Source organism: Neoarius graeffei, chromosome 19 (assembly GCF_027579695.1).
Source record: "Neoarius graeffei isolate fNeoGra1 chromosome 19, fNeoGra1.pri, whole genome shotgun sequence".
NCBI classification, from domain to species: Eukaryota; Metazoa; Chordata; class Actinopteri; order Siluriformes; family Ariidae; genus Neoarius; species Neoarius graeffei.
This window is the reverse complement of record NC_083587.1, coordinates 44,852,562-44,974,457: the sequence shown is the minus strand read 5'-3', so window position 1 is coordinate 44,974,457 and position 121,896 is coordinate 44,852,562. Positions and strand designations below refer to the sequence as shown.

Here is a 121,896-nt window from a genome sequence, read left to right as displayed (position 1 = left end):
TTTGAGGAATGTATTGTAGGACTTACTGTAAACCAACATCTGAAGAGGTGAGATCGCTCCTTTTTTTCCCTATTTTTGCTGGCGGGATTGACTCTGCCCTAAGGGCAGAGTCTCTCTCTCTCTCTCTGCACCATTACACAATAAATATTCACAGTGAAAATATTTTGTAAGCGCGTTTCATGAACCAAGTTATAGGATTTGTTGACAACTCACATCGAGTTCGTTACACTTCTACCCGGCGTGAAGCACTCACAGTCATGTGGTTGTGACATCATCGTAAACAAATCCGTTCTACTCATCCAGATGACTTCGCAACGGCAACGTTGCCAGATCTTTCCACTCTGGAACCCGTTCTCAAAAAGATTGCGTTTTGGGCACCCAAAAACCCGGTGCCGTGTGGACGCCAGGCCTAAACGATAAGCAACTGTATCGAAGTCACCTGAATCCGTTGCCGTGTGGACAGGGCCTTAATGTAAATGGACAGTGCATCCGCGAAGAAAACGAGACAGATACGGTCTAATGTAAACTTGGCCTTAGATGAGCTTGTCATCAGAATTCTGATTCTGATCCATGAGAGGATAAATATCTCATCTCATCTCATTATCTCTAGCCGCTTTATCCTTCTACAGGGTCGCAGGCAAGCTGGAGCCTATCCCAGCTGACTACGGGCGAAAGGCGGGGTACACCCTGGACAAGTCGCCAGGTCATCACAGGGCTGACACATAGACACAGACAACCATTCACACTCACATTCACACCTACGGTCAATTTAGAGTCACCGGTTAACCTAACCTGCATGTCTTTGGACTGTGGGGGAAACCGGAGCACCCGGAGGAAACCCACGCGGATGCGGGGAGAACATGCAAACTCCACACAGAAAGGTCCTCGCCGGCCCTGGGGCTCGAACCCAGGACCCTCTTGCTGTGAGGCGACAGCGCTAACCACTACACCACCGTGCCGCCCAGGATAAATATCTGATACTCCTTATTAGTCCGACAGAACTGAGGAAGCCTTTCGGGTGAGAGGTGAAACGTTTTCAAGAATCTTCAAGCAAGTCGGCGGCACGGTGGTGTAGTGGTTAGCACGGTCGCCTCACAGCAAGAAGGTTCCGGGTTCGAACCCAGTGGCCGGCGAGGGCCTTTCTGTGTGGAGTTTGCATGTTCTCCCCGTGTCTGTGTGGGTTTCCTCCGGGTGCTCCGGTTTCCCCCACAGTCCAAAGACATGTGGTTAGGTTGACTTGGGCTGAGGTGCCCTTGAACAAGGTATCAAACCCCTGAAGGCCAATTTATGCTGACAACCCAGTCCTCGCAGATGGTGTCGCAGACAGCGTCTGCGTAGCCCCCCCCCACCTTCGCAGACGCTCTGCGTGCACCTCCCAAAAATTGTGACCACCTCGCAGACAGCGTCGCAGACAAGAGGGCTCTGATTGGTCCACTCTACATCCGCTGTACATGCACTTCCGCTTCCCTACTTTCCTGGTTTGGTTTGTTTTCACGACCGGCATTTTTAAAAACACGAGCGAAGATGGAGCAGCACGAAGAGCGGTTGGTCGAGGAAGTGAGGAAGTACGTACATCTATACGACTCCAGTTCTAGTCATTATAAGTAACCGGAGGATAAACACTCCACTAACCACACCCAACAACTACTCCTAGCGATCCCGCGCCCCCTTGCGTTGTGGCGGTGAATAACATCGCGCACGCCTATTACTCCCCGCTCAACGATAAATTACAACTGTCTGCGAAAAGCTATCTGCGAAAGCCTTGTCGCAAGAGCATGCAGAGGCCCTGACTGGGCGCTCTGGGCTGCCCACTGCTCTGGGTGTGTGCGTGTGTTCACTGCTTCAGATGGGTTAAATGCAGAGGATGAATTTCACTGTGCTTGAAGTGTGCATGTGACAAATAAAAGTTTCTTCTTCTTCTTCTTCTTTCTTCTAAGTCCAGTTGCCCTTTTCTACCACCCACAGACTGCCAGGGTTTATCTTCAGGTAAACATGGGCGTGGTTTGATGACTTGAGGGAGCCAGCGCCCCTCAAACTCCTCCTTCTTTAGAACCTGAACTTCATTTTAATAAAGTATAAAATACATGTCAGCTATAAGTTGTTGGTTTGTTTGTTTGTTTTTTTAAAGTAAGTATTAATGTAGGCTGGCTGACAGAGAGCAGAGCTATAAACTCCCACTCAGGGTGAAACTGTGTGAAACCGAAAAGCAGGTCAGAAATCAATGAAGTGAGCGCGCGCGCGGTGACGCTACACTCCCGAAGGAAGCCGTAAAGAAGCCGTAAAGTGTGTTTTTCCGGAAGTTTACCAACAACTGCAACGACTCTTGTTGAACCATGGAAACAGTTGGCTTTTCGCAGGCGCTGTCGATACAGCACAAAGCAGAGTGACGAAGTGGACTTCAGACGCAGGTAAGCCGTTTCAAATATAAAATATATTAATCAAAATCTCTGTCTGTAGCTTCATGCCAACAACAAGTTGAGAACTTTTCTGACAATAGTCCGCTTACAAAATGTGTAATAGACTTTCTCAAATGGCGCCTGTCGACCCGAGCTTAAACGGTTTCAACTCTTCCTGAACACAACAATAATACTATTATTATTATTATTATTATTATAACACATTTCTCCGTGTTATTAAACAGTTCAGGCAGGTCAAACTCTTCGGCATGGACTAGAACACTGAAGGCGTGGTTGGTTCATTCCAATTAGAAACCGTGAACAAGGGGCTGAATTCCAAACGGCTCCCAGGGCCGAACGTAGTGCACTATGTAGGGTGCAAGAATCCATCAGTTAATACTCGAAATCGTGGACGCATGTAGGCAGCAGAGAGCCATTTGAGATTCAGCCATGAAAAACAAACCTAAGAGAGAAATCTTTTGTTTGGCAAAAGTAATGAATCGTCTTTAGGGAACTGAAGTTTTTTTTTTTTTTTTTTATGCTTAGTTGTGAATGAAACGCTTCATTAATTTTCTTGAAGTAAGAGCTGAAGGTCACTGGTCTTTTGGCCGTGATAGGTGAGGTATCTTAAATTTACTTTCAGACAAGATCTGCAATAGCAATAAATAATAGATTTTCTTATGGTGTTCCTTTATCTCCACACACTCATCTCACACCTAATGTCAGGGTTTTTTGTTTTTTTAAATAATTTTATTTTGCTCTAAGGACACACACACACACACCATAGATCAATTATTACCCAGACCAAGTCAGGTTATTACACAGAATGACTTTCATAATGGAAAAAAATAAATTCCAGCTCACAGGATTTGTCTCCATATCATCATCATGTGACTCTAAGCTCCGCTCCTTTGTCACTCCAAAAGGGATGTCGAATCATGAATAAAACCTCTTCTTCGTTTTTATTCCCAATTCCCGTAATAACGTAATATTAGAGGAACGGGTGACATGAAACATAACTCCAAGCTGTATGTCCAAGATTTGTTTTTGTTTAGTCTAGATTTCTTTCCTTGATAAGATGTTCTGTTTTATTTGATGATATCGGTACCAGTGGTACTTTATCTCTACCTAAAGAGAACAATGTAGTGGTGCTTTAGCCCTTTCTGCCTGTCCAGGTCTCTCCGCTTTGACTTTCAGGCTTCTCATCTTAGAGATGTAACTCCATGAGCCGAGTCTCCTGTTCTAACTGGGCGCAACTGCATCATATATATGGCCAAACGTTTGCCAGTTGCTTTTTGAAAATCTTATCTCGTTATCTGTAGTCGCTTTATCCTGTTCTACAGGGTCGCAGGCAAGCTGGAGCCTATCCCAGCTGACTACGGGCGAAAGGCGGGGTACACCCTGGACAAGTCGCCAGGTCATCACAGGGCTGACACATAGACACAGACAACCATTCACACTCACATTCACACCTACGCTCAATTTAGAGTCACCAGTTAACCTAACCTGCATGTCTTTGGACTGTGGGGGAAACCGGAGCACCTGGAGGAAACCCACATGGACACGGGGAGAACATGCAAACTCCGCACAGAAAGGCCCTCGCCGGCCACGGGGCTCGAACCTGGACCTTCTTGCTGTGAGGCGACAGCGCTAACCACTACACCACCGTGCCGCCTTTTTGAAAATCCCATTACAAATTCTAGTCCCTCTTTGCTGTTATAATAATCTCCTGAGAAGGCTTTTCACTAGATTTTGGAGTGTGGTTGTGGGAATTTGTTCATTCAGCAGCAAGAGCATGAGTGAGGTCGGGCACTGATGTCAGGTGAGGAGATCTGGGCGCACTCAGGATTTCAGTTCATCCCTTAGGTGTTAAGGTGTTTGGCTCTATGCGGGCCAGTTGAGTTGTGCCAGTCCAAACTTGGCAAACCATGTCTTCATGGAGCTTGGTCATTGCGATGCTTGAACATGTATGGGCCTCTTCCCTTCCCTTAAAGGGAAATCTTTTAATCCTTCAATGTATGAAGATGGGCGGCACGGTGGTGCAGTGGTTAGCGCTGTCGCCTCACAGCAAGAAGGTCCGGGTTCGAGCCCCGTGGCCGGCGAGGGCCTTTCTGTGCGGAGTTTGCATGTTCTCCCCGTGTCCGCGTGGGTTTCCTCCGGGTGCTCCGGTTTCCCCCACAGTCCAAAGACATGCAGGTTAGGTTAACTGGTGACTCTAAATTGACCGTAGGTGTGAATGAGAGTGTGAATGGTTGTCTGTGTCAGCCCTGTGATGACCTGGCGACTTGTCCAGGGTGTACCCCGCCTTTCGCCCGTAGTCAGCTGGGATAGGCTCCAGCTTGCCTGCGACCCTGTAGAACAGGATAAAGCGGCTACAGATAATGAGATGAGATGTATGAAGACATCCTATACACTTGTGTGCTTCCAACTTTTTAATGTAGCTGCATTCTGGAGCTTTGACTCCAGTGTTTGCTGTCTCCACTAATTCAACATTGGATTTGTCATTAATCTGACCCTGAACATCACTAGGAAATGGTGAGCGAATAAAGATGCTCTTTGTATTTAGGAACCAGAAGTGAATGCTGACTGTTATCATTTTGAGATCAGCTGTCTAAAATGCATCTCCCGTTAAACACCATTGTGACTGCACTACAATTATGGCCCTGACATGAGTGCAGGACACAACCACGAACTTCTCATAGGAATAAAACACCGCATCAGCCACCAAATTAGTACCAGAATCACTAAACACATTCGCTGTGTTTCAGGGTGAAGTTTTCCTTGAACAGAAGCATGTTTATATACACACGAGAAGTGAAAACACCAGAGAGCATTACTTCTACTCTGATTTTTAACAGGCCCTCAAAGCTTCATTAATTCACGCGTGCACACCCGTGTACACAAACTGCAAACATCATGCGGTCAAAGTCTTGTATGCACTTTCAAAAACGTCTGTCTTGCACACACTGTTTTAAGTCAGAAAACAGATGTTTTGCAGCTATATAGAAGCAACGCATCCAGTAAAAGCTTTCGTTATTTCATATCAGGAGATTAGAATCAGTCATGCTCCTAGAAATATGGTCTTGGTATTCCGTAAGGAGTGGCTGGCTGTGCATTTGTTGAGCTGTTCTAGGAAGAGGAGAGAAACAGGAAGGGGGAAAATCGAGTGGGTGGATTATTAAGAACACCATTTCATTAGAATTTTTTGACTAGCTGGATGAGAAATTTAGATACGTTTGGATGTGTGCCAAGCTGGTTTTAGATTTCAGTGGCCTTTTAAGATAAACCCGCTAAAGCCTTCTCTGCATTCTGTAACAGACTGTAATTACCTGCTTATGTCCTCAATCCATGCGATCCAGGCTAGTACAGAACACAGGCTTGCATAAACAATGTTTGTTGTAACAAAGCACTATTATGTACACTATATGGCCAAAAGTTTCATACCATGTGTGTGTGGTTTTTTTTAAATTTATTTATTTTTAAACTAAACGTGCCATTCCAAGTTTAGTCCCCCCTTTGCTGTTCTAATAACCTCCACTCTTCTGGGAAGACTTTTCACTAAATTTTGGCTGTAGGGATTTGCCCTGATGTCTGGTGAGGAGACCTGGGGTCAGGCACCATTCGAATTTCTCACCAAGGTGTTCTATAGGTGATCATCCATCTATTATCCATAACTGCTTATCCTGTGCAGGATCGTGGGCAAGCTGGAGCCTATCCCAGCTGACTATGGGCGAGAGGCGGGGTGCACCCTGGACAAGTCACCAGGTCATCACAGGGCTGACACACAGCCCATGTTTACATTAGACCGTATCAGCGGATCATCAGATTAACGTTTTTAAAACGATTAGCGTGCACACAGCAATACCAATACACGGATACGCTCGGCTCCGCAGGCATCCTGCGCTCCAAATCACTCCGCCCTGAACAGCGAGTGCCCTCTGGAGGGTGCGCACTCCGGCCCTGCGCAGCTCACAGAGCACGCGAGTGAAGTGAACAAGCAGTGATTCGGGACTGAGCCGCTGTGTGTGTGATCCCAGCGCATATCACTTACCACTTGCAAGTGGAAGGATGGCAAGCCTGAAGACAATCATAACTACACAATGGGCAGTATTTGCATCAGTATTTGCAGTATTTTCATACTTTTATACTCTTTAATGAAAGGTGATACAAGGCGGAAGTCCGCGCCGTTTTTCAGCAGTCGCGTCACATGACCAACGCCAGCGAATCAGGAAGGTGGATGTCACAGTGACGTTGTCCAATGAGACGCCAGCTAGAGCTCAGCACAGCATATCCGCGTATTCTCAATGTTTACACAGCACCGGACCAGACACGATCTGGATTGAATACGTGGACGCTGGCGGATTCCCGTTTCCCGGCGTTTCCAGGCGGTTTAATGTAAACGGACAGTGCATCCGCGAAGAAAACGAGACCGATACGGTCTAATGTAAACGTAGCCATAGAGACAAACAACCATTCACAATCGCATTCACACCTACGGTCAATTTAGAGCCACCAATTAGCCTAACCTGCATGTCTTTGGGGGAAACCAGAGCACCCGGAGGAAACCCATGCAAACCCCACACATACCCCTTTTCCACCAAATCAGTTCCAGGGCTGGTTCGGGGCCAGTGCTGGTGCTGGTTCACAACTCGTTCAACTTGCGAGCCAGCTGAGAACCAGTTTGCTTTTCCATAGCTCGCGGTGCTAAGAGAAGACACGTCATTACGTCGCTGTATACGTCAGTTACGTCGCTACGTTTGCATAAACCTTGGCGCGAATATCGAAGCAAAAACAACACGGAAGAAGCAGCAGCAACAACAATAATAATTAAAGCCGCAAGCGGCCTCGACGGGCCCTCGCGCCAGCGGCCAAGGGGGGCGGGAGCACGCGTCCCCGCGAAATACCTTCCACAGCTTCTGCGGCAAGAGACATTACTCCCACAATGGCGACAAAGCACAGAATTGGACACATGGCAACAATAGGGTCTCGCACTGTACGGTGCTCGGGGCCTAATAATAATAATCTCATCTCATTATCTCTAGCCGCTTTATCCTTCTACAGGGTCGCAGGCAAGCTGGAGCCTATCCCAGCTGACTACGGGCGAAAGGCGGGGTACACCCTGGACAAGTCGCCAGGTCATCACAGGGCTGACACATAGACACAGACAACCATTCACACTCACATTCACACCTACGGTCAATTTAGAGTCACCAGTTAACCTAACCTGCATGTCTTTGGACTGTGGGGGAAACCGGAGCACCCGGAGGAAACCCACGCGGACACGGGGAGAACATGCAAACTCCACACAGAAAGGCCCTCGCCGGCCCCGGGGCTCGAACCCAGGACCTTCTTGCTGTGAGGCGACAGCGCTAACCACTACACCACCGTGCCGCCCTAATAATAATAATAATAATAATCCTTCAAAAACAATAGGGTCTTGCACTGGACGGTGCTCGGGCCCTAATAATAATAATAATAACTAGAAACTATATGCCAAGCAGGCACCTTAATGCGAGAGGCAAAAATCACAACACGTTAGGGGGCGCTATAGAGGCCCTGAGGCCCGCCTGGATCTGGGCTTCTGGTTCTCAGTAGCGGTGGCAGTCTAAGAAAAAGGAGCCAAATTTCGTGCGTTGTCGACCATGGCAAGCGCCCCAATAAGGGTCTTGTAAAGAGTTTGCTTGCCAAGTTTGACAAATCAGAAGCTGCAATATCATTTCTGCCATAACCAGCACCCCCAGTGGCGAAAGTGCACAAAATTTGGCGTACATGTCAGGTGAGCTATGAAGAGTTTGCGTATGAAGTTTGATGACAATTGAGCAAATAGAAGATGAGATATAGATTTTTGAAGAATAAATTTTTTGGTTTTTCCCATGTCAGTAGGTGGCGCTATGCAGTACATGAGCGATTATGAGTTGGAGAAATAAGTGTCTACAACAGCAATGTGCAATCACAAGGTAGTGGTGTGAAGGAAAAGCATAATGTTATTATTTACAAAAAACCCGTTTTGGAGCAATTGCGTCGGCCAAAAACAGCGCCCCCCCATGGACGAAAATTCCCAAAATGTGGTATACATGACATGGGAGGTAGTAAGAGGGTGGCCGTGAAGTTTGACCAAATTTGAGGAAAGATTGGATTTTTTGCCCAAAAATAGCGCCCCCAGTGGCGAAAAATCACAGAAATTGGGTAACATGTCAGAAGCCCAATGAGTGATTTGCGTGTGAAGTATGAGCAGTTTTGAGCAATCAGAAGATTTGTTACGAATTTTTTAGCATGCAAAATTTTGAAGTGAAAATTGATTGACGTATAACTTCTGAACGGTTTATCCTACGTGAAACGTATTTAGCAACTTTTGTCAGCCATGTCTGTAGATGATGTGTATCAATTTTGGTGACGTTCCTATGAACGGTCTAGGAGGAGTTGCGCCGTCTTCGTGGCCATGCATTTCGCCCAAAAGTGAAATTACCTCACTTCCTGTTGGGCGTGGCTAATGCATTGGCATTACATTTTTGTCCGGCTTAGTGAGAAACATATGCGTACCAATAAGGTATTAGGCAGAGACCCGTCCACCCGTAAATTTGACGGGCGATTGCCGATTTCAACGGGCAAGTATACACACAGACGGATACTGAAACGGACGATAATGCCGAAAATTTTCGCACATGAATACTCCCACATGTCATCCAATAAATCCAGTTATGTTCCGCCCACACACGGACTGGCCATCGGGAGTAGCGGGAGTTTTCCCGGTGGGCTGGTGGTTCAGCGTGGGCCGGCGGAGAAAAAAAAAAAAAAAACAGTTGCGCGCTGGCCTTTAATATGATAAGCAATGTTAACAGTTTCTTTAACAAACTGTTAACATTGCTTATTACAGTTGCGCGCTGGCCTTTAATATGATAAGCAATGTTAACAGTTTGTTAAAGAAACTGTTAACATTGCTTATCATATTAAAGGCCAGCGCGCAACTGTAATAAGCAATGTTAAGTTTGTTAAAGAAACTGTTAACATTGCTTATCATATTAAAGGCCAGCGCGCAACTGTAATAAGCAATGTTAAGTTTGTTAAAGAAACTGTTAACATTGCTTATCATATTAAAGGCCAGCGCGCAACTGTAATAAGCAATGTTAAGTTTGTTAAAGAAACTGTTAACATTGCTTATCATATTAAAGGCCAGCGCGCAACTGTTTTCTTTTTTTTCTCCGCTGGCCCACACTGAACCACCGGCCCACTGGGAAAACTCCCGCTACTCCCGATGACCAGTCCGTGTGTGGTTCCGCCATCATTTACAAATCGTAAGAAACACAGTTTAATACGAAAAATACTGAAAACTTGAAATGAAAAATCAGAATATTTCATCGTTTCCGCCATTTTGGCCCGCACTGAATCTTGTAACATGCGGACTGAATAAATCGCGAATTCTGATTGGTCGAAAATTGCCAAACACCCTGCGTTGTAGTTTCCTCTTTCTTGGCGGGAGAACCGCATTTTTTTTTGCTGACTCACTCTTCTGGATCAAGATGAATCCCAACAAACGCCCCAAATTGAATGTGACAAAAACTGATTCGTTTTTCCACAAAAAGACAGAAAAGGTATGTGTGATACATTGATTAACAAGGGGGTTTCATTGGGGTATGGTAAAATAGAATACTGTTGGGTTTTTTTTTTTATTAAATACTGTAACTAGATCAAAAGATTATATACAATTCATTGTTGTTTATTTTCTTTTCACTTTTGTTACCAAATCAAACACCATACATACATCTGATACATTCAGGATTGAAACTGAAAAAAATACAAAGTAAAAATATGCAATATTTCTGATCAAAAATTACACGCCATTTCACCCTGAAAATGTCCTAGAATGCAGGAAATGAAGTCTAAATTTCAAAAATTTTCTGGGGGGGCATGCCCCCAGACCCCCCTAGAGGGACTTCGCGCCTGCGGCGCTTATCAGGATTATATAAAATATTATTTTTGACTGGTAAATTTCTTTTTCTGTCTAATACCCTACGTACCAAAGGGCATGCCACTACTACAAACTACATGGCAACCAGGCACCTTAATGCGAGAGGCAAAAATCACAACACGTTAGGGGGGCGCTATAGAGGCCCCGAGGCCCGCCTGGATCTGGGCTTCTGGTTCTCAGTAGCGGTGGCAGTCCAAGAAAAAGGGGCAAAATTTCGAGCGTTGTCGACCATGGCAAGCGCCCCAATAAGGGTCTTGTAAAGAGTTTGCTCGCCAAGTTTGACAAATCAGAAGCTGCAATATCATTTTTGCCATAACCAGCACCCCCAGTGGCGAAAGTGCACAAAATTTGGCGTATATGTCAGGTGAGCTATGAAGAGTTTGCGTATGAAGATTGATGACAATTGAGTAAATAGAAGATGAGATATAGATTTTTGAAGAATAAATTTTTTGGTTTTTCCCATGTCAGTAGGTGGCGCTATGCTGTACATGAGTGATTATGAGATGGAAAAATAAGTGTCCACAACAGCAACGTACTATCACAAGGTAGTGGTGTGAAGGAAAAGCATTATGGAATTATGTACCAAAAACCCGTTTTGGAGAAATTGCGTCGGCCAAAAACAGCGCCCCCCATGGACGAAAATTCCCAAAATGTGGTATACATGACATGGGAGGTAGTAAGAGGGTGGCCGTGAAGTTTGACCAAATTTGAGGAAAGATTGGATTTTTTGCCCAAAAATAGCGCCCCCAGTGGCGAAATATCACAGAAATTGGGTAACATGTCAGAAGCCCAATGAGTGATTAGCGTGTGAAGTATGAGCAGTGTTGAGCAATTAGAAGATTTATGAATTTTTTAGCATGTAAAATTTTGAAGTGAAAATTGATTGACGTATAACTTCTGAACGGTTTATCCTACGTGAAACGTATTTAGTAACTTTTGTCAGCCATGTCTGTAGATGTGTATCAATTTTGGTGGCATTCCTATGAACGGTCTAGGAGGAGTTGCGCCGTCTTCGTGGCCATGCATTTCGCCCAAAAGTGAAATTACCTCACTTCCTGTTGGGCGTGGCTAATGCATTGGCATTACATTTTTGTCCGGCTTAGTGAGATACATATGCGCACCAAATGGCATGCCACTACTACAAACTACATGGCAACCAGGCACCTTAATGCGGGAGGCCAAAATCACAACGACTTAGGGGGCGCTATAGAGGCCCTGAGGCCCGCCTGGATCTGGGCTTCTGGTTCTCAGTAGCGGTGGCAGTCTAAGAAAAAGGAGCCAAATTTCGTGCGTTGTCGACCATGGCAAGCGCCCCAATAAGGGTCTTGTAAAGAGTTTGCTTGCCAAGTTTGACAAATCAGAAGCTGCAATATCATTTCTGCCATAACCAGCACCCCCAGGGGCGAAAGTGCACAAAATTTGGCGTATATGTCAGGTGAGCTATGAAGAGTTTGTGTATGAAGTTTGATGACAATTGAGTAAATAGAAGATGAGATATAGATTTTTGAAGAATAAATATTTTGGTTTTTCCCATGTCAGTAGGTGGCGCTATGCTGTACATGAGCGATGATGAGTTGGAAAAATAAGTGTCTACAACAGCAACGTACTATCACAAGGTAGTGGTGTGAAGGAAAAGCATTATGGAATTATTTACCAAAAACCCGTTTTGGAGCAATTGCGTCGGCCAAAAACAGCGCCCCCCATGGACGAAAATTCCCAAAACGTGGTATACATGACATGGGAGGTAGTAAGAGGGTGGCCGTGAAGTTTGACCAAATTTGAGGAAAGATTGGAATTTTTGCCCCAAAATAGCGCCCCCAGTGGCGAAATATCACAGAAATTGGGTAACATGTCAGAAGCCCAATGAGTGATTTGCGTGTGAAGTATGAGCAGTTTTGAGCAATCAGATGATTTATGAATTTTTAAGCATGTAAAAGTTTGCATCGAAAATTGATTGACGTATAACTTCTGAACGGTTTATCCTACGTGAAATGTATTTAGTAACTTTTGTCAGGCATGTCTGTAGATGATGTGTATCAATTTTGGTGACATTCCTATGAACGGTCTAGGAGGAGTTGCGCCGTCTTCGTGGCCATGCATTTCGCACAAAAGTGAAATTACCTCACTTCCTGTTGGGCGTGGCTAATGCATTGGCATTACATTTTTGTCCGGCTTAGTGAGATACATATGCGTACCAAATGGCATGCCACTACTACAAACTACATGGCACCCAGGCACCTTAATGCGGGAGGCCAACATCACAACGACTTAGGGGGCGCTATAGAGGCCCGGAGCCCCGGCCAAGTTTGGGCTTCTGGTTCTGAGTAGCGGTGGCAATTCTCGGAACTGGTGCCAAATTTCGTGCGTTTTTGCCCATGGCAAGCGCCCCGAAAATGGCCCAACAGCGGAGAAAAATAAAGAAGAAGAAGAAGACGGAAGAAGAAGAAGAAGAAGACGGAAGAAGAAGAAGACGGAAGAATAATAATAGTGAACTCTTACAAGAACAATAGGGCCTTCGCCCATAGGGCTCGGGCCCTAATAATGGATGACTTTGCGTTTGTACAGCTGCTGCTTCTCGGCGCTTAAAAATGGCGATCTTTCACGGTCTTATTGTTGTTGGTCTTAACAACTCTGCCCCCCCGCTGACGTAAGCGGTTCTTTCCTCTGGCCCAGCAGAGAGTTGGTGCTAGCCTGGAACCGTTTTTCTGGCCCCAGAGCCAGTTCTTTGTCAGTGGAAACAGAAAACCTGGTTCCAAACTAAGCACTGGCCCTGAACCAGCCCTGGAACTGCTTTGGTGGAAAAGGGGCAACAGAAAGTCCCCTGTCGGCCACTGGGCTCGAACCCAGAACCTTCTTGCTGTGAGGCGACGGCGCTAACCACGACACTATCATGCTGCCCTAGGTGATGATCAGCTATCCACAAACTTTTTTATATAGTTAAATGTTTAATGCTGTGTTCACATATATGCCGGTATGAAAGTGGTATAACTGTATCGATACAAAGTATACCGGTACAGTTTAGTGCATCTGTCCACACTAGCGCGAAATGTTTGCGGTTTTCTTTCACGGTAGTTGAAATGCGCGTGCGCGAAATGTTTCCGTGGTTACCGAATAACTTCCTTCCGAGAATATGGCGGATGACACAACGTGTGCGCTTTTTGTCAGTGTACAGTCTGTATTTCTGGTGGTCATTTATTCAGTCGAATCGTATAAAACGCGCAAGGCAGTTGAGAAAGAAAGAAACGAATCTCCGTTCTTCGCTATTTTATTCAGCGAAGACATTGAGGTGTGTGACTTTGCGCATGCGCATTATATTTGTATCGATACAGAACCGCTTCATCTGTCCACACTACAGCGAAGCGCTACAGTACCGATACTGTACCGGTATGAAACCCATACATTTGTGGGTTTCGTACCGATACAGTTATACCGGTACAGTACTGGTATAGTTGCTAGTGTGGACAGGTGTTGCGGTACGAAAGTAGTATCGTATCGGTACAAAATCCCTAGTGTGGACAGGGTATAAGTTTGCTTGTCTTCTTGGGTAGCAGTTTTAAGCAAAATAAACTTCAGCCATCTCATCGTTGTACATTACGTGCCGATGAGCTTTGTTTCCTAGAAAAATTGAAGCGTCTATAATAGCAATATTCCTCATCATCACGTGTCTGTCCAGACTGTCTGTGAACTTAAACCTTTCCTCCTGACTCGCTCATGATCCACCAATTCCCCTTACAGCACAGTGTTTCAAGCATGACTCCTAGTTTAGTTGAAGCAGACAAGAAGAAAATCTATTTCTGTGGTAATGGTATATGGCCAAATTATTGTACTTTCCTACAAAGAAGAGGAAATGTTGACTTTGGATTGTTGGGGTGAGTTCAGTTTTCCCCACAGTGGATATGAAAATCCCATGTTACCCATTTTTGCTTCATCAACACAGGCAGTACTCGGTCAGTGTTTAATACACAAATTTTTCATGACAGTTCTCCTGGCCTCTTGTCCAGGCAGCCGTTTATGCGCACGTTTGTCAAGGATCACTATTGCTTACTATTGTAAAATGAGATTTATTTTTGTATAATTTGTTTGGTGAATGATCTAATTTTCTCTTTTAATGAAAGAGTTGGTATAATTTCAGTGATGGTAATGACGGCACATACTGTATACAGTGGTGCTTGAAAGTTTGTGAACCCTTTAGAATTTTCTATATTTCTGCATGGGCGGTTAGCGCTGTCGCCTCACAGCAAGAAGGTCCGGGTTCGAGCCCCGTGGCCGGCGAGGGCCTTTCTGTGCGGAGTTTGCATGTTCTCCCCGTGTCCACGTGGGTTTCCTCCGGGCGTTCCGGTTTCCCCCACAGTCCAAAGACACGCAGGTTAGGTTAACTGGTGACTCTAAATTGACCGTAGGTGTGAATGTGAGTGTGAATGGTTGTCTGTGTCTGTGTCAGCCCTGTGATGACCTGGCGACTTGTCCAGGGTGTACCCCGCCTTTCGCCCATAGTCAGCTGGGATAGGCTCCAGCTTGCCTGCGACCCGTAGAACAGGATAAAGCGGCTAGAGATGATGAGATGAGAGAAACTAATAAAATTGGAAGTCTGTGATTTCAATTTCAGTAGCTTTCGTTCCATTCAACAAAAATATTTGGGTGTCAGGTAAAATTCTTTTTATGACCTAAATCTGAAAAATGAGAGTCAGTCTACCTTTTAAAGTGAATCGAATGAGCAGAAAAGCTGCCCCCGTGTTTTCTCTTCTCTCATGACCCGAAGTTAACTTTTAAAAGCCACGTTACATTAATGTTCACCTAAATGTGACGTTCTGAAAATGATCAGTGCTCCAGGACTAAAACTGAATGTAACAGATGTAAGTGAACGCAGATTCAGCAGGACTTTGTTCGTCATGATGTACTGGAACACAGACTCCTCTTTTATGGTAGCCTCTGTTCTTTCCTAAGAATTCTGTTGTAATATGCAAAATATTTCCAGAGTATTCATCAGTCGCAGGTTCTCTGCGTGCTCGGTTTCTATCTGAACTGTAAGCCCTGCAAACAAATGGATTTGATATGAGCTTGATATAATAGTCAGTGCATGAATACCAGCATCATGTTCTCACACACCAGCGAGGTTGGTAGCATTTGTATTATGTGAAATGTTGTCACATGGAGAAGGTGACTCTGGATGTGATAATTACAGAGGTGTTAACCAGTGTTTTCTACATTGAGTATAGTCCCTTGGGCTTCTAGTATCTAATTTAGCCAGCCCTGAATTAAGATACTGGCACTGTGACATTGTTTACCTAAAAAAATCTAACAAACTGTACAAAAGGAATCCATTGTTTGGACCGACAGAAAGGTAACGCAAACCTCAGAGAAGCGAAGTCTTGGCAATGGTGTCGGTACAATATCTCGGTGTATTATATGGCTGAGAAAACCCATTTGGAAAACTGAGCCCGAGGATGGAATGCTTTTGAGTTTATATGGGCCTCCGTATCTTGTAGAAACGCCCCTTAACTCCACTCACATCTCAGTCAGGATCAGAAAGGAAATCGTGGCTGAATCTTGGAAGCGCCATGCACAACTACATATGTGGCAGATCACAGAATCCAGGGACACATGTCGGCCCGGGGGCATTTTGAGTTATTGACAGATTCAGAAAGTACAGTTTCTAAGCTTTCCAATGATGCCTTCCATGTGGAGATCTGACAATATTTGAAGAATGTGTGGCCTTTTGAAAGTGTATACTACTTAAAACAGAAAAGGGAGAAAATCGCCCTCAAAGTTTTCCATCTCAGCTACTCTGGGTGCAGGGCAGGCACATAATGGTGCTCATTTGCATGATATTAAGGAAAGCCCTACCCCCTACTAGCTAGCACGATACTACTCTCATGTAAACAAATCACCACGTCAATTTTCCTTCCATGCAAAGTATGCCCAACACAATTATGAAGTACAAAAATAAGTCCTAAAGTATACTTTAACGTTTTGTGGTTGAAAAATTACTCACACCGTAAGAAAGAAAGATAGCACGATGATGACACAACTAACACAACACTAGTTTCATGTAAAGCCTCGGTCACAACCGGCTGTATGTGCTCCTACAGCTGGTCTACACGCAAGAAACACACGGAGAGCGCGCATGAAACGCACGAGAGCGTGCATGTGATGTGCTGATTTTCGAGCCGCAGACCGGCCGCAGAGGTTCTTTGTCATGTCAAACAAACTCTACGGGCGCTTACGTTTTTTTCAGGTTGCAAGGCAAACTTGCAGCCAACGCGCGTCTTTCTCCATGAACAAAAAAACCGCAGCGATTTGGGAAACGCCAAAAATCACACGGCCAAAAAATCGTACGTCCGGTTGTGACCTAGGCTTAACCAAACCAAACCACAACACTCTCCGTTACATGCAAAAATAACCACACAGCCTTAGATTAATAAACTTACCCCATCAGAAAGAGAAACGGCGCCTTGCACACACCAATGCCTCCGATGGAATGTAATCCTAGAACGGTCCGTGTATCATCCGATCATTCAAGTATTCCATTCAATCTGGAAAACGAGGTTGCGGTTTTTTTTTTTGCTAGAAATGGTTATCTCCGATGTAAATACCGTGTGTATGTTTGCTTCGCGGTGTTTGCTCCTCTGCACTCTGTTTAGTAACTCATTCCATAGTGAAATTACATGCCTGTATGCAGCTAAGTAGCCACGCGCTCAGCTCGGATCATACAGCTGATTCGTGAAAAAAAAAAAAAACAGCAAAAGACTTAAATCATCATGTGAATGGCCCATATGGTAATTTACCCACACCCCCCAGCAGGCTACAGTCCTGACAAAAACGAGACAATTTGCAACAAAAAATGTATGCTTTTCCAACAAAACAATCTATTATCTGAAATACTGATTGCATTCTTCAAGATCTCAACTTGCACATGATGGAAAAAAACAAAAATCACAAATTTCGAAAAAAAAATGCTTCTTTTGCGATTATCTCGGATTCGTTTCGGCCGACATGTGTCCCTGGATCCGGTGAGGGGTCACACATTTTTACTGTGAGCGCAAAAAAAAAAAAAAACACGCCATGTTTCCATAAACCATGATGCCAAGAAATGTAATAAAACTACAATAAATATTGGTAGCAAGTTGGACCCAGAGTTAACTGGAATCTATATAAACTGTTGGTGATTGAAAGGCTGTTTTTATGTAATGAATTGATACCTTTTATTGTCACTTGGAGAGCCACGTATGGTTTACAAAAGGTATCTGTAGCAGGGCAAGTACTTGATAACATTAGACAATATGTCACTCTTGAAAAGTGAAACGTAATGGTATGTCATAAATCACCGACTGGTTGAGAGTTTGAAGGAGAGCAATACTGTAGTGCCCTGTTGATGTTAATCTTCTAGCTAGATTTCTGCAATCAAGCACAGCCATGTTGATACGGAAGGGATGCCATGGCTTAATGGTTAGAGAAACAGTTCTGGGATCAAAAGGTCGCCGGATTGATTCCCTGGACCAGCAGGAGTGGCTGAAGTGCATCTGAGCAATGCACCTAACCCCCAACTGCTCCCCAGGCTGCTCTGGGTATGTTATGTTGTATGTTGCTCTGGATAGGAGCGTCTGTTAAATGCCTGTAATGTAATCTGGGGTCGTGTTAACGCAGAAATTGTGCGTTTTTACGCACAAAAAGGCCAAAAAATGCATGTTCAGAATTTTATTGCATCCTGAGATGCAGGGTTCCTACTTGAAGAATTTTTGCCCAGTTACCTTGGCAAATCTGTCAGGTGAATGACTCGCCCCAAAAAAAGAAAAGCAGTTATTTCTTTATTGGAACCCACAAAAAATGCTCAGGACCCCAATTTTGGCCAGTTATGTGGGTCCCTGGACCTAGAACAAAACACATCCTAGCTCCAGCCCTGGTAATATAATGAAAGACTGCTGCAGATGTTCTCTCCGCAGATGAGATGTAGGCTATATTGAGTATTTGGGTCTCTTAGTAAGTAAAGTTAGCATAATCATAATAGTTATTCCATGAAATCGAGTCGTACATGAGCTGATAGCCAACGAGGCGCATAGCACCGAGTCGGCTATCAGCCATGTACGACGAGACTGAGTCGAATAATTGTTTTATCATATTCACATTCACTGGATTTTGAGAAACGGAGCATTTTTTTTTTTTTTTTTGCAAATAGGCCATTTGCAGGAATTGGTCACGTGTCAATTTTTCCCATAGCAACAAGCCCGTGGTGGGCAAGCTAACTTGACGTTTTCTGACAACCATAAGAGTCTGACTGGCGATGCGAAGCAATCCATTTCTATAATAGCTGTTTTTACTTTCTCTACTGTCTCTTTTTTTGACCCGAATTTTTGTGTGTACTTGGAAAAAGTTTGTGGTTTTAACTTCTGTCATAAGTTAAAGCGAATCGTTGGCCGTAAAAGAGGTTGGTTTTTTTTTTTGGACTCGTTAGTTGCCGGCGGCACAGTGGTGTAGTGGTTAGCGCTGTCGCCTCACAGCAAGAAGGTCCTGGGTTCGAGCCCCGTGGCCGGCGAGGGCCTTTCTGTGCAGAGTTTGCATGTTCTCCCCGTGTCCGTGTGGGTTTCCTCCGGGTGCTCCGGTTTCCCCCACAGTCCAAAGACATGCAGGTTAGGTTAACTGGTGACTCTAAATTGACCGTAGGTGTGAATGTGAATGGTTGTCTGTGTGTCAGCCCTGTGATGACCTGGCGACTTGTCCAGGGTGTACCCCGCCTTTCGCCCGTAGTCAGCTGGGATAGGCTCCAGCTTGCCTGCAACCCTGTAGACCAGGATAAAGCAGTTAGAGATAATGAGATGAGAAGTTGGTCACCACCGAAAGAAATTCACGTGCGAAATGGTGGATTTCTCAGGTATATTTATAACTTAGAATTTCTCCTTTTTTCTACCTTTGTATCATTCACTTAATGTGTGAAGATTCTTGAAAATAAATACAGATATAAATACATATATCCGCCATTTTGCACGTGAATTTCTTTCGACGGCGACCAACTTGAGTCCAAAAAAAAAACCTCTTTTACGGCCAACGATTTGCTTTAACTTGCGACAGAAGTTAAAACCACAAACTTTTTCCAAGTCCACACGAAAATTTGGGTCAAAAAAAGACAGTAGAAAAGGTAAAAACAGCTATTATAGAAATGGATTGCTTCGCATCGCCATTCAGACTCTTATGGTTGTCAAGGAATGTCAAGTTAGCTTGCCCACCACGGGCTTGTTGCTATGGGGAAAATTGACACGTGACCAATTCCTGCAAATGGCCTATTTGATAAATAAAAACTTTTATACAAAACGTCCAACAAAATAATTTCCGTTTAGACTGTAAACAAACTGGCAAAATAACAGTAACAGTTTGTGAAAAATGCTATTATAGTAAATCTTGGGGGGGGAAAAGTTCTTTCCATCAAATATTTTTGTTGCTTTTTTGTATTTTGAGGGGGTTTTCTTCTTTAGGGTTTTTATAAATTAAATTAAAGGTCCCATGGCATGAAATTTTCACTTTCTGAGGTTTTTTTAATGTTAAAATGAGTTCCTCTGACCTTCTTAAGTCACCCCAGTGGCTAGAAATTTCATAATGTGTAAACCAAACTATGCCCAACATTTTGAGAATGGCGCGTCAAAACGGCGCGTTGATAAACTCTTCCCTTGCCTACGTCAGCAAGGGAGATGATCCCCACGCCCCCCCTCTGGATTCCCACCCACTGTATGGATTGCCCCGCCCAGCTCAAAAGTTGCCACCAAACATGGAAGTTGCGCTGTACATGAATGTGACAACACAGAAAGGAGTTTGTTTTTACTGCCGACGGGAGAGCCCCTGAAGACGCAGTGGCTTAATTTTATTTACTCCAATAATACGCCGTCGAGTCTACCTAAGATGGTGTATGTTTGTCAGAAGCATTTTCCTGAGGAATGTTTCCACAACTTGGGACAGTACAGGGCAGGTTTTGCACATCAGCTGTCACTGAAGCCTGGGTCCGTACCAAGCATCCCTGCCGCATCAGCCACAAACACCGAACAAGTAAGTGTACAACTGTTAAGTCGTTTTGCCGTGTTTTAAAATCGGTGCCACGTTAGCCTTGCAATGGCTACATTAGCTGTGCAGCTAACCGCTTCCTGCAGTTAGCCAGGTACTCTGCGCTACAAAACCAAAAAGCATGCAGCATGCTCTGTTATAATAGCCAATCAAAACAGTTTTTACAAAGACACCCACATTCTTTTAAGTCACTCGTTCATTTTATTTGTTTGTTTGTTCAGTAAAAACCCAAACATTGGTTGAATTTATTTTATTTCCTCGCGTCGCACCTTAATGACGTCAGCGCGCGGTATTTTTCCCTTCGCGGTTTGTTCCTTCTCTCTCGCCATAGTAAGACACCCACATCCGCTTGTTCTGACCCACTGGAGGTAGCGTCACAGTGCTGTTAGCCAATCAGAGGTAACACGTTTACATGTCATGAATATTAATAAGACCCGCCCCCACCCTCTACCCTTCCCCGCCTCCTGCTTCTCATTAGCAAAACGACGCACTGGGAAAAGCGCTGAAATGGGGCTTTCTCCCAGGAGGCTATATCTACGTGCCGAGGGTTCATTTCGAGAAAGGCTGCGGATATAACATCCAGAAACCTCCACGAGCCCATTTAAAGCATCAACAAACCACCATGCCATGGGTCCTTTAATTAATTAACTAGTTTGCCAAACGGCAAAAAATTAACTTAAAGGCGCATTACCGCCACCGACTGGGCTAGAGTGTGAAACAGGAGATGTTTGCAGTGGGGAGAGCAAAAAACTATATTCTTTTATAGGAAGCTCTTTCGGTTTCTTTTAAATACTTTGGGGGTTTTGCTTTCAAGCAGAGTTTTTATTTCGTCCTCGGTCGGTTCAGCAACACGCTCCACCATTTTGTTTTTCTCTACTCATGGTATACGAGCTGATAGCCTAGTAGTAGAGTAACCAATCAGAGCACGTGATTGCTCATATTCAGTGAACGTGGCTGGAATAATAGTATTTTTCTGCTTGTAAGGTAGTGTTATCTTCCCTAGTGTGGTACACCAAGCTTTAGATTTTTAATTGTAATCGTGAGCATATGTGCAAGATCATTGATCTCCTCTTGATAGCCACTTATCAAGAATGTCTCCTATCTGTAAACGTACACCAGAATAGCATTTGAATATCCACAGCAAAAACGTTGCGCTACCTCATCTCGAGTAATGACCTTGTGTAATATAAACATTAACTTCTACTGACTGGCTCAAAGCATTTGGAAGTGTAGGAGTAAATGGAAAAAGCCTGCTGTGCAGTGTGCGACATTAATGTATGCGCGCACACACGGAAGGGTGATGTGTTAATGGTTCAAGAATGTTATGCTGTGTTCACACTTATACCGGTGCGAAAGTGGTATAACTGTATCGATACAAAGTATACCGGTACAGTTTAGTGCATCTGTCCACACTAGCGAGAAATGTTTGTGGTTTTCTTTCACGGAAGTTGAAATGCACGTGCGCGAAATGTTTCCGTGGCTACCGAGTAACTTCCTTCCATGAATATGGCGGATGAAACGACGTGTGTGTGCTTTTTGTTGTCAATGTAGAGTCTGTATTTCTGGTGGTCATTTATTCAGTCGAATTGTATAAAACGCGCGAGGCAGTTGAGAAAGAAACAAAGAAGACGAATCTCCCTTTCTCCCTCTTCCCCTCCCTTTCTGTCCCTTTTCCCCCTCTTCTTCCTTCTTCCCTCCCTCTCCCTTTCTCCCCCCCCCTTCTTTGCTCCATGTAGCTCCACGGTCGTTTTGAGCCATTTTGACATTTTATTTACAGCTGGAAAGCGCGTGCGTATTGTATGAATAACCCGGAAGACGTAGGAATGGTTCATTGCGCTTGCGCATTATATTTGTATCGATACAGAGTCGCTTCATCTGTCCACACTACAGCGAAGCGCTACAGTACCGATACTGTACCGGTACAAAACCCATACATTTGTGGGTTTCGTACCGATACAGTTATACCGCTACAGTACCGGTATTGACCCATCCCACGTGACGTCACGACAAATGCGGCCGCCATTTTGGACATGAACTACCAGTAGTCTACCACAGCCAACAACGAGGAACGACGGCGAAGCATCGAAAGGAATATAGCCATCAAAGAAAGTTTTTACTTTCAGCAAGACTTCCATCATGCCATTATATTGTTGTGCACCTGGATGTAGTAACCATCAACACACAAGGCAAGATTTATCATTTTATCGGATCCCGACAGATGCTGACCGACGGAGAAGATGGATGGTCTCTAAAATTATTGGCAAAATGATGTTTATTGACATAGCAATCGTGTGTAACGGGAAGCATTTGCATATCCGAAGTGTTGTGTTTACATCAAAGATAAAATAAACCGATATGACAATGACTGCTGCTGCCAGGTTGGGGGGACAAACTAGTAGAAAGGAAGTGTGCCAACAGTGCCAACACACTTCCTTTGTGGTCGATTCTGCTTTAAGGTAAGATGCATTTAATTATTCGTCTGCTGTGGGTTTGGAATCGGTAGCCTGACCGATTCGTTCATGTTTGTGGTGCCATTTGTTTGTTGACGCGTGTTGAAATGGAAGATTGGTTGTTGACATGATTTCCAGTGATGCTTTGGTGCTGCTGTGGATCAGATGTGTTGAGTAGCCTGACTGTTTTTTTTTTTTTCTTGTGTGTGGTATCATTGTTGACGCGAGGTTGTTTTTTGAACATGCCAATGCGGACACGATTTCCCCTGATGAGTTATGACTTCAGACGCGATGCGTGTGTGGAGGTGTGGAGTCCGCGTGATATGTGCGTAAGATAGGCTTCTCATGTGTTTGGAGAGCCGCGCTCTGAGACAAGCGCAAGCACCCCCCAGGGGAAAAAAAGGGACCCCCCGAAAATATCGGCATAGTTCGAACACTGGGTTGGAGAAAGTAATGGCAAATAGTGAGTGCACAAACCATAGAAGGTAAACTGTACACAGCGCCAGGGCAGTGTGATGGTATGTCTACTTTTAGATTGTGTTAGCTTATCAATGAACACACTCGTCACTCGACGAGTTTCACGTCTTTACGACGGATACTTAAACGTGTGTTAGGTATTATTGTTGCAGTCATTGTAGCAGCTAGATGAGCGAGAACCGAAAGGGTCTGTGCCATAAACCGTTATTTCTTCATGTCCAAAATGGCGGTCGCGCTTACGAAGGTCACGTGAGTGGGAAGGGTCAATAGTTGCTAGTGTGGACAGGTGTTGCGGTACGAAAGTAGTTTCGTATCGGTACAAAATCCCTAGTGTGGACAGGGTATTACAGAGATGCAAAATTTTTTTTTTGTACCTTCCCCCAAATGATGACTTCTCTTGCTTTATGCTGTGAAAAGAAGTAAACGCAACCGCCACAAGCTTTTTTTTTTTTTTCTCCCCCCAAATATTAGTGCACAGTTACTTTTATATTTGCATGTACAGCATGTTTAAGAGCTACTCACAGATTTTCAATCAGGCGACTGTGAGGGCCAGTCCAAAAGCTTTCGCTTGCATTTGTTGAAGTACTACTTCATGGTGGATTTTGAGATGCTGTGGATCATTGTTCTGTTGTAGATGCCAGCGTCTTTTCAGCTTCAGTTTGTTGACTGGCTGCGTCATGTTTGCTTCCAGGATTTGTTGATGCACAGTGTAATCCTTTCTTCCATCGACCAGTGCAGTGTTTCCTTTGTCACTGGCTGCTACGCAACCCCAAAGCAAAATACATCCACCTCCATGTTTGACATTGGAAATATGTTCTTTTCATCAAATGCTACTTTTTTTTTTTTTTTCCCCTCCAACTGTACCTTTGGTGATTATGGACAAAAAGTTAAATTTTTACTACATCCCAATGTATTACAAAATACCTCTGGTTTCTCTAGATGTTGTTTTGCATATCTCGCATGTTCCAGTTAGATTTCCTTCTGATGACTCTTCCATGCAGATCATGTTTATGCAAGCAGAGATGCACAGTAGAAAGGTGCACCACTCAACTTCCTGCAGGTCGTTATAGGGTTTTGGTGCTGACCTCGTACGTAAACTCATTTGTAAATTAAGAGAGTGGATTTTTTTTTTTTTTTTAAATATGAATCTCACATGTACAGTCACAGGAAAAGGTCAAGTCAAGTTTGTTTGTATAGCGCTTTTAACAGTAGACATTGTCCCAAAGCAGCTTTACAGAATTTGAATGACCCAAGACATGAGCCAATTTTATCCCTAATCTATCGCCAATGAGCAAGCCCGTGGCGACGGCGGCAAGGAAAAACAACCCCCAGACGACACGAGGAAGAAACCTCAAGAGGAACCAGACCCAAAAGGGAACCCATCCTCACCCGGACGACAACACACAACACGACTATAACTTTAACAGTTTTAACATGAAGTCAATTTTGATGTTATAAACTCTTCATTAATGGAAACTTGAGTGCAAAACTGTTCATGACGACTGCAGTTCTAAAGTTAGCAAGTCAGCTGTAGTCCTCAGCCATAAAAGCATTACTGTAAGAGTCCAGAGCGTCCTCCAAGTGCGACTTTCAACTGTCCATATGGGGCCGTCCTGTACAGGAGCGATGTGATGAGACTCCAGCCAGACATAGGGCATCAGGATGGATCAGGCAGGTCCGAGGAGCAGAAGAGGTCAGCATCTCGATCCCAGGGTTGACCTGTAACTCAGACCCCATCCACACGTAGCCGGGTATCTGCTAAATCGAAGATATTTTTCTACGTTTTGGCCTGTCATCCACATGAAAACACATCAAAAACGAATATTTAAAAAAACTCCGGGCAAAGTGAAGATTTTTGAAAACTCCGTGTATGCCTTTTCGTGTAGACAGAGATAACCGGAGTTTTGCGTTTTAGAACGCCACAATCTGCGCCAAAAAAATAACAAATCTGCCCTGATGTCAAACGTACAACCTTTGTTTACTGCAGAAGCCAGATTAAGCATGGACAAAGAGTAATGGATCGGAGTAGTGCCTTGAAAGCGTTAATTATTGTGCAGGTGCTATTTACATGTTTAATTTTAGAAGCCCAACTACTGACAAGATTCCCAATCAACGTTTTCTTGCGTCTTTTGAAGTTTATACTCCAAAATTGTGTTTAGAAGCAATTCTGTCTCCGAGTCGGTCCAGACGAACGAGCTTGGCGCCATGTTTTATGTTTAGGCGGAAGTGATGCCAACAGAGGGCTATTCTGACGTGATTAGGGGGTAGGATTTGGGGAAATAATGCCATCTACAGGTTTGGAATGCTTATGAATGTGATTGAAAACGCAGATGTTCGGTTATGTGTGGAAGGGACTTTTTTCGAAGACGAGGTGGTGTGGATAAAACATTTTTATAAACGGAGGGGGGGAAAATGTTCGGTTTTAAAAATACCCGGCTACGTGTGTACATGGCCTCAGAGGGACAGATTTTTTTTTGGGGGGGGGAAACACAGGTTGTTAGGTATGCCCGATGTTACCTGAATAAGTAGGTACATTATACATTTGGCACCGAGTACAAGCAGGGACTCCGGCAAAACGAACTATGACAGCATAACCAAAAGGGGAGAGCCAGAAAGTAACACGGGCATGAGTTACATGTTCACCCCCCTTCACCTCTATATTTTTATTTATCAAGGCCTAAATAACAATTGTGTGATCCTCACCAATTTATAACCTCAGGCGACGACAAAAAAAAAAGTCCCTCCTGTGCCAGGAATTGATCATCCCAGGCAGTCTCTTGTCACAGTACTAACCAGGCACTTGGTACATTGGGTGATGCCAATCTCTATTTCTGGTGACAAAAAAAAAATTGCAACAGATTTCAATACGGTACGTAGTATTTTTCAAAAAAATTCATCAAACCTTCAGAAACTAGGTGGGGAAAAATAAGTACAACTGATAATTTAGTAACCTGTAGAACCATCTTTAGCAACAATAACTTGACGTAAACGTTATCTGTAAGAGTTTATCGGTCTCTCGCGTGGTTTGTATTTGGAACATTGCTTCAGTTCATTGATTTTCGAGGGCATTTGTATAAGCCAGTATCTCGCTGGGCTGCAACAGCTTGCGACAAATTGCGAACGTCAGTCGCCAGAGAGTTTCAAAAGGGTCTTGAAACATTCACGGGGCTTCTCAATTTCCACGCATGAGTCGCAAAATGTCGCTCCTTCGTCGCTGAAATTTTGAACATGTTCAAAAAATTCGTGCGACACAATTTCTCTCAAAATAGCCGCAAATGTGTCGCAAAGCCGTCACGAACCCTTCTCAAGTCCGTTTCCGTGAGACAGGAAGTGCGAGTGTATCTCACTGGGCTGCGACTAGTTGGAGACGCAACAATTGCGATAAAATATGCGAATGTCAATTCAATGTGATTCCAAGTGAAAATTGTCGCCAATTCACATATTTTATCGCAATTGTTGCGTCTCCAACTAGTCGCAGGCTGTCGCAGCCCAGTGAGATACTACCCTTACACACACGGCTCTCTTAAGATCCCACAGCAGCATCTCAGTGGGGTTGAGGTCTGGACTTCATCGTGATTTTATTTTTTTTCTTCTTTAGCCATTCAGATGTCAATTTACTGATGTGCATAGACTGGCGTATAATTAATTTCTTTTTCCCGTGACCTGGAGGTTGAGCTCAGTCCAACCCTTTCACTGATCTACTTGCTCAAACTTGGGTTTATTACTTTTATCACTGTTGTTGATGCTCCTAATGGAAGCAGCTGAAAGATAACTATTGCTGGTGATGATATTATTAATGTTCATGTTATTTTATCGTCCTTCTCTAGTTGGATCATTGTATGCCTTCTAATAAGCCAGTATCTCACTGGGCTGCAACAGCTTGCGACAAATTGCGAACGTCATTCGCGAGAGTGTTTCACTTTTCACCTGAAGAAAATAACTAGGCCTTGTTACAGATTTACCGAAAGAAACAATGTTGCCCAATCTCAATAGAAAAGAGTCAAAACGCAATTGCCCAGCAACACTGCTCGGCAACATTGCCCAAAAAGTTGCCCCGTGTATCATCACCATAACTGTAAGGTTGCCATGTTGTTGTTTTAAAGGACCCATGGCATGGTGGTTTGTTGATGCTTTAAATGGGCTCGTGGAGGTTTCCGGATGTTATATCCGCAGCCTTTCTCGAAATGAACCCTCGGCACGTAAATATAGCCTCCTGGGAGAAAGCCCCATTTCAGCGCTTTTCCCAGTGTGTCGTTTTGCTAATGAGAAGCAGGAGGCGGGGAAGGGTAGAGGGTGGGGGCAGGCCATGGGGGGAGGGGCTTGACCAAGCTGCACGCACACATACTCGCTGCTATCAGCGCCTGTAGCCACGCTGCTAAGACAAAACCCCGTTCTCCCTCGGACTCCTTTCGTAAACTCAACGTGACACAGAGAACAGTGTGAGAGAGTGTTCGGAGTGGTAGTTTACGAACGTATAATACCCTAGGCTTGAACACGCACTCCATAACCAAAGAGGATAGAAGCAGCAACTACAGCAACATATCGCTTATCCAACAGAAGACATGCATTGCGGAGCAATAGTCAAACATAAGCTCATAAGTTACAGTCAATTTCCAGACTAAACTCAGTTTAACAGAGCGTGCTGCATGCTCTTTAGTTTTGTAGCGCAGATTACCTGGCTAACCGCAGGAAGCGGTTAGCTGCACAGCTAATGTAGCCATTGCTAGGCTAACGCACCGATTTTAAAACACGGCAAAACGACTTAACAGTTATACACTTACTTGTTCGGTGTTTGTGGCTGATGCGGCAGGGATGCTTGGTACGGACCCAGGCTTCAGTGACAGTCGATGTGCAAAACCTGCCCTGTACTGTCCCAAGTTGTGGAAACATTCATCAGGAAAATGCTTCCGACAAACATACACCGTCTTAGGTAGACTCGACGGCATATTATTGAAGTAAATAAAATTAAGCCACTGCGTCTTCAGGGGCTCTCCCGTCAGCAGTAAAAACAGACTCCTTTCTGTGTTATCACATCCATGTACAGCGCAATTTCCATGTTTCGCTTGCTTAGGTGATGCCATGTTGTTGTGTCCTCTATGGTCGTCTCACTACAACTGGGCGGGGTAATCCATACAGTGGGTGGGAATCCGGGGGGGGGCGTGGGGATCATCTCCCTTGCTGACGTAGTAAAGGGAAGAGCTTATCAACGCGCCGTTTTGACGCGCCATTCTCAAATGTTGGGCATAGTTTGGTTTACACATTATGAAATTTCTAGCCACTGGGGTGACTTAAGAAGGTCAGAGGAACTCATTTTAACGTTAAAAAACCTCAAAGTGAAAATTTCATGCCATGGGACCTTTAAAAAAACAACAACAAAAAAAACCTTGTCTCCGTGATGGCGAGCAGTGCTGTACCCATCTTAATGTTACAGTAATTACCTTCTGAAGCTCTAAAATTCATACTTCATGACACTGAATTTTAAATCAACTTGAGCTAGATGTGATTTAGTAGGTTTGTGTGTCGTACAGGAGTAATAGATGTCTCCGAGATCTGACTTCACATAACATGTTAGAGAGAAAAACGCGCTATCCAGAGGAGAAACGCTGACCGTACTTGGATGAGTACGGGAGAAGCTTGCAGAAACGTTGCTGTGACTGTGCTATGCCGCTGGTGAATTGAGTGATTTAATACCGCTGTTCTGTGCATACAGCAACATGCGGTTTACAACTAACATATGGAAGGAGATGAGGATGTAGACAGAAGGGGTGTTCACATGGCACATATTTGCACCGATGTATTTTGTTGCGATATATCTTACACCGGTGTAAATTTTGTGGAGCGTTCACATGTCACAAACCTGCTTACTAGAGAGAAGCACCGGTGTTAGCACCGGTGCAGCCCCACTTGCGTTCACATGGCAGTTTTTGTGACCGTGCTATACGATAATAATGCGGAAATGAAATATGCGCATGCGTGAAAATGTACTTCCTTTTCCCGGTTGTCATGGCATCACCAAGCGCCGGGAAAACAACGTGGATGAAGACACCAGTGTTGCCAGATACTGCTGACGTTTTCCAGCCCAAAATATGTTCAAATCCGCCTAAATGCACTTAAAACCGCCCAATCTGGCAACACTGGAAGACACGCAGTTCTGTTGTTGATATTCGCCATTTTGGAAGCGCAAAATACCAGGATGCAAATTATGCAATGACCGTATGTAATCAACTCTCCTCACGCATAGCGAGTCTACCCCTGTAGCGTTCAGACGTCCCATTTTATATCGGTGCTGCCCCGCAAACTAGCATTTACTCCGGAGTAAATTTCTTAAACCACCTCCTGAGCAGGGTTAGATTTGCACCGGTTTAAGCAGCTTTCAGGGGCTACACCGGTATAACTTTGTATCGTGTGAACGCTCTACCGGGGCAGCCCCGGTGCTACACCGGAGTAAAAGTTGCCGTGTGAACACCCCTAGAGCAGGGCTTTGTACTTCCTGACCAGAGGGAGGGGCAACACCAGGATAACCTAGGAACACAATATATTTTAAATGAGACTTTCTTTGCACGCGTTTTATTTTTGTCACATATTCTGAGTAAGTCACGGTTGTATTTCGCAACGAGACCGTCAATGACTGCGTAGCTCACTCCAGCCCCATCTAGTCCAGAAGGAACGAGCTAAAGTGGGCCACCTTGCACAATAAATATTACAAGCTACGCATATACAAGCTATATACACCCTAGGAATACCTACCTATTTGCCGGAAAGAATCCAAAACGGCGAGGAATTGACCGAGAAGAAGCGAATTTTGTTGAACTGTTCATTAAAGTGCATATCAGGGGCAAATTCAGGAGCAAGATCAGTGTAATTCTCCTATTTTATATTAAACTTTGGTCAAATATCGGTCACATTTTGCATTTTTTTTTTTTTTTTTTTTTTAACCTTGCGCAATACCAGTAAAGTTCAGTTGAAATCAAGCCATTTGAGGCGAATTGGTCCGCCTCTGAAAAAACTTGGCATTTGGATTTCCCGGGAAACATTGATCTTCGTGACGTCGCGTGCGGGACGCCTCCCTCTGAATCCTACATCAGCGCTGGTTTGTTTGAGAAAACGACCTGGTGATTTTCTGCAAATTTCTTCAACGTTATCACATGATTATTAAAATGGTTAACAGATGTATCGTAAGAGGGTGTAGCAACACCAATCTTGATGGGATTAGTACTTATCGTTTCCCACATTGCGCTCAGGTGACAATTCCATATTTCAATGCAAAATCGCTCGCTGCTAAAACTTGGTCTACACAGGCCGTGCACCGAAACTGTGCAAGCTCTCGCAGCCTGCTGGCGCTTCCGCAGGTGACGTCACGAATCTGGCTCCAGACTCCCTTGGGATTTTTCCAGACGCGTTTTATTTTTTTTTTTCTGCTGTAAACAGATGGCCTTGTGCAAAATTACCCTTCTGGATGAGTGTGTAAAGGGACCTTCTTTCATATAAGAAAAAAACCTGAATTATGCACTTTAAGGCTTAATTAGTCCAGCACTTCATTAATAATTGTAATTCAGTAAATCTGGGTAGAAGTTATATGCACCCTAGGTACCCCTACCTTCATGCCAGAAAGAATCAAAATCTGTGAAGAATTTGAGGGAGAAGAAGAGATTTGTGTGGAAACTACTCGTTAGGGCTTAATTGCTCCATATCTTCTTTATTGATTGCAATTGTGCACATTTGGGTAGAAGCCATATGCAACCCAGGGAGACCTACCTTCCTGCCAAAAAGAATAAAAATCAGTGAAGAATTGAGAGAGAAGAAGCGATTTTCGTGAAATGTGGACGACACCAGATGGATGTCTGACAACACGTAATGCCATAAGTTCATCTCCTGTCTGTGGATGTTAAACGACAGACTTATTCGTTTTATAACCTTGTTATGTAAGTATGAACAAAAGTTCCTGTGAACAAGTTGTGACGACAGAAATGAGATCCTGTTAGAACAAGTGCTGTTATTACATTCCTGTAGTGGACCTTACAGTCAATAATGCATCATAGCTGTAGTCACAGGAAATAAATCAACGCCTTCTGACAAGCCACATTCAAGAACCCGACCCAAAAAGAAAGCTTTTGGGATGCGAAACGGACTTGAATGTAACACACATCCTTTATGAGGTTCTTCATAATTGATTGTTTTGCATTCCTTTTTTCATTTACAATATTGGTTAATCTCAGCTGGGCCGAGTTTCCTGGAAAGCGTCGTCAGTTTCAGTTGTAATGCATTATAGGCTTAACTGGTATCCAGTGTGATGTGTGCTGTTTAAACAGTAATGTGTGTGCGCGCGGTGACCGTTTTGGAGAACTCCTTTTAGTGTTATGGCTACGATAAAATGTTCTACTATATTATCGACATTTTCACATCATGATACAGTGGGGCAAAAAAGTATTTAGTCAGTCACCAATTGTGCAAGTTCTCCCACTTAAAAAGATGAGAGGCCTGTAATTTTCATCATAGGTACACTTCAACTATGAGAGACAGAATGAGAAAAAAAATCCAGACAATCACATTGTCTGTCTGTCTGTCTGTCTGTCTGATTTTTAAAGAATTTATTTGCAAATTATGGTGGAAAATAGTATTTGGTCAATAAAAAAAAGTTCATCTCGATACTTTGTTATATACCCATTGTTGGCAATGACAGAGGTCAAACGTTTCCTGTAAGTCTTCACAAGGTTTTCACACACTGTTGCTGGTATTTTGGCCCATTCCTCCATGCAGATCTCCTCTAGAGCAGTGATGTTCTGGGGCTGTCGCTGGGCAACACGGACTTTCAACTCCCTCCAAAGATTTTCTATGGGGTTGAGATCTGGAGACTGGCTAGGCCACTCCAGGACCTTGAAATGCTTCTTACGAAGCCACTCCTTCGTTGCCCGGGCGGTGTGTTTGGGATCATTGTCATGCTGAAAGACCCAGCCACGTTTCATCTTCAATGCCCTTGCTGATGGAAGGAGGTTTTCACTCAAAATCTCACGATACATGGCCCCATTCATTCTTTCCTTTACACGGATCAGTCGTCCTGGTCCCTTTGCAGAAAAACAGCCCCAAAGCATGATGTTTCCACCCCCATGCTTCACAGTAGGTACGGTGTTCTTTGGATGCAACTCAGCATTCTTTCTCCTCCAAACACGACAAGTTGAATTTTTACCAAAAAGTTCTATTTTGGTTTCATCTGACCATATGACATTCTCCCAATCCTCTTCTGGATCATCCAAATGCTCTCTAGCAAACTTCAGACGGGCCTGGACATGTACTGGCTTAAGCAGGGGGACACGTCTGGCACTGCAGGATTTGAGTCCCTGGCAGCGTAGTGCGTTACTGATGGTAGCCTTTGTTACTTTGGTCCCAGCTCTCTGCAGGTCAGTCACTAGGTCCCCCCGTGTGGTTCTGGGATTTTTGCTCACCGTTCTTGTGATCATTTTGACCCCACGGGGTGAGATCTTGCATGGAGCCCCAGATCGAGGGAGATTATCAGTGGTCTTGTATGTCTTCCATTTTCTAATAATTGCTCCCACAGTTGATTTCTTCACACCAAGCTGCTTACCTATTGCAGATTCAGTCTTCCCAGCCTGGTGCAGGTCTACAATTTTGTTTCTGGTGTCCTTTGACAGCTCTTTGGTCTTGGCCATAGTGGAGTTTGGAGTGTAACTGTTTGAGGTTGTGGACAGGTGTCTTTTATACTGATAACGAGTTCAACCAGGTGCCATTAATCCAGGTAACGAGTGGAGGACAGAGGAGCCTCTTAAAGAAGTTGTTACAGGTCTGTGAGAGCCAGAAATCTTGCTTGTTTGTAGGTGACCAAATACTTATTTTATCGAGGAATTTACCAATTAATTCATTAAAAATCCTACAATGTGATTTCCTGGATTCTTTCCCCCCATTCTGTCTCTTAGTTGAAGTGTACCTATGATGAAAATTACAGGCCTCTCTCATCTTTTTAAGTGGGAGAACTTGCACAATTGGTGGCTGACTAAATACTTTTTTTGCCCCACTGTATATGTATATTTTTATCTATCTTAAGCCTTTATGTTGGGGAGAAATGTAAGCCAAAATGGATTGGGGTTTTTTAGTAACATGGTCATAGTGGTTACTTATAGTCTGGTTGTAGACTTTGTTATTCGTGGTTACACAACTTGGGTAAATTTTGTACCGAAGGAAAAATAAATTAATAAGCCAATTTCGCTTTACGGAATTTTCCAGAAGCCTTTGTAATTGCACGCTGATGGATGGATGGATTCGGACTTCGCAACTTGCGTAATTTTCTATGTCTCTTTTGTCTGTTTATTACTAATATTTGTAATATTCCAAATAGATACTGGTGTGGCAAACTGTTGGCCATTTTGGGGGGAAAAAATGCATAAAATGGTTTTAGGTGTTGTCATTTGCAAACTAAGTTTTGTGATGCATCTTTCGTTTTGAAAACGAACTCTTTATGTGGTGCGTGCTTTTTATTTAATTTTTTGCCCGATGAGAAGTCATGTAGCCTGTATTACTGAAAGTCGTCTCCTCACCTGTGTTGTACGCTAAAAGATGTCTGTTAGCTGCTTCACTTACTTGGTAGTAAAATGTTTCACATTCCTAAGCTGTACTGGGTGAGGAGAGGAGACGTGAGTTGGAAACAATGTGGAGACATGTTTAGGCTCAAACAGTAGGCGTGTGTGTGTGTGTGTGTGTGTGTAAGGTTGTGCAAATACATTCTTGTACTGTGTCATAGTTCGCAAGGAATATTACACTTCTTTGTCATGCTTATTAAAATGTTGTCGCATATGACCATTTAGAAAGAAGATTTGAGAAGCTGTGGATGAAAATCCGGGTTCCACAGTGTTAAAGGCCAGAGATTTTCTCCTCTATAGTGAGGAAAAATAGGAAAAAGTGTTGCCCAGATTGGATTGCATGTTGTGAGTCAGACCCTTGATATTCATGAAGTTCCTCCAGCATATTCCTCCAAGTTCATCCGAGAACTTGAAGTTCCTCCAAGTAATGCGCTCAGCATATTCAATTTGCTGTGTAACATGAACACACTTGATTATCTAAAGCAAATTTAAATAAGAAGTCCTCATCTAGAAGAAACCTTTATTCGTCACATGCACACTTCAAGCACAGTGAAATTCATCCTCTGCATTTAACCCATCTGAAGCAGTGAACACACGCGCACACACCCAGAGCAGTGGGCAGCCACACTAGAGCGCCTGGGGAGCAGTCAGGGGTTCGGTACCTTGCTCAAGGGCACTTCAGCCCAAGGCCGCCCCACGTCAACCTAACTGCATGTCTTTGGACTGTGGGGGAAACCGGAGCACCCAGAGGAAACCCACGCAGACACGGGGAGAACATGCAAACTCCGCACAGAAAGGCCCTCGCTGGCCACAGGGCTCAAACCCAGAACCTTCTTGCTGTGAGGTGACCGTGTTAACCACTACACCACTGTGCTGCCCTATCTACTGGAATCTCTTGGAAGTACAGCACACAGACAGGTAACGGTGACGTGATCTCAAGAGTTAGTGGACTGACTGAATTTTATTTCATAAACATACTGTGAGGAGTGTAAAGCGTTAGGCCTAGTGTTTGCTGACTACTTTTTCATTTTGCTAAAGTGTATAATAATACTTTTTTGCTTTTGAAGATTTGTTTGGCCTACCTTAGCTAGCCAAGTTAAATTCTGAAGATGAACAAACTTTAACTATTTAGGTAACATATTGGGGATGTATTGATGCACCTGTCGTATCCTTCAATATAAGGCACTCAATTTGGTACATCTGCATTTTTAGCAGTAAAGTCAACAAACTTCAGGTAGGTTTTTTTCTTCCTTGTCCAGCACTGTTGCCAGGTCGGGGTCCATGTGGACCCTACTAATCCACATGTCTTATTAATTGGAGCATAGTTTTACGCTGGATGCCCTTCCTGCCGCAACCCTCCCATTTCTGGGCTTGGGAACCAACCATTCACATCTATGGGTGATTTAGAGTAGCCACTTAGCCTAACTACATGTTTTTGGACTGTAGGAGGAAACCGGAGGACGCCCACGCAGACGCGGGGAGAACATGCAAACTCCACACACAAAGGCCCTCGTCAGCCATTGGGCTCAAACCCAGAACCTTCTTGCTGTAAGGCAACAGTGCTAACCACTACACCACTGTGCTGCCTCTCAACAAACTGAGTGCATGTACTTGGTCTTCCAATATGGCGCCTAACAAAATCTCGCGGCGCGGTGACGTCATGTGAAAGGGGTCTATAGAGATCTTGCATGTGACGTCACAGCCGATCCAGATTGTGACAGACGCCATCTTGTAGGTCAAACGCCATATTCCGCCTTCTACTTCTGGTTCTACTTCTGCTTTTACTTCTACCTTTTCTTCTGGAAAACCCTACTATATACAATTCTACTACAACGGCTGCGGCTACAAGCTCTCCCTACCTGTGCATGGTTATGTTTTTTGTGTGTATTTTTGCGTGTTGTTCGTCTGTACTGGACTTCAATATCCACTACAACCGTATGGACTTACTGGACATTGGTTTCCAGCAGAAAATGACGTTTTGTAGCGATTTCCATCACATGCACAACATTCCGGACGAGGAAAAAAAAAAAAACATTCCGGACGAGACCAGATTGCGAGACCAGCGGGGTCTCCGTGGATTGTTATCGGAAGCAAAGCAAAGGAGGCAGCGCCGGGAGCCGAAGCAAAAGCGAGGCTACAGGCAGAGCCGGCCTGTTGACTAAGCTCAGAAAACAGCTACTCAAATCTCCACTGCCAAGCCTCTACCTCTCCAACGCCAGATCCATGTAAACAACACGGACGATTTGGAATTACCTTATTCTATAATCGGCTGGTCAGTGCTATACTCGATACTTAAGTAACTTACCCATCCAGTGAGGATCATTTTCTTGTTTACAAGATGCCACATCTGAGTCGCTGACAAATCCTGAATTTCTGTAGAGAAAACTGTCCAGAGATTTATAAGCACGCAGCGCTTCACCACTGAACAGCGAGGGAAAGTTGATGAGGTAATCATACACATCCGGGTATTCCGCTGGCAGTTCAAAATCCGGTCGTGAAAACTCCGTCCGGAAAGCCATAAGGGTCACAAATCTGTAGATCGTTTATTTTAGACATATATATCTAGTTATCTGTTCATTAGAAAAATGAGCCGTGTAGTCCGTCGGTTGAAATTGATCCATTCTGTACACGAGTGCAGCAGTATTCAGCGGTGTTGTTGCCCGACAAGATGGCGGTTGTGTACTTTCCGGTCACGTGACTGCAAGATCTCTATATGCTGAGGCGTCTTTTGCCAAACTCCAAATGGGATTTCAGAAGGCTTACGATTATTTCGTAAAGCCCTGTGTTCTGTGAATAGCTTTTCTCATGTAAGCTGTGGATATCTTCAGCTCATTCAGAGTCGGCCTTGGCCATGTGCTTGCTTCTGTGCAGGATATTCAAAGTTTGGGATTTTTTTTTTTTTTATAAACACTTAATATTGTCCCAGACTTGGTTTTCACGATGTTGTTTAGGTTCTCTAACCAGCTCTGGTGTCTTCCAGGAACCGGTTTATTTATCTAGCGATCACGTGATGTTTTAAATTGCACACGGGCAAACTCGATTCAACTAATTCTTTGATTTCTGATGGCAACTGGTTACACTCGAAATAATTTAGGGGTTTGTTTGGGTGTGAATAATTTATGCAAGCAAAAGTTTGTTTTTTTTCCCCACTTTTTATTTCTAAACAATTTGCCAAATTATTAACTACTGTAAAATCATGACCCACAATCCCAGTTAAATCCAGTTCAGTTGCAAGTTGTAGCTCTAGAAAATGTGGAGGTGGATATTTATACAGCACACCGTCACGAAAATGTAATGCTATGACTCAGCAAACCGCATGGTTTTGTTTTTCTCGTTTGTATTAATAGACTTGTTGTCATCTGTGAGGAGCATTAAACTTAGCAAGGCAGCAGCAAAAAAAAATGATAATCACGTCTTTTTATTTTTCATTTAATAAATTTCAGTTAGTTTGGAAGCATACATTTTGAGCACATACGAAATAATTCATACGCAGAAAAACTATTTACTACCTTGACAATACGTATTGAACGACATATCGCGTACGTTTCACGGGAGATGCCCTGAGGCTGAAATGTGATTTAAACTGCTGTGGCAGTCAGACTCTCTTCTCTGTCCATACACTTAAAAGGGAGATATATAAAATATAAATGTATTTTTTTTTTTTTTTTTTTTTTTTAACTGAACTCAATCTAAAAGTGTTGGACCCTGAAAATTGCTTTGGCAGCCTTGAATGTTATGCCGAGCAGTCGTACGGGAGATTACTTGGACTTGTGCATTGAGGGAGGGGGGGACAGAATAATCACTCAATAATATTACAATCTGAAAAAAATTTCAGGCTTGCTCATGCAAATCCTCTTTCTGAAAATTGATATTTTGGGGGGGGGGATGAGGTTTGGCTGAAAAAAGTATATTTGTTATATAGGAAGGGTACTGATGCATTGAATTACCTGGTACCTGTTTTCCATTCATCCCACCTTTCCATCATATGCAAATAAATTGGAAATTACAAGGAATATTTTGTCATACAATTTGCATCATGACAATATTAAATTTGAAGAACGTCTTAAAGCTAGACGGCCTTTCGATTTCATAAAATCGGTGAAGTTTGGTTCCTTCTGAAATTTGGTCAGTGTGATATACAGGGTGTTTCAAAAAATTCGATTATAATTTCACAATCTAATAACTTTGCCAATTCTCATTCATTTAACCTCAAATTTTAACAGCATGTATCTGTGAAGATACTCCGTCATCCAGGTACATAGTAATCTGTGGTTGGTAGAAGAGAGCAACTGGACTTGCTTGAAAAGTCTTGAAGACGTTTCGCCTCTCGTCCGAAAGGCTTCTTCAGTTCTGTCTGTCTAATAGGGAGTATCAAGTATTTATCCTCTCATGGATCATCATAGAATCCGAATCAGAATGCTGATGGCTGCATTGTAGGTGGCTGATAGATGTCATAGACACCCACCTCTGTTCAGTGATGGTGGTTCCAGGTTGACAAAAAAGAACGATCCTCTCTGGCTAAGATGTCTGCCAGTTTTCTGGAAGTCCTCTCATACTCCCACACTAGTCGAAAGGAACTCATTCCAAAGTGCGTAGAAACGTATCTGTGAAGATACTCAGTCATCCAGGTACATAGTAAACTGTGGTTGGTAGAAGAGAGCAACTGGACCTGCGAAACGTCTTCAAGACTTTTCAAGCCTCTCGTCCGAAAGGCAGAATGCAGCCATCAGCATTCTGATTCGGATTCTATTATGATCCATGAGAGGATAAATACTTGATACTCCCTATTAGACAGACAGAACTGAGGATGCCTTTCGGACGAGAGGAGAAACGTCTTCAAGACTTTTCAAGCAAGTCCAGTTGCTCTCTTCTACCAACCACAGTTTAACAGCATGTGTGGAAACAGGTCAAAATTTTATGTTTAATGTTTGGCATTTCTATACCTAAAAAGATATTCACTGGAAAAGAAAAGGCGTTTTGTGTTCGAGTACACTCGAACACGGTCGAACAAGTTGAAAATTTGTGAAATTGTTCATGGAATCCACACCTTTTTTTTGAATTTCTCATTCAAATTTTGAGGAATAAATCTTATCTTCTCATTCTCATCTCATCATCTCTAGCCGCTTTATCCTGTTCTACAGGGTCACAGGCAAGCTGGAGCCTATCCCAGCTGACTACGGGCGAAAGGCGGGGTACACCCTGGACAAGTCGCCAGGTCATCACAGGGCTGACACATAGACACAGACAACCATTCACATTCACACCTACGGTCAATTTAGAGTCACCAGTTAACCTAACCTGCATGTCTTTGGACTGTGGGGGAAACCGGAGCACCCGGAGGAAACCCACGCGGACCCGGGGAGAACATGCAAACTCCGCACAGAAAGGCCCTCGCCGGCCATGGGGCTCGAACCCAGACCTTCTTGCTGTGAGACGACAGCGCTAACCACTACACCACCGTGCCGCCCTTCTACAATATCTTTAAAAAAATAAATAAATAAATTGGGCTATTCTGTGGCTGGGAAGTTATTTATTTTGAGGGGATTCCCAAGCAAATAATGTGCATGAAATCGCTCACTTCGTCCAGTCAAGCAGACAGAGGAAGTCCGTGTGCACATGCGCAGGTTTACCTGTTTTTGTTTTTGCCCCCCCCCTTCTTTTGGGTTTTACGGCATCCGGCATCCACAGTGTTGCATTACTGCCATCTACAGGTTTACCTTGACCATGCACTGACAGTTCCATCATTCTGTCGCTAAACGAACAGCTGATCACACCGAGGTGCTCGCTGACCACCAATATTTATTTATTTATTAGTTTGGTCTTGTTTCCTTACTTTCGCAACATCTTTGCTTCTCGCTTTCCGTTACTGTAGTCAGTCTTTCACGTTTCATTCGCACTCTCCATTTTCCTCTCCTGTTTCAAATTTGTATCCCTCAATGCCTCGTGCAAACGGGGAAAGCCCACCACGTGATGCATGACATAGTGTCTTGTATTGGGTCATGGTTAAGCAGGAAAAAATAGCAGAGAATGCATTAATTGTTCTATTAAAAAAAACCTAATAAAATCGGAAGTCTGTGATTTTGAATTCCGTAGCTTTCGGTCCACTAAACAAAAAATAATTGGGTGTCAGGGAAAATACTTTTTATTACCTAAACTTGAAAAATCTGAAAGGCAGTCTACGTTTTAAGTGAAATTTAAAATTAAGGTTATAAAGGGTAATTTAGGTTCAGGGTCTTATGGTTTTTGAGATCCTTTATAAAAGCAAATGTACTGTGTGTGTTGTATTAAGCTATAAAACTTTTTTTTTTTTTTTCTTGTGTTTTGGCAGGTCTGTTTAAGTGGAGAAGATGACTTCCCCATGGTGTGTACTTGGAAACAAAATCACATCTCTGGGTTTGGTCGACCTCTCCAAGCGCACGCACGTGTCAAACTCTGGCATATCTTGTACAGTGATCTTTCCTGACAGCACAACGCACACTTTCACAGTCAGCGTAAGTACAAACGAGTGCGTGACTATAGACGGGAGGGCAGTGTAATGAAAGACTGAGAGCAGACCTTTATTGGCAGTTGGATTGTGGTGAAAATTACATTTAACTGCAATGATGCAATTTTGGCTTCATTGTCTCGGGCACATACAGACAAGAACAGCACACGGTGGCCCCTGCTTTGCCAAACTGCATTTATAAAATGCAGATATCTTTCCAGGGCGGCACGGTGGTGTAGTGGTTAGCGCTGTCGCCTCGCAGCAAGAAGGTCCGGGTTCGAGCCCCGTGGCTGGCGAGGGCCTTTCTGTGCAGAGTTTGCATGTTCTCCCCGTGTCCGCGTGGGTTTCCTCCGGGTGCTCCGGTTTCCCCCACAGTCCAAAGACATGCAGGTTAGGTTAACTGGTGACTCTAAATTGACCGTAGGTGTGAATGGTTGCCTGTGTCTATGTGTCAGCCCTGTGATGACCTGGTGACTTGTCCAGGGTGTACCCCGCCTTTCGCCCGTAGTCAGCTGGGATAGGCTCCAGCTTGCCTGCGACCCTGTAGAACAGGACAAAGCGGCTAGAGATAATGAGATGAGATCTTTCCACAAATTCCGTTTTAAACAGATGTGTGCATTCTAGACTATTTTTGATGACACTTCCTGTTTCTTATATGGTATGCTTCAAACAAACTTTGAATGTATGCGTCTTTTATGTACAGAAACATGATGCTGGACTTTTGTTATTTGACCTTGTTTTTGAACACCTGGGCATAATCGAGAAGCAGTACTTCAGTCTGCAGATCACTGAAGATACCTCTAGTTCACCTGTGAGTATGCGTTTATGTGCTATGCTGTAGACGCTGGGAGCTTTAAAACCTTTTAATCATTCAGTTTTATGGGACAGGTTGGACATGCACTGATAACCACTTATATGATGTACTTTGATACTCGACCTGCATACCATTTCAGGAGGCAGTATTTATGTACAGCATTTTTGCACTCCAAGGGTCATTCTAAGAAATTATCTTCTAAGGTTTTATCGACAACCCCATAATTCTGCTGTGTGAGAATCTTCTGACATTTGGAAAATAACTGAGGATGGAATAGTCATTGTGAATATTTCAGTTTCTTTTTGGTTAAAATGCTGCCTCGCCAGAGCAGATAAATGCAAAAGTGTCGTATTTTCTTTAAACAGAATACGATGTGGTGTGAGAAAAGGTTAGGTAATGTAAGCTGATATGAAAATTTCATACCAGCACATGCCTATTAATGAGTATCAATACTGCTATAGTTGTACGGTAAATTGAAAATTTTACATCTTGTATTTCAGAGGTGGCTGGACCCCAGCAAACCTTTCAAAAAGCAGCTTAAAGGTAAGGGGAGGGGGGACAACGAAACACACACAGATAGTTACGTTGTTTGTGTTGATTTTAAAAGCATGTTTTTTTTTTTTGTTTTTTTTTAAATACATTTTTAAAAAGTAAAGATTTCTATCCGGATGTCTGAAGGCTCAGTGATGTAAATGTTGGGACATAATGCAGAGATATATATATAAATAAAAAATACTGGGTGCGATTTGCTGGGGGGGATCATCATCCCCCCCCCCCGGTTTTTATCTCTGCTGAAAAAAAAATGCTCGGGGACAACCCCGTCAATAAAACAAACAAACCAAAAAAAAAGTTGACATGACAGGCATGTTGTGACACAGTTTTCTATGGTCTACATTGCACTCACTTTCAAAATGACCCGAAGTGGCAGCTTTGATGTTCACGAACGTCCCCAGCAAATAGATACATTGTAGATAATAACAATATCTTTGCGTTCTATGCAGGGATGCAAACAGCGCACCTTTTGGCGGATGCTGCCTTTTTCGCGGCTGTTTTTTTTTTTTTTTTTTAGGGGGGGCGTTGGAGTGTCTGATTATAATTTCAAAGTAAATTCTGTATTAAAATTACTAAAGCAAATCCGTTACAGTCCATGAAACAGGAAGTATAAGGATGAGAAAAAAACAGTTTAAATCGGAAAGCTGGGCACAATGTGAACTGCGCCATCAGAGCAAACTGTTCATTTAGTATTCATGTATTTTAGTGATTTTCGAGTCACTGTCCATTTAATCCGGAGGGAGAGGAACATCACAGCAACGCGACAAGCAATGCGAACTTTGTTGTGTGTTAGTGTTCGTGTATTTAGTCAGAGAGATAGGAAGATGAATTTACTATCTCTGGTTTAGTGTTCGTTTTCATTTAGTGTTATTCATTTGATATCATCGGATGTTATTGAGCTGTTAACCTATTGTTACCTTAATTTTGTGACGTTTCATGATTTAAAAAAAAAAAAACATCCCCCCCCCCTTCTGTTTTTTTGACAAATCGCACCGTGTGTGTGTGTGTGTGTGTATATATGTGTACACACACACACACACACACACACACACACACACACACACACAAACAATGTTATTTACCAGCTGGGAGGTCCGTATCATGAAATACCGTGACCGAGGTCTTGAAAGTACTGACTGAGGCCCTCTGGGCTGAGGTCACGGTATTTCACCATATGGACCGACCTTAACTCTTTACCCCTTAAAGCAGTTGCTACAGCCACCCTTGTGTGTGTGTGTGTGTGTGTGTGTGTGTGTGTGTATACACTACCGTTCAAGAGTTTGGGGTCACCCAGACAATTTTGTGTTTTCCATGAAAAGTCACACTTTTATTTACCACCATAAGTTGTAAAATGAATAGAAAATATAGTCAAGACACTTTTCTGGCCATTTTGAGCATTTAATCGACCCCACAAATGTGATGCTCCAGAAACTCAATCTGCTCAAAGGAAGGTCAGTTTTATAGCTTCTCTAAAGAGCTCAACTGTTTTCAGCTGTGCTAACATGATTGTACAAGGGTTTTCTAATCATCCATTAGCCTTCTGAGGCAATGAGCAAACACATTGTACCATTAGAACACTGGAGTGAGAGTTGCTGGAAATGGGCCTCTATACACCTATGGAGATATTGCACCAAAAACCAGACATTTGCAGCTAGAATAGTCATTTACCACATTAGCAATGTATAGAGTGGATTTCTGATTAGTTTAAAGTGATCTTCATTGAAAAGAACAGTGCTTTTCTTTCAAAAATAAGGACATTTCGGGGGGCGTCGTGGCTCAGGTGGATAAGGCGCCATACCATAAATCCGGGCGACCCGGGTTCAATTCCGGCCCGAGGTCATTTCCCGATCCCTCCCCGTCTCTCTCTCCCGCTCATTTCCTGTCTCTACACTGTCCTATCCAATAATAAAAGGTGAAAAAAGCCCAAAAAATATCTTAAAAAAAAAAAAAAAGGACATTTCAAAGTGACCCCAAACTTTTGAACGGTAGTGTATATGCTCCTGAGGGTGCCAAAAACTAAGCGCAAGCTCAGAGGGGACTGTGCTTTCGCTGTAGCAGCCCCTAAAATGTGGAACGATCTGCCTCTGCACATTAGACAGGCGTCTTCCTTGTCTGTTTTTAAATCCCTTCTTAAGACCCATCTCTTTTCCATGGCCTTTGACACTCTGTAAGATGTTGATTTTGTTTTATTTATCTTATTTTTTATTTTATTGTTTTGTTTTATATTATATCTGTTTTATGGATGTTTTATGTCTTTTAATTTATCTTGTATTTATCATTGTATCATGTACAGCACTTTGGTACATTCTGGTTGTTTTTAAAGTGCTTTATAAATAAAGCTGGATTGGATTGGATATACTGTTCACCCTTAGAACATATTTACAAGAAAAAAGTCTAAAGACAAGGTTTTGTTCGTATCTGGTTTCTCCTTCATGATGTTGAAACAATCATGACATCATACATTTTTGAAAAGATGGCATGACACAGAATACAAAAATCACTTATGTTTCAACATTCATCAACTCACAGGTAGTGTCTGAAAGGTGAGTAATACCCGTGTGAACCAATCTTCACATTTTACATGAAGAATTCATGTCAAATGGTGTACAATAAACAATTACTGCAACTTTACAAAGATGCTTTATATAACGTTCAATTATCTTTTCAAAATGCATACATTTTATCATAAATATTCACCTGGGATACCTGTAAAGGGTAAAATACATATGTAGAGGCAAATTCAGAGTCGTCAAATGTTGTCATTATGGTGCATACATGCCGGCGTCATATGTTGTCATTATGGGATTTACACGGGGTCGTCATATGTTGTCATTAAGGGGTAAAGAGTTAAGCTGGTAAATAATATATTTATTTTTTTCTTTACCAAATTCTAACAGAAAACGAGAGCGCCTGAAAGGGAAAACCGAGCCGAGCCGCCATTTTGAATCCTCGTTCACGGCTGTAATGCAAATGGCTTCCTCCTCGGTATACAAGTGCACTTCCATGGCAGGAAAAAAATACTGCATTTTGCCGCCTATGTAGTCCCCTATTTATACAAAATTGAGTCATTCAGGATTCAGCCATGTTTTTGCTCGCCGTTAGCAAGTTACAGGTTTTTAGCTTTCTCCTGAAATGTTTTCTTTCATTTCTTCGTCCTCAGGGTAGTAAAACTCGCTTTCGTTGTGAGGACTGTCGTTATCGCTATCCATGCTGTAAAATTAATGCTATTATGCTGAGAAATGCTGGCGAAAATTTATAAGATTTTTGGTAATCTTATAAATAAATCTTATAAAAAAGATAAATGTTGACAAAATTTGCGACAATGTTTGTTGTTGTGAATGAGTAAGTCGCCAGAGGTCCGTAACTGGGGTCCGTACCATAGGATACGGACCCGCTCGCCAGCCAGAGCGCAGGATTTGATGGAAACCAGACTGCGAAAAAAAAAGTGATTTACGTTAAGGCTATCTGTTCCAATACTTTTGCATACCATTTGGGTGGTCTGCTACCAAATGAAACGAAACAAAAGCTGAAATTCTGATATATGCACATTTTTCATACAGTTCGTTTGGTTTATTAGATGATAACTGCCTTGTAGCTAAAGTGGAGTTGTTTGTTGCCATTTGTCAGCCCTCCTCTACAGTACCAGTCAAAGGTTTGGGGACACCTTCTAATTCAGTGGTTTATTTTTATTAATTAAAATGCACTTCACGTCTTAAAGTAATGATGAGTGTCGTTTCTCTTTACTTAGTTGAGCTGTTCGTGACATAATATGGATTGCTACAGTTGTGGAATAGGGCTATTTACTGTTTGATCTTGGATACATCAAAGAGTAAATTCTTGAAGGCAAGAAATTCTACGAATTATAGAACAGGATAAAGCGACTAGAGATGATGAGATGAGCTCTTTTGAGAAGACACACCTGTTAATTGAAAAGCATTCCAGGTGACTACCTCCATGAAGCTGGTTTAAGATAATGCCAGGAGTGTGCAAAGTGTCATCAAGATAAACAGTGGCTACGTTGAGCAATTTAAAATATGAAATACATGTTTGTTTTGTACTACATAATTCCATGTATGTTCCATATGTTGTTTAATAGTTTTGGTGTCTTCAGTCCTGTTCTACACTGGAGAAAATGGTCAAAATACAGAAAAACCAATGAGTCGGTGTGTCCAAATTTTTGACTGGTACTGTATATCGTCAATCAATAGAAAGGGACCACCACAGAGCCACTATACAACAATGGATTGCTTTTAGTCAGTAATCATATACTTCCAGTTGTGTTTACTAAAAAGTAAGTATGAATCACCAATGGTGTATACTCACTGTCCACTTTACGAGGAATGCCTGTACACCTGCACATTCAGGTATATAATCGCCCAACAATGTGGCAGCTTTAATCTCCCTCGACTCAAAGCCAAAACCAAGGTGAGACAGTCAACGCTTCGCAACCTGCTGTTTGCAGACGATGCCGCACTCATTGCACACGACCCCAACATCCTCCAGGAGATGATCAACAGCCTGAATGAAACCTTGTAAGGCCTTCTCCCTGGTTGTGAGTGTTAAGAAAACCATCGTGCTCCACCAAGGTACAGTCAGCGACCCAGAGCCAATAACTCTCGACAACGTACATAAGTTCTATTACTTGGGATCTACAGTCATCACCTCTGCGTCTCTGGATGCGGAGATCAACTGCAGGATTGGCAAAGCAGCCACTACTTTCGGCAAGCTGACCAAACGAGTGTGGCAGAACAAATACCTCACCACAAAGACCAGAATCCAGATCTATGAGGCGTGTGTTTTGAGTGCTCTTCTCTACGCATCTGAGACATGGACCACATACAAGAGCCAAGAACGCAAGCTGAACACCTTCCATCTTCACTGCCTATGCAAAATCTCCAGCATCAAGTGGCAGGACCATGTGCCTAACACCAGAGTGCTTGAAATGTCTCGCCAATCCTCTATTCCTACCATCCTGAGCAAGAGAAGAATGAGATGGCTGGGCCACATCAGTAGAATGGAGGACACTTATCCCCAAGCAGCTTCTGTTTGGTGCTCTTGCTAGAGGACAACGTCATCAAGGACACCCTAGATTACGCTACAAAGATGTGTGCAAGGACACAAATGAAGAGCCTCCAGATCAACCCTGATGCATGGTAGGGAATGGCTTAAAGACCGGAGCAAATGGAGCGCAATGGTCTATAGGGGAGCCTCAGTGTACGAGAGACAACAGCATAGTAACTATGAAGCAATGCGACAACACAGGAAGGTCAGAGCTGCCTCCTCCTCGACAACCGTCGAGCCGATCTTCCCCTGCCGCAAGTGCAGTCGCCACTCCAACATTGGACAAGTTAGCCACGAGCGTGCATGTCATTCATCTACAAGCAGCTGCTGAGATCGTCTGCAAAGACGCAAGAGAGCCAACAACAATGTGGCAGCTGTGTAGTGCATAAAATCATGCAGAAAAACGTAAAGCGCTTTAGTTAACGTTCACATCAAAATGATGGAAAAAATGTGATCTTTGTGGCTTTAATCATGGCTTGGATGTTTGTATCAGATGGGCTGGTTTGAGTATTTCAGAAACTGCTAATTTTCTGGGATTTGCACACACAGTAGGCTGTACAGGTCACACAGAATGGTGCAAAAAACCAGAGTTAATGGCCATTCTATGGGTGGAAAATCCTCGCTGGAAAACGGCCAGATTGGTTTGAGCTGCCAGGAAGGATATAGTAACTCAAGCACTCTTTACAACCGTGATGAGCAGAAAAGCATTTCGGCATGCACAAAACATCGAGGTGGATGAGCTACAACAGCGTTTGATCACACTGGATTCCATTCCTGTCTACCAAGAAGAAGAATCTGAGGCCATAATAGGCACAGACTCGCCCAAACTGGACAGTTGAAGAGTAGCAAAAAGCCTACCTGGTCTTTTTTCCAGTCTTCAGCTGTCCAGTTTGGGCAAGTCTGTGCCCATGATGGCCTCAGATTCTCGTTCTTGGTTGGCAGGAGTGGAACCTGATATGGTCGAATGCTGTCGTAGCCCATCGACCTCAAGGTTTGTTGCGTTATGCATTCCGAGATGCTTTTCTGCTCACCATGGTTGTAAAGAGTGCTCATTTCAGTTACTATAGATTTCCTGCCAGCTCAGAGCAGTCTGGTCATTCCCTTCTGATCTCTCTAATCAACGTGTTTCAGACTGCAGACTTTCCACACACGTTTTTTGCTTTTCAAACCATTCTCTGTAAACTCTGGAGATCGTTGTGTGTGAAAATCCCAGATCAGTATTTTTGGAAATATTCAAACCAGCCCATCTGGTACCAGTAACCATGGTTAAAGTCACAGAGATCACATTTCCCCCCCATTCTGATGATGTTTGATGTGAACATTAACTGAAACTCTTGACCTATAGCTGCATGATTTTTAGCATTATGCTGCTGCCACCTGATTGACTGAATGGATAACTGCATAAATGTACAGGTGTATAAGTGTTCCTGTTAAAGTTACCAGTGAGTTTATATCCCAAGTTCTGTCTTCTAGTACTTGACCAGAAAGCAGTTATTTGTATTAATGGAAAACGGCTTCATCCAGATTATAAGTGACTCATGGAGAAAAACATGCATGGTGTTTCAGTTTTTCTGGTATATCTGAAAGCAGTTAGCACATCAGAAACCTATGTCCCCTAATATACTAAGTAACTTTAAAAACGCACAATGGAATTCAACACGATATCACTTTAGATCCATGCATATATTTGAAATTTATGATATTGTATGTAATGCACACACATCTTGAAACATCGATAAAGGACATTTATTGTCAAACTCAAGAATTTAATTCACAATAAAAAAATTCAAAGTGACAGTTGGTCCATGTTCGGACCGTCATGCTGGAGATTCTGGGTCTGTGTCGTCCAAGGGTCTCAGCAGCAGTGACTGAGGGTGTCAGGAATCTGTCACGGAGGTGAGCTAGCCTGATGTGCTGATCCTGAACTGGCGTCGTGACTCGAGGCTGACCAGGGCGTGGACGATCCCTGGTGCTCCCTGTCTGTCTGTAACGCTGACTCAAACGGGAAATGGTCGAATGATGAAGACCGAAGTGCCGGGCGACCTCTGTCTGTGTACTTCCGGCACGCAACATCCCGATGGCCTGTTCACGTTGATTTTGGCTTAGGCGTGGCATCTTCAATGACAATTTTCCCATCATTTCCCCCGGGTATTTATAGGCAAGATTGTGTGTGTACAGTGTATGCAAAATTTGTTTGAAAATTAAAGCCTGTCCATGTCATTGACTACCCGAGTCATATTGTACGTTATTGAGTACAACTCCCTTAAATTCTGATTTGAGCACAGATTTGGAACTTATTCGGGCGGAACGAAGTTATTTTTCCATTGTGATATATTTCTTTTCTTCTTGAGATAAACTCAGCACGAATTCAGCAAGTTTTATCAATGTGCGTTTTTAAAGTGACTTAGTGTATTTCGTGAATTCAAGGATGAAATTTTAGCCAATAGCCTCCTCCTCTTTTTTTTTTTTTTTTTTTTAATTTTGACAAAAAATAAAAATCTGAAGCAGCTTCCTGTGTAAGGACAACCAAGCTAAATAGTAGCACACTTTTTTGAAGTAAGGTTCACGTAAACACAGTTAACTCTCATCACAGTATAGATATAACCAGCTATAAAGATTAACCTAGATTAGGTCCACCAGAATCTTTTTAGTTAATCAATACTAAAATTGATAGCAGGTTGTAAATGTTGTCGCAGCTGAGTCATTTTCTTCTCAAAGGCCTTTCTTATCTCTCATTCTCTCAGGTTCTGCTCCGTTCTATTTAATATTCCGAGTGCGGTTCTTCATCTCTGATCCTAACTCTCTTCAGCATGAACAGACCAGGTGTGTGTGTGTGTGTGTGTTTGCATGTGTTGCTCAGTTTGTTGGGGTCTTCATCGAAAGACCCTCATTATAACCTTGTACATCTTCTTTGCAGGCACTTTTATTTTATGCAAATTAAGAAAGACATTCGGGAGGGCAGGTAATACAGATCTAGTAGTTTTACTGTCATGTCAGTCAGTGTGTACTGTTAAATCTGAATATGAGCCATACTACATGACTCAGTGTAGCCTGTTCCTTCTATGTGATCATAGTTGATTTTAATCCACTTCTTAATGGATTCGGTTTAAAAGATATGGGACATGGATTTTTTTTCTGGGCATAATTATGTATAAAGGACATAAGAAATGCCATCTAAATCACTGCAGGGCGTCAAAAATGTGAAAATCATCACATTATTCAAGTTTTTTTATACATCAGCGTAAAACAAGGATTCGTTAATGAGCTAGGTGGTCATGTGACCCGTGACGTAACAAAAACTTTCCAAGGAGCCAGCGCTTGGGAATCTAATGTAAACAGGTTACCGAAATGGACACCATCGACAGTGATATTCCCGATGTTTCACAGAGATGTGAAGTTAGACCCTATCAATTCGAACCGATAGCTGGAAATTCACATGAACATGGATCTTGTATTTACTCTGACGGGTCAGATGATTCTGAGAGTGAGGGTTCATTCAGTCCCCATGAAACTGAAAGCGGTCGGCTCGATAACACTTCCTGGTAAGTTAAAAACAATTCTGCTCAAAGGCTAATGATCTGTTGAAAGAAGTATTATTTTTGTATCATACATTGAAAGTTCATCATAGATCTAGCTAAAGTCCGTTGCAAGCTATTTTTTTTTTGCTGATATTTTTCGAGATACAATGCTTCCAGAGTCCATTTACAGAAGTAAAAGCAAAACAGTAAACGATAGATAATAAAATTACATAAAATAAATGGGGAAGAAAAATAATAAGAATTAAACAATAGTAGAAATAAAATATAGAATAATAAAATGAAATAAAAGTTCAAAAAAAAAACTCTTCTACAACTTCACCACGACTCTTCGATTCGGTACGTAAACAAAGAAGGACAGATATAAGAGTAAATGAGTCAGAATTATGATAATCAATAATTGATACACCCAAAATTATAATACTAATCCTTACCTCGGCTTTCAGACGCTTAGCGAATGCACCTCGTGGTGGCCGTAGCACTTCTGGTTTCACTCCGCCGTCTTGTTCCTGAATTGGGACGTTGGGAACGGCTTCATCTTTAAGTAGCCTCTTACATTTGGCTTGGCAATTAATTTCGTTCAGTACCCGAGTATTAAAGTTGAAAGAATCCTCTGTGAAATGGTCCGAACACAGTTTGTGGGAAACAGTAGGTGCAAAGTTTTTTCTACGGCAGTAGTGAGCCCACACTTTCCTCAGCTTCGGGTCCTTGGGGAATGCAAAAAAACTTGCTCCAGGGCATTTCCCATTGGAATTATTGCAACCATAAGCAGCACAATACACCATGATGTCCAATGCATGATGTCCAATGTACTTTAAAGACTATAAAAACAATTTTCTTGTCATCCACTTCTCCATTCATCTACCCGCTTGTGCTGTACCCGAAAGTTTTTCTGACGTATGATCACGTGACAGCGGCTCTTCCGGTTGTAGAAAATGCATATCGGAAGTCGAGCAGAAATGCCATATAATCATCACGAATATAACGATTTTGCTGAATTTAATAGATGATTTTGTATTTGTTGATGCAATTAATTCATATTTTTAATGGAAAGAAACTGATATATAGCGTGCATTTATGTTTCATGTCCCATATCCTTTAAACTGTTGAACAATTATAGTGTGTCCTTAAAAGCAAATGTAAATGTTGCACATCGACTATTCATACAGTCTTGGTGTAACGATCAGTTACTATTATTTTGAATGTTTTTTTTTTTTAAATGTAATTTTAATGTCTTTTCCATGCAGGTTAAAGTGTCCACTAAGCTCTGCTGTAGTGCTGGCATCCTATGCTGTTCAGTGTAAGTCTGATATCTCAGATATGCTGATCGAACGAACAAATGTAGTACTTAATAGCTCAAGGGTCCCCAGTTTGATCCTGAGCTGGGGTTACTGACGGTTTTGCATGTTCTCATGTCCACGTTTGATTCCTCCAGAATCTTTCCAGCTCATAAAAGCATGCATGGGGGGGAATTAGCGGTGCTAAATTGCCCTGGATGTGAAATAAATGTGTGCGTGCGCATGGTGTCCAGTGATGGACTGACCACCATGACCCTTTATCAGGATAAGCAGTTACTGATGATCAATAAACAATAGAAGAGCAATAACAATTAACAATTATTCGGCGAAGGCAAGGTGAATAATCACGGAGATGAAATCGAGGTTATTATTTACTGATATTCACTGAGCCTGAAGTAATGTAATGCTTTGTGACTCATATCACTTATCTATGCCGAGTCTCACAAAATACTTTGTTTTTGAAATGGATAAAATAAATCACAATTCCACCTTACCTTTGAATAGTTTTAGACCAAATTTTGTAGCGTCTTTAGTGCTTTTAGGAATAGCATTGTCCTTCAAAATTTCTAATTCTTCCTCTCTTACGGTGACCAAGCGATTGGCCGCCGTTTTGCCGAGTCGCTGGAGGTAATTATCAAGAAATAATCTGAATCTCTCGACCAATCAGCGCATGCGATTTCCTATAATCACTTCCATATTTATACTAAACTGTATTAATAGCACTTTTTTTTTTTCTTTCTGTTTGATAAACAGCTGAATTTGGAGACCATGTTCCTGAGAATCCCGCTGGATATCTTGGCCAGATCCAATTTCTTCCTGATCAGGACAAGGACTTCCTTTTTAAAGTGGAGTCATTACATCCTCAGCACAAGTATGTACATATAGTAGCACTAAAAAGGTTGGACACACCTAGTAATTCATAGGTTTTTCTGTATTGTGAGTATTTTCTACATTGTAGAACAATGCAGAAAACACCAAAACTATGAAATAACATGTATGGAATTATATGGTAAACAAAGTGTGTGTATGTGGGGGGATCAAAACAATATTTCATATTTTAGAGTCTTCAAAGTGTCCACCTTGATGACACTTTGCGTACTATTGGCATTATCTTAACCAGCTTCATGAGGTAGTCACCTGGAATGCTTTTCAGTTAACAAGGGTGCTTCGTCAAAAGTTAGCGGTACGTCTTGCTGCCTTAAAGTGCATATCACGGGTAAATTCAGCAGGAAGATCGATGTAATTCTCCTATTTTATATTAAAGTTTGGTCAAATATCTGTCACATTTTGTGCAATTTTTTTTACCTTGCGCAATACCAGAAAAATTCAGTTGAAATCAAGCCATTTGAGGCGAATTGGTCCGCCTCTGAAAAAACTTGGCATTTGGATTTCCCGGCAAACATTGATTTTCGTGACGTCACGTGCGGGACGCCTCCTTCTGAATCCTACGTCAGCGCTGGTTTGTTTATGAGAAAACGACCTGGTGGTTTTCTGCAAATTTCTTCAACGTTATCGCGTAATTATTAAAATGGTTAACAGATGTATCGTAGGAGGGTGCAGCAACATTACATTCTTCATCCAAAGGTGAAGTAACATTGCGCTCAGGTGACAATTCCATATTTCAATGCAAAATCGCTAGCTGCTAAACTTGGTCTACACAGGCTGTGCACTGAAACCGTGCAAGCTCTCGCAGCCTGCTGGCGCTTCTGCAGGTGACGTCACGAATCTGGCTCCAGACTCCCTTGGGATTTTTTGTTATTTTATTTTTTTCTGCTGTAGACAGATGGCCTTGTGCAAAATTACACTTCTGGATGAGTGTGTAAAGGGACATTCATATTAAAAAAAAAAAAAAAAGAATTTGGTCCAGGATATGCACTTTAATGCGTTTGAGATCATACAGTAAATGGGCCCTATTCCACAACTGTAGTAATCTATATTATGTCAAGAACCGCTCAACTAAGTAAAGAGAAATGACAGTCCATCATTAAGGCATAAAGGTCAGTCAGTCTGGAAAAGTGCAAGAACTTTGAACGTATCTTCAAGTGCAGTTGCAAAAAACATCGAAATGCTACGATGAACCTGGCCCTCATGAGGACCGTCCCAGGAAAGTAAGACCAAAATGTACCTCTGCTTCAGAGGATAAGTGCATTAGAGTTACCAGCCTCAGAAATCACCAACTAACAGCACCTCAGATTAGAGCTTACATGATTGCTTCAGAGTTCAGGTAGGAGACACATCTCAACATCAATTGTTCAGAGGAGACTCTGGTAATCAAGGCCTTCACGGTCGAATTGCTGCTGAGGGAGACCAATAAGAAGAGAATTTCTTGGGCCAAGGAATAGACATTAGACCAATGGAAATCTGTACTTTGGTCTGAGGAGTCCAAATTTGAGATTTCTGGTTTCAAATGCTAAGTCTTTGGAACGGACAGTACCTACAGTACATGTGAGGTTCCCACTGTGGAGCATGGAGGAGGAGGAGGTGTGATGGTGTAGAGGTGCTTTGCTGGGAACACTGTTGGCAAATTATTCAGAATTGAAGGCACACTTAACAAGCATCACTACCACAACATTCTGCAGTGACATGCCATCCCATCTGGTTTGCACTTAGTGGGACCATCTTTTGTTTTTCAACACTGCAGTAACCCAGAACGCACCTCCAGGTTATGTAAGGGCTGTTTATCCAGAAAGGAGAGTGAAGGAGTGCTGCATAACATGACCTTGCATCCACAATCGCATGAACAAAACCCAATTGAGATGGTTTGGGACTAGTTGGACCGCAGAGTGAAAGAAAAGCAGCCAACAAGTGCTCAGTGTTGGGAACTGTGGGAACTCCTTCGAGAATTGTTGAAAAACCATTCCAGGTGAATACCTAATGAAGCTGGTTGAGCGAATGCCAAGAGTGTAAAGCTGTCGTCAAAGCAAAAGGTGCCAACTTTGAAGAGTCTAAAAGTATAAAACATTTTGCTTTGTTGACTCCTTCTTTTTGCTTGCTGTATAATTCTGTATGTTATTTCATAGTTTTGTTGTCCATCATTCTACAATGTAGAAAATAATAAAACTAAGAAAAAAACATTGAATTAGGTGGTGTGTGTGTGTGTGTACTGTAGTGATGATGCATTTGTGGATGTGCATGTGCCATGTGTTGGAGTGCACACTTGTTTTCACTTGTACGTGTGTGTGTAAGGGGAGTGGAAAGAGCAAGAGTGACTAACTAAGCTTATGTGCATTCCAGAGGCCTGTCTCAGAGTGAGGCAGAGTTGTGTTACCTGAACACAGCTAGAACCTTAGAACTCTATGGAGTAGAGCTTCATAGTGCATGGGTAACACATTCATTTCATTGTCTCAAAGCTTTTGATTTTTTTTTTTCCAGTGGTTGCTTTAGACCAGGGCTTTTCAAAGTGTGGGGCGCGCCTCCCCTAGGGGGCGCCAGAGTTCTTCGGGGGGGCGCGCAACGTGAGGAAAAATAAACCAGAATAAGTTAGTATTGCAGACATTTAGTGAACTTCAGCTAGCCTTTGCCAGAGACAAAATGGATCGATTTTTAGTACCGAAAGCTACAGTGAGTGAGGAGACAGAGTCTGGGCCAAGCAAAAAAAAGAAGGAAGTATGACCACGATTATTTAAAGTTTGGATTTTCATGGACCGGATCTGAAGATGCTCCACTGCCACAGTGTGTTGTCTGCCAAGAGGTGCTAGCTAACGATGCTATGAGATGTTTAAAATGTGTAAAACAAGAAGTTTTAAAAAAAGCACAGATGTTTAAAATGTGTAAAAAAAAAAAAAAAAAGAAAGAAAAGAGGTTTTAAAAAGCATAGATGTTTAAAATGTGTAAAAAAGAGGTTTTAAAAAGCACAGATGTTTAAAATGTGTAAAAAGAAATGTTTTAAAAAGCACAAGTTTAAAATGTGTAAAAAAGAAGCTTTAAAAAGCACAGATGTTTAAAATGTGAAAAAATAGAGGTTTTAAAAAGCATAGATGTTTAAAATGTGTAAAAAAAGAGGTTTTAAAAAGCAAGTTTAAAATGTGTAAAGAAAGAAAAGAGGTTTTAAAAAGCACAGATGTTTAAAATGTGTAAAAAAGGTTTTAAAAACCACAAGTTTAAAATGTGTAAAAAAGATGTTTTAAAAAGCACAGAAGTTTAAAATGTGTAAAAAAGATGTTTTAAAAAGCACAAGTTTAAAATGTGTAAAAAAGAGGTTTTAAAAAGCACAGATGTTTAAAATGTGAAAAAATAAAGAAGAGGTTTTAAAAAGCATAGATGTTTAAAATGTGTAAAAAAAAAAGATGTTTTAAAAAGCAGATGTTTAAAATGTGTTAAAAGGTTTTAAAAAGCACAGATGTTTAAAATGTGTAAAAAAGATGTTTTAAAAAGCACAGATGTTTAAAATGTGTAAAGAAAGAAAAGAGGTTTTAAAAAGCATAGATGTTTAAAATGTGTAAAAAAGAGGTTTTAAAAAGCACAGAAGTTTAAAATGTGTAAAAAAGAGGTTTTAAAAAGCACAGATGTTTTAAAATGTGTAAAAAATGTTTTTAAAAAGCTCATATGTTTAAAATGTGTAAAAGAAAAATGTGTACAACAACCATTTTTTAAAAATCCGAATGGAACATTAAGTATAGCAACAACAAAAATTGTAAAGGGGGTGCTGTTGTTTATTTGCTCTCTGAGGGGGGGCTGACTCTCCCACACTTTGAAAAGCCCTGCTTTAGACAATAAGAGTGTAGATTTAAGTGCATGACTAATTATTACCAAAATGATTCTTCTTTTTCTTAGGACGTTAGTAACCCATCTCTCTGGGTTGGGATTGCATCAGGAGGTGTGGCCATGTTTTGCGATTTGGTTTGTTCCAGTTTCTTCCCCTGGTAAGTTAAGCTCAATCGGCCTCTTTTCTGATCATTTGATAACACTGCTGGAGCCTGCCCATGATTTATGATGAATCAGTATGAATGTTTTTAGAAACGGTACAATAAAACACTATTTTATTAGGATGTGTTTTGGCAACAGTTTGGTGCTATTGCGGTAGTTTGTAATGTTATAAATAAACATAACCATCATCTGTTTCTCTAAAGATTGAATCACATTTTAACTGTGGATGTTTTGAATATTCAGCTGTGGGTTTTTTTTTTTTTTGGTTTTGTTTTGTTTTTTCTTTTGGGTGGTTTCCCAAATGAAAGGCTTGACTGCGAGTAGCTTTTCACAGCTCATTGTGTACTCTGACACAATGCAGAATGATTGATTTAATGTTTCAAATGTTTACCTGCAATCTTAACAGCTGATTTCACATGACTAAAAGAATTGCAACACAATCCTTGGTTCTCTGAAACTGGACCTGATCTCAGATGTTAACACTCCTTAAAATGATCAGTGAATTTTTACTGCACAGTTTATTGTACAGAACAAACTTGAACCATCATTTATTCACCAAGTTCTGATTAATAGGCATATTGCAATTGCAGTGTTTAGCAATATAATCATGTCGTTTTATCCATATAATGCAAACAGTAGTATGAATCGTGAAATGCTATTAACATCTATTTTGAGAGAACATTTAAGAAACACCCTTTTGATTATCTTCTATACTCTCAGGATCAATATAATCAAGATTTCCTTCAAAAGAAAGAGATTCTTTATTCACCTTCGGCGGAAACATGTAAGTTTATAGGTGAAGAACAACACAGCTGGTTTACTTAACAACTTTTTTTTTTTTTTGGGCAGTTCTTGCATAAAGAGTTGTTAATTTTTTATGCTTTTATGTAGGGGGAGGTTGGACAACAAGTGGTGTCTCTGTCCATGCCCAATGCTCGTTCCTGTAAAAACTTCTGGCGATCCTGCGTGGACCATCACGCATTCTACAGCAGAAGAAACTTGCATGCCATCTCCAAACCTAGGTACATTTCCACACAGGAAATTCCACCTATGCTTTCTGATTTCATTATGCTTTTGGATTCTACCAATGACCGTGTTTCTGGATGTGGATCTGTTGAAGGTCTGTCCCTCTATATCGGAAACTAGTAGGTGAGGTGATGTGGAACCCTTTAATAAAGTCTCTTTCCACTGAACATCTTGAAACCAAAAGTCTTCCCTCCAGATCTCCACCCAGTACACCTAACTGGTACTGTGTTCATATGGAAATTGATAAGTAATAATAAGTTGGATTAGTTGTTTGGTTTGATGATTTTGAATATTGTTCTTGTTTTAGGCGTAGCCCTCGTTTGCGTCATGACGTTCGTAAGCCACGTCCATCTTCTGTAGACAACCTTACCAATGACATGTGTTATGTGACTGAAAGTGAAGATGTGTTCTATACTTACAGGTAAACAATGGCCCTTGCCTGTTCTCTCTGTACATTTATTTACTATAATCTCCCTTTTGTAATTCAGCTGCTCAAGTCAGTAAAGAGTATGAATTTGTTTAATGAAGGAAAGCTCAGGAAGACGAGAAGCCCAGCAATGTGCAGTCTCCATTTGATGAAAGCACTTTGGATGAGGAAGACTGGCACTGTCTCTGGAATAAGGTGAGTGGAAACTTCAGGGAGTATATAGCGTCAGGTTATAGATCAAGAAATTTGTCAAATAAATAACACCACACGGGGGCTGCAAAAGTAGGTACACAGTAAGGATTATTCCAGTATTATAATAGTGGTGCTAGGTTTCATTTAATACTAACATTTTGTGCAAATGGTTTGTTTTTCGTTACCGTATACCTACTTTTGCAGCCCCCTGTGTGTGTGTGAGAGATGTATAAACACACGTGTGTGTGTGTGTATATATATATATATATATATATATATATATATATATATATATATATATATATATATATATATATATAAATAAAAACACATACACGTGTGTGCTTTTTATATATATATATAAAAAAATCTCCTTCTCACCCCCGGCGAGGGGGTGGTATCCATGTCATCCTCAGTTTGAGGGTTCTGCGCAGTATCTTCGACGTTCCTAGGACTGCGGTCTTCTGGACTGAGGCTTCAGATGTTGTTCCTGGGATTTGCTGGAGCCACTCTCCCAGTTTGGGGGTTACTGGGAGTGTACTGTAGGCATCAAATTTTAACCAAGTTTATATTTGCAAAGTACAATTAAGTTAGTCAGTAAAACTACTGAAAATATTTTCTTTAATACTTTTGTTAGTTAAATAAAGGTTCATGTGAATTAACCCTTGTGCGGTGTTCATATTTTTGTTACTCAGCCAGTGTTCGTGGGTCTGGTGACCCTGCTGCATGCATGCGCGCATATATATATGAATGAGTGATTCCACGCTTATGGGTACTGAAATGGGGACATGAACTTATTCACCTAAAACCATTTCTTTTTTGCATGCAGCAGGTCCACCAGACCCACGAACACTGGCTGAGTAACAAAAATATGAACACCGCACAAGGGTTAATTCACATGAACCTTTATTTAACTAACAAAAGTATTAAAGAAAATATTTTCAGTAGTTTTACTGACTAACTTAATTGTACTTTGCAAATATAAACTTGGTTAAAATTTGATGCCTACAGTACACTCGGAAGAAATTGACAGAGGCATTATAACCATTGTATTGCATCACCTTTCCTTTTTAATAACTTTTTAATCATATGGGATCTGAGGAGACTAATTGTTGCAGTTTTGCAATTGAAAATTTTGTCCATTCTTGCTTGACACTTCAGCTGCTCATCAGTCTGTGGTCACCGTTGTCTGATAATTTTCAACATGATGCACCGTACATTTTCAATAGGAGACAGATCTGGGCTGGTGTCAGGCCAGTTAAGTACATACACTCTATTGATGAAGCCAGGCTGTTGTACCCTGTGCAGAATGAGGCCTGGCATTGTCCAGCTGAAATAAGCATGGCCTTCCAAGGAAGACATGTCAGTGGAATCCGTCTCTCTCAAATCCCAATACAGTCATGTGAAAAAATAAGTATGTCCCATGGAAATTATAGACTTTTTTTTTTTTCTCAACATATTTAAACAAGCAAACATTTCACTCTTTCTTGATACAATGCCTACAGATAGAGGTAATATAACCTAACAGACAACACACAAAACTGACATTTTGTAGTCATTTTCATAATTTCAGTTTAAAAAAAAAAAATTCAGTCCAGAAAAGTAAGTACACCCGTACATTTATCACACTTTCAAATCCATAAAATTAGAATCGGGTGTTCCAGATTAGGTGCCGTTAATTAGAACCTCCTGCCAAGATCTAAAGAGCTGTCTCAGGACCCCAGAAAAAAGGTTGTGGATGCTTATGAATCTGGCAAGGGATTAAAAAAGGTCTCTGAATTATTAAAAATGAACCATTCCACTGCAAGGAAAATCATCTACAATTGGTGTACATATCAAACAAGCTGCCAGTTTGTCCAGGACTGTCCAGTTGCCATGCACCTGTTCCTGATTAGAGCGCAATCGGTGTTTGTTGTCTGTCTCACAACACACAGACAGGGCAAAGTATATGCACTGCACCTTGTCTCATGTTATCAAGCCTTTGTTTAGTGCATTGCTCTCCTGGTTTTGACCTGCATTTGTGTTTTTGGACTTTGCTTTTGATATTGCCGCTTATACTCTGTCTGTGCCTTGCCTGACCTCTGCTTGTTATATGACCAAGATTTTGCATTACATTTTGGATCTGTTTGCCAGTGTGCTTTTAATAAAATCTTTCTGCACTTGCATCCGTCTACTGCCCTTACATGACAATGTTTTGCCAATCTAATGGATGGTAGTGGAAGAGAGCAGGGTTCACTGTCATGGTGCCTAAACCTGGATCTGTATGGTTCCTCCATCTCGGATTAGACCTGCCTACACCTTATGATGGAGTTGATTTCCCTCCAGGTGGAATTTTGCTCCATTTTAGGCTCTTTTTATTTTGACTTGTTGGAGTCAAAAACTTTCAAGAGCTTGTGTAGGATACATGATTTACTGGTTCACTGGGGGTATGGTGGTGTAGTGGTTAGCACTGTCACCTCACAGCAAGAAGGTCCTGGATTCGAGCCCAGCAGCCCATGAGGGCTTTTCTGTGTGGAGTTTGCATGTTCTCCCTGTGTGTGCATGGGTTTCCTCCAGGTGCTCCGGTTTCCCCCACAGTCCAAAGACATGCAGGTTAGGCTAATTGGTGGCTCTAAATTGACCGTAGGTGTGAAATGTGAATGGTGGTTTTGTGTGTTAGTCCTGCGATGACCTGACGACTTGTCCAGGGTGTATCCAGCCTCTTGCCCATAGTCAGCTGTGATGGGCTCCAGCTTGCCTGTGACCCTGTACAGGATAAGCAGCTACAGATAATGGATGGATGGTTCACTGGACCAGCTTGCCAGTGTGTGGAATACTTCCTTACCATTGAGCACCCATGCCTTCAAGACCCCATGTCATCTGGTAACATTCTAAAATTCCTGTACCAAGCTCTAGGGAAGGAGGCTCCCCTAATATTTGTTTGTTTGTTTTGGGGGGGTTGGTACTCCCTGAGGCTGATGCAGATGGGGAGGCCCACACTCCAGAGCTGTCTCCTGAGGACAATGCAGTGGCAGACAAAGCAGCCTCCGCTCCAGTGCTCGCACTGGAGGCTGACAGGGGGCATCCAGTTCAGGCTTTGGGGAGGGCAAGATCTTCGCTCCCACTGTCAGGCTTCATTGAGGATGCCGTTGCTCTGCTGCCAGGCTTCAGAGAGCCTGAACTGAACCAAAGCTTCCACCTGCTTCCCTGCTCCCATATGAAGCCCAACCTGAACCCAAACCTCTACCTAAACCCATATTCCGGTGCCACATCAGGCCAGAGCAGATCCCTGAGGGGACTTCATCCAGCTCCCGATCCTTATCCCCGGGGCCGACCAAGGAGTTTTTTAGCACCCAGAGGGAACTCTTTGGGGGAGGTTCTGTCATGTCCACACACATAAGTACTCGGCGAGCACCACAGACTGCAACTTGCACACAGCACCATGCCCAAGCTCATTAGAACTAATTGCCTTGCACCTGTTCCTGATTAGATTGCAGTCACAGTGCACACTTTTATAAGGACTCTCAACAACACACAGATGGGGTGAAGTATGTGCTGTAGCTTGTGTATCACATTACCAAGCCTTTGTTTAGTGCATTGCTCTCCTGGTTTTGACCCATGTTTGTGTTTTAGACTTTGCCTTTGATATTGTTACTTGTACTCCTGTCTGTGCCTCGCCTGACTTGTTACATGACGACGATTTTGCATTACGTTTAGGATCTGTTTGCCAGCGTGCTTTTTAATGAAATCTTTCTGCACTTAAATTTGTGTACCACCTTTACATGGCAAGTGCCATCTCTTGAAATAGGACTAGCTTCATAAACGTGCTAGAAATGTCAGGGAAACTGGTTTATTGACCTCCGACTATATGCATAAAATTTGCTCATTATTAACCAAGTGATAATACCCATCAAATCCAAATTGCTGACCAGTTAAGCACACCCATGCATACTAATATTTTCGTGTGCTTGAAAATCACTGCAATATGAAATGGAATTAAAAGAAAAGGATATTGTCTCAGACTTGAGCATATGCACTAGGTGTGAAAACAGATTAAATGAACCAGTGATGTAATTTCTGGTTTTGATTTAGAAGTTCTTCTTTTTCCTCTTCCTCTTCTTGCAGGATATGGAAGCTGATGGGGAGCTTCTGCTAATCAGAATCAGCCCTGACAATGATGGCAAGTTTGGATTCAATGTCAAAGTGAGTGTATTCAGTTATTCCTATGTGTATATTTATGCGTGTAATGACCAAGTTTGTTTTGCTAATTGCATTACACATTATGCTTTCTTGAATGGTTGTTTATTTTAGGGAGGTGTGGATCAAAAGATGCCTTTGGCAATCTCTCATGTAAACCCTGATTCTCCGGTAAGGAGTATGAACAGATTGGGTTTGAATTTTCTTGTATCACAATATGTAATACTACATGGAAGTCTGCCTCTTTGCTGCAGGCTGGTCGCTGTGTTCCTGCATTGCTGGAGGGAGATCAAGTGCTCTTAATAAATGGGCGTGACATCTCAGAACACACACATCAACAAGTGGTCATGTTCATCAAAGCCAGCAGAGAGTCCCACAGCAAGGAGCTTGCCCTGCTTGTACGCAGAAAAGGTTTGTTGATCTACGGTGAATGTTGATTATTCAGCTCAGCTGGTGTTTAGTTTGGAACAGTTGACTTGTATTGGCAATCTCTATCGACCAGTATTTTCCAGTCACTAAATGGGTCAAAAGCACTTGTTACAGACACTCACTGTCTGCTTTAATAGGAACACCTGCACATTCATGCAGTTATACAATCAGCCAATCATGTGGCAGCAGCACAATGCATAAAATCATGCAGATACAGGTCAAGCGCTTCAGTTAATGTTTAACATTTAAACATCAAGATGGAGCGGGAGGTTGTCGGCACCAGATGGGCTGGCTGATCTCCTGGGAATTTCACACAAAATAGACTCTGGAGTTTACACAGAATGGTGTGAAAAACCAAAAACAATGCCTGAGCAACAGTTCTGTGTGAACTCTAGAGACTTGTGTGTGTTTTAAAAAAAAAAAAAATCAGCAGTTTCTGAAATACTCAAACCCATCTGGCACCAACAGCCATGCCACGATTAAAGTGCATATTCTGGACCAATTTCGTTTTTTTTTTTTCCCTTAATATAAAAGTATATCCCTTTACACACTCATCCAGAAGGGTAATTTTGCACAAGGCCATCTGTCTACAGCAGAAAAAAAATAAAATAAAACGCGTCTGGAAAAATCCCAAGGGAATCTGGAGCCAGAATCGTGATGTCACCTGCGGAAGCGCCAGCAGGCTGCGAGAGCTTTTGCAGTCTCAGTGCACAGCCTGTGTAGACCAAGCGCTCCCATTTCTCTCTCATTGTCCGGTCTTTTGGAAAACGATGAGCACTAATCCCATCAAGATTGGTGTTGCTACACCCTCCTACGATACATCTGTTAACCATTTTAATAATTACGCAATAACGTTGAAATTTGCAGAAAACCACCAGGTTGTTTTCTCATAAACAAACCAGCGCTGACGTAGGATTCAGAGGGAGGCATCCCGCACGCGACGTCACGAAAATCAATGTTTCCCGGGAAATCCAAATGCCAAGTTTTTTCAAAGGCGGACCAATTCACCTCAAATGGCTTGATTTTAACTGAATTTTTCTGGTATTGCACAAGCTAAAAAAAATTGCAGAGAATGCAGAATGTTACAGATATTTGACCAAAGTTTAATATAAAATAGGAAAATTACACTGATCTTGCTCCTGAATTTACCCGTAATATACACTTCAGGGCTCGAAATTTGTATTTTTTTTTTTTTTTTTTTCACCAGCCAGCCAGACTAGTTACCTTCCAAAGTAACTAGCCAAACAGAAAATCAACTAGCCAAAATTTGTTCATGTATGAATTTTACTTCTGTCAAAAATAACACAAAAGAGAGTAGTTACCATTGTTCATGACTAATGTGCATTTATTTCAAGAACCGGAGTATTTTGATCAGGGGTGAAAGTAACTTTTAATTCTTGCCGGTACTATTATTTTGAGTCATAGTGCACGTGCCGAAAAATACACCTAATTATTTATTTTTGTCGAACAGGCACACACGCATTCAGTCATATGCGCGATGCAGACATTAATGTCTCACGTGCACGCTCTTGCTCGCTTGCTTTAGATTCCCAGAGATATTATCCAATTTGCGGGCATCAGGGAGCCACTATCAATATGTGGGAGACTCCCGGAACTTCCGGTAGACTTGGGATGTCTGTTATATGCATGCGCAATAGTGAAAAAAACAACAGCCTGACCGTCCTGCCGATAAACACATAGGTTAACACAGACACAGCACACGCTTAATATGTGGCGGCTTTAGTTGACGGTATGTCTGAATCTTTGCTTCATATATCTTTTTTTTTTTTTTTTTTTCAACTAGCCAGCCAGGCTGGCTAGTGACAGGAATTACTCGCCAAATGACAAGTCGCCTCAGGTGACCGGACCACCGCGAATTTCGAGCCCTGAACTTTAAAGTCACAGATCACACTTCTTTCCCATTCTGATGTTTGGTGTGAACATTAACTGAAGCTTTTGATCTGAACCTGCATGATTTTGTGTTGTGTTCCTGCCACATAACTGGCTGAATGGATAACTGCATCAATGAGCGGGTGTATAGATGTTCTTGTTAAAGTGGATGGTGAATGCATGGATTAAAGTTTTCCGTCCCTACGACGGATTTCCGTCAACTGGGAGCGCTAAAGGTCAATAATGAGAGTGATGCAGATCCGAGGGAAAAAAAGGGGGGTAGGCCCATAGGTCTGACACCGATGTGATTTAGAACTTAACCAAGCTGCTGTGATTGCCTGTTGTTGAACCCTTTCTTGTGCTGTGTTTGAGTATATGTAAAGGAATAAGTTGTTGCGCTAGATAAGCCTAAATAAATAAATACAGCCTTCGCTACTGTCTAGTCCCGGGGAGGCTCGGCGTAGGCGGGGAGGCTCGGCATAGGCAGCAAGCCACGGTGCTCGGCTTGAGTTTCGTTTCTATCGGCGGCTCCAGCCCGGCTTTGCGCGCTCGTAACTCGGCCAGGGGAGGTCCCAGCCTCTCCAAACTTGGCAGCCAGTGACCTCTGCCCTCTCCCCAACGAACCAGCGCTGCCAGGGCGGGCCAGCCCCGCGCCTCGGGACGCGATTCACCCCGAGGCGAGCCGCGGCGCTCCGCATCAGTTTCCTTTTAACGGCGGCTCCACTGATGAAACAATCTGGCTGTCCTACTACTAGGCAACTACTTGCCTACTACTAATACTAGGCCTATTATAGTAGTAGTAATAATAATAATAATATTAATAATATTTGCCTATTGAAAGGCGATCAGGTGAAAAATCTAAACAGCCCTGCTGAAGCCACAGCAAGATCTATGCTATTAAGCCTTTTGTAGGTTAAACAGGCTTCAGCAGACAGCGTTGTGAAAAGGCTGTGTTTTTCTTTGGTTTGATTAGCCTACGTTTTAATCTTTAAGCATTATGGTTTCAGCAGTTCGCTTAAACATTGGAGGCTGCAGAGTCGGGCTGCAAGATTTCCCGGCACTTGTTTAAGATGCCAAACTTCATAGTAAGGAGAAAATAATTCCACAGTATTTGCTGCCTCGTCAGTCTCAAAAATTAATAGTGAAGGACCAACGTGAATTAAGTCCCAAAAAAACATCTCGTAGGCCTATATTTTACATTTTCAAACAAGTCCGAAATTGGAAGTCAGTCAGTGGAGTGTAATGAAGTCTCATTCACTAAGCACAAAAGGTCGGAAAACAGTGGAGAAAACAGCTATTGCTTAAATAGGCTACTAATGGTTTACATTAGTAATTTAATGTATGTGACAAATTCATTGATTAAATACATAAAGAAGCGAATACTCCAAAGCTCAAAATTCAGGAAAGTGGCGCCGGTGTCACAAGTGCACAAGAACAGTTATTTGAAAGTTAACCGAATGAATTTGTGCGTGCACATGCAATTTCATGAAGAACCGGGACAATTGGCATTCGGTGAAAGATTCACACCTATGACTCATTATATTCGTGCGCGCCCTCTCGCCCACTGCTGCTTCGTTTTCCCGATTTACACGAGTGTCTGAAGATGGAGTTTTCAGAAATCTCCACTCTGCCCAGAGTTTGCAAAAGTAGCTGTTTTCAGTGACTGAAACCTCCGTATAGGTGTGAATGAGAGGTGCAACCAAATAAATAAACATGCGTCTTTTTTATCCGGCTACATGTAGGCTATCACTGCGCAAAGCCTCTAATGTTGAAATGGTAGTAATATTTGTTAAAATAATAGTAGGCTAATTTCCACATTAATTGGTAAAATGGCCCAAGGAATGTGATGGGGGGATGGCCGTTTTATAAGGGGGATGATTTGAGATTTTTATTTCAGAAGGGGGATGCCTCCCCCCACATCCCCCCCCCCACCCACCCACCCCCTTAACTCGAGTACTGCATATAAGGCCATATTTCACCGGACATAGGCCCTTCGATTTCCATCACTAGAGCGCGTCAAATTACTTTCGGTTTTGGCAGCATGAACGTGCTTCTTTTAAATGAAGGCACAGATGTCAGACATCGACAAAACAGTAAAGAATAAGTGGAGATGGGCTTGGCTAAATGAAATGGGCGATAATGGCAAGCTCCTGCTGCTGTACCAAGGAAAAAGAAACAAAAACGGGCATCGGGTGTTGCCAAACTAGATGCCTTTGGCTTCACTGCGAAGAAGCAGAAAAAGTGAACTTTCACTTTACTTTTCTTGTTTCCTGGCTTTATTTCAACAGACTTTCTTATTTTTTCTTTCTGTTCCACCCTTTTGAAAGTATGGTTCAAGTTCGACTGCACTTGCACTTTTCTCTTAACCACTGCTGTGCATTACTAAAGTATTGTTGAAATAAATTTGCACTTTGTGCTGAAAACTTGATGTTTCATCATGAATAGCCAGTAATGACAATGGTAAAGTCTTGCCTTAGCTTTAGTCATTGTTAAAATTATGTAAATGTACTATAAGTAGGGGCCTAGGGGATAATGGACAACACAGCGTTTAAAATTTGACACATTGCTGACGTGGTAGGGGCCAACGACATGGAGCTTTTTTTTTTGTCAGATTTTTTTTTTTTTTTGCTTTAATCCATGTGAATGTATCTAACTGTGGCCTGATGAATCACTTCTGGACCTTCAGCTGAGCATACCTGCTGAGACCTTCTAACACAAAGTGATGCAAGATGGAGTACTTACAATTAATACTGCTCTTATAGAGCCTGGCAATCAATGCTGGGAACTTTGAGTTTTTGCTAGTTTGCCTTTGGTTCAGAATGGCAAGGAACCCTAGTGGTTATCCAGGGTTCATGGAATTACAGTAGCTACATATGCAACTCCTCACAACACTTGAGACATTTAGGGACTGAAGACACCAAGTGATGAAGTATTTCAGGTGTTATTTTATCCCTTTCCTCTCGCAAACAGGTCTTGCGGTGTACGGGGACATCATTGTCATATTGTACATTTTTCAAATTTGCCACACATTCTCTATTGGGGACAGAAGGGACAGGCACCCTCTTCTTCCACTGCCATGCCTTTGTAACGTGTGCAGAACGTGGTTTTGCATTGTCGTCTTATATATCTGGAAAAGATGTCGTCTTGAAGGCAGCATATATTGCTCCAAAATCTCAATGTACTTTTCTGCATTAATGCTGCCATCACAGAAGTGTAAGTTACCTTTGCCAAGAGCACTGAGACAACCCCATACCAGGACAGACCCTGGCTTTTTGACTTGTTGCTGGTAACAGTCTAGTCGGTCCTTTTTGTCTTTTTGGTCCGGAGGCACGGTGTCCATTTCTTCCAAAAAAGACCTGGAATACTGATTTGTCTGACCACAGTACATGTTTTCACTGTGTGATAGTCCATCCCAGATGCCTCTGAGGCCAGAGAAGTCGATGACACTTCTGGACACAGTTAGTATAAGACTTTTTTTTTTTTTTTTTTCTTTTTTGCACAGTCAAGTTTTAACTGGCATTTATGAATGTAAATTTGTATTGTAGTGCTTGAAAAAGTTTTTTGGCAAAGGAATCCCTAGCCCATCTGGTTATATAGTGGAGCACCGTTATACAACGGTAGTTGGGATTCAAAGAATCTGACCATGTTATGAGTGAATCCATGTTATAACGGTATGGAAACTCTGGCATAGCTTTATTTTTTTTTAAATAAACCAGTCGAAAGTCCTTCCCGCGCCTTGCACGTTGGGTGGCACCAATCTCCGTTTCCATGGTACTTGGCCTCTCGCCAATGCAGCTAAGGTTACGGTGGGGGGCTTGTCCTCTGGTAACCGCAAGAGTTTGACTCCCCACTTGCATCTGTATTGCAGCGTGCCTTGCCAGATGGTAGTAGGTCCCATTTTTATGATGGTCTTTGGTATGACCCAACCGCGAATAGAACTCGCAATCTCCTGGCTGAGAGGCGGATGTGCTAACCACTAGGCCAACTCGCGGGAAACCATTCTGAAACCCTGAAGATATCCAACAAAGAAATTGCAAGAACTGTGATCATTTTTACCATGTGGATAACTCCCCTTATTTTATTTTATTTTTTTAAATTGTTGACAGTCAGTGTAGCAAATAATCTCATCTCATCTCTAGCCACTTTATCCTGTTCTACAGGGTCGCAGGCAAGCTGGAGCCTATCCCAGCTGACTACGGGCGAAAGGCGGGGTACACCCTGGACAAGTCGCCAGGTCATCACAGGGCTGACACATAGACACAGACAACCATTCACACTCGCATTCACACCTACGGTCAATTTAGAGTCACCAGTTAACCTAACCTGCATGTCTTTGGACTGTGGGGGAAACCGGAGCACCCGGAGGAAACCCACGCGGACACGGGGAGAACATGCAAACTCCACACAGAGAGGCCCTCGTCGGCCACGGGGCTCGAACCCGGACCTTCTTGCTGTGAGGCGACAGCGCTAACCACTACACCACCGTGCTGCCATAACAAAATATTTTGCTGCCTGTCACATCCATGCGCATCTGCACGCATTCGCGCCTGTGCGATTCGAACTCTCACTCGCGGGCTTCCGCGCTCTAAGCAGCGCACACCTCAAAGACCAGTTACATGCATCTGTCCCAGATTAGAACAATGGATCCTTATGTATGTTTTTTAAATACGTTTTATTTGCAAGTACAAAATAAATGTATTCTTTACAAAACTCGTTTTTTTTCTATAGCGACCTCCTATGTTTTCATTGCAAGGTATTAAAAATACAAGTTTTGGCCTGCTCTGAACAATTGTAAGCATAATTCTTTACAGCATAGTAGCACAGCCGAGTTAATTACAAATCATTGTAAAATTACAATAGCAGTGAGGAGAATATGAACAATCATGTAATAAGTAAAGGAGAAGTGTTCAAAGAATAAAACAATGATTGAACTGTGCTTGTTGCACAATAGGCATAGCGTATAACACAGCACATTTTAGTCCTTGGTTTTACTGAAAAAGTCCGTAGCTTTCATTTGTTGAAAACTCATGTGGTCTGACGAAATGAAGCATGTTTCATAGATGCGTGCCGTTCGTTGCAGAAGTATTGTTGCATTCAAACCATCTTAACCCATTTTCAGATAACTGTTCTTCTGAGACTGTTTTCAATTGCAGCTGCATAAAGTTAAATTTTGGGAGCCATGAGCTGACCGTGTGACGGCGGTTTTCATGTAATAGCGATCCGTATTATAACAGCGCTCCACTGTATCAGCTACGGATGAATGACTGTTCTTGATGCAGTTCCATCTGAGGGATTGGAGATATTACAGGTGTTCAGCTTAGGCTTGCGCCCTTGCCTTTACACATCGAAATTCCTCCAGATCCCTTGCATCGTTTAATAATGGTATGCAACATAGAAGGTGAAATATTCAAATCTTTGTTATGAACATCATTTTTAAACATTTTCAATTATTTTCTCATGCAGTTGTTGACAAACTGGAGAGCTTTGGCCCATCTTTGCTTTTCAAAGACGAGGCCTTTCCTGGATCCTGGTTTTGTGCCAAATTAGGATTTATAATCACCTGTTTCAAATCACATCATTTATTTAATTGCTTTACCTCATTACTCGCCCTAAATCGTCCAAACGTTTTTGGAATGTGTTGCAGGAATGGATGTACAGTATATTCACAAATGAAATGAGCTTGACCAGACAAAACATCTTTGGTTCATACTGTCTGCAATGAAATACTAGTCAAAGTAAATTTAGAAATCACTGCTTTTTTTTTTTTTTTTAATTTGCATTTTCCATACCAGCCCAGCTTTTTCTGATTTGGGATTGTATATACTAAATGTCATTAGGAACCAACATGCCTGAGGACTAAATGAAACCCTTTTGAGAGGTGTTAATAAATTTATGATGTGATATTTATGAGATGCCATCCATGGTGCTGAGTGCGCAGCAATGACTGTCACATATTACTTTAGTGAAGCTGGGACTTCCCATTGTTTTGCAGTCCTTAAAGAAATATTTTTGGAATTGCAAAGTGCACAGGATCAAGCCGATGAGGTGCCCATCATTTCATGGAAAAGTCTCTACAGCTTAAAGGAGATGCGCAGAACCTTGATTTTTAAATACATTTCTGAGTGGATAGTATCTCCATCCTTGACTCTTGTAAGCTGCATAAATGGGGATAAGAATATATATTTTTGAGAGTTAAAATCGACAGCAAAGTTGGCATTCGAGCTGAGCCAGCCGGCCCGGAGTGCGTGACGTCACAGCGGGAACCGGTTTCAAAGTGCATATCACGGGTAAGTTCAGGAGCAAGATCAGTGTAATTCTCCTATTTTATATTAAACTTTGGTCAAATATCTGTCACATTTTGTGCAATTTTTTTTACCTTGCGCAATACCAGAAAAATTCAGGTGAAATCAAGCCATTTGAGGCGAATTGGTCCGCCTCTGAAAAAACTTTTGCATTTGGATTTCCCGGCAAACATTGATTTTTGTGACATCACGTGCGGGACACCTCCCTCTGAATCCTACGTCAGCGCTGGTTTGTTTATGAGAAAACGACCTGGTGGTTTTCTGCAAATTTCTTCAACGTTATCACATTAAAATGGTTAACAGATGTATCGTAGGAGGGTGTAGCAACACCAATCTTGATGGGATTAGTACTCATCGTTTTCCAAAAGACCAGACAATGAGAGAGAAATGGGAGCGCTTGGGCTACACAGGCTGTGCACCGAAACTGTGCAAAGCTCTCGCAGCCTGCTTGCGCTTCCGCAGGTGACGTCACGAATCTGGCTCCAGACTCCCTTGGGATTTTTCCAGATGCGTTTTATTTTATTTTTTTCTGCTGTAGACAGATGGCCTTGTGCAAAATTACCCTTCTGGATGAGTGTGTAAAGGGACATACTTTTCATATTAAAAAAAAAAAAGAAATTGGTCCAGGATATGCACTTTAAGGCCGAGACCATTGACCGCTATAGACCAAAGTCATATAAATAAAAATTTATGGTGAAAGTAAGAAATACCGTTATCGACTTGCTCAACTAAGACTGATTTGACTTCATTGATTGTGGGTTCGTAGGCACCCAATGTGCCCGTGAACAACTCGCAAAACGCGTCCAAATCTTTGCAGTTTGAACGTTCTTGGGCCATGAATGCAACATAAATCCACCTTCTGTCATGTTGCTGCACCCGCCAGCAACACATCTATGTGGCATGGCGATAAATTGGCTCCAAATGGAAGTTCGAAGTTGCAGTTAGCGCGGTGTTTTAGTATAGCGAAAATGGCGATGAGACCGCTTCCTGTGGTGACGTCACAGATGTCAAGGTCATTCACTCAGACCGCTACCTGTATGAATCATTTTAATCAGAAAAATTACTACATTTAGATTTATTGTTAACGCTCAAAACTATTCCTGTGCCATTCTTGAGGTCTCAAGGCATTTATAAACAAAAAGTGAGGCCATGATTCTGCGTATCTCCTTTAAGGCATACAAGGGCCTTGTGGTATATGCTTGAGAGCAGGAGTGATTCCTGGACTGTTAGGTCAAAGCCACAGGAGTAGGTAACCTGGGTAGGAATGCCAAATCTCTCCATCAATTTGGGATGGCAAGGAAGGGTCTTCTGACCTCTACATAAACAGATATGGAAACCAAGTCCTTTCTAGCAATTTTGGGGCCACAAGCAGGCCTCTGGCATAGTTGATGAATTATTTGTAACATGAATAGCATCAGCAATAGAGGAGAAAATGTGTACAGTTGATGGAGAGGCCAGTTGTGGGCCAGTACATCCTGTCACACACCCCATTTCCACCAAATCAGTTCCAGGGCTGGTTCGGGGTCAGTGCTGGTGCTGGTTCACAACTCGTTCAACTTGCGAGCCAGCTGAGAACCAGTTTGCTTTTCCATAGCTCGCGGTGCTAACGGAAGACACGTCATTACGTCGTTGTATACGTCAGTTACATCGCTATGTTTGCATAAACCTTGGCGCGAATATCAAAGCAAAAACAACACGGAAGAAGCAGCAGCAACAACAATAATGGATGACTTCGTGTTTGTACAGCTGCTGCTTCTCGTCACTTAAAAATGGCAATCTTTCGCAGTCTTGTTATTGTTATTGGTCTTAACTCCGTCCCCCCGCTGACGTAAGTGGTTCTTTCCTCTGGCCCAGCAGAGAGTTGGTGCTAGCCTGGAACCGTTTTTTCTGGCCCCAGAGCCAGTTCTTTGTCAGTGGAAACAGAAAACCCGGTTCCAAACTAAGCACTGGCCCCAAACCAGCCCTGGAACTGCTTTGGTGGAAAAGGGGCAACAGAGACTTGATTTGTAGAATTCTGAATTTGAATTCCTGTCCCAAGAAGGCAAATGTTTAAAAACGCACCTTGCTTTTGCAGCGATGGGAGCATTAGCACCATGCAGACCTACAGAAGTGAACCAGTTCTGTGGTTGCAAAGTATGAATTACATCTAATAACTTTAGCAAACAAAAAAGGGTTCCATCTTCTGAACAAGAAATAATGTAGAGTTGACCACTGTTCTGAACTATGGGGTAGACCAATTTGATTGTGTCTCGGGGTTGTTGGGGTCTAATATCGATGAGGTCCTGCAGACAGGAAAAGTTGGGTGGCCATTAACTGGTTAAAGGCCAGGGAGTGTGGAAATTCCCACCAGGTTGGGAGAATAGAGGCACACCCAAGTCCAACTCTACTATACACATCAGTGTAAACCAGCTAATTTAGCAAGGTCAGTGGTACAAATGTGTAGTATGCTGATGGAAAACCACTAAGCCATGCTATCAGCTTGTACCAGTGGGCACACTGTTCAGCAACTGTTTAGAGTGTGAATGATCAGCAGATAGCAGAAGAAATTCCGTTTTATGAAATTCCTTTTGTGTACGTGTTTGGTCTGACATGTCTGAAGCTAGAAGTAGAAAGGGCATTGCAAATCCTGTGTCTTGCATCACTTTGTGTCGGAAGGTCTTGGCACATGCACGAGTGGTGATTCTTACCAATCTTAGCAGTTCAGAGGTGTGAAATAAAAGCAGCGTGCTTAATATTGACTAAAAAAAAAAAGAATGCTATGTGTTTACAGGCATCTCTTTGCGAGCTGAAACCGCACTGCAATTTCCAGGCAGTTTTAGCCTTCAGGAAGAAATTCCTCCATCGCCTGGTCACCCATCTGGAGAGACGCTGCACGAGTCGATGACCCGTCTGGAGAGGGGACTAACTTCTGGCACTTTGCTCATGCAATTTGAGGTCAGGATGTACAATTATGCCCATGCGTGAATACATGTTTTTGCCGTAGGCATGTCTGTCTGTCTGTCAAGCATGTGTGAAAATTGGTTGATGATCCGTGTGTGTGTTTTTTGATACAGAAGTTACACAGGAAGAAAGCAGAACTGTTAATGTCTTGTGCAAAACTGTCTGAGAACATGGAAAAGAATCGGTACAAAGATGTATTACCATGTAAGTTTCTTCTAATAATGTTTATTAAAAAAAAAGGCATTTGTTTCCTCCTGACAGGCAAAATTATGCGAGTGTTGAACCAATTCAAAATTCTGTAAAAAACATTTATTACTATAATTATGGTTTGTGATTCCCCCCCCCACACACACACACACACGCGTCTCAGCAGTCAGTGCTTCAGTCATTGTTATAGTATTTTTAGATTCTTTTTATTCAGTGTCTAAAAGGGTTTTTGAATCTGAACCTGAATGTCTTCATTGTTTTGTGATAGAGCTACAGTACGTTATGATTACAGATGCAAAGCTCTGAGACGTGAGCAGATTATAGTTAATCAAATGTATCATTGTATTTTTATTGTGTGTAAGGCTTGTGTTTCGGTTCAGACAAAATGCCCGTTAGAAACTAGTTAGATGAGGCATCTTTAGGTAATCCATAAATCCCCATTTCCTCATTCATTTCTCTGTCTCTCCCTCTACACCCTTTAGATGACATCACCAGGGTGGTGTTACAGACGGAGGAGGATAATTACATCAATGCAAGTCATGTGAAGGCTAGTACACACGCACGCACGTACTCCGACACAAATACATATACTTGTTAATCACTTATAGTACCTGAAGTTACACATTTTTGGTCTGTTTAAGCATTTAAGGATTAGGATGCTCTTTTAGACTTCACACTGTAAATTAACTACTGTATGTTAAAGGAACAGTCCACCGTATTTCCATAATGAAATATGCTCTTATCTGAATTGAGACGAGCTGCTCCGTACCTATCCGAGCTTTGCGCGACCTCCCAGTCAGTCAGACGCAGTCCGACGCGCTGTCACTCCTGTTAGCAATGTAGCTAGGCTCAGTATGGCCAACGGTATTTTTTGGGGCTGTAGTTAGATGCGACCAAACTCTTCCGCGTTTTTCCTGTTTACATAGGTTTATATGACCAGTGATATGAAACAAGTTCAGTTACACAAATTGAAACGTGGCGATTTTCTATGCTATGGAAAGTCCGCACTATAATGACAGGCGTACTAACACCTTCTGCGCGCTTCGACAGCGCATTGATTCGGAGCTCAGATATCAATGCGCTGCCGAAGCGCGCAGAAGGTGTTAGTACGCCTGTCATTATAGTGCGGACTTTCCATAGCATAGAAAATCGCCACGTTTCAATTTGTGTAACTGAACTTGTTTCATATCACTGGTCATATAAACCTATGTAAACAGGAAAAACGCGGAAGAGTTTGGTCGCATCTAACTACAGCCCCAAAAAATACCATTGGCCATACTGAGCCTAGCTACATTGCTAACAGGAGTGACAGCGCGTCTGACTGACTGGGAGGTCGCGCAAAGCTTGGATAGGTACGGAGCAGCTCGTCTCAATTCAGATAAGAGCATATTTCATTATGGAAGTACGGTGGACTGTTCCTTTAAATCTGGCAACCCAAAGGTTTAACTTAATCTTTTCACTGAAGGATATCGGTGAATAATAACCGAGATAAAGTCAAGGTCATTATTCACCGACATTCACAGAGCCTGAGGCGGATAATTGTTTAAATACACAGGTTGTCATTTTTACATATTATTTTTATTTATTTTTTTTAAATCATATTTTTTTAAAAATTGATTTCAAACTTCTAAAGTGGCAAGTAAATGTAATAAAGGCGCAGTGCAGGTTTGTCACCTCTCTATGCCGACTCGCGTAAAATACTTTTTTGTTTTGAAATGGATAAAATAAATCACAGTTCTACCTTACCTTTTGAATGACTATTAGACCAAACTTTGTATCATCTTTAGTGCTTTTAGGAACAGCACGTTCTTTCATAATTTGTTATTCTTCATCACGTACGGTGACGAAGCAATTAGCCGCCATTTTTCCGAGTCACTTGAGGTGATGATTGAGAAATGGTCAGAATTTCTCGACCAATCAGCGCACACAATTTCCTATAATCACCTCCATATTTGTACTAAATGCTAATGGTATTAGTATTAGCACAATACTATAGTATTAACACGAGTGTAGCGTACTATTAATGCAACAAGCAAAGTATGCTGTTCCTTCCATCCATCCATCCATCTTCTACCGCTTATCCGGGTCGCGGGGGTAGCTGCCTGATCAGAGCAGCCCAGACTTCCCTCTCCCCGGCCACCTCCACCAGCTCTTCCGGCAGAATACCGAGGCGTTCCCAGGCCAGCCGAGAGATGTAATCTCTCCAGCGTGTCTGGGGTCTCCTCCCGGTGACCAGGGCTCAACATTAACAGTAGCCCGATTGCCCGGGGCAACCATTCAATAGATTCGGACAACCAGACTCTCTCACAAATGCTTGCCCGATCGGGCAACTACCCAAATATGTCAACTTGTGTGAAAAACGATATTTATTCATTCATATTATGATGAAATTCCATCACGATTTGCGATTGTTTGACTCAGACCGCGTCCATGTTATCATTACGGGATGTTCAACAACTAGCGGAATTCACATTTGCACATCGCAGGCTCGCAATGCAGTTTCCCATTGCTAATAATTATCGCGTAGTGCATATTCAGTGTTCTATTCAGACCCTCCAGGATTTCGCGGTGTTGCGATTTGCAACTTCAACGCAAATTCAACCAATCCCCGCGAATTCAGGGCGGTGTTGCAATTATATCCAATCACCGCAACTTTCCCGCAAATTTGACCAATCGTTGGCGTCGTCTTGAGGCGAAGTCAACAAACTACCTTCCGCCTTACTTCCGTGTATACGTTCAAGAGAAGCAGCATGTGCGCAGTGTTGCCAGATTGGGCGGTTTTAAGTGCATTTTGGCGGGTTTTGAACATATTTTGGGCTGGAAAACATCAGCAGTATCTGGCAACATTGTATGATGTGCGAGTCAGTGTTTATATAGGCTTAAATTCTGTTACTGAAAGTGTGTTATGTTTACAGTGAAGGACTGTGTGCACTTTATTTTTTACTTAATACAAGAAATTAATGGATGCTGACATTTTTGCCAAAGTGATATTTTATTTTCCATTGTTTAGGCAGCTTCAGCATCATACTGTGAGATTCTGTTCAAATTTGTTTTTTTTTCTTCTATGAAGCCTGAGCCATTTATTTTATTAGTTTATAATTATTGTTTAATTTAGTCTTCAGGAGAGACTGCCTGCACACAGTACTAGTATTAATAGTTTTTTTTTTTCTTACATGAAAGCTGAGGCATTTATATTATATTTTAAGGTAACTTCATGTTGTGCTGTGAGGTTCTATGCACTTTAACTTTTGAACCAACAGGTGCATTTGGATAAGTAAAGCCTATTTTTCTGCATTTTTGTAGTCCTGGTAATCTTTTATATTGGTGAAGTTGTTTATAGGACCATTTCTCAGTGTCTTTTTTTTTTTTTTTAATCAATAGCTTTTCAGTAATAACTTAATATTTAACATATCACTCAATTTTAATCACAAAAAGAGAAAATCGCAACAATTTCTTGCAACTTTCATCGCAATTTTTTGGAAAACCCCCCCGCAACATCAGACATTTTAGCCCGCAACATTCACAAAAAAGGCCCGCGAAATCCTGGGGGGACTGACTATTGGGATGTCCTTCACTACATGACTAATTACCGCATTACTCGCATGGGGCGCTAGTGTCAATGCTTGTTGATACAGACAGCGTCTGAGAAGGTTGAATGAAAAATAAAAAAAAATGTAATGTTTGGGCAACCATGTTCTGAGTTCGGGCAACCAGATTTCTACAAATGGTTGCCTGAATGGGCAACCATGTCTCAAAGTTAACGTAGAGCCCTGCGGTGGTGCGTGCCCAGAAAACCTCCCTTGGGAGGCGTCCTCCTTTTGATATGGAGGAGCAGCGGTTCTACTCCGAGTCTCTCCCTAATGACCAAGCTTCTCACCCTGTCTCTAAGGGAGAGCCCAGCCACCCTGCGGAGAAAACTCATTTCTACCGCTTAAGTATGCTGTTATTTCACTGTGCAACAGTGGCGGCTCATCGATAGGGGCAGGTGGGGCAGAGCACCATATTCAGTACGTTGGCCTCAACAAATGAAGTCCTCATTCACCACGCCACATGTTTTGCATACTACTGAAATACTAATGACTTCTTTTGAACGATCAATTATTTAAATAATTCTTGCTATTTGACAGCCATATGCCAAAGTTGCATTCATTGCTTGCCTTACTAGATGCAGTCATGCCTCATCTAGTGGTCAGAAATGTGAACTGCAACATGTGCTATTAGATGCCAACTGCAGAAGGTATCACACTGCCCCATGCTCGCTTTACGAACATTTCGGTGGAAAAGGAGCAGCAGACGAGAGAGTTAATGGCAGGGTTGTCCGGGTCATGCCACACTGAGCTAGTTTTAAAATACTCTGTGGCTGTAACGGTTTGTTTTAATAATCGGAATTAAATCTAATACGTTTCTTCAAACAAAGGCAAAATCTAAGTGCATACAGTGCGTCTCTTTCTGTTGCAAGAAGTATTGCAAAGATTGGGAAAGGCTAAGGGGGATTATGGAGTGGATAATGTTCTTACATCAGAAACGTGTGTGCACTTTTTTAAAACCATATAATGGCTGAGAAAAAGAACGACGATATGTGTCCCTTTTCCAGTGCCTAAATTCTTGGGCTAGTTTATGGTCTTTTGTGTGTGGGTTTTTTTTTTTTAAAGATGTGGTTGGGCTGGAAATTTTGCTGAAACCCGACAGCCCTTGTTAATGATGATGATACCTCTTCTGTGCGCCTCACCTCATGACCATGTGCCGAACACACATGAACAAATCTAAGTCTAAATGTGCTCAAAAGGAGCTGCTAGACTGTATGCTGGGTGAGCTGTACGTTGACTCTCCGCTGCCTCTTACGGTCAGTCATTTATAGCCTGCCATAATTTATGCACTTGCACACACGTTGTGTCTCAGAAAAAATAAATAAATTACCAGAAATACCATTGAGAAATATAGCAACCTATTAACTAGGGTTTAGTGCAACTCCAGTTTCCTTCTTGTCTTACAAATTAACTTGACTCGTCTTGGGGAGGCTTACCAGGACAACTTGAAATGCTTAACTCGCAATACTCTTTTGAGTGAAGGCCAATTATTCACAAACGAACCCCTATTGGGAGTACATTTCCACCCAGAGTTTCCTTTTTTTATTTTTATTTTTTTAAAGGAAAGAGCAAACCAAATTATAAAACCTACCAAGAAGGTTCCAGACAATTCCCTAAGAAAATGAGAAGTAATACTACAGTGGTAGGCTTGGTCAGAAAGGTAGTGTTTTAAATGGGAATGAAAGCACACTATACAGTTGCACTTCTTTTAAGAGTTGTATTATGAGAGTTTGGTATTCTTTTGCTTTAACGTTAAGAAATGGAATAATCAGGTTTGACCTGCTGCTCATGGAAATTTTGAAGGTAAAGGCATCCATAATGTCACACCACAGGAATGTTATGCGTCCTGCCCTTCTCTTGTTTTGGTTTTTTGTCCCAGTTTGCCCCCTCCGACTGTTTTGTATTACTCTTTTTCACGTTTCTCTAACCAGTTTGATATCCTGCCATATGCTTGCCTTTTATAAGCATCTCAATTTCCTTGTCAGTCCCTCAAATTGTTTGTTGGCTGTCTACATCATTGCCATTCCACAACTATCTAATCTAACGTTTTCATTTTTGATGATCGCTACTGAGTGAAATATATTAATTGCGTTTCTAAATCGATAGAAGTAAAAAAGAGTATTATTATTTAACCGATGGTTGTGACATTTACAAACCAAGGACTTGGAATTTGGCCGGAACCATTGGAGAAGGCTCATTCTGGGGCTTATGTTCCTGATTTAAACCCTGTTCACCACCTAGCCCAGGCCAGTGCAGTGGAGATCCCTGGAGCCAGTTTTACAGAATTGAGAGTCGAGGAAAAGGTTTAGATGACCAGAGCTAGTGTGTGTGTGTGTGTGTGTGTGTGTGTGTGTGTGTGTTTTTTTTAGACTGAGCCAGCAGGTACCACGTTACAGTATATGGCAGCACAGGGACCATTGCCCAACACATGTACTCACTTCTGGAGGAGTGTATGGGAGCAGGGAGTCAGTGTGATCATCATGCTGACCACACTCACCGAGAGAGGACGGGTAGGTTCCATTTAAAAAAAAAAAAAAAGGTATGAGAGGCATTATAAAACATGTATATATTGACCCCACACTGCAAGCATATACACAGCTCCATTGAAATAAATGAAGAGAACTGTATTTGCACATTAAACACCAGAAGGAACCTATTCCGATGCCACACACACACACACACACACACTTTAATTGTGACTGCTGTATTCTTGTGCTCAGCTTGACTGTTGCTTGGTAACCATTTGGTCTTTCATAGGGTGATTTGATATTTTGTGGGCGTGCGTGCGTGCGTGCGTGCGTGTGTGTGTCTGCGTGCGCGTGCGCTTTGCTTAATAATCCTGGCACTGCTTTAGACCAAATGCCACCAATACTGGCCTCATCCTCCTGAAGTCAAGGACTATGACTACCTTCAAGTGTGCTGTCATTCTGAAGAGTGTAACCTGGCCTATGTCACCAGAGAGCTAACGCTCACACACACTCAGGTAACATACAGCTGTGTAAAGAGGGAAGACCTGATTTCTCCAGGTATCTGATTAGTACTATTAAAAAAATATATATATAAAATTTATTTTCAGAAGCAAAGTACCTAAAAGCTAAGTTTTAGGTAGTACACTCATTTAATACATGTACATGTATGCTTAATTAGTACAGCAGATTGCTATGCTTGGTTACTGTTTTTGTGACGGTGCAATTCCTCTTTCCTTATTTTCATTTCATTGACATTGTTTAAAAAAAAAAAAAAACTTCAACCAGAAATTTAGTGTGTGTGTGTGTACATGAGCATTTCTTTGCATGTGTGGTCATACATTTTCACAGGCTACACTACAGGACCACACACACACATGCATGCACACACACATGCATGATGATAGCTAGAGAACAGAGACCCATCTGTTGTAGCTGTTGGTGGGAGTTAATCTCAGCACGGGCAGCAGACGGAGGTTATATCACACATTCACTGGCCATACACCGTGTGTGTGTGTTTGTTTGTTTATGCCTGTGTGCGTAAGTGGAGATAGAATGGTAGATTAATGCATGATCTCACAATCAACTGATTCATTCTTTCTTCTCTGACCTTGCTGCAGCATTTGTTCTGGACCTCACATTGAAGCAAAGCACCTGCATTTGCAGTTTATAGCACATCTGATCAGCACTAGTAAATTCCTTCACTCATTGAAACAGTGGTGCTGTTGTGTTAAATTTAGCACGATGCTTTCAGAAATTGTGTACAGTATAGAATTTTCTTTGATGGTCTTTAATTACAGTGGTGCTTGAAAGTTTGTGAACCCTTTAGAATGTTCTATATTTCTGCATAAATATGACCTAAAACATCATCAGATTTTCACACAAGTCCTAAAAGTAGATAAAGAGAACCCAGTTAAACAAATGAGGCAAAAATATTATACTTGCTCATTTATTTATTGAGGAAAATGATCCGATATTACATATCTGTGAGTGGCAAAAGTATGTGAACCTCTAGGGTTGGCAGTTAATTGGAAGGTGAAATTAGTCAGGTGTTTTCAATCAATGGGATGACAATCAGGTGTGAGTGGGCACCCTGTTTTGTTTAAAGAACAGGGATCTATCAAAGTCTGATCTTCACAACACCTGTTTGTGGAAGCGTATCATGGCACGAACAAAGGAGATTTCTGAGGACCTCAGAAAAAGCGTTGTTGATGCTCATCAGGCTGGAAAAGGTTATAAAACCATCTCTATAGAGTTTGGACTCCACCAATCCACAGTCAGACAGATTGTGTACAAATGGAGGAAATTCAAGACTATTCTTACCCTCCCCAGGAGTGCTCGACCAACAAAGATCACCCCAAGAGCAAGGCATATAATAGTCAGCGAGGTCACAAAGGACCCCAGGGTAACTTCTAAGCAACTGAAGGCCTCTCTCACATTGGTTAATGTTCATGAGTCCACCATCAGGAGAACACTGAACAACAATGGTGTGCATGGCAGGGTTGCAAGGAGAAAGCCACTGCTCTCCAAAAAGAACATTGCTGCTCATCTGCAGTTTGCTAAAGATCACGTGGACAAGCCAGAAGGCTATTGGAAAAATGTTTTGTGGACGGATGAGTCCAAAATAGAACTTTGTTTTAAATGAGAAGCGTTATGTTTGGAGAAAGGAAAACACTGCATTCCAGCATCAGAACCTTATCCCATCTGTGAAACATGGGGGTGGTAGTATCATGGTTTGGGCCCGTTTTGCTGCATCTGGGCCAGGACGGCTTGCCATCGTTGATGGAACAATGAATTCTGAATTATACCAGTGAATTCTAAAGGAAAATGTCAGGACATCTGTCCATGAACTGAATCTCGAGAGAAGGTGGGTCAAACAGTAAGACAACGACCCTAAGCACACAAGTCGTTCTACCAAAGAATGGTTAAAGAAGAATAAAGTTAATGTTTTGGAATGGCCAAGTCAAAGTCCTGACCTTAATCCAATCAAAATGTTGTGGAAGGACCTGAAGTGAGCAGTTCATGTGAGGAAAGCCACCAACATCCCAGAGTTGAAGCTGTTCTGTACGGAGGAATGGGCTAAAATTCCTCCAAGCCGGTGTGCAGGACTGATCAACAGTTACCGGAAACGTTTAGTTGCAGTTATTGCTGCACAAGGGGGTCACACCAGATACCAAAAGCGAAGGTTCACATACTTTTTGCCACTCACAGATATGTAATATTGGATCATTTTCCTCAATAAATAAATGACCAAGTATAACATTTTGTGTCTCATTTGTTTAATTTGGTTCTCTTTATCTACTTTTCAGACTTTTGTGAAAATCTGATGTTTTAGGTCATTTATGCAGAAGTATAGAAAATTCTAAAGGGTTCTCAAACTTTCAAGCACCACTGTAGGTAATACGTTTGGATCAGCTGTCGGAAAACGCTAACTGGTGTGAGCAGGCCCCATTTGTAAAGCAGCCTTCTAAATCATCTTAGAGTAAATTCAGTGATGTCATCAAATATCAGATTGCTGCCTTAAAGGGCTCCTCCAGCAGATTTACTCTTAAATTTATGTTAAGTAAAAGTATTTGTAGATTTCAACAGTCAAAAGTTCATGTTCGGAGACCAAATAGTCTCATCTCATCTCATTATCTCTAGCCGCTTTATCCTGTTCTACAGGGTCGCAGGCAAGCTGGAGCCTATCCCAGCTGACTACGGGCGAAAGGCGGGGTACACCCTGGACAAGTCGCCAGGTCATCACAGGGCTGACACATAGACACAGACAACCATTCGCACTCACATTCACACCTACGGTCAATTTAGGCCCTGTCCACATGGCAACGGAATCAGGTGAATCTGATAAAATTGTTTATCGTTTCGGACTGGCGTCCACACGGCACCGGCGTTTTGGGTGCCCCAAAACGAAATCTTTTGAGAACGGGTTCCAGAGTGGAAAGATCTGGCAACGACGCCGTTGCGAAGTCGTCTGGATGAGTAGAACGGATTTGTTTACGATGACGTCACAACCACATGTGCTTCACGCCGGGTAGAAGTGTAACTAACTCGATGCGAGTTGTCAACAAATCCTATAACTTGGTTCATGAAACACGCTTACAAAATATTTTCACTGTGAATATTTATTGTGTAATGGTGCAGAGAGAGAGTGTAGCCCTTAGGGCAGAGTCAATCCCGCCAGCAAAAATAGGGGAAAAAAGGAGCGATCTCACCTCTTCAGATGTTGGTTTAAGTCCTACAATACATTCCTCAAAAAGAGCGTAGAAGAACAAATTAATCCATCAGCGTGTAGCATTCAATTTATTCCGGACCATTAAAGACTCCGCCTTCCGCGTAGAATCATACGTCATCCTCGCCGCCATATTGGATGGGTTAAAGCGGAGAATAAAGATGCCTTATTCATGTGCTGCGTTTAACTGTACCAAGAGGTTTGCCGTCCAAACGAGATCACATGGGATTATCTTTCACAGGTGAGACTGGAAAAATACTTTTCACTGTATTTGGTCATTATAACGTAATTTTACGAACAGATTTTTCTGACTTTGTGGCTAATATGAAGTCTCGCGCATAAGTTTATGCACATGCGTCCTTACTACTTCTATTGTTGTGGTGTCTCCGATGGGACCGTCTTACAGCGCACCTAGAGGTGTGGCATGTGTATTGCATCGTTTTCAGCAAGCGTTGCGTTGCCATATGTACCTGATATTTTACTGATCCGTTGCCCATGCGGACACGATTTTTATTTTTTTAATCTCGTTGCCGTTGTCGTGTGGGTGTAGCCTTAGAGTCACCAGTTAACCTAACCTGCATGTCTTTGGACTGTGGGGGAAACCAGCGCACCCAGAGGAAACCCACGCGGACACGGGGAGAACATGCAAACTCCGCACAGAAAGGCCCTCGCCGGCCACGGGGCTCGAACCCGGACCTTCTTGCTTTGAGGCGACAGCGCTAACCACTACACCACTGTGCCGCCCGGCATGAATCCATTTCTTGCGAATAGTCGGACAATTCTGGCCAGGTAAACGGTGAAAATGTATCTTCTCGTCCTTCTTTTTGGCATCATTTTGGCATTTATATGCTGCACAATGGGGCATACTTATTTAAAAATCTATAAATTCAGTAAAAATACTTGTAAAACTAACAACCACAATGTAAGCAGAGGATATAAACAGCCGAGTTGCTCCAAACTTCCGCTAAGCCACGTCATTGCATACGTCACTTCTGCGGGAGGCCCGTCTGGTATTTTAATAAAAATTAATTTTTCTAGAACACTATTTGGTCTCCGAAAATGAATGAATGACTGTTGAAATCAATGATTACTCAAAGGAACAGTCCACCGTACTTCCATAATGAAATATGCTCTTATCTGAATTGAGACGAGCTGCTCCGTACCTGTCCGAGCTTTGCGCGACCTCCCAGTCAGTCAGACGCGCTGTCACTCCTGTTAGCAATGTAGCTAGGCTCAGTATGGCCAATGGTATTTTTTGGGGCTGTAGTTAGATGCGACCAAACTCTTCCGCGCTTTTCCTGTTTACATAGGTTTATATGACCAGTGATATGAAACAAGTTCAGTTACACAAATTGAAACGTAGCGATTTTCTATGCTATGGAAAGTCCGCACTATAATGACAGGCGTACTAACACCTTCTGCGCGCTTCGGCAGCGCATTGATACGGAGCTCAGATATCAATGCGCTGCCGAAGCGCGCAGAAGGTGTTAGTACGCCTGTCATTATAGTGCAGACTTTCCATAGCATAGAAAATCGCTACGTTTCAATTTGTGTAACTGAACTTGTTTCATATCACTGGTCATATAAACCTATGTAAACAGGAAAAACGCGGAAGAGTTTGGTCGCATCTAACTACAGCCCCAAAAAATACCGTTGGCCATACTGAGCCTAGCTACATTGCTAACAGGAGTGACAGCGCGTCTGACTGCGTCTGACTGACTGGGAGGTCGCGCAAAGCTCGGACAGGTACGGAGCAGCTCGTCTCAATTCAGATAAGAGCATATTTCATTATGGAAGTACGGTGGACTGTTCCTTTAACACAAGTGTAAGAGTAAATCCACTGGAGGATCCCTTTTAAAAATCAAAATCATATGGGATTGTGTGGAATCCTGAGTTTTACACCCCTGGTGGACCAAGTCATAAATTGTCAGTTTATTGTTATTCAAATGTGGCTTAAGTCATTTGTAAAAGTTAATACTTGGTCAATCTGCATTAATAAATTGCACTGCAACTCCATTGTACTCCTGTCAGCCCAAAATGGAAAATTTGTAAGGCATTCTGTTTTGAAAATTGCTCTGCTATGAAATGATTTATGCTAATTAACCAAGATCAATTTGTCACTGTAGCAAGGTTTAATTGCTTCCGTTCTTCCTAAGAGTGCTTGAATGTGTTAATTATAAAACTGCTTGTGTGTGCGCAGTTTCCAGTTTGTCCCAAGCACCTATAAATGATTAGGAATGGGTGACATTGCATGTCATATTTAATCATAACCATGTGTATGGAAGAGATACTCATGGGACGTGCTGAAAAGCTCTCGTCAGTTAGCCGTTTGTAGGGGCGTGTCTATATATACCGGTTTTTGTGTCTTTGTTTTTCCGCTTCAGTATCTTCGTAGTCTAGTAGGGGAAAAGAAACGTGCCCAGACATGCATTTTCCTTTCAGCAAACACTTGTACGCTCACTCTCTTTCTCTCTCGCTCTCATTCACACACATTTTCTCTCTGTCTCTCAGCTGGGTGAACAACGCTCTATTACACACCTACAGTATGTGGCCTGGCCAGATCATGGGGTCCCAGATGAGTCTTCCGACTTCTTGGACTTTGTCCAGGCAATGAGAAGCAAACGAAGGGGCACTGAACCACTTATGGTCCACTGCAGGTAGGCACCAAACACAAATTACTGGCACCCATCAAGATGATGGGCAAGAATAAATATAATTTTTTTTTTTTTTAAATGAGCGAGAATTAAAAAAATAAAAAAAAAACAGTACAAACAATTCACATTTTCCACTCAAACACTGAGAGAATACACTTTTCTCAATTGTTTTCTCCCAAAAACATATATATAGTGATATTATTGGCATCTACAACCCCTGGCAAAAAGTATGGAATCACCAGTCTTGAATGAGCACTCATTCACACGTTTTATTCTGTAGAACAAACTCAGATCACAAACATGATACAATAATAAAGTCATTCCAAAGTGCACCTTCTTGGCCTTCAGAAACACTAAAAGAAATGAAGAAAAAGCATTGTGGAAGTCAGTAAATGTTACTTTTATAGACCAAGCGCAGGGAAAAAAATATGGGAATCACTCAATTCTGAGGAAAAAAATATGGAATCATGAAAAACAGACAAACAAAAGAACATTCAAAACACATCACTAGTACTTAGTTGCACCACCTCTGGCTTTTGTAACGGCTTGCAGTCTCTTAGGCATGGACTTGATGAGTGACGAACAGTATTCTTCATCAATCTGGTGCCAACTCTCTTTGATTGCAGTTGCCAGATCAGCTTTGCAGGCCGGAGCCTTGTCGTGGACCATTTTTTTTCAATTTCCACCACAAGTTTTCTATTGGGTTGAGATCTGGACTATTTGCAGGCCATGACATTGACTGGATGTGTCTTTCACCAAGGAATGCTTTCACAGTTTTTGCTCTATGGCACGATGCATTGTCATCTTGGAAAATTATTTCATCATCCCCAAACATCTTTTCAATTGAAGGGATAAGAAAACTGTCCAAAATGTCGATGTAAACCTGTGCATTTATTGAAGAAGTAACCACAGCCACCTCCCCAGTGCCTTTGCCTGACATGCAGCCCCATATCATCAAGGATTGTGGAAATTTGGATGTTTTCTTCAGGCAGTCCTCTTCATAAATCTCACTGGAACGGCACCAAACAAAAGTTCCAGCATCATCACCTTGTCCAATGCAGATTCGTGATTCATCACTGAAGATAACTTTCATCCAGTCATCCACAGTCCATGATTGCTTCTCCTTAGCCCATTGTAGTCTTGTTCTTTTCTGTTTAGGTGTCCATGATGGTTTTCTTTTAGCTTCCCTATATGAAAATCCCATTTCCTTTAGGCAATTTCTCACGGTTCGGTCACATACTTGTATATTGACTCCAGCTTCCTCCCATTTATGCTTCATTTGTTTTGTTGTACTTTTTCGGTTTTCAAGACATATGGCCTTAAGTTTGTCTTGACGCTTTGATGTCTTCCTTGGTCTACCAGTACACTTGGCTTTAAAAACCTTCCCATGCTGTTTGTACTTGGTCCATATCTTCGATACAGCTGACTGTGAACAGCCCACATCTTTGGCAACCATCCGTGAAGAGTTACCTTCTTTAAGAAGTTTGACAATCCTCTCTTTTGTTTCAAGAGACATCTCTCTTGTTGGAGCCATGATTCTTGCCAATCCACTTGGTCCAGCAGCCCTCCAAGGTGTGATAACTGCCCTGTTTCTAACTGCAGACTAACGAGCAAATCTAATCTGAGGCAGGAGTCAATTTAGGGAAAGGAAATTGACTGGGTGAGTCCTTATTTTCTACCTGAAAATTGAGTGATTCCATATTTTTTTTTCCCTGTGCTTGGTCTATAAAAGTAACATTTGCTGACTATCACAATGTATTTTCTTCGTTTATTTTAGTGTTTCCGAAGGCCAAGAAGTTGCACTTTGGAATGACCTTTATTATTGTATCATGTTTGTTCTACAGAATAAAACGTCTGAATGAGTGCTCATCCAAGACTGGTGATTCCATACTTTTTGCCAGGGGTTGTATATAGAATATCTAAATTCATACAAACACCCATTAGCTGATATATACAGTCATGAGAAAAAGAAAGCATACCCTCCCTTAATTCTATGTTTTTATTTATCAGGGCCTAAATAACAATTGTGTAGTCTTTACCAACTTCTTCGATAAACAAGCAAATATCCTTATGTGACAACAACAAAAAAAATATTTTATGTAGTCATTTTTTTTTTTTCCAAAAAGTAAACCAATATTCTGAAACCATGTGTGAAGAAAACAAAAAAAAAAGTACATCCTATAATTTGGTAACGTGTAGAACCACCTTCAAGAACAATGACTTGAAGTAGATGTTTTCTGTATGAATTTTAGTTTATCACGTCATTTTGGTCCATTCTTCTTGACAGCATTGCTTCAGTTCCTTGATGATTGAAGGCATTTGTTTATGCGCAGCTCTCTTAATATCCCACCAGAGCATCTTGATGGGGTTAAAGTCTGGCTCGTTCCAACATAATCCCCCCCACACTTATTTCACCATTCAGATGTCAATTTGCTGGTGTGCATAGGCTCATTGTCCTGTTGCATGACCAAATTTTGGGTCCAGCTTATGCTGCTGGACAGAGAGCCTCACATGCGTGTCAAGGATATTCTGGCATAAAGTGGAGTTCATTGTGGTTGCAATGACTGCATGTTTCCCAGGCCCTGTAGTTGCAGAACAAGCCCAATTCATGACCACTCCACCCTACTTGACAGTTGGTACAGGTATGAGGTGTTTCTGGTGATGTGCTGTGTCTTTGATTTTCACCAAAGATGGCGCTATGCCTGATGACCAAGCATCTTAACCTGGATCTTTTCAGTCCAAAGGATATTGTTCCAGACCTTTTGTGGTTTGTTCAGATACGATTTTGCAAACCCAAGTCGTGCTGCCATAACCTTTTTGGAAAGTCTTTTTCCTTGTCACCCTTCCATGAAAGCTGTACTTGTTCAGTCTTGTTCCGATTGTGCCATCATAAACATTTTAGTACACTTACAGAGGCCTGTAAGACACATGATGTAGCTCTTGGGTTTTTCCTTTATATCTCGTGAGCATTAAACAGACTGACCTTGGACTTAATTAGCTGGAATGCCCACTCCTGGGAAGATTTGGCAATTTCTTGAAGGTGCTCCATTTGTAAATAGTCCTTTTTGCTGTAGAAGGATGAATTTCAAATTGTTTGGTGATGGCCTTATAACCCTTCCCAGACTGATGAGCAGGAACAGTTGCTTGTCTAACGTCATGGCTGACGTTCTTTCTTCTTGGCATGATGTAGACACACACACATCTGAGTGCTCCAGAAAACCAAACTTCCAAAGGTTCTGCCTTTATAGAGGGAGTCACATTTCTTAATGATTAACTAATCTTGTGCATTTCATTAATAACATCTGGCTGCTAATTGCTATCTTTAGGATTGTGGGAGGATATAGGAAGAGTGTTTCCCACCTGGTTTCTGACTGTTGGTTTACTTTTTGGGGAATAAAATGAATACACATTGAAATCTGTTTTTGTTGTCACCTGAGGTTCTTTGTTTGTAAGTTAGTGAGGACTAAACAATTATTTAGGTCATGATGAATAAAAACATCAAATTGAGAGAGGGTGTACTTTCTTTTTCCCATGACTGTATTTTTATAGGTTTTTTTGTTTTGTTTTGTAATTGCCATTTCAGTCTTAGGGTTTGAACTCTGTTCAAATGTTCCTTATGCTTACCCCACTGTTCCTGTCTTACAAGGAAAGGATCCCACCAGAGAGGTGGTAGTGTGCCATATGGGTCATCAGGGGCACCAGCTTGTTAGAATTTTCAGTAATTAGTCAGGAGACTGCCTGGCGACTTGTCCAGGGTGTACCCCGCCTCTCGCCCATAGTCAGCTGGGATAGGCTCCAGCTTACCTGTGACCCTGTAGAACAGGATAAGCGGCTACAGATAATGGATGGAGTCAGGAGACTGGTGTTTTTGATGTTCTTAAAGAATCTTCAGATCAGCTTTTTGACCAACAGAAGTATAACTTTGGAAAAGCGACACAAGCTCAATCTACCAAACACATAGGCCTGTTTTATATAATAACGAAGAGAGTGGAGAGGAAAAAAAAAAGAAAGGAGGCCTATTGCTGCTTGAATCAGGGACTTTTATTACCACTGACTTCTTTAGTGTGTTGTCACATCGTACCAGAACACAAGGAATACGAAATGTATCATACAGCATATAGAGATGACCTAGGCTCAAATCCATCCCAAATAATCTGAAATACATGGCTGAGCATAAAACCTTTAGATAAAGGTCATAGAATCGGAGGCAAATAATTATTTCAATGTAAAGGAGCTTTAAAAAGATGAGTGATCCAAGGTTTTGTAGCCTTCGTTGATGGTACAGGAAGAGGCTCCTGCTGTTTTTCTCCAGGACAGGCATCCCAGAATATTAAATGTGGTGTTCTGATCATTTTGAAATGAGTGTTTAGCAGGGAAAATTGTTTTTCCATAAGGAAAAAAAACCTTGTAATTTAACGTCATTTATTGCATGCATTATACAATCCCATTCCAAAAAAGTTGGGACACTGTGCAAACAATAAATTACAATGTGATAATTCTTGCAAATCATGGAAGCCCTGTATTTCATTGAAAATAGTATAAAGACATATCAAATGTTGAAACTGCAAAATTTTGTTTTTCTTTGAAAAATAGATGCTCATTTTGAATTTGATGTCAGCGACATGTTTCAAAAAGTTGGGACAGGGGCATGTTTACCACTGTGTCTACTTTTAACAACTCCGTCAAGGTTTGAGAACTGAGGAGAGCAAGTGCTGTAGTTTTGAAAGAGAAATGTTGTCCCATTCTTGCTTGATGTACTGTACAATTTCAGTTGCTCAACAGTTTGGGGTCTCTCGTCATATTTTGCGCTTCATCATGCACCAAGTGTTTTAAATGGGAGACTGGTCTGGATTGCAGGCAGGCCAGTTTAGCACCCGGACTCTCTTACTACAGAACTATGCAGTTTTAATATGTGCAGAAAGCGATTCGGCATTGTCTTACTGAACAAAGCAAGTCCTTCTCTGAAAAAGAATTTTTTTTTTCTGGATGGCAGCATATTGCTCTAAAACGTGTATATACCATTCAGTATTAATGATGCTTCCCCAGATGTACAAGCTACCCATGTCATGTGCACTAATGCACCCTCATACCATCACGGATGCTGGCTTTTGGACTGTAACCTGATGATAAGCCGGATGGTCCCTCTCCTCTTTAGCCTGGAGGGCGTGGCATCCATCATTTCTATAAAGAATTTCTACTTTTGATTTGTCAGACCTCGGGACAATTTTCCACTTTACCTCAGTCTATCGTAAAAGAGCTCGGGCCCAGAGAAGGTGGTGGTGTTTCTGGATATTGTTTATATCTGGTTTTAACTTGCATTTGTGGATGCAGTAATGAAGTGTTTTCACAGACGATGGTTTTCTGAAGTGTTCCTGAGCCCATAGAGTGATTTCCACTACAGACACGTGTCTGCTTTTAATGCAGTGTCTCCTGAGGGCCTGAAGATCACAGGCATCCAGTGTCAGTTTTCAGCCTTGTCTCTTGCATACAGAGATTTCTCCAGATTCTCTGATTCTTTTAATGATATGTACCATAGGTTATGTGATCCCCAAATTCTTTGCAATTTTACATTAGAGGAACGTTATTCTTAAATTGTTGCACTGTTTGCCCATGCAGTCTTTCACAGAGCGGTGAACCCCTCCCTATCTTTACTTCTGAGAGACTCCGCCTCTCTGGGATGCACTTTTTATACCCAATCATGTTACTGACCTGTTGACAATTAACCAAATGAAGGTTTGTTTTTTTTTTAATAATAAAGTATTATACAACTTTTCAGTCTCTTGTTGCCCTGTCCCAACTTTTCTGAAACATGTTGCTGACATCAAAATGAGCATATGTTTTTCAAAAAACAAACTTTCTCAGTTTCAACATTGATATGTTGTACTATTTTTAATGAAATCTAGGGTTTCCATGATTTTCCAAATCTTCACATTTTGTTTTTATTCATGTTTTACACAGTGTCCCGATTTTTTTTTTGGAATTGGGCTTGTAATATTGGGGTTGACTCTACCTGTTAAAATTACATGCTTAAGTAAGGAAACGTGCGCCTATGTTTTCTTCAGTGCTGGGATTGGACGGACAGGTGTGCTCATCACCATGGAGACTGCCCTGATCCTGATGGAGGGGGCACAGCCAGTGTATCCTCTTGAAATTGTTGCTTTGCTGAGGGAGCAAAGAGCCATGATGGTCCAAACTTCGGTATGCACAGTATTTTCAGTTCCAGCGCTTTAATATCTTGTGGAGGACTTGCACATTCATATGGCACTGCAGACTATTGTTCATCTCTCTCTCTCTCTGTGTGTGTGATTATTTTTCAGTGCCAATTCAGCTTTGTATGTCAGGCTATCCTGCATGTCTACCGAGAGAGATTCAAACACAGCAACACAACCTGCAGCTGACAAGAGGAGGACAGGAGGAATGGATATGAATACAGATAACAAAGAGATTAAAAACCAATTGGTTGTTGGGTATGATGGATGATAGGTTGTAAGAGGGAGATTTAACCAGGTTTTTGTCAGGTCTTCTGTTTTCAGGGGGCAGAGATAAAGACTGACGCAAAAGCAAAGCAGTAAAAAGTAAAGAAAGTGATTTAATAGAGATGTATAGTAAAGGAAAATTTGGGATCTACACTACTTATGTACACGACTGTAGTGCTTTAGCTTTGAGGTGCAGGTCACAGTTCCACCTGGATTCATTGCCTCCCTGACGTGGAATCATCCCTCATCTTGGGGTGGGAGGAATGCTGAAAATGAAAACTGGATTTAAAGAATGTAAACTGACTCGCAGTAGACATTCTATACATCTTTAGCGAGATTCAAAGTTTTGCTCTGCTTGTTAAAGGTAAATATGCAGTAAGTCATCCAGGCACTTACTGACACGGATACACTGCCATGCTGCTAATAACCAGACCTTTACTACACACAATTTTACAATCAAGAGACCAAAAAGCAAGACCACCAGTGCCCTCAGAACTGTGTATCTTCATTTATGGCTTGCAAGAAGGTTCTGGGTTCGAGCCCAGCAGCTGGCGGGGGTCTTCGTGTGGAGTTTGCATGTTCTCTCCGTGTCCGCATAGGTTTCCTCCGGGTGCTCCAGTTTCCCCTACAGTTCAAAGGTTAATATGGGACGACCTTGGGCTGAGGTGCCCTTGAGCGAGGCATCCAACTCCCAACTGCTCCCCAGGTGCTGTTAGCATGGCTGCCTACTGCTCTGGGTATGGGTTAAAGGCAGAGAAAGTTCTTCTTATTCATTGTTACTGCCTCATTTTGGTCGGTGTCATGGTGGATCTGGATTGTCGGAACACTGGGCATGAGGTGGATAAGACACCAGTCCATCTCTCACTATAAACATGCATTCACTCTTAAGATAATTTGATGTAATCAGTCCACCTATTGAGATGTTTTTGGAGATGGGAAGAAACCGGAAAACCTGGAGGAAACCATGGACACAGGGAAAACGTGCACCGGATCTTAAGAAGACAAAAAGCACTTTGCCACTTTTAGACCTGTATAATTCTATAGGATGCACACAAAGACGCAGTCTGAATAGAAATACTATTACAATCGATCAGTTATCACTTTATTATTAAAGAAATAAATAAATGAAATATTTATTTTGGCTTCCCAAGTTTTTGAGTGGTGTGAGTTAGATCGATTCTTTGCCATTGCACGTTACTATACGACGAAACACTGTTTGAGGGCTCAGATCACAGCAGCATATCAATAAATAAAAATGAATATATATATATATATATATATATATATAAAACAGCATAATGGCATACAAGCAGCAGCAGTATAACAGTATATACTTAAGGTGCAGAGAGAGCGTCCAAGTCCGCATCAGGCCTCCAGCAGAGCTTTTACAGCCCTGGGGAAGAAGCTATTTTGGTGTCTTGCTGTTTGTGACTTTATGACCCAAAGCCTGCCAGAGGGAAGGGTGTCAAAAAGACATTGTCTGAGGTGAGTGCAGTCAGTCCTAATCTTTGTGGCTCTGTTTCTCAGCCTGGCAGAGTAGATCTGTTTCAGGGATTGGAGAGGGGTACCAATGATTTTAGATGCAGTCCTGATGATCTGCTGCAGATCTTTCCTCTGAGATGCAGCTGGAGAACCACACTATGCATCCATAGCTCAGAACACTTTGTATAGTGCACTAGTAGAAGTTGGTAAGGAGCTTCTGTGAGAGCCGAGTTTTCCTCAGGGATCGCAGGAAGAAGAGTCTCCGCTGGGCTGCCTTCACCACCTCTCTGGTGTTCACTCCGCATGTCCGGTCCTCGGAGAGGTGAACACTGAGGTGCTTGAAGCTCCCCATCTGTTCCACCTCCTCTCCAGAGATCACCAGGCAGGCTGGCATTTGTTTTTATCTGGTCGTTTTCTGAAGTCATTGACAAGCTCCTTTGTTTTGTTGGTGTTGAGGAGCAAGTCATTGTTCTGACACCAAGATGTCAAGTTTGTTTGTATAGCGCTTTTAACAATGGACATTGTCCCAAAGCAGCTTTACGGAATTTTAATGACTTAAGACATGAGCTAATTTTATCCCTGATCTATCCCCAATGAGCAAGCCTGTGGCAACGGTGGCAAGGAAAAACTCCCTCAGACGACATGAGGAAGAAACCTCGAGAGGAACCAGACTCAAAAGGGAACCCATCCTCATTTGGGCAACAACAAACAACATGACTATAACAGTTTTATCATGAAGCCAGTTTAGTTGATGTTCTAACTCTTCACTCATGGAAACTTGAGTGCAAACCTCTTCATGACGACTGCAGTCCTAAAGTTAGCAAGTCCAACTGTAGTCCTCAGCCATAAAAGCATTACTATAAGTTTCCAGAGCGTCTTCCAAGTGTGACTTTCAACCGTCCATATGGGGCCGTCCTGTACAGGAGCGATGTGATGAGACTCCAACCAGACACAGGGCACCAGAATTGTAAAAGATGTGAGGGCCTGAACTTCCACTCTGTAGGCTGCCTCATTGCTGTTGGTTATCAACCCCACCAAAGCTGTGTCATCTGCAAACCTGTATATTTGGTTTGAGTTATGAATGGGAGAACAATCCTGTGTGAAGAGTGAGTAAAGGAGTGGACTAAGAACACAGTTATGATAGTTGGTTCAACCAACGTGCTGGAAGTGGGGAGGAGGAGGAGGGATTGTGCAATGACTGGCGTAGCTAGGATTTTTCAAAGGGGGGGTCCACACACTGGCAGCCTGAGTACATACCCACAGGTTTGTAAATGAAAAACTACATTGAATATATTTGAGAAAATAATGCGGTTTTTGCATCATTCTTTCATCTCATGTTGCGAGCTGTTGAGATGTCGGACAATGATTAGGCCAAATCAGCTTTATCCGGCAGTGTGTGGATAGCGGCTCGACATCTTACCCTAGTCAACTGATGCAGATCTCTCTATTCTTGTCTTACTGTTCATCGGCCAAAATGTTTCTAAGTAAAAGGCGTTGTGGATGACGAATGGCAAAGATGTCAATGATCTCGTCAATAGGGACCGCTCTGCCATCGTGTATTCCATGTTTTCTTGATATTGTGTTCTAGAAATGGCACACTAAAACTTGGCTTCGAAGCGACAAAATGCAACTTTGATGGAAAAAATATATAATAATTTACTTGCCTCTCTTCACATCGAAAGAAGGAGGAAAGTTTCGCTTGTTTTGACATGGCAAATTATTAACATGAGGAAATACTCGTAATTGGCAACTAAAAAGACTGCAACTACACTGGCAGCTGGACCATGCTTTCTAGTGCGATCATGTTGCGCTTGCGCAGAACCGGGTTTTCACGCCCAAACCACAGGAAGTCCATACAAGGTTATAGAAACCCTAATGAGTCTGAGGTGACGATCTCGTTTTTAAAAGAAAAGTTAGAAAAATTACAGTAGCTGCTTTTCTAATATTCTTATGCGGCTATTGAAAAAAATTATGGTCCGACAAAGGGGGTCCACGGGCACCCCCCAGCTACGCCGCTGAATTTTATTCCTAATCTATACCCAATGAGCAAGCCTGTGGCGACGGTGGCAAGGAAAAACTCCCTCAGATGACATGAGGAAGAAACCTCAAGAGGAACCAGACTCAAAAGGGAACCCATCCTCATTTGGGCAACAACAGTGATTATAACATTAACAGTTTAACATGAAGTCAGTTTCGTTGATGTTCTAACTCTTAATTGATGGAAACTTGAGTGCAAAACTGTTCACAACAACTCCAGTCCTAAAGTTAGCAAGTCAACTGTAGTCCTCAGCCATAAAAGCATTACTGTAAGTGTCCAGAGCGTCTTCCAAGTGCGACTTTCATCTGTCTATATGGGGCCGTCCTCTACAGGAGCGATGCGATGAGACTCCAACCAGACACAGGACGTCAGGATTGTGCAAAGATCTGAGGGCCTGAACTTCCTCTCTGTAGGCTGCCTCATCGCTGCTGGTTATCAACCCCACCACAGCTGTGCCATCTGCAAACTTGTATATTTGGTTTGAGTTATGAATAGGAGGAGTGAGTAAAGGAGTGTGGACTAAGAACACAATTGGTTCAACCAATGTGCTGGAAGTGAAGAGGAGGAAAGATTGTGCAAGGCGTGTGTGGACGGCCTTAATGGTAACCAGCAGGCAGCGCTGACGTGAAGTCAGTTTCGTTGATGTTCTAACTCTTAATTGATGGAAACTTGAGTGCAAAACTGTTCACGACAACTCCAGTCCTAAAGTTAGCAAGTCAACTGTAGTCCTCAGCCATAAAAGCATTACTGTAAGTGTCCAGAGCGTCCTCCAAGTCCGACTTTCAACTGTCCATATGGGGCCGTCCTGTACAGGAGCGATGCGATGAGACTCCAACCAGAATGGGATGAGTGAGTAAAGGAGTGCGGACTAAGAACACAGTTGGTTCAACCAATGTGTTGGAAGGGAGGAGGAGGAAGGACTGTGGACGGCCTTAATGGTAACCAGCAGGTAGCGCTGACGTGAAGTCAGTTTCGTTAATGTTCTGACTCTTCATTGATGGAAACTTGAGTGCAAAACTGTTCACGACAACTCCAGTCCTAAAGTTAGCAAGTCAACTGTAGTCCTCAGCCATAAGAGCATTACTGTAAGAGTCCAGAGCATCTTCCAGGTGTGACTTTCATCTGTCCATATACAGGAGCGATGCCATGAGACTCCAACCAGAATGGGATGAGTGAGTAAAGGAGTGCGGACTAAGAACACAGTTGGTTCAACCAATGTGCTGGAAGTGAAGAGGAGGAAAGATTGTGCAAGGCGCGTGTGGATGGCCTTAATGGTAACCAGCAGGTAGCGCTGACATGGTCAGTTTCGTTGATGTTCTGACTCTTAATTGATTTATCAACCCCACTACAGCTGTGCCATCTGCAAACTTGTATATTTGGTTTGAGTTATGAATAGGAGGAGTGAGTAAAGGAGTGTGGACTAAGAACACAGTTGGTTCAACCAATGTGCTGGAAGTGAAGAGGAGGAAAGATTGTGCAAGGCGCGTGTGGACGGCCTTAATGGTAACCAGCAGGTAGCGCTGACATGAAGTCAGTTTCGTTAATGTTCTGACTCTTCATTGATGGAAACTTGAGTGCAAAACTGTTCACAACAACTCCAGTCCTAAAGTTAGCAAGTCAACTGTAGTCCTCAGCCATAAAAGCATTACTGTAAGTGTCCAGAGCGTCTTCCAAGTGCGACTTTCATCTGTCCATATACAGAAGCGATGCCATGAGACTCCAACCAGAATGGGATGAGTGAGTAAAGGAGTGTAGACTAAGAACACACTTGATTCAACCAATGTGTTGGAAGGGAGGAGGAGGAAGGATTGTGGACGGCCTTAATGGTAACCAGCAGGTAGCGCTGACATGAAGTCAGTTTCGTTAATGTTCTGACTCTTCATTGATGGAAACTTGAGTGCAAAACTGTTCACGACAACTCCAGTCCTAAAGTTAGCAAGTCAACTGTAGTCCTCAGCCATAAAAGCATTACTGTAAGTGTCCAGAGCGTCCTCCAAGTCTGACTTTCATCTGTCCATATACAGGAGCGATGCCATGAGACTCCAACCAGAATGGGATGAGTGAGTAAAGGAGTGTAGACTAAGAACACACTTGATTCAACCAATCTGTTGGAAGGGAGGAGGAAGAAGGATTGTGGACGGCCTTAATGGTAACCAGCAGGTAGCGCTGACATGAAGTCAGTTTCGTTAATGTTCTGACTCTTCATTGATGGAAACTTGAGTGCAAAACTGTTCACGACAACTCCAGTCCTAAAGTTAGCAAGTCAACTGTAGTCCTCAGCCATAAGAGCATTACTGTAAGTGTCCAGAGCGTCTTCCAGGTGTGACTTTCATCTGTCCATATACAGGAGCGATGCCATGAGACTCCAACCAGAATGGGATGAGTGAGTAAAGGAGTGTAGACTGAGAACACACTTGATTCAACCAATCTGTTGGAAGGGAGGAGGAAGAAGGATTGTGGACGGCCTTAATGGTAACCAGCAGGTAGCGCTGACATGAAGTCAGTTTCGTTAATGTTCTGACTCTTCATTGATGGAAACTTGAGTGCAAAACTGTTCACGACAACTCCAGTCCTAAAGTTAGCAAGTCAACTGTAGTCCTCAGCCATAAGAGCATTACTGTAAGAGTCCAGAGCGTCTTCCAGGTGTGACTTTCATCTGTCCATATACAGGAGCGATGCCATGAGACTCCAACCAGAATGGGATGAGTGAGTAAAGGAGTGTAGACTGAGAACACACTTGATTCAACCAATCTGTTGGAAGGGAGGAGGAAGAAGGATTGTGGACGGCCTTAATGGTAACCAGCAGGTAGCGCTGACATGAAGTCAGTTTCGTTAATGTTCTGACTCTTCATTGATGGAAACTTGAGTGCAAAACTGTTCACGACAACTCCAGTCCTAAAGTTAGCAAGTCAACTGTAGTCCTCAGCCATAAGAGCATTACTGTAAGTGTCCAGAGCATCTTCCAGGTGTGACTTTCATCTGTCCATATACAGGAGCGATGCCATGAGACTCCAACCAGAATGGGATGAGTGAGTAAAGGAGTGTAGACTGAGAACACAGCTGGTTCAACCAATGTGCCGGAAGTGAGGAAGAGGAAAGATTGTGCAAGGCGCGCGTGGACGGTCTTGGTACCATGGTGACCAGCAGGTAGCGCTGCGTCGTGCGCTCACAGAAGGGGGGAAAAGTTTGATTCGAGCATGCGCAGTGAAAGCTGCCTGGCCAGTTTCTCTGGATTACTTACCTGGAAGGTGCATCAGTTTCGGTTAGTGGAGAGAGAGAACGCGGAGGAAATAAACAAACAGCAGGGGGTCGGAGTCGCTCTGAGAAACGCCACGTTAAGTGAGATTTCTGGAGCTGGAGCTCTTTAGTGAAAAATATATTACGTGGTAGGGAGCTGAAGGCAGGAGAGAGTGTGTGTGCAGGTGTGTGTGTGTTCTGCGAGGCAAGTCCTCCAAGGCAGCTCTCTGCATCGGAACAGCGCGCTCGTGATCAGCTGGACCTCATTTCCTCGGAGAGCTTATACGGACCTCCAGACGTCACTTTCTGCGGTTCGCCGCGACGCTTCGGCCGCTTTTTCTTTCATTTGAAAGATGATGGGTTTTCTGCGCAGGACGTTCAGCCTCCGTTCACGGAGACGCTTTCGGCCGTCCGATGAGCTCGATGGAGGCGGCCGAGGTGTGAACCCGGTGCTTCAGGCGCACCAGCAGCAGATGCCCGCGCCCGCCGTGGTAACCGGAGGGACTGTGGTTCACATCCCAGCCGCGGGGAACAGCAAAACGGCCATCACGTGCAGAGTTCTGCTGTTAGACGGCTCAGATGTCAGCGTTGAGTTACCGGTGAGTGAGTACCTATAGATCTACAGGTTACCATAACTCCCTCCATCCTAGTTTGATTTATTCTTAATAATAATAATAATAATAATAACCCAGATGACTGAAATCATAACATGCTGTTTTGTAACTGGCCCCAGAGCTTGTCTTGTCTTGTCTTGTCAGGAAAGAATAAGGAAGGAAGGAGGAGTGAAAAGTGCACAATCACTGACAGTCTGATTTGCTACACTGTCTTTGTTTTCTCATTTCATCTCATCTCATCTCTAAAAGTTTGGCTGAGCGCTTTGCTGTGCCACTGTGTTTCCCTCTGGGCTTCCCTTCCGCTGACAGATGGTGCTCAGGTTTACTTCCTACCAACGGACTGAACTCACCCAGTCACTAATCAACATGTTTTTTCTCAGTGCAAAAAAAAAAAAAAAGTGAATCTCAGAACACAACACAGATCAAAAACAAAGGCTCAGAGAGATCAAAGTGCACGTTTTAGCTTTCCACTTCCGCCTACACCTGAGTTAGTCAAATTAGTCAAATAGTCCAAGGGTTGTGTTGACTGACTATAAACCCAGTGTAGCTGTGTGTTTTCGTAATTTGAGCCTTTTTTCAGGTCCCTTGTGGCTCTCAATAACACTACTGTAACAAGTAGCTTCCGGAGCTTGAGAGTGTTTCTGTTCTTGTCTTTAATCAAAGCACAGAAAACCTTTTTTTTTTTTTTTTTTTCTTCTCTTAGTACACTACCATTCAAGAGTTTGGGGTCACCCAGACAATTTTGTGTTTTCCATGAAAAGTCACACTTTTATTTCCCACCATAAGTTGTAAAATGAATAGAAAATATAGTCAAGACATTTTTCTGGCCGGCGGCACGGTGGTGTAGTGGTTAGCGCTGTCGCCTCACAGCAAGAAGGTCCTGGGTTCGAGCCCCGTGGCCGGCGAGGGCCTTTCTGTGCGGAGTTTGCATGTTCTCCCCGTGTCCGCGTGGGTTTCCTCCGGGTGCTCCGGTTTCCCCCACAGTCCAAAGACATGCAGGTTAGGTTAACTGGTGACTCTAAATTGACCGTGAGTGTGAATGGTTGTCTGTGTCTATGTGTCAGCCCTGTGATGACCTGGCGACTTGTCCAGGGTGTACCCCGCCTTTCGCCCATAGTCAGCTGGGATAGGCTCCAGCTTGCCTGCGACCCTGTAGAACACGATAAAGCGGCTAGAGATAATGAGATGAGATGAGATTTTTCTGGCCATTTTGAGCGTTTAATCGACCCCACAAATGTGATGCTCCAGAAACTCAATCTGCTCAAAGGAAGGTCAGTTTTATAGCTTCTCTAAAGAGCTCAACTGTTTTCAGCTGTGCTAACATGATTGTACAAGGGCACGGGCGCAGATAGAGGGTGGGACGGGGGGGGATTTGTCCCACCCAGATTTAAATTCACCTCGTTCGGTCCCCCCCACTTATAGGGAGGAAAAACCGTCTATGCTGTCTTTCTTTGCATAAGGCAAACCTCACGGAAAAATCAAAAGACTAATTACCATTCGGTTTATTGAGGTGCACAGCAGTACATACATAGTTGCAACAACTCACATAAAACAAAACAAAGACTGATATTCGGTTGGTTGAGCTGCGCAGACTGCACAGGTTGCGAGCTCGAGCTTGGTTGCTATGGTTACCCACAACAAGTTTGACAGGCATATCGGGGACAGCTCCTAGTTCAGGACCCCAACACGGCATGATGAAGGGTGCCAAACCGAAAAGGCAGAAAACGATTGCATCGTTTTTTCAAAAAACAACGACTGTAAGTAAACTGTGCCTTACTTTATCATATCACCTTGCAATTTTTTGATAGTCTGTTCAAAGTAATGTCGTAGTGAAAGTAAAATCGTACGGAGTAGAGATGCCTTTCTGGTAGCCTCCTTCTTTCGGTGGTAGCCTGTAGATACAGTGCTCAGAAGGCAGTTTTAATGTTTAATCTGGCGTTCCCTGCCATAATTTCAGCGAGCATATTGTTTCATGAGGAAACTTTGCGAAGAGTTGTTGACTGACTGCCGCTCACATAGGCATAGTTAGAAAGTCAGGATGCACTGGTTTACACTTTACACACACATACACACGTAGCCCAGCAGACATCACAGGTGTGCTCTGTTCCTACTCTTTATTTATTAGTAGGCCTAAGCTAACGGTTGCAGGGATGAAGGAGTGATGGTTTTTTTGTCTTAGCTGAGTAATGTCGCCGCCCTGAGGGCATCAGAGTATATTCCTCGCACAACACATGTTGGGGGTGGGGTTGGTTTGCTGGCAGCTTTGTCCCCCCCAGTTCAAAAAATGTATCTGCGCCCCGTACAAGGGTTTTCTAATCATCCATTAGCCTTCTGAGGCAATGAGCAAACACATTGTACCATTAGAACACTGGAGTGATAGTTGCTGGAAATGGGCCTCTATACACCTATGGAGATATTGCACCAAAAACCAGACATTTGCAGCTAGAATAGTCATTTACCACATTAGCAATGTATAGAGTGGATTTCTGATTAGTTTAGTTATCTTCATTGAAAAGAACAGTGCTTTTCTTTCAAAAATAAGGAAATTTCAAAGTGACCCCAAACTTTTGAACGGTAGTGTAGGTCTAGTATACCATCCATCCGTTCTCTGTAGCCGCTTATCCTGTTCTACAGGCTCGCAGGCAAGCTGGATCCTATCCCAGCTGACTATAGGTGAAAGGCTGGGTACACCCTGGACAAGTCGCCAGGTTATCGCAGGGCTGACGCATAGAGACAAACAACCATTCACCATTCTTGCTTTGAGGCGACAGTGCTAACCAGTACACCACCGTGCCACCTACATTAGTATAAAAGTAATTTACAGTACACGGTTGGACCTTAAAGCAGACACACACAACCTTTATTTTTAAATAAATTTCTGAGTGGATAGTATCTCCAATCTTGACCCTTGTATGCAGCATAAATGGGAATTAAAAATTCTATATATATTTTTGAGAGTTAAAATCAACCGCAAAGTTGGCATTCGAGCTGCCCCGCTGAGCCGGCCAGCCCTGAGTGTGTGACGTCACTGCGGTAAACCTGTTTTAAGGCCGAGGTCTTTTACAGCTATAGACCAAAGCCATATAAATAAAAACTTATGGTGAAAGTAAGAAATACCGTTACCGACTTGCTCAACTAAGACTGATTTGACTTCATTGATTGTGGGTTGACTCTCATTAAAACAGGATGGGTGTTATAACTTATGCAACATACATGTACTTGCATGCATTTTCACTGATAAAACGTAAAAGGTGAATTAAATAATCAGATGAACTGAGACAATTGCATTCTGAAGCAAATTAAATAATCTTATACCGGTAACTTAAACACACAATACAAGTTACATGTATTAATCTAAATGCAGGTAAACAACGTGTTTTTTTTTTTTTTTTGTTTTTTTTTAATCCAAATGAGAGTCGGAGCTTCCCTATCTGTGTTCTCGCTTCTTGAAGGCCGACCTCATGGCTGATTGTTTTGAAACCATCTGACTTTCAGTTGTTCGTTCAGTTCTCCGTTCATTCGCTTCTTCCACGTAAGGGCGAGATGGCAGCAATATCCAGTTTAGAAATGAGACAGCTGGTCCGCTCATTCTCTGTTTTCTCCATACTGAGTACTCTGCAATTACTCAGGCAATTACTAAAACCTGGGACGGGACGGAACGTCACCAGTTTTAGCAACAACCACAGGGAGGTCACTGCCCGAGCGATGTGTTGCGTCTCGTTCCGTCCCGGGTTTTAGCAACAACTCTTGGCTCACGCTCCGGGAGAACTGGTGCAACTAAACTAACTTTCCTTTAAAAAAAAATTAAATACTTTTCTTGTAGTTTTATTTAATTGTTGATATTGCACCATCTTTCAATACGGGCTTACAGCCAACGCTCCTCAGCAGATCAGAGGTCTCATATGAGTCTTCAGTAAAACGTGCAGAGGGGAGGAGAGACCACGTCATAGCTGCCCAATGTACCTGTGACCTTCTCGCAAAACGCGTTCAAATCTTTGCAGTTTGAACATTCTTGGGCCATGAATGCAACGTAAATCCACCTTCTGTCGTGTTGCTGGCACATCTACATGGCATGGCGATAAATTAGCTCAAAATGGAGGATCGGAGTTGCAGTCAGCTCTGTGTTTTAGTATAGCGGAAATGGCGATGAGACCGATAGACTTCCTGCTGTGACGTTACGGACGTCAAGGTCATTCACTCAGACCGCTACCTATATGAATCACTTTAATTATAAAAATTGCTATATTAGATTTATTGTTAGCGCTTAAGACTACTCCTGTGCCATTCTTGAGGTCTCGAGGCATTTATAAACGAAAGCGAGGCCATGGTTCTGCGTCTATGCTTTAAAGACTACTGATGTAGCTTTTAAAGCTTTACTCTAAAAGCCAATTAAAAGTACACCACGTGTCTTCCCAGATACATAGCCTATTAACAACACACACAAGATGTACCCTTGATGGTTCCACCCCAGAGACAAGGAAAAGTACAGTTTAGTGCCTTTATTCCTGATTGTGTACCCACAGATTAACATTTGACTCAAGCATTTACTTTACCACAAAGTTATCTGCCAACAAATATTTTTGTTGGTGGCTACATTGGTAGGTGCTGGCTTAAGTGCACGGATCATGTGTCTTGCTTGTATCGTGTTACAGCAAAGCCTGTGCATTTTATCATGAACTAGAAAGGCACGTGGTAGAGTGCATACCATACCTACACCAAGCTACATATTAACAACATCAAATCACTTGAACCTAGGATAATACTCGAACTGTACACCAAATTTCATCAAAATCTGTTTACTAGTTTTTGAGTTATGTTGGGAACAGATTAAAAAAAAAATCCTGGATGCACATACGGTACATATCCGGATTTGCATCAAAATGTCACCAATTGTTCCTCAGCCCATGGCTCACCTTTCCTCCAAATTTTATCCAAATCCGTTCACTACATTTTGAGTTACGTAGGGAAAAGACAGGCAGACAAGCAAACAAACAGAAGCGAAAACAAAACCTCCTGCAGCAAAGTTGGCATGGTAAATATTTGACACCGAAAACACAAGTCATTAGCCTTTAGCCTATACTGGGTGGCACACTGCTGAAAGACCAGAGACTATTTTTCTGCCAGCTGGCCTAATTCACACACAGCCTTCAAGAAACAGTTTGAGGGATTAATGAGATTCAGATTCATTTGTCAGACATGTGGAGAGACTTATACCATGAACCCACAAAGCATTTGTAGGACATTTAAAGTGCTGACCTGTAGTCTACGTTATGTCTAGTTTATTTATAATGCTCTTAATAAACGTAGGATAAGTTCATGTATATAAATTCTGTCGATTTAAAGCCTAAAATGTGTATCATGAATCAAATGATAGTGGAGTCATTTCAAGCAAAAGCTCAGTCTAGTAATAATAAGGGTAAAATATGACCGGAGCACAAAACACAAGAAAATGGGTGAAAGTGAAAGAAAAAAAATGACAGCTGAAGAAAAGATGGGTGTTTTTCCAAAGTATCAGTGTTGCCGGGCGGCACGGTGGTGTAGTGGTTAGAGCTGTCGCCTCACAGCAAGAAGGTCCGGGTTCGAGCCCCGTGGCCGACAAGGGTCTTTCTGTGTGGAGTTTGCATGTTCTCCCCGTGTCCGCGTGGGTTTCCTCCGGGTGCTCCGGTTTCCCCCGCAGTCCAAAGACATGCAGGTTAGGTTAACTGGTGACTCTAAATTGACCGTAGGTGTGAATGTGAGTGTGAATGGTTGTCTGTGTCAGACCTGTGATGGCCTGGCGACTTGTCCAGGGTGTACCCCGCCTTTCGCCCGTAGTCAGCTGGGATAGGCTCCAGCTGGCCTGTGACCCTGTAGAACAGGATAAAGTGGCTAGAGATAATGAGATGAGATCAGTGTTGCCAACTCTTTCCGGGGAAAGTGGCATGCTCAAAAAGTCACCAAATGACATCATGGACCATTTGCGTATTTACTGGATCTTAATCATTTGTGTATCAAAATCTGTTCCATGAAAAATTTTTGGAAGATGTAGAATGGAAGAAAATGGTGTATAGTTTTATTAGAGTATAAATTTAATAGAATGTTTCTTGTACAAATAATTTCTTCTACATAGACCATCTATGGTTATAGTACTGCTTTATATTTCTATCAAGAGCACAGACAAAATGAAGCGCTGGTAGTGTTAGAGTGGTAGAGTTTTCACAAACCATGATCAGTAATTGGGTTGTTGGTGAAACCATGATGGTCACTGGGCACTTAGGTTCACGCAAGTGCAACTCGGTCAGGTGTTCCAGTGGTGATGAGTCGACTGAACCTGATTTCCCGACTCGGATAACAAGCAGCTGTGTTGTGAGCTAGAGTGCTGTGTCAGGTGCAGGATAATTGTTGGCGCCTTCTCGAATGTTGCTGGGTTTGTCGTAAATGCCCTTGTAGTGAAGTATTCCTGTGTTTTATTTCCTTGCTGAATACCAATGTTTCTCCCCTCATGACCATGACTCCGCATGGTTATCCTGTAAAAGATCCACACTATGTCACAATCATCCTCGTTCCCATTCTTGTCTTGCTGAGGATTTCAGGAAATTCATTCAAGGATGCTGAATACAGCTCACAAGTCTTTTTGTTTCTTGTTAAATTTGCAGTTTTGAATGAATGTGTTGATTCAGAGCTTGGAAGATGTTATTTGCGTTATTCGGCTTATTACTGTTCTCACCATGTCTGAGTGTGTCACAGAAACGGATACATGACCTCTTGTTTTTTCAGCGTGTGTTGGTGTGAGCACTGCAGACACAGCGTATCTAATTACATATGTTCATAATTTACTGTGAAATGTTTTTAACTTTTCTTCCATTTTTACTTTCCCTGTATTTCAGGGTGGGATGGTGAACTGTTTGTTCTGCCAAGCCCAGATGGACATTATTTATGCCCAAATTGTTTACTGCAGCATCTATATCAAGCGTGTTCCCTTGCTCGGGTATAATGCTGATATTGATGCATGAAGCATACCTCAGTCTGTGGGAATACATATATTATTTACCAGCTTAAGGTCGGTCCGTATCATGAAATACCGTGACCGAAGTATTGAAAATACTGACTGAGGCCTCTGGGCCGAAGTCAGTATTTTCAAGGCCGAGGTCACGGTATTTCACAATATGGACCGACTTTAAGCTGGTAAATAATAATTATTTTTTTCGCGGTCCGGTCTCCATCAAATCCTGCGCTCTGATTGATTGGCGAGCGGGTCCGTATCCTACGATACGGATCCCAGTTATGGACCTCTGGCGACTCGCTCGTTCACAACAAACAACATGGTAGCATTTTTTTTGTCAACATTTTTTTTATCAAAAATCTTATAAATTTTTGCCAGCATTTCTCAGGAGAATAGCATTAATTTTACAGCATGGATAGCGATAACGACAGTCTTCACAGCGAAAGCGAGTTTTACTACCCTGAGGAAGAAGAAATAAAACATTTCAGGAGAAAGCTTAAAACCTCTAACTGTTGCTAACGCCGAGCAAAAACATGGCTGAATCCTGAATGACTCATCTCATCTCATTATCTCTAGCCGCTTTATCCTTCTACAGGGTCGCAGGCAAGCTGGAGCCTATCCCAGCTGACTACGGGCAAAAGGCGGGGTACACCCTGGACAAGTCGCCAGGTCATCACAGGGCTGATACATAGACACAGACAACCATTCACACTCACATTCACACCTACGGTCAATTTAGAGTCACCAGTTAACCTACCCTGCATGTCCTGAATGACTCAATTTTGTATAAATAGGGGACTACATAGGCAGCAAAATGTAGTTTTTTTCCTGCCATGGAAGTGCACTTGTATACCGAGGAGGAAGCCATTTGCATTACAGCCGTGAATGAGGATTCAAAATGGCGGCTCAGCTTGGTTTTCCCTTTCGGGTGCTCTCGTTTTCCGTTAGAATTTGGTAAAGAAAAAATATATTATTTACCAGCTTAAGGTCGGTCCGTATGGTGAAATAACGTGACCTCGGCCTTGAATACTGACCTCGGCCCAGAGGGCCTCGCTCAGTACTTTCAAGACCTCGGTCACGGTATTTCACCATATGGACCTCCCAGCTCATAAATAATATATACACACATATATAGTGTGTGTATATGTATGTATATTGTGTGTGTATATATGTATGTATAGTGTGTGTGTGTGTATATATATATATATATATATATATATATAATATGTGTGTGTGTGTATTTTTTTTTTCTTTACCAAATTCTTTTTTTTTTTTTTTTTTAGATTTTTTTTGGGGGGCTTTTTTCACCTTTATTATTGGATAGGACAGTGTAGAGACAGGAAACGAGTGGGAGACAGAGAGGGATCGGGAAATGACCTCGGGCCGGAATCGAACCCGGGTCCCCAAATCCATGGCATGGCGCCCTATCCACCTGAGCCACGACGCCCCCTCTTTACCAAATTCTAACAGAAAATGAACGTGCCCGAAAGGGAAACCATATTTTGAACAAACCTGCTATAAGCTCATCAAAAACCTGTTTGACGAGCTTCATCAGCTTGTAATTTTCCAAAAATAAAACTCGCTTTTGCTGTGAACACTGTCGTTATCGCTATTCATGCTGTAAAATTAATGCTATTATACTGAGAAATGCGAAAATAAATGTTGACAAAAAATTGCTACCATGTTTGTTGTTGTGAACGAGCGAGCCGCCAAAGGTCCGTAACCGGGGTCTGTACCGTAGGATTCTGGACCGCTCGCCAGCCAATCAGAGCGCACGAGTTGATGGAAACCGGATCACGAAAAAAATAAACAAGTTATTCCACGAAATTGAATCGTACATGAGCCAATAGCCGACAAGGTGCATTGTACCGAGCTGGCTATAAGCCATGTACGACAAGATTGAGTGGAATAACTGTTATATCCACATTCACTGGATTTTGAGAAACAGCATTTTTATTTTTTGCAGGTTAAATATAACTTGATACAAAATGTCCGACAAGATCATTTCCGCTTAGGATGTGAGCAAACCGGCGAAACGACAGTAGCAGTTTGTGAAAAATGCTGTAATAATAATTATTGAAAAAAAAGATACATTTTTGCCATCAAATACTTCATTCTCATTATCTCTAGCCGCTTTATCCTGTTCTACAGGGTCGCAGGCAAGCTGGAGCCTATCCCAGCTGACTACGGGCGAAAGGCGGGGTACACCCTGGACAAGTCGCCAGGTCATCACAGGGCTGACACATAGACACAGACAACCATTCACACTCACATTCACACCTACGGTCAATTTAGAGTCACCAGTTAACCTAACCTGCATGTCTTTGGACTGTGGGGGAAACCGGAGCACCCGGAGGAAACCCACGCGGACACGGGGAGAACATGCAAACTCCACACAGAAAGGCCCTCGCCGGACCCGGGGTTCGAACCCAGGACCTTCTTGCTGTGAGGCGACAGCGCTAACCACTACACCACCGTGCCGCCCCCATCAAATACTTAATCCACATTTTGTTGCTTTTTTGTATTTGTTTTCGAGTAGAGTTATTATTTCGTCCTCGGTTGGTTCAGCAACACGCGCCGCCATTTTGTTTTTCTTTACTCCTGGTATATGAGCGGATACCCTAGGAGTAGAGTAGCCAATCGGAGCGTGCAATTGCTCATATCCAGTGAACGTGGATAGAATAATGCCGATTATTCATCATCAGGCTGCAATGTCATGGCAGAGAATGAAGCAAGCAAAGGGCTGCAGAGCTCGATAGGAAAGAAAAAAGTGAGCTCCTTTGCTGTGTTGTTTTGTCAGGTACAGAAATGGGTAGTATGTCCGTATAGTATTTGGGTGGCACGGTGGTGTAGTGGTTAGCACTGTCGCCTTTCAGCAAGAAGGTTCCGGGTTCGAGCCCCATGGCCAACAGGGCCCTTTCTGTGTGGAGTTGCGTGTTCTCCCCGTGTCTGTGTGGGTTTCCTCTGGGTGCTCCGGTTTCCCCCACAGTTCAGAGGCATGCAGATTAGGTAAAATACCCAGCCACTAGGGTTGTACAAAACAGTGCGTACTTTGGTGCCAGTCCCAAACCCGAATAGATTGAAGGCCCAGTGTAAGATTAGCTAAGATTAGAAACTGGTTATTAACCTTCTGAAAATAAAGTCTCATTCATAGCTACTTTGCAAACAGAGCAAGACCCTGATGTAATTTTAACGACTGTGTCTCATTCTCAAAACTTCTCACAATCACAGCTTCTGATTATCAGAACGTAATGGAGCGTAGCGCAGCAGCAGGAAATACAATGCAAGCTGGAATGAAGGCTGCCTTAGCAAAACAAAAACTGAATCTTTTCAGCTGATTTAAATGCCTAATCCACTGCCACTCGCTGCTCATACTGGTGCAGACCCAGGAAGCACTCGAAAAATCTGCCTCCTTCTGTCTGAAATGTGAAATAAACACTCAAGGCAGCGGGATACCTTTAGGTGCACTTGCCAGTTGTCATGTTAATCTACAAAGTTGGGTTTTAAACTCCGCAACAGCAGATGGAGGATGTTTTGCAGGGTTTATTCTGCCACTTCAACCCATAATTTAATATAGTGTTGCATCAAAAGATGGTATGACCAAGCCTTCGATGTTGGGGGATCTCGGCGTCTTCTCTGAAAATATGTGGCCAACAGTGATCTAGTTTTCTCCTCTGCAAATGAATAAAAAAAAATCCTTTTTGTGTGTTCTGCATAGCGGATGTGATGCAAGAGGTGAGCACGCAAAATTAGTCTGTGCCCACAGATTGAACAAGAAGCTCTTGAAGTATTGGAGCTGCTTACTTGCTGTACCATTGAATGGTTGGACCAAGACTGTCACTGAATTGACAAATTCACAGATGGTTAGTTTAGCTGATTTGGAACATGTACATCAGAGCAGGGGGCGGCACGGTGGTGTAGTGGTTAGCGCTGTCGCCTCACAGAAAGAAGGTCCGGGTTCGAGCCCCGTGGCCGGCGAGGGCCTTTCTGTGCGGAGTTTGCATGTTCTCCCCGTGTCCGCGTGGGTTTCCTCCGGGTGCTCCGGTTTCCCCCACAGTCCAAAGACATGCAGGTTAGGTTAACTGGTGACTCTAAATTGACCGTAGGTGTGAATGGTTGTGTGTCAGCCCTGTGATGACCTGGCGACTTGTCCAGGGTGTACCCCGCCTTTCGCCCGTAGTCAGCTGGGATAGGCTCCAGCTTGCCTGCGACCCTGTAGAAGGATAAAGCGGCTAGAGATAATGAGATGAGATGACATCAGAGCAGGCGTCGATCTGCAGAAAGACTGCTTACTATTCTACGTGTCCCTTGTGGCTCACAGGACAGAGGCAGAACCTTTAGTCCAGAATGCATTGGGGCATGATTTATGAATTTATGGCTGCATGATTTTCTGCTGCTGTCTCTTTTATGGATGACACTGAACCTTATCTGATGGACTACACAACAAGTGTTGCTGATGGTCGCATTCTGGAAAACAGGCTATAGTTCAGTCTGTTATTGATGATGTTACCAGCAGGCCCTTGTAGCACAAGGTTTCTATTTATGAGCACTGTCTGTGGTGGGAAGCATTCTCAGAATGTGTTATGAGCCCCAGTTATTACTTTGATTAACGGCCTCCATCCTAGCTCCCCCGCCTGGGCCACTCAGAATAACGAGAACAGCCAGATTACGAGTGTAACATGGCGAAGACCTTTTATAGACGAGCATTATGGGGTCAAGGTCGCAAGGTGACAATTTTTACCATTGGTATTCAGCAAGGAAACAAGTGTACAGAAATGTTCCACGAGACCTGAAGGTTGCTTTAGCATTCTGAGCACTCGAGCTTCTGTATCTTGATAATTAGCATGATGTACGGTGCTTTCTTTAAAAAGCTCATGAAAATCTGTCGCATTCGTATGACGCAAGAAAATAACCAAGTTCAGGTTTACAGTAATTTTTCAAATACCAACAGCTGACTTGCATATTAAAAAGGTGTACCAAATAAGGTTTTTAAAAACTTATTTAATTGTTTTTAAAAAAGGGGGGGGGGGGAGGCACCGTAGTCCCATGGCCACTGGAGATTAATATATTCCGTAACTGTACTACATGTTTCTGCGTTCCATGTTCAGGAACAGACATGGATGAAGTTATGTAGTATTTTCTGTCTTAATTATTTAGGCAATCCTTTGGCTGCACCTTGGACTTCAACTATATATCCCATTTCATCTAGTGATATTAATATTAGGGCCTGGTCCCACAACACTGATAACTTTACCTGAATTTAGTTCCAGTCTGGAGCAGTCACACCACAACTATAATCCGACTATAATATCGCTTGGTGCTGCCACTCGAGTCAATAAAGGCATTTTTTTTTTTTTGCGGTCCGGTTTCCATCAAATCCTGCGCTCTGATTGGCTGGTGAGCAGGTCCATATCCTACGGTACAGACCCCGGTTACAGACCTCTGGTGACTTGCTCGTTCACAACAACAACAACAAACGTAGCAATTTTTGTCAACATTTATTTTCGCATTTCTCAGGAGAATAGCATTAATTTTACAGCATGGATAGCGATAACGACAGTGTTCACAGCAAAAGTGAGTTTTACTACCCTGAGGAAGAAGAAATAAAAGAAAACATTTCAGGAGAAAGCTAAAAACCTCTAACTGTTGCTAACGCCGAGAAAAACATGGCTGAATCCTGAATGACTCCTATTTGTATAAATAGGGGACTACATAGGCGGCAAAATGTAGTTTTTTCCTGCCATGGAAGTGCACTTGTATACCGAGGAGGAAGCAATTTGCATTACAGCCGTGAATGAGAATTCAAAATGGTGGCTCAGCTCGGTTTTCCCTTTCGGGCGCTCTCGTTTTCTGTTAGAATTTGGTAAAGAAAAAAATAAATACATTATTTACCAGCTTAAGATCGGTCCGTATGGTGAAGTACCGTGACCTCGGCCTTAAATACTGACCTCAGCCCAGAGGGCGTCGCTCAGTACTTTCAAGACCTCGGTCACGGTATTTCACCATACGGACCTCCCAGCTGGTGTGTGTGTGTGTATATATATATATATGTATGTGTATATATATATGTGTGTGTGTATGTGTGTGTGTGTGTGTATATATATATATATATATATATATATATATATATATATATATATATATATACACACATACACATATATATATACACATATACACATTATATATATATATATATAATATATATATATATGTGTATATGTGTATATATATATGTGTATGTGTGTATATATATATATATATATATATATATATATATATATATATATATATATATATGGTAACTTAGGAATAGTCATAGAAGTTTTTTCCAAGTAGTAGCACATTTATTCTGGGTCATACTGTCCAGCTTGGACTTCAAAACAACCCATGTATATACTCCAGTGGTTTATAAAATACTACGGACTACGGAAATATAATAAAAAAAAGGATACAAAATACGGAGTGGAGTGGTTACGGATGCTAATAATTTACGGATTGGTCACAGACGTTTCAGTATATTACAGATTGGTTACCGGTTTCATACAGATGATGCATCATGGGTAAAAATAAAAAGTCTAAAACAATTAAATGTTTGGACTGCTGAAGTTCATAATTAAAATATCTTACCTGCATTTATATGTTTACTTTATTAATTCACTATTGATATTTCATGGAAAATCACATAACCGTGAATAAAAGATCTGTGCTTATATATATATATATATATATATATATATATATATATATATATATATATATTTTTTTTATTCTCCGTGAATCCATATCCCGTGACTTCATGATGTAATAAGGATGTAGAAAGATGCCCGGGGAAAATAGCACACGCTCAGACAGCGTCACATGTAAATAATTACCTGAGTGGTCAGATGTTTTATCGGATCAGGTCCAGGCCTGGAAAAATCGCTCCAGAAGCAAATCTCACTGATACGGATAAACCCAGGCCTGAGCTATAGGTATCGTTATCGGTCTGGTGTGACCACCAATCGCATAAATTGCAGGGGACCGATTCATTTATAGTTATCATTATGGTTGGCGTTATCTGTATTGTGGGACTGGGCCTTTTAATAAAAAAAAAATTTTTAAAGGTGGGTTTGTTTGGTTTTTTTTTTTTTAATGAAAGGAAATTCCTCCTGGTGCTCCTTTGACATTGGAGAGGCCTGGTAATGCGGTTTCATATATGGGCATGGAATTGTTGGGCACATGCCACAGCAAAGCTTGAAGGTCAAATGTGGCAGCAGTAGGCACAAAACAGAGAACAGTAGCCCCTCCTCCCGAAAGTGTCTCAAAACCTCCTGACACGATCACTTGAGCTATTTTTCTACAGTTTGCACATATCAAGTGCAAACTCTTCATAATATACAGTAAGTAAGGTTTTTCTTGAACACGATAAAGCTATTTATATGTTACTGTTTTAAACAGAAGCATGCACATTAGATATGTGACCTTTAATCCTTTTTTTTATTCTATCCACATTTACTGGATTTGAGCAATCATGCGCTCTGATTGGCTACTCTACTACTAGGGTATCAGCTCATATACTGTGAGTAGAGAAAAACAAAATGGCAGTGTGTTGCTGAACCAACCGAGAACAAAATAAAAACTCTACTCGAAAACAAAACCCCAAAAAATACAAAAAAAAGCAACAAAACATGGAATAAAAGTATTTGATGGTAAGAACATGTATATTTTTTTTCTCCAAGGATCATTATTATAGCCTTTTTCACAAATTGTTAGTCATTTCACCGGTTTGTTTGCATTCTAAGCAGAAATGATTTTATCAGATGTTTTGTATCAAGTTTTTCTTCATTAAATTTGCACAAAAAAAATGCTCTGTTTCTCAAAATCCAGTGAATGTGGATGGAATAAAACAATTATTCCACTCAATCTCGTCGTACATTGCTTCTAGCCAGCTCGGTGCTACGTATCTCGTCAGCTATCAGCTCATGTACGACTCGATTTTATGGAATAACTGTTTAAATATTAGGTATTTAGATATTTTTATCTGATTAGTGTTGTGCCTGTGATTACTTGAGAGGAGGAAATCGGTGTCGACGCTGCTAATTATTCTCGCATGATACAAAACTCCCATCAATCAGTACTGCAAAACACACCTGCATCTGCCTTCAGACAGATGCATCTTCAAGTAAATATGACGCATGATAAAGGACACCGATCAGCAATGCGGTCTGCCTTTATTTATGTTTATAATATTAGCAAAATAAAATTATATCATGTCACATCGGCACGGTGGTGTAGTGGTTAGCGCTGTCGCCTCACAGCAAGAAGGTTCTGGGTTTGAGCCCCGTGGCCGGCGAGGGCCTTTCTGTGCGGAGTTTGCATGTTCTCCCCGTGTCCGCGTGGGTTTCCTCCGGGTGCTCCTGTTTCCCCCACAGTCCAAAGACATGCAGGTTAGGTTAACTGGTGACTCTAAATTGACCGTAGGTGTGAATGTGAGTGTGAATGGTTGTCTGTGTCTATGTGTCAGCCCTGTGATGACCTGGCGACTTGTCCAGGGTGTACCCCGCCTTTCGCCCGTAGTCAGCTGGGATAGGCTCCAGCTTGCCTGCGACCCTGTAGAACAGGATAAAGCGGCTAGAGATGAGATGAGATCATGTCACATCCCGCAGTGTAGACATATCGTCGTTACAGGCAGTTTGTTCAGGCGACACATTACAATGCCAAATACATATGCAGTTTTATTTCCTAAACAGTTTACTATTCAGCAAATGTTGCACATTACAAATCAGGTACCCTCTTTATATTTCAAAGAGAAGGTGATTAGATACTCTAATATAGAAGTTCAGGACTTGATATCTGAAAACTCCTAAAAATGCTATAGCCATTGAGCTCACATCTTCACCACATCTTTTTCAGACTGAACTAGTAGTACAAGTTTCTCGTCCTTCTTGATATGATTAGTATGCTGACCATTTACCATATCCATAATTCTCCTTTCAGATTATAGTCTTAATTTTTAAAGCATCATCCAGGCTTGTAGTACTCGAGTCTGACTCGTGCCCTAACTTTAAGGACTCGTGACTTGACTCTGACTTGGACTCGGACTCGTGCATTAACTGCATTCGGACTCGTAAATTGGAGACGAGGGCTCGGATTTTTTTCTTAATTTTTTTTTTTGTAACATGCCATAATAATTTGGCATAAGAGATTTATATCTACATGAATTTTTATATTAATTTTGTGCAAGAGAATGCACATTCACCTGTTCATACGTCATGTTCAGGAACAAACTAACGTTAATGGCGTTAAAATGCCTGGAGAGAAGCCTCTAGGATTGTCCGCTTTGCTTATACAGACTTCTCGTGCAGTGGGAAAAAATGCACTGCTACGTGTTCCATATGTAGAAGAACTATCGAGGAGACGACGGGGACGACCTCGAACTTCAATCGTCATTTGGCAAGGCTCCACCCAGAAAAGGAAGTGACACGTGATGTTCATTGCTCTGTTGATAGCGTGGCTTGCTTACTGACCGATGAACTAGCTAGTGTTAACCCTTGGTCATGTTATTTGCCCTGTTGATAGTGGGCGGGGCTTGCTGAGCGATGAACAAGCTTTTTTTTATCTGTAGCCTGTTAAAATGGGGCAGTCGAGCAGTAACGTTAGTCCACACAGTAGCAGAGACGCTTTCACATAAAGGCAGCAACAGCCAGCGTCAAATGGTGTGATTGGAGTCTTGTTCTCGGACTCGACTCAAAATTTTCTTTAATGACTCGGACTTGAACACTGGGGCATCGAGACTGGACTCGGACTTGACTACAACACTGGCATGATCTGGCAAAACCTTTCTGTGGCAATTACTGGAAACCAAATACCTTGTTCCTGAATACTGGGACTTTCTGCTTATCTATTTGACAAGAGTGAGATCAGCATTTATAGGACAATGAGCATGCACCTGCCTCGTCTGCACCTAAAAGGGATGTGGCCAAAGCTATTTCACATGGATATCTCGTTTCCTATGCACACTTTCAAAAAAAATTCCCAAAAGGGAAGAAGTTATTTGGCAACATATTTTCTTCAAACTTAAAATGAAAAATAATAAACTCAAGACTTGACCAAACAAAGGTTAAAACTTCATTTTGCCTGTAAAAAAAAATAATAATTTCATATTAAAAATGTGTAATTAAATCTAGCCTTCTCAGTCTTTTCAAAACAGAGTGAAAGAACTATAGAAGCAATATTTTTGTAGTCTTTCATCAATAACATTTAACACTTCTAGGAACTAAGGGGCTTTTTATGAATCCCTTCATACCTCTGAATGCCTGGACTCGACCACTGCTGTGTCGCAATATTGGAATGGGAAATTTACTCTTTTCTCCTGGAAGGCTGCTGAATTACCTCAGGGTCTTTGGGGGGGCGAAACTCCAGCACTCACCAGAATTTTACACAAATTCCAGTTTGACATGCCCAGTTTTCATGTTGAAAATATTTGACAAAATCCAGAGTCTTCAAAATGTCAAACTATTCCATCAGCCTACTAAAGAAAGAGAGAGAAAAAGATAACGTTCCTACAGATGATTTTTCTACCAGATAATTATTCTTTTTAGCTCATCTGGCTATAGGCCAGGCCGGATGAGCTTATGCGCTCGCGCATCATCCGTCCACAATTTACAAAAATCGCTACTCCTCCTACAGGATTGATCGGATTTTGATCAAACTCTCATACAATGTTCCCCAGGTGGGCATGTATAAAAGTTGCCAAAATGGTGGTGCCACCTGTCATAGTTACGATTTTATGGGCGTCTGAAATTTTTGGGTGACCCATCACATTAAACGCTACTCTTCGTAAACTGCTGGGACGTTTTCACTGAAACTCACCCAGAAGACTCTAAAGACATGTATTCCAACAAGAGTTGTTCACCAGGTGGCGCCACCTACCATGGATGAGGCTACAGAGGGGTCATGTGCAATTTCTCAAAAATCACTACTCCTCCTACAGGAGTGATCAGACTTCGATCAAACTCGTATGAAATGTTCTCCAGGTTGGTATGTATAAAAGTTGTCAAGGCAGTGGTGCCACCTGTCATATTTAACATTTTATGGGTGTTTTGAAAATTTTGGGTGACTCGTCACACCTGTTCATAAACTGTTAGGATGTTTTCACTGAAACTCATTCAGAAGACTCTAAAGACACATTCCAACAAGAGTTATTCACCAGGTGGCGCCACCTGCTATGAATGCGGCTACACAGGGGTCATATGTAATTTCACAAAAAATGCTACTCCTCGCATAGGATTGATCGGATTTCAAACTCGCACGCAACAACGGTGGCTGGTATGAGCTACAGCCTCATTGAGGCTATTTTTACTTAATCTGGATTGCAAGTTAACCAAAGTGCCAGCCTGTAGACTAATAATATTCTTTCTATTCTGTTCACACTGTTAAAAGACCAAAGGATCTTTCAGTTATAGACATTGTACTGACACGTGCGAGCACACTTCAAATTGTCAACGTTCTAAGCAAAACCAGGGATCTTGTCTTAATACTCCATTTGGATGCAGAATTAAATGGAGGTTTATATTTTCAGTCCATAAAAAAAGATTGTATGGGCCACAAATTAATCAATTGAAACAAACTGTTCAAACCCAGTGGTAGTTGTCGGCAGCAAATTGTTTTATTTCTCAGTTCATAAATCCGAGGTGGCTGACTTGTTAAATTATTCCCCCTTGGTTAGAATATTCTCTCTTGACTACTGTGCTTGCGTTATTTGTGTGCCAGGGTTTTCAAGGGACTTATTAGGACATATGCTGTTTCTTATTTTCAGTGTTAAAGACCGCATATTAAATCCTGTCTGAAGCACTCACGAACGAAATCACAAATAAAACTAGGAATGAAATGATGTATAGCTGAAAAATGTATCACGATTTTAAAAAAGGCATTTTAATGACGTTTGTTAACAGGCTTCTAATTACCAGGAGCAAAAGGTTGAATTTAACCACTTTTATTTTGAATTTCAACACTTTTATCAACCATTTCTTCATTCTCTGCAGTGTTTCCCACACATAGACTTTACATGAGTGGGTTACACAGGTATGTTGACGCCCGCCCAAAGTATATTTGGCAACCCGTTTTAGCAAATGAGTATGAAGAACAAGAATGAGCTGTGAGCGATAGATGATTTAATAATAATAATGTATTGTTAAAAGGAGCTGTGTTCTGCTGGAATGATTGGCCAAATAGCCGACCACATGAACGGAGAGCTTTCACGCTGTAGACCATCTTACTCGGTGTGCACTTTACACGTTATTGTCAACGTTACCATGACAACATGGAGCACTTGAGTCCAGTCAGCGCATTCAGCTTTGTAATAGCTTTTTTATATAAAGCCTATTTAACTGATTGTTGAAAGGGCATTAACGGTCGGTGTACATTTCATCATTATATTTTCATGTCAGTAACAAAAATGAATAAAAATTAATTACAAAAACAACTAGGACACTCGATGGAGTGCATGCCTCCACCAAGCCATATATCAACATCAAGTCACTTGATCCTAGGATAATACTGTATTACACTGTACTAAACCTGTACACCAAATTTAATTAAAATCCTTTCCGTACTTTTTGGGTTGTGTTGGGAACAGACCAAAAAAAAAAAAAAAACCTGGAACTGCATACATATCTGGATCTACACATGTATCCAGATTTGCATCAAAATCTAATCAACTGTTTCTTGGCACATGGCCTACTTTTCCTCCAATTTTCATCAAAATCTAATCAACTGTTTCTTGGCACATGGCCCACTTTTCCTCCAAATTTCATCAAAATCCGTTCACTACTTTTTGAGTTACGTTAGGAGCAAACAAACAGAAGTGAAAACATGACCTCCAACACAGTTGGTAATCATGTTTGCATTATCATGCATCACAGAGGCTGCAAAATTTAAAGGAACCTGTGCTTGTTGCTGAATGATAACGCATGCAATTTATTGGGCAGTGCGAGTGGAGCAGACTACAGTGTGATCCAAAATAACACAAGGTAGGGCATGTTTTGTTCGGACGGGTAACGCGGGCATTTTCCGCAGGCTACCATCACAAGTATGTTTAAGACCTGTGGGAGACGCTGCTCGTTTTCTTAAGGCCAATTTATGCTGACAACCCAGTCCTCGCAGATAGTGTCGCAGACAGTGTCTGCGTAGCCCCCCCACCTTCGCAGACGCTCTGCGCGCACCTCCCAAAAATTGTGACCACCGCAGAAGCCTCGCAGACAGCGTCGCAGACAAGAGGGCTCTGATCGGTCCACTCTACATCCGCTGTACACGCACTTCCGCTTCCCTACTTTCCCAGTTTTTGTTTTCACGACCGGCATTTTTAAAAACACGAGCGAAGATGGAGCAGCATGAAGAGCGGTTGATTGAGGAAGTACGTACATCTATACGACTCCAGTTCTAGTCATTATAAAAAAAAAAGTTCTAGTCATTATAAGTAACCAGAGAAAAAACACTCCACTAACCACACCCACCAACTACTCCTAGCGACTTCGCGCCCCCTTGCGTTGTGCCGGTGAATAACATCGCACACGCCTATTACTCCCCGCTCAACGATAAATTACAACTGTCTGCGAAAAGCTATCTGCGAAAGCCTTGTCGCAAGAGCATGCAGAGGCCTTTACTCCACGCTATTTTTGTTTTTGTCACACGTTGATGGTGCAACCGAACAATACACCTGGTAAACGTGTGGCTGTTTGCATGTCGTTTGTAGCACGCTCCGTTATCAAGGGATATAATGGGAGGGTCATGTTTATTTCTATAGCGCTTTTAACAATAGGCATTGTCGAAAAGCAGCTTTACAGAATTTGAATGACTTAAAACATGAGCTAATTTTATCCCTAATCTATCCCCAATGAGCACGCCTGTGGTGATGGCAGCAAGGAAAAACTCCCTCAGATGACATGAGGAAGAAACCTCGAGAGGAACCAGACTCAAAAGGGAACCCATCCTCATTTGGGCAACAACATTGATTATAACATTAACAGTTTAAAATGAAGTCAGTTTCATTGATGTTCTAACTCTTAATTGATGGAAACTTGAGTGCAAAACTGTTCACGACAACTCCAGTCCTAAAGTTAGCAAGTCAACTGTAGTCCTCAGCCATAAAAGCGTTACTGTAAGCGTTCAGAGCGTCTTCCAAGTGCGACTTTCAACTGTCCATATGGGGCTGTCCTCTAGAGGAGCGATGTGATGAGACTCTTACCAGACATGGGGCATCAAGGAGGGAGGGAGTATGCCTGGGATTTGTTCATATAACCGAACTTTGCGTATTCATCATGTGCTTTTCTGGCGGTTTGTATTTAATGCGATTAAGCGAAACTATTGAACAGTTTTTCTTATTACTATTGGCGTCTCACGACAATACATATTACTGTTTTATCACCCAAGCCTAAATGAAACGGAGTACTGCATAAGGCCTGGTTGATACACCACCTCCATATTCGTGAACATGTAAGGACATTATGCACATGTGTCTGTCACCATA

General features: G+C 42.3%; 2 protein-coding genes across 3 annotated transcripts in view; both read left to right on the top strand.

Annotated features, from left to right (window-relative positions):
• The first annotated feature begins 2,104 nt into the window (after positions 1–2,104).
• On the top strand, positions 2,105–94,170 carry ptpn3 (protein tyrosine phosphatase non-receptor type 3). Of its 2 annotated transcripts, XM_060900143.1 has the most exons (26): positions 2,109–2,408; positions 40,251–40,413; positions 41,110–41,217; positions 41,721–41,763; positions 49,578–49,656; positions 49,751–49,795; positions 51,617–51,669; positions 52,421–52,538; positions 54,902–54,989; positions 56,441–56,529; positions 57,254–57,317; positions 57,425–57,555; positions 57,654–57,779; positions 57,867–57,980; positions 58,088–58,181; positions 62,283–62,360; positions 62,469–62,525; positions 62,609–62,765; positions 73,746–73,909; positions 74,029–74,119; positions 74,605–74,669; positions 80,079–80,219; positions 80,564–80,692; positions 86,416–86,561; positions 92,621–92,756; positions 92,876–94,170. In XM_060900143.1, the coding sequence occupies exons 2-26, from the start codon at positions 40,270–40,272 to the stop codon at positions 92,954–92,956; spliced, it is 2,541 nt and encodes an 846-aa protein (XP_060756126.1). In that variant the 5' UTR covers positions 2,109–2,408; positions 40,251–40,269; the 3' UTR covers positions 92,957–94,170. The 2 variants fall into 2 exon arrangements, with proteins under 2 accessions (XP_060756127.1, XP_060756126.1); XM_060900144.1 differs by lacking the exon at positions 80,564–80,692 and having other exon boundaries at positions 2,105–2,408.
• A 5,586-nt stretch (positions 94,171–99,756) lies between these two features.
• The window catches only part of epb41l4b (erythrocyte membrane protein band 4.1 like 4B), a 94,440-nt gene continuing 72,300 nt past the window's right edge, over positions 99,757–121,896 (top strand). The window contains exon 1 of the mRNA XM_060900142.1: positions 99,757–100,390. Coding sequence (XP_060756125.1) covers positions 100,145–100,390 — 246 coding nt within the window. The 5' untranslated portion in view covers positions 99,757–100,144. The remainder of the gene's footprint in view (positions 100,391–121,896) is intronic.

Coding starts and splice junctions, on each gene's coding strand:
- ptpn3 (XM_060900143.1), top strand. CDS start 40,270: ATGACTTCCCCATGGTGTGTACTTGGAAACAAAATCACATCTCTGGGT. Junction 49,657..49,750: donor CTTCAGCATGAACAGACCAG/GTGTGTGTGTGT, acceptor TCTTCTTTGCAG/GCACTTTTATTTTATGCAAA. Junction 58,182..62,282: donor GGCACTGTCTCTGGAATAAG/GTGAGTGGAAAC, acceptor CTCTTCTTGCAG/GATATGGAAGCTGATGGGGA.